This window comes from Mobula birostris, chromosome 12 (assembly GCF_030028105.1).
Source record: "Mobula birostris isolate sMobBir1 chromosome 12, sMobBir1.hap1, whole genome shotgun sequence".
Taxonomy (NCBI): Eukaryota; Metazoa; Chordata; class Chondrichthyes; order Myliobatiformes; family Myliobatidae; genus Mobula; species Mobula birostris.
Window position 1 is genome coordinate 53,709,170 of NC_092381.1, and position 144,179 is coordinate 53,853,348.

General features: G+C 41.1%; 1 protein-coding gene across 17 annotated transcripts in view; it reads right to left on the bottom strand.

The window, feature by feature from the left end:
* The window catches only part of fggy (FGGY carbohydrate kinase domain containing), a 346,341-nt gene extending 345,505 nt beyond the window's left edge, over positions 1-836 (bottom strand). For all 17 annotated transcript variants that reach the window (XR_011888007.1, XR_011888000.1, XR_011888001.1 and 14 more), the window contains exon 1: positions 784-836. The gene's annotated coding sequence lies outside the window, so the exon portion shown is untranslated. The remainder of the gene's footprint in view (positions 1-783) is intronic.
* Positions 837-144,179: the final 143,343 nt, after the last annotated feature.

Consider the following 144,179-nt stretch of genomic DNA (forward strand, 5'->3'; position numbering starts at 1 on the left):
AGTGCCATACAACATGTCCTTGCTACAGAACATTCCCTGACCCCTGTCTACATTTGAGTCAAACCATATGCAAGATTGGTATCCCATATGACTGAGAGTGGATCTTCTGACAATGCATTCTGTCCAAAATCAAGCCCATCTAATCCAATTTTCATTAACGGCATGTCCTACTCCAGGATAGGAGTGAACCACCTGGATTGGGAATTGGCAATCGTCCAAAAGCTACAGTGAGTCAGGCAACATGTTCATTGTTTCTCAAAAAAAAACTAGATGCCTAATATTTGTTAGCATGTTCTATTATTTCAAGTTCTCAGTACTGCATACAGAATATTGTGCAAGAACCATTAGCAGTCAGTGAGGGGAAGAACAGCAACTCTAGGGGGAAAGCTTTACACACTAGCCTTCATAAATCAGAGCATTTTGTTCAGGAGTTTGGATGTTATGTTAAAGTTGTATAATATGTCGCTGAGACCAAATCTGGAATATTGTGCGCAATTCTGGTCTGAAAGTGTACAGCAACAGTTCACGGGGGTTGATAGGCAGCTGACAGAGGAAGTCGCGGACGCCGAGGATGGGCGTTGCTCTGTCCCGCTCCCAGGACACACCACGCTGCCGCGGGTCGGCGTCGGGGAGACGGAGCCGAGTGGCGACAGGCTTCCACTGACTTCGGTTCGGCAAAGTGTTTTGTGAGGCGGAGTGAAATGTGCGCGTGCACGCAGCTGACTCATTCCCGTGCTAGCGGGAGCGGCCGAAGTTGGCGGCGGCGGCGGCGGCATCACATACCCGTGGGACGTGTTGTCAGGCGGTCCGCTGCGGATCGAGGTCCTACCGACGCATGCGCACTACGGAAAGCCGATCGACCCGAGCGTCCATTGACTTGTATCGGCTCAGTGCACCCTCTCATCACTGGAACTGCTGACTAAAGTTCAAATTTGCTTTTAAACCTCCAGTCTTTTTTTGTAATTTCAAAATTGCGCTGAGTAGAATAACACAATACAATCTAGTTCTATATTGAATCATTGAAGTTTTTAAGTTTCAAATTCGTAATTTTTCATACATCCAATATTTTGCTTGGGTTGTAACTAGTTAAGGGACCATATGATGTAGAGCAGAATTAGACATTTAGGCTCATCGGGTCAGCTGTGCTGTTCAATCATGTTTGTTTTTGTTCTGCTCCATGTGCTTGCAATCTCCCCATAACATCCTCACCAATCGAGAACCTATTGATCTCTGGCTTAAATATACCTAGTGTCTTGGCATTCACAGTTCTCTGTGGCACCAAGTTCCGCAATCACCACCTTCTGGCTGAAGAAATTCCTCCTCATCAACACACAGAATGCTGAGTTCCTCCAGCATTTTGTGTTGGAAATTCTCTTGTTTGTGATTAAATTCCTCCTTATCTCTGATTACAACTGATGCCCTTTATTCTGAGGCTGTGGCCTTAGATCCCAGACTCTTGTATTAAGTGTGTTGCTACTCAGGTGGCATGGTAACAGTGGTTTGCGCAGGCTTTGGGTTCAGTTTAAGGAGTTTGTATGTCTGTGTGACTGCATGAGTTTCCTCTGGGTGCTCTGGTTCCTTCCTACAGTTCAAAGATGTACCAGTTGGTAGATTAATTGGTCATTGTAAATTGTCCCATGATTAGGTGAGGATTAAATTGCATTTGTTGGGTGGTGAGATTCGAAGGGCCTTTCCACACTGTGCCTCAATAAATATATTCCAGCTATTGAGTTTAATAAACATTTGTGGATATTTTGCTAGTCTAGCTTGCCTGGTGCTGCTCCCATCACTGTGTTCAGACAGTAATTCATCATGTGATGCTTTTCACACTAGCCACTGGGAGTATCTGTGATCTATGAATTGTTTATTCTCAAAACTCAACAGTTTCTTTTGTGTGTTCAGGTTTCAGGACTGAGTGGTTTTAATGGAGCACAAACTGAGCAGATTACTTATGGAAGATACTGCAGATGACATTTTTTGCCGTTAAGTAAGGACAGGATAAATTGATGAAGTGATAAGTATGCAATCAGTCAGCATCCATGGAAATGAATTACCATGTTGCTGTTTCAGGCTGAGACCCTTTTTCTGTATTGGAAAGGAACGGGGTAGACACCAGAATTAAAAGGGGGTCGAGGACGATTAGCTAGAACGTGATAGGAGAAGCCAGGTGGATGGGAAAGGTAAAGGGCTGGAGAAGAAGGAATCTGATAGGAGAGGAGAGTGGACCATGGGTAAAAGGGAAGAAGGAGAGGCAACAGGAGGAGGTGATAGGCAGGTGAGGAGAAGAGGTAAGAGGCCACAGAGGAGAATAGAAGAAGGAAGGGGATAAAATTACCAGAAGGAGAAATCAATGGTCAGGGCATCAGGTTTTTGGCTACCTAGACGGAATATGAAGTGTAGCTCCTCCACCCTGAGAGTGGCCTCACTGTGGCAAAAGAGAAGGCCATGGACCAACATATTGGAATGAAATAGGGATAGGAATTAAAATAGCTAGCCACCGGGAAATTCTACTTTTGATGGATAGAAGATGTACAGAATCTCTTCTGTTTATGAGAATTGACTATTGAATTTGCCCTTTTATTGTGATTGTAACATACTTGAGTAAATTTCCCCATGTGTTAGTAAATGCAAATGGTGTGGTTACTGAGGATCAGCATGTATAGAGATGTGGTTATCTTGGAGCATGTTCTTTAAATAGCAACTGGTATTTTGTCAAGTTCAATTGTGAATCAAATTTTGATTTCAGAAAGTACAAATTGAATTGGCTCGAGTTAAGTGTTTGAGATGGGTGGTAGATGGTGGAAGGTCTCAGGAGGAAGCTGAGAAGGTTCCTTTATTTCTGGCTGAAGATATTTCAAAATCAGGTTTATCGCAGTCTTATGTGAAACTTGTTTTTGTGGTAGCAGTTCAATGCTAAACAAAATTACTATAAATTGCATTGTAAATAAATAGAATACATAAAAGGAATGATGAGGAAGTATCCAGGTCCTTGCTCAGGCAGGAATTAATTCGAGCTATAACAAACCTTTTGAATCACTTCATTAGATCTGAGTCAACAATTGTCTATTTGATCCTGTATTTTGAACTCTTTTACGGAGCTTCATGTCATTGAGCATGGGAACGTTATGAGAACCACTTAATTTGTAAGTTATCCTATGTTCATAAGTGCATATTTTCATCAGGTTTGTTGGGTTAGAATCAGTTGCTTCTGCAGTCAGTTTACACATTGCCCTGCCTGATAGATTACCAGCTTGGCACTATATTTCAGGTATATCTTATGCTCCCTTAACAATATCTGAATGATGGCTGTACTTACCGCAGAAAAAGATGTTTACAAGTAGATTGATGAGGTTAGATATATTTTTCCTTAACATTGGCTCTATCACCATCTCACATGTCCCCTCTTGCAAAAATCCTTGAGGAATCTACATGTTCAATCGAGTGCTACTGAACCACTCCTGGTTATGGGCTTCAGCCATTGAAGACCATTGGTTTGAATGGTTACATCCAGTGTAAACATACATCCTTGTTGTTCTATTACCTTTCATTATGAAATTCATCTTCTGCTTTTCATTTGGAAATATTGTTTTTTTTAATATATAAAACATCTATTTATCTATTATATCAAGACACAGATATCCATCCATAGTGATGTTTAGCTACAGCAGTCAAAATTAGTCCTGCAGCCCCATATATCCCCTATCTTACCATTGCCTCTTCGAGCTCTCGTAAGATACAATGACACTACCAAAACAAGTTTACTTGCTGCAATACAGAAGGTCATTGTTTTGCCTGTGCTAACTCCCAACAAAGCAACATATCCATCCCATTCTTCTTTTATAATTTCTTTGTAGCCCTGAAACCTCTTCTTTCACATGTCCATGAACTCCCCTTTAATTCTTTTGCCACTTATCTATATCAATTAGTAATTTGCCACAACAAATTAACCCATTTTCACATCCCAGAAATATGGGAGAAGACCAGAACATAAGGGAAAGCAGAGATGCTACAGAAGGACTTTGACAGATTAGGAGAATGGGCAAAGAAATGGCAAGTGGAATACGGTGTCAGGAAGTGTATGGTCATGCACTTTGGTAGAAGTAATGAAAGGGATGACTATTTTCTAAACAGAGAAAATACAAAAAAAAACTGAAGTACAAAGGGGCTTTGGAGGCCTTATGCAGGATTTCTTGAAGGTTAATTCGCAGATGGAGTCTGTGGTGAGGAAGACAATGCGATGTTAGCATTCATTTCGAAACGACCAGAAATAAAAGCAAGGAAATATTGTTAGAACTTTATAAGCACTGGTGAGGCCTCACTTGAGTATTGTGAGCAGTTTTGGGCCCCTTATCTTAGAAAGGATGTGCTGACACTGGAGAGGGTTCAAAGGAGGTTCACAAAAATGATTCCAGGATTGAATGGCTTGTTTTATGACGAGCATTTGATGGTTCTGGGCCCGTATTCGCTGGACTTCAGAAGAATGAGGGGTGGCCTCATTGAAACCTGTCAAATGGTGAAAGGCTTTGACAAAGTGGATGTGTAGAGGATGTTTTCAATGATGGGAGAATCTAAGACCAGAGGACACAGCGTCAAAATAGAGGGACGCCTTTCAGAACGGAATGAGGAGGAATTTCTTTAGCCAGAGAGTGGTGAATCTGTGGAATTCTTTACTACAGGCAGCTGTGGATGCCAAGATTTATGTATATTTAAGGCAGAGATTGATAGATTCTCGACTGGCAAGAGATTGGGGCTGAGAGGAAAATTGGATCAACCATAATGAAATGATGGAGCATACTCGATGAGCCAAATAGCTTAATTCTCCTTTATCTTATGGTCTTATACCAAAGAGGCACAGGAGATGAATGTAGGGCAGTGAATGTTGTCTATATGACTTAAATAAAGCTTTCTCCTTTGACGCATATTGGACATTCAAACCAAGGTAGGATTTATACAATGGCAGGCACTGATGAGTGTTGTGGAACAGAGGGAGCTGGGAACACAGGTGCACAGTTTGCTGTAAGTGGCCTCGCAAATACACAGGGTGGTGAAGTTGTTCAATATGCTGGCCTTCAGTCAGGGCATCAAGTTTAGGAGTAGGGATATTATGCTTCAGTGAAATAAGTCATTGGTGAGGCCACATTTCAAGAATTATGTAGTTTTGGTCCAACTTGTTGTAGAAAATACATTGTTGAGCTGGAGTGGATGCAGAAGAGATTTACTAGGGTATGACCTAGAGGTAAGCACTTGAACTATAGGGAGGGATGAGTTATGTTAGATTTTTATTCCCTGGATAACAGGAGAATATGGGGTGAGTTAATAGAAATTTATAAAATCATGAGGGGTTTGGATAAAGTGGGTTTCCATAATCTTTTTCTTATGGTTGGGGAGTCCAAAACTCAAGGGCATAGATACAAGAAAAGAGGGGAAAGACTTAAAAGCAATCTGAGAGGCAATTTATTTATATAAAGGCCGCTAGAGTACGTGGAATGAGCTGTCAGAGGAAGTGGACAATGCAGGTGCTATTTCATGGAGTTGAAGGGCTTGGAGGGTTATGGACTGAATGTGGGTGACTGGGACTAGCAGGGAGAACGCTATGGCTGGCATGGATCAGTTGGACAAGAGGGACTGTTTCCATGCTGTCTTCCTCTCTGACTTCATGACTCAGAACATCGGTTGTGCATTTCCCTCCTTAAGGGCTGCCTGATCCATTTGGTTCCTCCAGTTCCTTTTGCATTACTTCAGCTGCAGCATCTGCAACCTGTTGTGTCGCTGAAGAGACCTAACGGATGTGTCTAAATCAGTGAAGTGTTTTGATAGCATGGATGTAGAGAAAATGCTTTCATTGGTGGAGAAGACCGTAACTAGAGGCCTTCATTATAAAGAAGATCACCAATAAATCCAGTGATGTAATGCAGATAAGTTGATATAATTCTGTGCGCTTGATGTGGAAACTGTTTTGTGGTTACCAGTGTGACCTTCGACAAGAAGTGTTTTTTGAATGTTCTAAGTAGGATAAAATGACCCAGAAATGGCTGCTTATCATCGTTCACCCCAGGGAAAAGAAAAACACCAGGATATTGAGTGTCCAGGTAATATTCCTGCTTCTAACGTCATTATTCAAATCTCAAGCCCCATTTCCGAACTACAGGGCTTTATGTTGATTTGACCATCCCTCAGTATTTATCCTGTTCAGGCTCCTTGCCTTTTTGCATCAATTGTGTTCTTGTTGCACATCCCCTTGAACTCTGCGATTATATTTCTGTATTTTATTTTCACTCATCTGTGCCAATTCTGGTCCCAATGTCCCTCCAGCTCCATTTCATTTGTTCTTCAGGAATCGGTCTTCCTCACTCATACCCTGGTTTCTCTTGTGTATCTGCATAGTTCTGGAGTGAAAAAATGGTTAGGATCATAGGATACATGATCACCTGATAAATCCATGTTCAAAATGTATTAAAAGTTTCTGTTATTGTAGAAAGATATAAATTGGTTCATGATGGTACATTGATTACTGATAGTCCTTACCATGTATCAACTTATATATTTCTATGAAGAATTAATAGAAATTCAAAACATGTTTGCAAAAATGTTAAACAGTTGGGAAACTGCCCATTTTATTATCTTTGATGTTCTGTAAAGTGGTAAAATAGTGTTAGAAATATAGCTTAATATTATGCTGTGAACTTACATTTCACTTTTAATACAGTTTACTTTTATTACTGAGCTGATTAATAGCAGTCTAGGAAATAATGCAGATTTTCTCAGAAATGATAAAGTGCCCTGCTTTATAATCTTAGTATTCCGCACATACCCGTGAACTTTGCCCAGACTGAATTATTTCATGCTGCCATTTCTTCAGACTGGACACACTTGTTTTATGTGTTTTGTCACCTCCTTCAAAGCTTTTAAAATGGAGAAGTCTTAATCTTGTTATATTTTTTCATTTTGTTGCAGAAATACTACTTTAATATACAAAAGGTTAACATGATGAATAAAGATTTTTTTTCCCTCTTAAAAGACAGTAATGCAGACTTTGGCAGTTTTATTACAAGGTCCTAAAATCCGAAATGCATCACATTATGCTAATGTTACCCTAGACTGGCTAAATACACAAGTGCAGAATGGAGGAAGAAAATGAATAGCTGAAGGACTCCACTAGCATTCCTATTATATCAGGACAATTCATTCCATGAGCACAGTTAACCTTTCGTCTTGATTTTGCAAAACAGGTAAATTGGGTTTGTATTTGTCCATAGTGGCAATGTATAAGATGGACTGCTGGGTTTTCTATGGTAGACTTCTACTTTCCTACACTTGTAAAATTTGGTAAATGCATAACTGCAGAACACGCATAGATTATTGTTTAATTGTTTGAAATTGGCACTTTGGTGTGGATTTCTCTTGACAAATCACAGTCTAGTACTTTGTGTAAAGAATCTAGGGCATGCACTGTCACAGATATCATTAAATGCCAGAGCCAATTGGAATGTAAAATTCTCAGAAATCTAAGTAAAAAAAATCACTTTCATGTGACATTTCACACACAGCAAAATAAATACTGGGAAATACTCAACGTAGAGGCTGGAATATAAACTTAAAATTAATCTCTTTTTATTATTGGCGAATTCAAGGAATTTTGAAGTAATTATTCTGAGAAATTAAACCCCAGTGGATAAAATATTTTAGTGATAGATTGCTCTGCTATAATTATGATATTGCATACTGTTTAAAATTCAGATACTTAACATACAATATGCTGTATCGTTTTTACTTATTTTAAAGCCAAAACAGTCAGCATAAAAGGTTTAATTAACTTTAGTTCACTGATTCTGAGTAAAGGACACCACAGCAACCCCTGTCAAGGTGTAAGGTATCATCAATAGAAATCTCAAGATTTTCATTTATGAGTGAACCTGTATGCAATCCAGAAGCTTCTGTCAGTCTCTAAAAGTAATAATAATGATTGTTGACATTTGCCCTGTTATTACAGCTGCAACATCTGGCCCATCATTCCTGAAAATAAGATAAATCTTACAACTTTTCTCCCCTTGTGTCATTCTCAAGATGACGAGGCCAGAGTAAATAGATCCAAATATTTTCTCTATCTCCAAAAAACAATAGAACGCAGGTATGATAGAATCACTTTGTGAAAACTGCACCCACTAACTCACAATTCATTTTTGTAGAGCTAGTAGAAGTAGTAAGAGGAAAGATGTCAGAGATTCCAGACTCTGAGCATCGGCCTTTTTAATGGCCCTGGAATTGTTAACTACTGATATTGCTTTTAGTCTGGAATCTGCATTAGAGGCATTTTCAATACTGAGTCTTTGGAAATGGTGCAATTGGTGGTGCGGGCTTATAGGGATAGGTGGGCTGGCAACCATACTGTATCTAAGTACAAAAGTAAATGAGAATATGACTATAATACATTCTGGCATGAAAAAAATTCAACTTAGTTTTTTTTTAAACCATATTTGTTTCCAGTGAAGATTGGCATACACTTAACACTGCCATATTTTGTCTTATCACTGCACAGCTGACAAAAAAAAGTGGTTTTAAATAGCACTGCATGGAGGTCATCTCTGAACTGCTCTTGTTATAGAGTCACACGGCATGGAATCAGGCCTTTCCACATTCCAATCCCATTCAAATCACAAAACAACTAATTACTGTAATCTAATGGTGATTCTATTTTACTCTCCCCATGTGCCAATTAATCCATCCTCTCCCAGATTCTACAACAAAGTCACACAGTGGCTATTTATCTGTCAATCTGCATGCCTTTGCAATTTGGGATGAAACCAGAGGAGACTGAAGAAGTCCTCACAGTCACGGGGAGAGCATATGCAAACTAGTCTGTGCCAAGTTTAGTTATCCGGTACCAAGAGCATGCAAAAACAAGGGAGCATCCTGTACCCTCAAAAACTGAGGAAAAAGCAGTATACACTATCACTTCATCTTTGGCAACCCTCTGTTGCAATGACATACTAAGATCCTGCACCCAGAGCCTCAAGGCTCCAATGAAAAACCCGTTAGCAAAAGACTGCCACCACAGCTACTGCAACCAGTGGTACAGCATTTCAACATCTTAAATTATGTAGCAGGATATACATATTTTACAGGTTTATCAAGGAGAAGCACATTAGAGTATATTTATCATGACAATAATACCAGATAAATTATTTATCATTTTGATTCCTTCCCAACATGGATAGAATTAGTTGACATGCAATGTAAAGATAATAGCCAGTATTTTGTGGTCAACAATGATCAAACAACATCACCAAAGGCCAAAACAAGACAGCACACTCTACAGAAAGATTTGGAAGTTAGAATATACATACAAAATATAAACAAAATAGGGGGAAAGAAGATTGAATGTAGAAGTGAAAAATAGACAATTTTTGAAAAAAAAGAATGTGATCTTAACATTTACAGAAACAAACGCCCTCTATCTGAATTTATCTCTAGGTTAGGTAGCTGCAGTCTCTGTAAAGAAATGGGGGTAGCATAACATGTGTTTGTTGACATTTGGAGTGATGTGATCTGCAAGAGCACTTTATATGCTGTCACAACCAAATATACCACTTAAGTTGTCAATGAAACTGTAACTGTATACTAGTTATGCAATGATTCCCAACTTTAGCTGCAACCAGTAAGGTGTACGAAGTGCTGAGACTATAGCCAACTAAAGTGAAAAAAAAGATTAAAATGCAGAAAACTATTTAAAAAGAATAATTAAAGCAGAAGTAGCTAAGTATCCACTACCAAATTAGAAGTTGTATATAATGACAAAGCTACAGACATTTTGGAGGTGATGTAATTGTTCCCATAAATTCTAACACTCCGTGTTAAGGAGTTGGAGCTGGAAATGGATGAACTCCAGATCATTCAGGAGGCTGAAGGGGTGATAGACAGAGAAGTAGTTACACCCAAGATGCAGGACACAGGAAACTGGGTGATAGTCAGGGGGCTGAAAGGGATTAAAGAGCCAATGCAGAGTACCCCTGTGGCTATCTCCCTCAACAACAGGTAGATCATTTTGGATACTGTTGGACGGGGATGACCTAGTAGAGGAAAGTCACAGCAGTGGGGTCTCTGACACTGAGTCTGGCTCTGTGGCTCAGAGGAAAGGGGGACAAGAGGCAAGTTGTGGTGATAGGCGATTCATTAGTTAGGGAAACAGAAAGGGGATTCTGTTGACAAGAACAAGATTCCCAAATGTAATCACAAACAAGAGAAAATCTGCAGACGCTGGAAATCCAAGTAACACACACAAAATGCTGGAGGAACTCAGCAGGCCAGGCAGAACCTATGGTAAAAAATATGGTCGATGTTTTGGGTCGAGAACTTTTTTCCATAGATGCTGCCTGGCCTACTGAGTTCCTCCAGCATTTTGAGTGTATTTCGCGAATGTAATGTTGCATCCCAACTGCTAGGGTCCAGAACATTTTGGATCAAGTCCTCAGCATTCTTAAATGGGAGAGTAAGCAGCCAGAGGTTATAGTGCACTTTGGTACCAATAGCATGGTTAGGAAGAGGGACAAAGTTCCACAAAACGAGTTCAGGGAGTTAGATGTTAAATCAAAGGACAGGATCTCCAAAGTTGTCATCTCAGGATTGCTACACATGCCAAGTACTAGTGAGGTCAGAATTAGGAAGATGATACAGTTTAACATGTGGCTAAAGAGTTGGTGTACAAGGGAGGGCTTCAGATTTTTGGATCATTGGGCTCTCTTCCAGGAAATGTGGGACTTGTGCAGAAGAGACAACACCGAATCTGGAGGGGGACTAATATCCTAGCAGGAAGGTTTGCTAGCATTGCTTGGGGGAGGGGAATTAAACTAGCAGAGTGGGAATCAGATTGCCAGTCAGGGTTGCCAACTGTCCCGTATTAGCCAGGACATCCCGTATATTGGGCTAAGTTGGTTTGTCCCATACGGAACCGCCCTTGTCCCATATTTCCCCCACTAAGGTAGAGCATTCCTATGAAACTGTTCGTAAACCGAAATGGCGTAAAGCGAAGAAGCAATTACCATTAATTTATATGGGAAAAATTTTTGTATGTTCCCAGACCCAAAAAATAACCTACCAAATCATACCAAATAACACATAAAACCTAAAATAACACTAACGTATAGTAAAAGCAGGAATGATATGATAAATACACAGCCTGTATAAAGTAGAAATAATGTATGTACAGTAGTTTCACTTAACAGAATCAGGAAGATTAAGCCAAAACCAATTTGTAGAAAAATATCGGCACGTACACGCATGCGCACACAGGTGCCCGCGCAAGGCTTCATGGTCATGGTAGTCTTTCTTGGGGTAAACACAAGTGTCCCGTATTTGACTGCTACTTTTGTCCCTTATTTGGGAGTGAGAAAGTTGGCAACCCCAGTGCCAGTACACATAGTGGAGGGGTTGTGGAGATAGATGTTGTTAACATCTCAGACAAAGTCAAGAAGCAAAGGTTGTGCATGGTGGGTCTAATGTTCTGAGATACATGTATTTCAATTGAACAATTATTGTAGGAAAGACAGATGAGCTCAGGGCACGGATCAACACATGGAATTATGATATTGTACTTGGTTGCAGGAGGGGCAAGGGTGACAGCTCAATATTCCAAAATTCTGTTGTTTTAGATGTGATAGAGCTGAAGGGATTAAAGAGTGAGGAGTGGCATTACTAGTCAGGGAAAATCTAACAGCAGTGCTCAGTCGACAGACTGGAGAACTTGTCTAGTGAGGCTTTATGGATGGAACGGATGAATAAGAAAGGTATGACCATATTATTGAGGCTATATTACAGACCACCTAACAGTCTGCAGGATTTAGAGGAATAGAGGGTATAGAGAGATCGGAGACTGTTGCAAGAAACATAAGGTTGTGATAGTAGATGATTTTAATTTTCCACATATTTACTGGGACTCCCATACTGTAAAAGGACTGAATAGGATAAAGTTTGCCAAATATGTTCAAGAAGGTTTCCTTAATCAATACATAGAAGTCCCAACAAAAGAGCATGTGATAGTTGGTCTCCTATTAGGGAATGAGATAGGACAGGTGACAGAAATTCGTGAAGGGGAAAACTTAGCATCTAGTGAACGTAGTGCCATTGGTTTCAAGATAATTATGGAAAATGATAGGTCTGGTCCTTGGGTTGAGATACTAAATTAGAGAAAAGCCAACATTGATGATATCAGAAAGGATCTGGCAAGGGTGGACTGGGACAGGCTGTTTTCTGGTAAAGGTGTACTTGGTAAGTAGGAGGCCTTCAAAAGTGAAATTTTGAGAGTATAATGTTTGTAGGTAGATAGATACTTCATTGATCTCTAAGGAAATTATGTCACAGTAGCTTTAAAGTGGACTGATATACAAATATTAGAAAAGAAGTAAGAAAGAATATAAAAATAAAACAGAATTAAACAGAACTTAAACAGAGTTCTGGTAAAGAGGTTACTAACAGTCTAACAGGAGGGGTTACCACTTCCCCAACAACATGCTGACTCCTCTGTTCAGCCAAGATGGCATGCAGAGGGTGAGAAGCATTGTCCAAAGTTGTCAGGATTTTCCAGCGTGTCTTTTGTTCTACCACAGCCTCCAGTGTGCCCAGTTTGACTCCTATAACAGAGCCAGCCTATCTAATCAGTTTATTAAGCCTGTTGGCTTCACCCATGTTGATTGTATTGCACCAGCACACCACCATGTAGAAGATTGTATTGGTGACAACAGACTGGTAGAACATGTGAAGGGGATGCCTGCATACTCCAAAGGACCTCAGTCTCCACAGGAAATAAAGGCAACTCTGGCCCTTCTTGTACACAGCCTCCAATTGGTGCTCCAATTAAGTCTGTAATCCATGTACACCCCCAGGTACTTGTAGGCCCTCACCATCAATAGTAACATGGAGCAGAGCAGGCTTAGTCTTCCTAAAGTCCACCACCATCTCCTTTGTCTTACTGATGTTGAGGTGCAGATGATTCAGCTTGCATCATTTGACAAAGTCCTCCACCAGAGCCCAGTATTCATTCTCCTGTCCTCCCTTTATATACCCAGCTATTGCTGAGTTACAGAGAATTTCAGCAGACGACATAACTCAGTGTTGTATCTAAAGTCCGAGGTATACAGGGTAAACAGAAAGGGAGCCAATACAGTCCCTGTGGACTCCAGTGCTGCTTATAGCCATATCTGACACTCAACTCTGAAGCCACACAAACTGTGGCCTTCCAATCAGGTAGCCCATTATCCAGGATACAATGGAAGTGCCAACCCGTATTGAATGGAGCTTTTCCCCCAGCAATGAGGGCTGTGTGGTATTGAAGGCACTTGAGAAATAAAAAAAGCATGATACTCATAGTGCTGTCCTGCTTATCCAAATGGAAGTAGGCTCTATTCAGCAGGTAGATGACAGCAACTTCAACTCCAATGTGCTCCTAGTAGTCAAACTGCAAGTGATTGAGGGCTGATCTGACTGGGGGTCGGAGGTGAGCCAGGACCAGCCTCTCTTGGGTCCTCAGGATGTGTGAGGTCATGGCCACTGGACACTAGTCATTCAAGACTTTTGGTTGGCCCTGCTTAGGTACTAGGCCCACACATGATGTCTTCCACACAGTCGGGACCCTTTCCAGGCTGAGACTCAGATTAAAAATATGCTGGAGAACTTCACACAACCGCTCAGCACACTCCTTCATGACCCTGGGGTTCACAGCATTCGGTCCCAGTGCTTTGCTGTGTCTGAGTTTCCCCAGAGTCCTTCTCATCTTCTCACTTAAGGCAACTGCACTGCTCCAAAGAGCACTAAATGAGGTCATTCTTACTGTCAGCCATTAGGCTCTATAAGGAGTCAACCTACAGCTGGGCAAGTGATGACCCTCTCCTGTTAGACTGTTAGTGGTAACTTATTTTTTCATTCTTTCTACTTCTCTTCTAATATTTATATTTGTGCACTTGTAATGCTACTGTGACACTGCTATTTCTTTTGGAATCAGTGAAGTATCTATCTATCTTACTCTATCACTAAAAATGCTCCTCTGTTCACCAAATGTGACATGCAGAGGGTGAGAAACATTGTCCAGGATTGCCAGAATTTTCCAGAGGGTCCTTTGTTCCACCACAAGCTCCAGTGAGCCCAGTTTGACTCCTATAACAGAGCCAGCCTTTCTAATCAGTTTATTGAATTTGTTGGCATCGCCCGTGGTGATGCCATTATCCCAGCACACCATTGCATAGAGCATTGTACTGGTGACAACAGACTGGTAGAACACGTGAGAGAGAGGCCTGCATACAAAGGGCCTCAGTCTCCTCAGGAAGTAGAGTGACTCTGGCCCTTCTTGTACACAGCCTCTATGTTGGTGCTCCACTCAAGTCTGTCATCCAGATGCATCCCCAGGTACTTGTAGGTCCTCACCACATCCACATTCTCACCATTAATAGTAACAATAGCAGGCTTAGTCTTCCTAAAGTCCATCACCATCTCCTTTGTCTTACTGATGTTGAGTTGCAGATGATTCAGCTTGCACCATTTGGCAAAGTCCTCTACCAGGGTCCTGGATTCATTCTCCTGTCCATCCTGTCCAACTATTGCTGAGTCATCAGAGAATTTCAGCAGATGATATGACTCAGTGTTGTACCTAAAGTCTGAGATATACAGGGTAAATAGGAAGGGAGCTAATACAGCCCCTTGCGGGGCCCCAGTGCTGCTTATAGCCATGTCAGATACACAATTCTGAAGCTACACAAACTGTGGTCTGCCAGCCAGGTAGTCCATCATCCAGGATACAATGGAAGTGCCAGCCTGCATTGAATAGAGCTTTCCCTCAGCAATGAGGGCTGTGTCGTATTGAAGGCACTTGAGAAATCAAAACATGATCCTCACAGTGCTGTCCTCCTCATCCAAATGGGAGTAGGTAGATGACAGCATTGTTGACTGCTATGTGCTCCTATTAGGCAAACTGTAGGGGATCGAGGGCTCATCTAACCAGGGATTCGGTTGAACCAGGACCATCCTCTCTAGGGTCTGTCAGAATAAAAGGTTTTTGAGAGATACTGAAGCTCTGTTTTAAAAAAAGGTAGTGCGTAGTATGTATAGGCAGCTAGGAACAGATGAGGTACTTGAGGAGTATAAGAAATGCAAGAGAACACTTAAGAAAAAAATCAGGAGACCTAGCAAACAAGGTGAAGAAGAATCCTAAGGGTCTCTACAGGTACGTTAAGAGAAAAAGGATTACTTACTTTTTCATCTCTGATGGTGTTCAGAGCTTCCTTCAACATGCAGTTGCCTCCTTTCAGTTTTTAATGACTGTCAGTCCCAGGTGGAGACTGTTGTGCTCAGATATAGAAAGATTCCTCATTGCTGTTTCCATATCTATTTTGTTTAACCAATTAAGGTTGTTAGCTGTAAGCTGAAATTCCCCCCCTCCTGAATCTGGAGGACCAGTGGACCAGTCTTAGTCTGGACTCTACCCTTTGATCTATTTGGCAGGGGTGACCCTGCCAGGAGCCAAAGCATAAAGCCCTGATTTCAGCTAGCATTGTTCTCTGGATCAATGAGGCACACAAACCTCCAAACCACGACAAGGTTGTGGTACTCTTGGAGGAGCAAAGAGACTGCAAGGGACAAAACAGGTCCTCTGGAAGATCAGAATGTTAATCTATGCATGTAGCCAAAAGAGATGGGGGAGACCTTAAATGGAATGTTCGCATTTGTATTTACTCAGTAGACGGAATCAGCATCCATAGAAGTGAGGCAAAGCAGCAGCGAGGTCATGGATCCTATACAGATTACAGAGGTGGAGGTGTTTGATGTCTTGAGGCAAATCAGAGTGGATAAATCCCCAGGGCCTGACAAGGTGTTCCCTCGGACCCTGTGGGTGGCAAATACAGCAACTGCAGGGGCCACAACAGAGACAGTTAAATCATCCATAGTGACCCATGAGGTACCGGAGGATTGGAGAATAACAAATGTTGTTCCATTGTTTAAGATAGGCTCTAAAAATAAACCAGGAAATGATAGGTCAGTGAGCCCGACTTCAGTAGTGGGAAAGTTATTCTAAGAGACTTTGGATGAATGTTTGGATAGACAGGGATTAATTAGGGATAGTCAGCATCATTTCGTGTGTGGTAGGTCATGTCAAACCAAACTTACAGAGTTTTTCAAAGATGTTACAAGGAAAGTCAATGAAAGAAAAGCAGTATATATTGTCTACGTGGACTTCAGCAAGACATTTGATAAGGTCCTGCATGGGAGGTTGGTCAAGAAGGTTCAGTCACTTGGCATTCAAGATAAGGTAGTAAATTGGATTAGACACTGAATTTACAAATGATATCCAATAATAAAATTAAATGTGCTTGGGAATTGGAAGTTCAAGAGTCATTTTCAGATAATCAATGGAGTAAATTTCTTCATTTGATTAATAACTCAACTATTTGTGCCCGTCATTCCTTGATACAGTTCAAGGTAGTGTATCGGGCCCATATGTCAAAGGATAAACTAGCACGTATTTTTTCCAACATCAACCTTATTTGTGACAGATGTAATATTGAGGTGGCCACTTTAACTCATATGTTTTGGTCTTGTATAAAGCTAGACAATTTTTGGAGAGATATTTTTAAAATATTATCAAAAGGCTTGGATCTGGACCTACAACCTAATTTACTTATGGCAATATTTAGGATTACCCCATTGAAACCAGGAAATATTCCTACTTCTGCTCAACATACGATAGCTTTTTCAACTTTATTGGCTAGGAGAGCCATTTTACTGAAGTGGAAGGATCCTAATCCACCTATGGTCTTTTATTGGCTCTCCTCCTTTATGTCCTCTTTAAGTTTACAGAAAATAAGAAGTCAGACATTTGAAACATCCTTTAAAAATGAGTAAATCTGGCAACCTTTTACTCAATATTTTCATTTGATTTGATTTATTACTCTTCCAAATTTTTTTTTCGAAGTTTTATATTTGATCAGAAAGTCTTTCTTTTCCTTTTCTGGTCGTATCCTCAGAATGGACTGCCCAGTCCCTCTTTTTTTGTATAGTGTAGTGGGGGTCTTTTTTTCCTTCATTTAAAATTCAAAACTTTTTCTTTCCTCTTCATGAACTGATAAGAGAAGAATTGCTGTTTTCTCTTTTATTGTATATTATATACTAGCTTAACACTATGTATAATTTTGATAGTGTCTATTTTAATCTCTATTTGTATGGTTATTGATATATACATATATGAGATAATTCTCCTCCTGTTTGTATTTATGTTCCTTTTAAATCAATAAAAAGATTAATAAAGAAAGAAAAGAAAGAGTTTAATGCAGACAAGTGTGAGGCGTTGCTCTTTGGGAGGACCAACCAAGGTAGGTCTTACACAGTGAACAGCAGGTAAATGAGGAGTGTGGTGGAATAAAGAGATCTGGGAATGCAGATCCATAATTCATTGAAAGTAGTGTCACACGTAGATAGGTTCATTATGAAAGTTTTTAGCACATTGGCCTTCATAGATCAAGTATTGTGTACAGGAGTTGGGATGTTATGTTGAAGTTGTACAAGACATTGGTAAGGCTCAATTTGGAGTATTGTGTGCAGTTTTGGTCTCCTACCTACAGGAAAGATACAAATAAGTTTGAAAGAATACAGAGGATGTTGCTGGGATTGGATGACCTGAGTTACAAAGAAAGATTGAAAAGGTTGGAACTTTATTCCCTAGAATGTAGAAGATTGAGGGGAAATTTGATAGAGTTATACAAAATTATGAGGGATATAAATAGGTAAATGCAAGCAGGCTTATTCCGCTGAGGTTAGTTGAGACTACAACTAGAGGCCATGGGTTAAGAGAGAAAGGTGAAATGTTTAAGGGAGGGAACATGAGGGGAAACTTCTTCATTCAGAGGATGGTGAGAGGATGGAACGAGCTGCCAGCGCAAATGGGGGACGTGATTTCGATTTCAACGCTTAAGAGACGTTTGGATAGTTTGGATGGGAGAGGTATGGAGGGCTATGGTCTGGGCGCTGTGGTAAACCATGTATATATGTTGTAACTCGGTTACCTGTCTGGACACACCCCTCTGCTGACTGCCCCTGTGGCTCCTCCCACAGAGTCCTGTATAAAGGTGTTCGCCTTGCCCCTCCCCCTCAGTCCGGGGGCAGACACTCACTGTGGAGGTTGTATTGTACAGTGAATAAAAGCCTTTCAGTATTTTACCAAACCTCAGTCTTTTGGAGTAATTGAAGGTGCTTCAATTTTATTCACTGTACGTTTTAAAACATGGAACAGGCCCTGAGACCAGAAAAATTAGACCTCAATCCGCAAACACCTGAAGCTGGAAACACTTTCGAACTCTGGCTGGCCTGCTTCAAAGCGTAGCTAGAGGAGATTAAAGCGACCGACCTCGTAGCGAAGCGTAGAGTTCTACTCTCCAGGGTCAGTCCACGGGTCTATTCGCTGATCAGAGACCAGCCGAAATACGACAGCGCAATGAACGCACTCAAAAGACAATACCTGCGGCCGATAAACAGCGTCTATGCTCGGCATCGCTTAGCGACACGGCAACAACGGTCCGGGGAATCGAGTGTTGAGTTCGTCCAGGCCCTACGGACGCTCGTGCGAGCCTGCAATTGCCAGGAGCTGACGGCGGCACAGCATGCAGAACTCCTAGTGAGAGACGCCTTCGTCACGGGGACCAGGTCAGTGTACGTGCGCTGGAAAAAGCCGATCTTACCCTAAATTCGGCGATGGAGCTGGCTGATAGGTTGGAGGCCGCTCTGCATAACTCCGAGGCTCTCCAGGCACGCGATCCCCCGATGGCCTCGTGGGTGCCGCAGACCCCGCAACCTGACAGTGAATCGACCTCGGCTGCCGCCAGTCGTGAGTCCGCGAAGTGCTACTTCTGCGGACTGGAGAAGCACCCCCAGAAATGCTGCCCGGCCCGACAAGCTACCTGCTCCAGCTGTGGAAAGAAGGGCCACTTCGCCAAGGTCTGTAAGTCAAAACCGTGAGTGGGATCGAGCAGCGCCGCGTGCGAGACGTGGGGGTCGCCATCTTCCCTGCACACTGCCACCACGTGAGAGACATGGGGGCCGCCATCTTCCCTGCACGCCGCCACCACGTGCGAGACATGGGGGCGGCCATCTTGGTCGGCACCACCTCCCACCGCCTATGACCAACGGGTGCTCACGGGGCACCCCACCACGCCGGACCAAGACAGCGACCCCACCCTGGCTTTCGTGACCCTCGACCAAAGCGCTCCCCACCAGCTCGCAAGGTCAATGATGGACATCCTGGTGGAGGGGCACAGGACAAGCTGCCTGTTTGACACAGGCAGCACAGAGAGTTTTATCCACCCGGCCACGGTGCAGCATTGTGGACTCATGATACGGTCGGTAAGTCGGAGGGTCACCATGGCCTCCAGGTCGCATACAACAGACATCCGGGGGGGTTGTGTAGCGACACTAGTGGTGCAGGGCACAGAATATCTGGACTTTACGTTACTGGTCTTGCCTCAACTGTGTGCCCCTGTGCTATTGGGGTTGGACTTCCAGAGCCACCTGAAAAGCGTGACAATGAAGTATGATGGCCCCCCCCCGCCAATTACTGTCATAAATCCCCCGTTTTGTAGAGATATGTCACGTACCCCGCTACTGACCACACACACACACCGACCCGCGCATCCCACCCAACATCATGCCAACTGCCACACTACCGACACCACTTGCGGCCTCTCCACCCTCAGGATCCCTCCCCCACCGCTGTTCGCCAACCTGACCCCTGACTGTAAACCTGTGGCAACTAAAAGCAGGAGGTACAGCGCGGGGGACAGAGCTTTCATTAAGTCGGAGGTGCAGCGGCTGCTCAGGGAGGGGGTCATTGAGGCAAGCACAAGTCCTTGGAGGGCGCAGGTGGTGGTTGTTCGGAATGGGGAGAAGAATAGGATGGTCGTGGACTATAGCCAGACCATCAATAGGTTCACGCAGCTCGACGCGTACCCTCTACCCCGCATCGCGGATATGGTCAATCAGATAGCACAGTACAAGGTGTACTCGACCGTAGACCTAAAATCCGCTTACCATCAGCTCCCCATCCGCTGGGAGGACCGCCCTTACACTGCCTTCGAGGCGGACGGCAGGCTTTATCAATTCCTGCGCGTCCCCTTTGGTGTCACGAATGGTGTATCTGTCTTCCAGAGGGCAATGGACCAAATGGTGGACCAGTGCCAACTGAAGGCCACGTTCCCATATCTGGATAACATCACCATCTGCAGTCACGACCAGCAGGATCACGACAACAACCTCCAAAAATTTCTCCAAGCGGCCAAATCTTTCAACCTCACCTATAACAAGGACAAGTGTGTATTCGGGACCACCCGACTTGCTATCCTTGGGTGTGTCGTGGAGAATGGAGTCATTGGCCCTGACCCCGACCGTATGCACCCCTTGTTGGAACTCCCTCTTCCCAATACCCTCAGAGCCCTCAAAAGGTGCCTGGGCTTCTTTTCATATTACGCCCAATGGGTCTCTAACTATGCAGACAAGGCCTGCCCCCTGGTCAAGTCCACCACATTCCCCCTCTCTGCCGAGGCCCACGCGGCCTTCAACCGCATAAAAGGGGACATTGCCAAAGCAGCAATGCATGCGGTGGATGAGGCCATTCCCTTCCAAGTAGAGAGTGACGCCTCCGACTTTGCGCTGGCTGCTACCCTCAACCAGGCAGGAAGACCAGTGGCGTTCTTCTCCCATACGCTTCAAGGCCCTGAAATTCGGCACTCTACGGTAGAGAAAGAAGCCCAGGCCATAGTGGAAGCTATAAGGCACTGGAGGCACTATCTTGCCGGCAAAAGGTTCACCCTGCTAACTGACCAGCACTCAGTCGCATTCATGTTTAATAATCAGCAGCGGAGCAAAATCAAAAATGATAAAATTCTGAGGTGGAGAATCGAACTCTCCACCTACAACTATGACATCATGTACAGGCCTGGGAAGCTCAACGAGCCCTCCAATGCCCTATCCCGGGGAACATGCGCCAGTGCGCAGATCGACCGGCTATACGCCCTACATGTAGACCTTTGCCACCCGGGAGTCACCCGGCTTTTCCACTTCGTGAAAGCCCGGAACCTGCCTTACTCCCTTGAGGTGATCAGGATGATGACCAGGGACTGCCAAGTCTGCGCAGAGTGCAAAGTGCACTTCTACCGACCCGAAAAGGCACCACTCATCAAGGCCACCCGCCCCTTTGAGTGACTGAGTGTTGACTTTAAGGGCCCCCTTCCCTCCACTGACCGCAATGTGTACTTTCTTAACGTAATTGACGAATACTCGCGGTTCCCCTTCGCCACCCCCTGCCCCGACACCACTACCACGTCAGTTATAAAAGCCCTGCGCAAGCTCTTCACTCTGTTCAGATACCCATGCTATATCCACAGTGACAGAGGGTCCTCGTTTATGAGTGACGAGCTGCGCCAATATCTACTGGCTAGGGGAATTGCAACCAGTAGGACCACGAGCTATAATCCCCGGGGGAATGGACAGGTAGAGAAGGAGAATGGCACAGTGTGGAAAGCCACACTCTTAGCCCTCAGGTCAAGGGGACCGCCGGTCTCCCGCTGGCAGGAGGTCCTTCCCGAGGCACTCCACTCCATCCGCTCCCTGTTATGCACAGCCACCAATGCCACCCCTCATGAGCAGCTCTTTTCTTTTCCCAGAAAATCGACCACTGGAACCACCCTACCAACTTGGCTGACGTCCCCGGGGCCAGAGCTGCTCCGGAAACATGCGAGGAGCAATAAGTACTCCCCGATCATCGAGAGGGTTCACTTACTTCATGCGAACCCCCAGTATGCCTACGTGGTTTTACCTGATGGGTGGGAGGACACGGTCTCCATCCGCGACCTGGCGCCCACAGGAGCTCCGGGCCCCTACTCTGAACACTCCGTGGTGACTATTGACCCCGTACCCACTAATGTATGTACCTACGAGACACCGTGCACCCCAAACCCTATACAGACACCACACAACACTCCCATACCGGGCGCGACGCACACGCACGAGGGATTACCGACACCTAATGTGCTGGCACCTGAAGTCAGACCGGAGCCAGCACAACCGCCATCGCCGGTGCAATCACCGCCGGTGCTACATAGATCACAGCGACGGACTCAACCGCCTGATAGACTTAACCTGTAAATATACTTCTTGTAAATATTGTCAGTCACTTCACCCCTCGGGACTCTTTTTTAAAAAAGGAGGGGTGAATGTGGTAAACCATATATATGTTGTAACTCAGTTACCTGTCTGGACACACCCCTCTGCTGACTGCCCCTGTGGCTCCTCCCACAGAGTCCTGTATAAAGGTGTTTGCCTTGCCCCTCCCCCTCAGTCCGGGGGCAGACACTCACTGTGGAGGTCGTATTGTACAGCGAATAAAAGCCTTTCAGTATTTTACCAAACCTCAGTCTTTTGGAGTAATTGAAGGTGCTTCAGGTGCAGATCGATGGGACTAGTCAGTTTAAATGGTGCAGCATGGGCTGAATGGCTGAAGGGCCTATTTCTGTGCTGTTGTTTTCTATGACTCTAAGTAGGCTTGGTGGCCAAAGTGGTAGGTAAATAGCTGAGATCAACTTTGTGCCCAGAATTTACCATGTAACTATTTAACAGTTGCTGCATTTTCTGAGGGAAGTGATGGTTTTTATTGTTGCTTTTACTGGGGAAACACACACTTGCAAACACCACAGAGGCAGCACTGAAGGCTTCGATTTAATCAGTGTCTCTGGCTGTGAGGCAGTGGCTTTGTTGGCTGCACCACTGTGTGGACTCTTTTGCTGAGCCACAATTTCTATCCAGCTGCAGGATCTGGCTAGGGCTTCACTCCATACCAAAATATGCTACATTCCCTCCAATGCAATCAGGAGTACAGTTTTATTTTATTTCAAAAACTGACTAAATTCATGATAAAAAGTAACTATATACAGAAGGAAGAAGTAATGCAAAAAAAACTGCATTTTTGGTCAGGGCATTACATCACATAAATTTTAAAGAAAGAGAAAAAAGACATGAACAAACTCAGCAGCATTGTCATTATGTTGCTGTTGCTTGTGTTATTCTGCTGAACATTGTGGGCATGATATTTTGGCACTGGAATGTGTAGTGACAATCGTGGGCTGTCCCCAGCACATCCTTAGATTGTGTTGGTTGTTAATGCAAATACACATTTCACTGTAAATTTTGATGTATCTGTGATAAGTAAAAAATCAAAATCTGAATCTGTGGTTTCTGTTACATTCACTCTTTTAAAAGGCATTGCTTCCTGAGGAAATTGACTGTTTTATGTGTTATGCATATCACCTCATCCCCATCTCAATCCTGGCACACTGTCTTCAGTTAATAACTTGAAAACAGCATGCACTTCCACATGAACTGAATTGCTTGAAATCAAAGCAGAAAGCCTTACTTTGGAAATTTGGGATAGGGCAAGAACAGAAGTTTGAAATTCAGCAAACATTCTTAATATAATTTAGTAAAATATAGATGTATTAGGCAAAATTGCTATAAAATTTGTGTGTGGGTGGGACTGATAAAATTAAGGAGTAACATTCAAAGTCTAGATGCACCAATAACAAGTGGGAAAAATGATATAACTCGAGAGGAGGCATTTGCAGTGGCAGACGTTTATTAAAAAAACTAGAAATTCTTAACAGAAAACAGATATCCATAGCAACAGAATCTACAGTAGCTTTTAATGTAGAAACAAATACAGGAAATACACAATTTCTACTATTTATGATTTCAAAAATTTGTATTATTTTCCTTTTGAATATTTAAAATTTTTTCAGATGTGGTAAAGTTCAAAGCAATACTGTAAGAACATAAGAAGTAGGAGCAGTAAAAAGACCCTTACCAGGAAATGGTTGTCACGGGAGAACCCAACTTTAAATGCATGGATGGAAATTACAATGGACATTTACAAAATAGAGAAGATAACAGCATCTGTTAATCATAAGTTGGAACAATTTGATTCATACTGGGAAAAATGGTTCAACTACATAACACCTCATAGGCCTGATTTTATTCTCGCAAGTGACGTTATATAAAAAAAAGATCACTCCTTACTTTATACATAGTTTTCTTCTTTTGATTGTTCTTTCTTTCCTCTCCTTTCTATAAGTGTATTCCCCAAATATTATGTGGAGATTTGTGACAAATATGATTATATGATATATTTTTACAGTCTCTGAAATACATCTTATGGACATGTTTGTTTGATGAGGAAATTCAATAAAAATAAATTACAAAAAAAAAGTAGGAGCAGGAGTAGACGAGCAGGCCTGTTGAGACAGCTCTGCCATTCAATAAGATCATCGCTGATCTGGCCATGGACTCAACTCCACCTACCTGTCTTTTTCCCATAACCTTTAATTCATCTGCCCTGCAAAAATCTTTCCAACTGAGCCTTAAGTATATTTCATGAGGTAGCCTCTACTGCTTTCCTGGGCACAAAATTCCACAGATTCACTACTCTCTGGGAAAAGGAGTTTCTCCTCATCTCTGTCCTAAATCTAACTTGAGGCCATGTCTCCTAATTCTAGTCTCACCAGTGGAAAGAACATTCCTGCCTCTATATTATCTATTCCTTTCTTAATTTTAAATGTTTCTATAAAGGCCCCTGTCATTTTTCTGAATTCCAGTGAGAATAGTCCCAGGCAACACAACCTCTCTTCATAGGTCATCTCTCATCTCCAGAATCAACCTTGTTAACACCCTCTGCATTTTTGCATCACCTCCAAAGCCAGTGTATCTTTCCTCAATTGAGGAGACCAGGACTCCACACAATACTCCAGGTATGGCCTCACCTGTACCACATACGTTTGCACTATACTTTCCTGCTCTTAAATTCAATTCCTCTAGCAATCAAGGCCAATATTGCATGTGGCTTTAATCATTTGTGATTCAAGCACAAGCACTCCCAAGTACCTCTGCACATCATTCACCATTTAAATAGTAATCCGATCTTCTATTTTTCCCTCCAAAATGATTGACCTTGCATTTACCAACGTTGAACTCCATTTGCCAGAACCTCTCCCTCTCACTTAACCTATCTATATCTCTCGGTGGGTCATAAAACCATAACATAGGTGCAGAATCAGGTTATTTGGCTCATTGAGTCTCCTTTGCCATTCAATTCTGGCTGATATATTACCCCTCTCAACCCCATTCTCCTGCCTTCTTTCCATAACCTTTAATGCTCTTACTAATCAAGTATCTACCAAACTCAATTTTAAATATGTCCTCTGGCTGAAGAAATTTTCTCTCATCTCTGTTGTAAAGGGACATGTTTATTCTGAGGCTGTGCCCTCTGGACCCAGACTCCTTCCCCACCCTCCAAACTATAGGAAACATCCTCTCCACATCCACTCTAACTAGGCCTTTCAATATTCAATAGATTTCAATGAGATTCCACTCCCCCCCACCAACTTTCTAAACTCCAGCAAGTATAGGCCCACTCATATATTAACTCTTTCATTCCCAGAATAATTCTCATGAACTCTCCATTTCTAGCACATTTTTTCTTACGTAAGGGGTCCAGAACTACTCAAAATACTCCAAGTGTGGTATGACCAATGCTTTGTAAAGCCTCAGCACTACATCCTTGCTTTTATATTCTAGACCTTTTGAAATGAATGCTAAAATTGCATTTGCATTTCTTACAACCGACTTAATCTGCAATTTAACCTGTAGGGAATCCAGCACAAGGACTCACTAATTCTTTTGCACCTTTGACTGACTTCTAAATGTTCTCTTGTTCAGAAAATAGTCTATGCCTTTATTTCATCTACCAAAGATCACTGCAGACTCCCTGCTTTCTGAAGACTACCTGCCTTTCTACCTATTTTCGTATTGTCTGCCAAATTGGCCACAAAGCCATCAATTTCGTCAAACAAGTCATTAACATATGACGTGAAAAGAAGCAGTCTCAACACCAACCTCTGACCACTATTCATCAGCAGCCAACCAGAAAAGAACCACTTTATTCCCACTCTTTGCCACTCAGAACTTGGATACACTACATTTGATCTACATTTCCAAATCATTAATAGATATCAGGAGCAGTTGCCAGCCAACCCCTGCAGCAATCCACTCACCACTGGTGCCAACCAGAGAAACACCCATTTATCAGAAACCCCTGCCTTCTGTTCCTTAACCAATCCTCAAAATATTACTCCATGCATTCTTATTTTTATAGATAAACCTTATGAGCAGCACCTTATCAAACAACTTCTGGAAATCCAAGTATACAACATCCATTTATTCCCCTCTATCCACTGTGCTCATTATGTCCACAAAGAACTCCAGTAAGTTTGCCAAACAGGACCTGCTCTTCATGAATCCATGCTGTGTCTACCACTGCCATCCAGATATCTCATTATATTTTCCTTAATGATAGCTTCAAGCATTTTCCCAACTACAGATGTTAAGCTAACCTGCTCATGGTTACCAGACAGTTGCCTACACCCTTTTTTAAACAATGTCATGACATTGGTAAATGATCACAAAGGCATCTACTGTAAATTCCGCCATTTTTTTAGTACCTTGGGACCAGTGGAATTGTTTACACTCAGCCCCTAGACTTTCCTCATCACTACCTGTTAAGTGACAATGATTGTATCGAGGTCTTTGCTGCCCATCCCATCCATAACATCTCTTTTTGCCATGTTAGATGTTAAATGTATTTTCCACAGCGAAACTAACAGAAAGCAGTTGATCAAGGCTTGACGATTTCCATATTACCCAATATTAATCCCCCTTCTCATTTCCAAGGGAGCTACAGTCACTTTACCCACAACAACCATGCACTCAGTAAGACCAAGGAATTGATTGTGGACTTCAGGAAGAGGAAGTTGGGGGAACACACACCAGTCCTCATCTAGGGATCAGCAATCAAAAGAGTGAGCAGTTTCAAGTGCTTGGGTGTCAACTTCTCTGAAGATCTCTCCTGGGCCGAACATATTGATGCAATTAACAAGAAGGCACAACAGCAGCTATATTTCATTAGGAGCTTGAAGAGACTTGACATGTCACCAAAGACTCACAAGTTTATACAGATGTACCATGGATAACGTTTTAACTGGTTGCAGTACCATGGGGGCACTGCACATGGTCAGAAAAAGCCGCAGAAAATTGCAAACTATACCAGCTCCACCATGGGCACTAGCCTCCCCAGCATCCAGGAGATTTTCAAAGAGCGATGCCTCAAAAAGATGGCATCCATCATTGAGGACACCCATCACTCAGGATATGCCCTCTTCTCATTGCTATCATCAGAGGAGGTGTAGGAGGCTGAAGACACACACTCAACGTTTTAGGAACAATTTCTTCCCCACCACCTAGATTTCTGAATGGATAATGAACCCTTATACGCTATCTCACTATTTTTACTCTCCTTTTGCACTACTTAATATATTATTATATTGATATTTCTCATTGTAATTTGTAGTTCTTTTTCAATATGTATTACAAAGTACTGCTGAGGTAAAACAATATATTTCATGACATATACCTGTGATATTAAACCTGATTCTGATTCTAGTTATGAAAGACTGGCTCTCTCCACCTTTACTGTCCTTGCATTTAACTGGATTATATTTTTGTTGAACACCGTGAAAAAAGTTTTTGAAAGTTTTCCACTCTTCCTCAACTGTCCCACCATATAACCTGTAGCTCCAGTTACACAAGCCAGTTCCTCCATCATCTCATTCTAGTTTGGCATAAATCACTGGTTTAGATTGAACTTTTACACCCTTCATTTGTATGATAAATTCAGTCATACTGTAATCATTCTTTTCAAGAGGAATCTTCATTACAGGATTGATAATTACACAGGATCAGATCTATAAAAGCAATTTCTCTTGTTTATTCACTAACATACTGCCTCTAATATCTTAACCAATCTATGTGCAAGTTAATGTCTCTCATGACAACTGCCATTCCATTCTTACAATGTGTCAGATATTTTTGGTTTATTGACTGTGCTACTGCAATATTATTATTATTATATTATTATTCAGTGGTCTATAGGCAATATCCACCATAGATTTTTGTTCCTTTGCTATTCCTAGTCTCTACCCAGATGGACAAAACATTCTCCTCCTTACACCTTGTTTTATCTGTCAATATCACACTGATCTCATCTTTATTTAAGATTGCTGCACCACTTCCCTTAACTTCCCACCTATCCTTCTGATACTCTTGGATATTTAATTCCCAATCATTTCCACCCTGAGCCACATTTCTGAATCATACTCCTTTGTATTAATTTCTTTGGATTCAGATAAGGTGCCCTTACACTCATTGTCTTTTTAGAATCAAGTAACCGTTGTATGCTTTTGACTGTTTTGTACTCCACTCTGACTTTTCTCCTTCCTAACCTTACCTTTGGTCTCTGGATTGCATCCTTCCGCCCTTTCTGCCCGGCGTCCTATTGCTACCATATTAGTTTAAACCCTCCCCAGCAGCACAAGCAAACAATCCCAATAGAACATTCCATCTCAGACCTGCCAAGGTGTAATCATTTGGTTTGTATTTGTCCCACCTGCCACAGAACTGGCTCCAGTGCTCCAGGAATGTGAACACCCCCACCCCCCCCCACCGCACCACTGCTCAAGCCTTATATCCATCCTAACTATGCTGCTATTCCTACTAGCATGTGGCACAGATAGCAATCCAGAAATTATTAGTTTTGAGGTCCTTTTTTAATTTATCTCCCAGCTCCCTAAATTCAGCTTTTAGGACCTCCTGCTGCATATTTTCCTGTATCACTGCTACCTACATGCATCATGGCAACTGGTTGTTTGCCCTCACCTTCCAGAATACCGTGCAGATGCTCTGAGGTATCTTTGACTCTTACACCTGGGAAGCAACACACCATTTGGGAGTCCACAGAAACTCCTCTCTGTTCTACTTACCATGGCATCCCGTATCTATAGCCCTGTATTCTTTTTCCTGTCCTCTTGTGCAGCATGGCTACTCATGTTGCTATGATCCTGGCTACCTCAAACAAGAGCCCTTGTCGAGGATGGTTTGGACCCAAATGCTGGGGTTTCTGAAGTAAGGTTGGAGACATGATATTAAACTGAATCAGAGCACAAAACCAACGCCAGACAAAATCACCAGTAGGCTGACAATTGCGCACCAAACCGCAGTTCAGGTGTTTCTTAAATACTCGATTCTTGGTACCCAAAACATGATTACCAATTAGTGGAACCATCCTGAATCCCTAAAGGGGCTGCACCAGCTATCCATAGGACTGAATGTAGGACTGCCTTAGGGACTCCAGCTCCAGAAATTTCCCTCGGGGATTACTCCCGAAGCCTTCCCCATGACTGGGCATAGCCACAAGGCAGCAGAGGATTCAGATCAGAGATTTCCCTCTCTTAGGTGAGCTGCCAACCACGACTGACGAGCCCCATCTGCCCAAAGCGACTGGTTTTAAGGCACCAGTAACCCACCTTTCTCCTTCTCCTGTCAGCAGGAACATTTCCACTGGGCTAAGCCACATATGAAGGCCAGGAGCTGGACCTAGTTGTCAGAGGCTATTAGAGTACATTTGTACAAAAACTAAGTATATGTCATTCCTCCAATTAACCTTTATAACTTTGACTGTGTAGTTCAGCAGAATCCCAATTGGAAAGCAAAATGCTGTTCTCTCAGGCTGGACCTTAGAGTTCACACATTCATATAGCAATTCCTAAAAGCGGATAATTATAGTCTCACTATACTATATAGATTTTATGTAGTTTCCCGTCTCATCTTGCTCTGTGTATGTGTGTGCAACTGCTGGTAATGCAGCTCTGGCAATGTTCATTTATTTCATTTTTCTCAGCTGGTCCTTTGGGAATTGGAGCATTCTGCATCCACCATCCTACCTCATGCTTTTACCGTACAGCATGGACAATTCTTTTGAAATGAGAGTTTGAAGAGAGTTTGAAGCCATAAATATATTAATATGTACGATTTAACAATAATCACAAAATAGTCCTATTTTTTCCATCAGGTCCTTCCTTTGTTTTCCAACATTGTATGCGAGTTTTGCTCTTGCTAAATTACTTTGCAGAAGAAATAAATAATATTAAAAGAGAAATGTTTTGGTAACAGAAATTATTTGGATATATTCTCTATACCTGTTTTATTGCATTTTTGTGACCAATAATAACTTTATAATGGATGACAACCATCCACAATACTTTTAAATAATTTAAATACGTTTTAGAGGAGATTGTCAATATTGATAGAATTAAAAATGTTTTTTTTTATTTTAGACATCCAGTGACAACATTAATATTCCTCAGAATGACATTAGAATTGTAGACTACAATTCCTTTTACATTGTTCCACATGTCCTTGCATTCACTATTAATGTTACAGGCTCTGAGTGGTGTTATCGTATTCAAAATAGTTTTCTGCTAGGATCTAGTTGAGTCTAGAATTTGGATTGATGCTGTCTAATGTTATTTGAAGCCAGAAGATATTTGTCCTATCAATCAGAATCAGGTTTAATATCACTAGCGTGTCATGTATATCATGAAATTTGTTAACTGCAGCAGCAGTACAATACATGATAAATACTGAGGGGAAAAACTGAATTATGGTAATTATATATATATGTATTTTGAATAGTTAAATTAAATTAGTAGTGCAAAAACAGAAATGAAAAAGTAGTGAGGTAGCGTTCGTGGGTTCAAGGTCCACTTAGAAATCAAATGGGAGAGGGGAGGAAGCTGAGAGTTTGCGTTCAGGCTTCTGGACCTCTTTCCTGATGGTAACAATGAGAAGAAGGGCACGTCCTGGATGGTGGTGTCCTTGAAGATGTCTTGGATACTACGGAGTCCAGTACCTATGATGGAGCTGACTAATTTTACAACTCCCTGCAGCTTACTTCAATCCTGTGCAATAACCCACCACTCCCCCATACCAGATGCTGATGCAGCCAGTCAGAAGGCTCTCCACGGTACATCTGTAGAGGTTTTCGAGTGTTTTAGGTGACAAACAAAATCTCCTCAGACTCCTAATGAAATATGGCCACCGTCTTGCCTTCTTTATAGCTGCATCAATATGTTGGGACCAGGTTAGGTGCTCAGAGATGCTAGCTCACAGTAACTTGAAATCGCTCATGCTCTTCATCTGATCCGTCTATGAGGTTTGTGTTCCTTCATCCTTCCCTTTCCGAAGTCCATGATATTAAGTACAAGGTTGTTGCTGCAACACCGCTCAGCTAGTTGGTATATCTTGCTCCTGTATATCCTCTTCTCTCCATCTGGAATTCTGCCAGCAATGGTTGTATCAAATGAAATTAATTCAAAATCGCTTTTCAGGTTTAATGATAACTGTGACAAAACAGTGTTATTGATGTGCCTTTGATCAGGAGAAAATAAAGCAGCATCTTCTTGGACCCTGTGCAGAGAAGACCAGGAGACCATAAGTTATAGGAGCAGAATTAGGCCATTTGGCCCATCAAGTCTGTTCTGCCACTTCATCATGGCTGATCTACTTTTACTCTCAGCCCAATCTCCTGTCTTCCCCCCCCCCACACCCCCATATCCCTTCATACCCTAACCAATCAAGAATTAATCACCTTCTGCCTTAAATATACATAAAGGCTTGGCCTCCACACCAGATGTGGCAACGAATTCCACAGATTCACCACTCCATAGCTAAAGAAATTCTTCATCTCTGTTCTAAAAGGATGCCCCTCTATTTTGAGGCTGTGTCCTTTGGCCTTGGACACAAATACCATAAGAAATATCCTTTCCACATCACTCTGTCAAGGCCTTTCACCATTCAGTAGGTTTCAATGGGATCACCCAATATTCTTCTAAATTCGAGTGAATACAGCCATCAAACGTTCTTCATATGATAACCCATTTTATTCTGGAACCTTTTTTGGGTGAACCTTGTAGCTCTCTCCAGATTTAGCACATCCTTTCTAAGATAAGAAGTCCAAAACTGCTCACAATACTCCAAGTGAGGCCTCACCGGTGTGTTATGAAGTCTCAACATTACATCTTTGCTTTTATATTCTAGTCCTCTTGAAATAAATATTATCCCTGCATTTGCCTTCCTCACCACAGACTCAACCTACAAATTAACCTTTAGGGAATCCTGCACAAATGCCTTTGCACCTCAGATTTTTGTATTTTTTCTTCATTTAGAAATGATTAAACCCCTACATTTTTTCTACCAAAGTGCATGACCATACTCTTCACAACACTGTATTCCATCTGCCACTCCCTTGCCCACACTTCTAAACTGTCTAAGTCCTTCTGTAGCCTCCCTATTTCCTCAAAACTGCTTGCACCTACACCAACCTTGGTATTGTCTGCAAACTTTGCAACAAAGTCATCAATTCCATCATCCAGATCATTGGCATATAACTTAAGAATAATCATCCCCAACACAGACCCCTGTGGATCACCACTAGTCACCAGCAGTCCACCAGAAAAGGCTCCATTTATTTGCATCCTCTTCCTCCTGCCAATCAGCCACTGCTTTATCCATTCTAGCATCTTTCCTGTAATACCATGGGCTCATTAGTTGTTAAGCAGCCTCATGTGTGGCACCTTGCCAAAGGCCTTCTGAAAATCCAAATACACAACACCAACCAATTCTCCTTTGTCTATCCTGCTTGTTAGTTCTTCAAAGAATTCCAACAGATTTGTCAGGCAAGATTTTCCCCTGAGGACATGATGCTGACTACAACCTATTTTATCATGTGCCTCCATGCGCCACCAGTCCCCTAAATTCTCACTATTTTTTGCTCTATTACATGCCCTCTCTTTGCTTTTATGTTGGCTTTGACTTCTCTTGTGTCATCTTGCCTTTAGAATACTTCCTCCTCTTCAGCATGTATATGCCCTGTGTCTTCCGAATTGCTTCCAGAAATTCTAGCCATTGTTGCTCTGCGCACAGCTCTGCCAGTGTTCTTTTCCAATTAATTCTAGCCAACGCCTCTCTCATGCCTCTGTAATTCCCTTTACTCCACTGTAATACTGATGCATCTGACTGCATCAACTGGAAAGATGGACTGAAAAAAATGGCAGATGAAATTTAATGGATACAAGTCTGAAGTGTTGTACTTCAGTTGGACCAACCAGAATAGGTCTTACTCAGTGAACAGTAGGTTGCTGTGGAGTGTTGTGGAATGTATGGGAATACAGGTCCATAATTCGTTGAAAGTGGCGTGACCGGTAGATAGGGTCATAAAGAAAGCTTTTGGCATATTGGCCTTCATTAATCAATGCATTAAGTACAGGAGATGGGATGTTATGTTGAAGTTGTATAAGATGTTGGAGAGGCCTAATTTGGAGTACTGTAAGCAGTTTTGGTAACCTACCTACATGAAGCATGTAAATAAGGTTGAAAGAAAACAGAGAAAATTTATAAAGATGTGGCAGGGACTGGAGGACCTGAGTTATATAGAAAGATTGAATAGGTTAGGACTTTTTTCCTTGGAACATAGAAGATTGAGGGGAGATTTGATAGAGATATACAGAACTATTAGTATACCTAGATAAGGTAAATACAAGCAGGCTTTTTCCACTGAGGTTGGGACTACAACCAGAGGTCATGGGTTAAGGGTGAAAGGTGAAAAGTTCAAGGGGAACATGAGGGGAAACTTCTTCACTCAGAGGATTGGGGAGTGTGGAATGCGCTGCCTGCAGAAGTGGTGTATACGGGCTCAATTTCAATGTTTAAGGGAGTTTTGGGTATGAACATGGATGGTAGGAGTATGGAGGGCTATGGAGCGATTATAGCTTGATGGGAATATACAGTTTAAATGGTTTAGGCGTGGAGTGAATGGGCCGAAAGGCCTGTTTTTGTGCTGTACTTCTCTATGGGACTCAACATAATTAACATAATTTGAGGATATTGGAAGATAAGAGGTAGTATCTCAACAAAATCATATTCATCATTACATTTTTATTTACTTAGACATACAGCGTAGACAGGCCCTTCCAGCCCAATGAGCCGCGCTGCTCGGCAACTCACCTATTTAGCACTAGCCTAATTTACAATGACCAATTCACCTACTAACCAGCATGCCTTTGGGCTGTAGGAGGAAACAGCTGTAGCATGCAAATTCTTTACAGAATGCAACAGAATTGAACTCCAAGCTCCGGAACACCCCAAGCTGCACGAGTGCTGCTCTAACTGCTACGTTACCGTGGTGTCCAAATTAAGGGCCCTCAACATCCAGGACATGCTCTCTTCTCATTACTACCTTCACAGAGGTGGTACGGGAGCCTGAAGACCTTTACTCAAGCTTTTTTCCCTATGCCATCAGATTTCTGAATGGTCCATGAACTCATGATCATTATTTTCTTTTGCACTAAGTATTTGCTTTGTAATTTCTTTTATTTTATGGCTTTGCACTGTACTGCCACAAAACAACAAGCATCACCTCATATAACACAGTGAAAATGAAATTGATTCAAATATTTGGCATGGAATTATTATCTGATAAGGGGTGATTAGATTTCACAATTAACAAATTCCCATGAACGCATCATAACCTTTTGTCCCTTCCATGAATGCCATAAATTCCTGTTCTTTTGTCCCAAAAGTTTTCTTACTTGATATTGAAATCTAAAGAACAGCAATTAATAGCGCCATCATCCCAAAATTTGTGTGCATCATTGCAGAATTGGTTCCTTAAGGGTGTCGTAGCCAGGGGGATAATGGGGCAATGGGGAATAAGCTTCAAATACCTATTAAATGCTCCTAATGGCATGTATTTCCAATAGCCACTGACAACCAAGTCCAGCTCCTGGCTTTCCCATGTGGCTTAGCTATTCAGCCTGGTAGAACTGTTTCTACTGACAAGAGAAGGGGCAAAGATGGGTTACTGACAAGTCACTGCAGGCAGATGGGGCTCACCAGCTGCGGTTGGCAGCTCTTCTAAGAGAAGAGAAGCTCTGATCTCAAACCTCCACTGCCTTGTGGCTGGCTATACCCACCTAAGAGAACAGCTTCTGGAGCAAACCCTGAAGAAAATTCTGGAGTCCCTAAGTCAGTCAGTCCTATATTGAGTTCAACATTGACTGGCAACTCTTGCAACGCCATTGGTGCCAAACAGTATCAGTCTCTGCCATTCCTTTGGATTCATCAGCTGTGTGGAAAGGGCAACAGTTTTCTCTCCACTGCCTGGGTTGCGTACTGGCTTGTATATCAGCTTCGATGTAGACAGCTAGGATGTCACATCTGTGGTTGACCTTGACCAATGGAGACCTGGATTACAGAATGGAAAGCTGAACATTTTCCCTAACTGGGTAGATCAGCTGATATACAGAAAAGATAACTATCTTAAATACAATAAAGACTATTGTAATATACACATAATACTGGAGAAGCGTCGACTATACTTTTTTCCATAGATGTTGTCTGGCCTGCTGAGTTCCTCCAGCATTTTGTGTATGTTGCTCGGATTTCCAGCATCTGCAGATATTCTGTTGTTTGTAAGTATTGTAATATGTTTGCTGTAGATGAGCAATTATCCATTTATAATTCATTCTATTTTAATATATTCATACATTTGTGATATGAGACTGAGAAATTTGTAACAGTGCATAGATTACGATCAGTAAAGCTTTTAATGGCTGGGACCTTTACCTTGATTGGAACTCTGTCCTTTAAATATGAAAGTTCAAATTCAATTTTAACCAAACTTGCTGAACCGGAATTGCTGAAGGATGCATTATGGACTTCATATTGGCCTTTTGTACTCTCAGGATTGCCTGGGTTAATTTAAACTGGAAATTACTTTTAGCATTACGTCTTATGCTGGCATCAATTCAGAATGGGGCAAATGTACAAGTTCCTTCAATACAAACCTCTGGTTGTGTGTCTGATAGGAAATGCTCCTGTACTTTTTAGGTAGAGGTGTTTGATACTGGCATTTAGTAATGTGGGCATGGCATTTGTTAATTTTCTGGTTATTGCTTGTTAAAGGAGAACCAGTAAAAACCCCAGATGACACATTGATCTTGCATGATGTTCTCAACTCATCCGTTTTCAGATATCACAAGTGAAGCAGTTGCTCACATGCTGCAAACTCTGAAGGAAACTTTGCAGCTTTTCTTCTGTAAGGAGACAGAAGGCATGTTGAGTTGGATGTTGAGTTGAGTGTTTGCTGACTCCAAGACCAGCAGCAGCATCAAATGGCACCAACAATCATCGGCCTCCATGAGGTACTTCAGGATTTTAAAATTTTTGTTAAAGGTGTAATATAAGTGTTATAAGTGTTATTCACCTGGAACATTACATAAAATTACTTGTAGTGGAAGAAATAAAATGAAGCTAACCCATTACATTAGCATGTGTTAGGAAACTACCCCAGATATATATATTTAAGAGGAAGTCATTTTACAATGCATCTGTCACCAGGTTCAGAAATGACCCAAGTGCGGAGTGAAGCAGGTCGATAGCTCAGACTTTAATGCGAACAATGTTAAAGGAAAAAGAAATCAATAAGTGCTAGGCCAAACAGGGCCATTAACTAAAACACTCAAATGGAAAATGAAGCCTACACTGCGACTGAAAAGAACAACTAAGAATTAAACAAATACCGCTAGTCTTCAGAGTCAGTTGACTCAACAGTCCAATTTCTTAGGCAAGGCAGAACGCAGATAATGAAGCGTAGCTACGTCCAAGTCTCGGCAAATACTACAAAGGAATGAATGGAGTTAAATACTACCACAATGAAATACAATAAACTGACATGTGCATATTCACGAGTGCAATTGCCGAATCTGTGGTTATGCCATGGCCCCCCTCTTTAGGCGCAGCCCCTGAGGTGCCACAGACCTGTGTCTGCTGTAAGTCGGAATGAGGGACTTGTCCAACACATCCTTCAGTGATGCTGGTAGACAAGTGCCATGGTGTGCACTGCTAATATCAGAGCCAAAGACTTCCATGCAGTGACAGAAACAAGAGCTTATACAGAGGTAACTCGACCATGTGACACCATGAGACAAAACATTCTTAAAATGAGGGCCCTCCGATTGGAACTAATCCGGCATCTACTTCAAGAATAAAACTAATGCAGAATCTGAAATTTATCAAAATAAACTTAAGCTTAAACAGGAAGCACCAGGAAACCACATTACAAAGAGCGAGTCACTCCAGAAAAACACAAGAAACTCTAAAACCATCAATAATTGCTAAGCAGCAATTAACCAGTTCAGGTACTCTAAAATCCTCAGAGCCCAAATGCTCTCTGATGGCCTGCGCATGCCTGAAGAAGTCACTACAGGACACCCCTCTCTATAGCTGGCACCTGATGTCCCAGAAAGACTCAAAATTCCAGAGACCTGGGGAATTTGAGAGAGGGGCCTGGGAACCCCAACAGACTGAGAGACCGGGGAATCCTGAGGGTCTGAGAGCCAGAGAGCCTCAGGTTAGATCAAGAAACCTCAGGCAGGGCCGAGAGGGAGGCTTGGGAGTCCTTGAGATGGGGAGGACATTGAAAAACCCTAAACACCTTGAATAAGCCTTTAAATGATCAGTAAAAGTAAGCCCTGGAAACATAGAGAAAAGCCCTTGGGAAACCTTGGAACTATGAAACTTGAAACATAGAGAAGGAACCTTTTCAAATCTTGCTCAGTGTTTTATCTTTCACAATTTTTCCAGAGGCAATCAATTTTACAGATCAAGACAGCATAGTCAGGTTTCCTTCATCACTAAACTTGCTGGTTCTCTGTAGATCTGCTTAATTTACTACATGAAAGTTCAATTTTCCCAGTCTGCACCATGACTTTCATCAAGAAGTTAAAATACTTTTGATAGGGTTACTTTACTTGCGTATTCACACACTCCAGCCAGGGATCAGCTTTTGGAGTAGGACTCTTCCAGAATCTCCACTATTGACTTGAATGATGATTTGTTGAATCAATTGAAAAGCTTACTTGAAGTGCTCATTTGTTATGCAGATCTGAGTCATGGGACCACAATGCTGGGAACCTGGGTACTTGTGACTTGAAAAGCTTAAAATAGATACTGGAGAAACTCAATGTAGACTAGAGAAGCTCGGTATGTAGACTCAGGACTCTCGGAATGTAGAGTTAGGACATGCACTGAGAATAGAAAGCACCCTTTCCTCAAGCCACCAATGTCAAAACGTCACTGTTCAAACTTTGCTGGGTCCATTACTTGGCAAGATCTTTCTGTCACGCTGGAGACAGAAACAGTTTCTACTTAGGAATTCAACGGACCATGTTGCCTTGACGAATCACTCTGACCAATGAATCTCATGGCCAAGGGCCGCTGTCCTCTCTCTGCTGGGTCCATCTTTGCGTGGTTGAGAATTGCTGTCACCAGGCTCAGATATAGCCCAAGTGCGGATTCAGAGACACTGAAGCAGGTCGATAGCTTGCAGACTTTAATGCGAACAACGTTAAACAAAAAAGAAAACAATAAACGCTAGGCCAAACAGGGCTTTGACTAAAACACTCAAATGGAAAATGAAGCCTACATATCGACTGAAAAGAACAACTAAGAATTAAACAAATACCACTAGTCTTCAGAGTCAGTTGACTAGACAGTCCAATTTCTCAGGCAAGGCGGAATGCAGATAATGAAGTGTAGCTATGTCCAAGTCTCGACAAATACTACAATGGAATGAATGGAGCTAAATACTATCACAATGAAATATAATAAGCGGACACATGCATATTCACGAGAGCAATTGCCGAATCTGTTGCACTGCTGAATCCGTGGTTGTGATAGCATCAAGCACCAATGTAAAGGAATTCTGGTTGTTGTAACATGAGGATGAATGATCTTCAGTGGCAATTATCCATTGAACACAACGGCCTGAAAGTTCTGAAAATAGACCTCGAGCAGGGTGGGTGGGATCCTTCACGATGTTACAAGCCCTTTTCTGGATATATGACCTTGAAGGTAAGCAGGCTGGTGCCAGTAATGCTTTGGAGAGTTTTGGCTACCTGTTGTAGAGACCTCCTGTTCACCACAGTGCAGTTAGCATACCGTGCAGTGATGCAACATTTTAGGCTGCTCTCCATTGCACATCTGTGGCAGCATATGAGTATTGATGTGCATTCGAGTTATACCATGCATAAAATCTGCCATATTAAACTCACAAGTGGCTTCAAGTAGTAATATAATTAAAAGGTTATCAGAGTTTTGTACAAGTTAGAAAATAAAGGTAACAACATTTCTAGAGTGTTCTAATTAAAGTTAATTAACAGTAATTTGATGTATCAGGAACACGAACAGAATTATACAGTAAGAATCAAGAGAAAAGAAAAATTATGATTGTCCATCCATATTTAATTAAGTATGGTTCAGTGAGTAATCAGAGTTATAACTTTCTCAAGGGGCTCTGATGATATCATAAATCAGTTGAAAGAAACTCAACTGGTTTATGGTCATCTGAGCACTATAGTGAAATTACATCCTTTCAGTACCATTTTTTAAATAATACATACTGTAGCATCAGTAGATTGAAAACAGTGCTAATGACTGTTAAAAGTGCAGCTGAGATTACATTGATTATAAGATGTGAGAGGCTGTTGTGATATATAATGCTACATGATCCACAGTGGGATATAATAAAGGAACCCTTATAAAGGTTTTGTGAGTGTCACATGAAATAAATCAAAATATCTGTGTGACAATTATGAAGCATTTGAAAAATTGAAAAAAAACCAGTTTCATGGACATTTAGAGACAAGGGACAGTAGATGCTAGAAATCAATGCACAACGTACTGGAAGAACTCAGTACATTGGGTATCTGTGGAGAGAATTGGATGGTTGATATTCTTATTCAAAACCCTCATCAGGACTGGCACCTGTTACTTAGATATTTAGTTTATGGGTACAGGCCCTTACCGGGTTGTAAAAGCCCGCATACATATGAATGAATGAATGTTTTTGGAACTTGACCCCATAACTTACAGGCAAGTATATTACCACTAACTCAGGACTAACACTAACAACCTGTGAGCATTTGAAGGAAGAAATTCTCTGCAAAAGGAGCTGGAGTTGTTTTGAATGAATTGGCATTTGCAGCAAGTGCGGGCTTGGAAGCTAGCCGGTAGAGTATTAGAATAATGAAGTGGCTATTGCATTGACAGGACGTTTAGTAATTGTGTGAGGGAATAAGCACATTTTGCTCATATTCTGGCTTCATCTGAATTCAGGATCATGCTAGAATGGAGTATAAGCCTTCTGCATCAAAGCCAAGTGCGGAACCATCAAGCCAAGATGATAAAAATTTAGAATTGTGTTCTGAACTTTGCCATGTAAACGATAACAGATTAAACAGAACATTCAGCTCTAAACAAAATGTTGACATAGCTGGCCATTACAATTATTCACAGTTCATATGTGCCTCGTCCAATTTATTTTCAATCAGCATAACCTTCTATGCCATTCCCAGTCATCCTTATCCAGTTCAGCCTCCCCGAGTGTCATTATGACGCATACTTCAATTAAATCCCATTACTGCATGTCTTTGTGTGTCTGTCAGTGTGTATGTCTTACTGTATGTCAATGTCTTTGCCACTGAATAGTTAGAATGTGAAACATTCACTTTCTAACTCTTCAGTGGCAAAATCATTGTTCCTGAATTACTTATTAGTTTATTGGAGACATCCTTATACAGTATTTATACAAGAATATTTGTATCCTAGAGAATGGAAACCTAAAATCAGCATCTCCCCCATTAAAGCATTTCCTGATTTTGAAAACCACTATCTATAGCCTCCATTTCTTTTTTCTCGAGAAATGAGGCCATCAGTTCAGTCTTTGCTGAGAAGTAGACTGGATCACTTATTGCATGTAGGACCCATCACTTGTGGTTTTCATTGGTATTACCATGAATTAGACAAATTCCAAAACGAGTGGGCAAGCTACTCTAGAAGGTTACAAGTCAGACTGAAATTCAAAGATTGCCCTCTAAAAGTTTTGTTATTAGTTCAGATCAAATCCAGTCCAAGAAAATATTATGGTAGTTTAATGAGGTTGATATGGTATATCACTGTTAACCTTTGCAGGAAATGGTAATGCAAATAGCTTTGCTGTTACTGCAATTCATTTGTGGTAATATGAGGTGGCATTCTTCTTCTGGTAATATTCAGAACTAAGTGATTTCTTTAAATTAAAAATTAATCCAGGTAAAAGTATTTTACTGTCCTATATTGGCTTTCATCCCAGCTTCTACTTGTCCTTGAGACCAGCATAGAATAATAAATCACCTATTACAGCAAATTGCACAACTCTTTACAAGAGTGCTGTCCTTACTTGCCTTTGTTCTCCAAGCTAATTAACAACATTATCAAAATCACTAGGCAATGAGGCTTCAAACACCTCGCATAATATGTGCTGCAATTTATTTAACAAAATAATTCCCTCATAGAGTTGTATAGCGCAGAATTGAATGCTTCAGTCATCACATCTATGCCAACATTTTAGTCCATCCGTGATAATCCCATCAGCTCATATTATGTCCACATCCTTCTGTGCCTTGCCTACTGAGTCGATCTAAAAGTTTCCTAAACATGGTAATTGTGTCTGACTCCTCTGGCAGACAGTTCTAGACATCAATCATTCTTTATGTAAGAAGCTTTCGCCACAAACCCCCTTTAAAATTCCTTCCTCACCTCATCTTTTGCTTTTAATAGCATTATCATGGAAAATATTCTATTTATCCTACTTCAATTTTGTCACCCCTCAGCTTCCTTCACTCCATTCAAAACAACCTCTTCAGCCTATCCAATATCTCTACATAACTAACATTCTTCAGTCCAGGAAATCTCCTGGTGAATCTCTTCTGCATTCTCTCCAATGCAACCACATCCATCCTATATTTTGCCAATTAAACCTGTACACAAAATTCAAGAGCCGTCTCAATGGTATTTGTAACATAACATCCCAACTTCTATATTCCTTACCTCAAATTATAAAACAAATTATTGTCATATGCCTTCATCATAGCCCTATCCACATTTCAGGGAAATATAGACTTGAAATTCTTCTGTGTATCAACGTGACTTATTCCTTTACCATTTACTATATATGTCCTGACCCTGTCTGAGTTCTAAAAATGCAAGATCTTCATCTTGTCGGAATTAAATTCCATCTGCCCAACTTTCCATCTGTTCTATATTCTGCCTTCCTTTAAAAGACTAGTAAATAATGTACAGAAACTCCATTATAATCAACTGAATTTTGACAGCAACTCAACGAAATTCTGTTGGCTTCCTTTTTTAATGCTTTGTCTAAATTTAATATGCTTGTACACAGTGAGGAGATTCCAAGGATTGTGATATTTGCTTGAGATAACAATAAGAAGAGGAATAAATCTATTCCATATTATAAATAGGCATTTTTGTATAATAAAACCTCTTCATATTATTAGACAACATTTCTGGAAGAACACTATCACTATCATGATGGATATCTCAAGAATCCATAAAAACAACTTTATAAAAATATATGTAAAGCAGTAAACTTCACACTTACCATTGTTGACCATTCTGGGACATTAGCCATGGAACATGAACATGCAAGATTGATACTTATGTATAAATTGATTTATTTCAAAATATGATTGTATTATTTTCTTCTATAGGAGTCACGAAGTTACTTAACAGTCTTCCTCTGCTGACGTACTGCATTTACATTCAATATTCACAGAACATAGAACAATATAGCACAGTGCAGGCACTTTGGCCCATGATATTGTGCCAATCTTTTAACCTACTGAAGATCATTACAACCTTTCCCTCCTGCATAACCCTCCATTTTACTTTCATCTGTGCACCTGTCTAAGAGTCTGTTAAATGTCCATAATGTATCGGCTTCTACAACTACCTCAGGCACTTTCCATGCACTTACCACTCTCTGTGTAAAAAATCTACTTCTGACATACCCCCCTACACTTTCATTCACTATGAGAGCAACAGATTCTGCATGCCGACTCCATTTGGATGACTGAATATGTCTGAGAATCAAGAACCTTTTGAAGATCTCCATGATTGCTTTGCACAGGGGCATCAGGGAGTCAAAGAGAAGTTCTATGCTTCTTCAAACTGCATATTTCCTCTTTAGCTCCTCAACATTTTCTGGGGTCAGCAATTATATATTCATTTTCCAAGTATCTTGGCCAGCCTTCTGGTCCATGGTGTGAGCGACAACTTGATCGCGAGTGTCGTAGACACAAAGTGGAAGCTGATCCAGAATTGGACTGAACCATACTATGATCTGACGTGTGATGCTTCACCTGCAGGGTTGCTGTGGCTTTCGTATACAGTAGTTTGGTGTCTTTTATTGCTTCTGTCAGGAACATGGAGGTGTCGTTTGCAATGAGGAGACACTCATCAACCATCTCGTGCTTTCCATAGTTTTGTAGGATTAAGGTCAAAATCACACTACTGCATACAATAGGTTCAGTAGGTACATTTAATGCCAGAGAAACATTATACATCCTGAAATTCTTTTTCTTCGCAAACATCCACAAAAACAGAGGAGTGCCTCAAAGAATGAATAACAGTTAAATGTTGGAACCCCAATTACTACAGCCTAAGTGGACCAACGTGCTGAATTCCAGAGGTAAGGTGAAAATTTCTCTCCATGATATCAAGCCAACATTTAACTAAGTGTGGTTCCAACGAGCTCTGATAAAACTGAAGACATCAGGCATCAATAGAAAGACATTTCTGTAGGTAGAGCCACAACTCACAAAAAAAGATAGTTAGTGGAGCTAACTCCCTGCACCACCATATCTTACTGTAGGAGTTCATCAGGGCAGGGTCATAGGTCCATCCATCTTCAGCTGTTTCATTGATGACCTTGCTTCCATTATTTGGACAAAAGTGAGTATGTTCATTGATGATAATACAATGACAAGGTCTAATCTCTCTATCTAAAGAAAGATATCATTTTAATAGAGGGAGTACAACAATGTTCAGTAGTATAATTCCAGGGATACTGGATTTATTGTGTGAGGAAAGGTAGAGCACATTAGGCAGATACTCTCTTTAGTTCTGAAGAATGAGTAGCGAACTTACTGAAATGTAGAAAAGTTCTTGCAAGGGTTGACCTGTACTTGTTTTTTTTACCAGGGAGGGGGTGGCATATCAAGCAGCAGAGCTACAAAGCAGATTTTTGTATGGATTTTTGTATAGTAGGGGAATTAAGGGTTATGGGGAAAAGGCAGGTAGATGGAGATGAGTCCATGGCCAGATCAGCTGTAATCTTATGGAATGGTGGAGCAGGCTCGACAGGCCAGATGGCCTACTCCTGCTCCTATTTCTATGCTCTTATGTTAATCTCAAAATAAGAGATTGGCCATTCTATACCGTGATGAGGAGAAACTTCTTTAACAAAATCTACTGATAAAGATCAACAGGTATATTGATATTAAGCAAATTGAGGAACATGTGGTCAGTGCTATAAAATGATGTTGAGGTAGAAAATCAGCAACAGTCTCTTTGGGTGGCAGAGTGGGTATGAAGGAAAAATGGCTTCTGTTTCTTATGGTCTTCTTGCACTAGAACAGTGGCAAAATAATCAAGTGTTCCAAAGTCTGTTGGACCACATTGGTTTTAAGGAACACAGGAAATCATTCAGAATCAATGGAAGAAAATAAACAGTCAAGATTTGGGCCAAGACCCTTCATTAGGACCCTTCATGACCCTGTGTTAATATTTGCCAATCAGCACCTTCTAAATAATAATCTGCATTCTGTTTTTCACAATAAAACATTTTCACATTTATCCATATTATATGATATCTGTCATCTGCCTTAACATATACTCTGTAAATGGTGGAAAGGCTTTGGGCATTCAGAGGTGAGTCACTCATTTATGAAGGATCTAATGTCAAGACTGTATAAGGACTTCTGAAGGGTCTTACCCCCAAACGTGACCACTTATTCCCATCCATAGATGCTACCTGACCTGCTGGGTTTCACTAGCATCTTTAGATTAGATTAGATTAGATTATGAGGACACTCAGTCCTCGTTTATTGTCATTTAGAAATGCATGCATGAAAAAATGATGCAATGTTCCTCTAGTATGATATCACAGAAACACAAGACAGACCAAGACTAAAACTGACAAAAACCACATAATTATAACATATAGTTACAACAGTGCAAAACAATACCGTAATTTGATAAGAGCAGACCATGGGCATGGTAAAAAAAAGTCTCAAAGTCCCAATAACCCTAACATCTCACGCAGACGGTAGAAGGAAGAAACTCTCCCTGCCATGAGCTTCTAGCGCAGCAAACTTGCTGATTCAGCATCCTGGAAGCACCCGACCACAGTCCGATTCTGAGTCCATCTGAAAACTTTGAGCCTCCGACCAGCCCTCCGACACCAAGCACCGAGCACTGAGCACCATCTCTGCCAAGCGCTTCGACCCTGTCCCCGGCCGTCAAGCAACAGGCAAAGCCGAGGATTTGGGACCTTCCCCTCTGGAGATTTGGGATCACACAGTAGCGGCGGCAGTGAAGCTTGCATTTCAGAAATTTCACCAGATGTTCCTCCATGCTCTCACATCTGCCTCCATCAAATCAGAATTGTGCACGGCATCCTACTTGGCAAATTACAGATATTCATTACTGGAGAGGCCGCGCGCGCTGCGTTGCGCCGCTGTCTTCTCCTCCTCCTCTTGAATATGTTGTATATGTTGTTCAAGATTTCCAGCATCTGCAGGTGCGGAAGCTCTTAAAGGCAGAAGATGGATTTGCAATTTGCATAGTTTTATTTGAAAATCCAGATAAATGGATTCCTATTATGAATTATATTTCAATGCTACTCATGTCCTTTCTCTGTTTATTCAATATGCTCTCATTTAATCATCCAAATAAACATTGTTCATGTGACCTTAAACACTGAATTTTTCCTGGCCATTCTTCATAGAAGGCAGTCCAATTCTGCGTTCACCTCATGATCACGTTTACCTTTTTTAAACAGAGTTGGAATCTATTTCCGGTTCTTCTAGATGTCCAACGTAATAGACATTCAAGTGAAGTTTTTATTGCTGTCTGGTTGTCCAAAATGCTAATATATTCAAGGTCTCCCACTGCAATGAGAACTGGATGTCAGCCACTCAATTCTCTTTCAGAATAAGGTTAAAGAAGACGCTAATAAAACATTTCAATTTATATCCATTTTATAAATGAGTCACAAAAAAACAGAATATGGTACAGCTCTGTCCTGAATACTAAATGTTCATTTTCAATGATTAATTGTATTGCAGTTTGTACTTTTTTGATGTATGAACAACCGACCTTCATAACTTTTGGCTACATCAAAACAAAATATATCCTTCCTAATTCTACATCTGATATGAATGTCAGCTTCATGATCATCCACAAATATCACCAGCAAATTTAAGGTTAATAACCATTCTAATACCTACAAGCATCCTTAAACCACTAAAACTATCAAATCTCATTTTACAATTAGACAATAAGATGGTTTCCATATGTGCAGATAGATCTGGGATGATCACACATTCCTTCTAATAATTTACTGTTATGTAATATATGTTTGTAGATACCTGGTGGATGAATGTAACTTCTTTAGATCTTATAGATATATTCATCCAGATGTAAATATTTTAACAGACTTCAGAAGGAAAAGCAACTATTCAATGTTGATGTTCAAAGTATCGGAGGTTTTTTGAAATGAGGTTTCCACAACCAGTAAAAAATGTATGTGTCAGATTTATCTGGTGGACTGTGAAATTAGTAATCACTTATCTCATGGTTTTGTCACTGCAATGTAAAGTGTTTGATGCAGGATGTTCACAAAATTTTCTCGGAAAATTTTTACGTTTTGGAACAATGGTGGTCAGCTAAGTTCAGACCACAGGAGTTGTCTATTACAATGCCAACTTTTGCAGAGTTAATGTTTTAAAATTAAGTGGAAATTCATTATAGATTTATTACATTAAATGTAATCTATAATATAGTCAGACAATTTTTAAAAACCTTGGTTGCTGTAGAACTATACCTGGTTTGTATTTTGGGAAGTCATATTGGGATAGAATATAACAGCAAAGGAATGTGGAAGAACAGAGGAAACTTTTGAATTCTAACCCATTGTTCCCTAAATGTGGAAACATTGGTGGTGAGGAAGTCATATAGCATACTCGCCTTTATTGTTCAGGGCAGAGAATACGAAAGAAGGGGCAGTATGTTGCAATTCACAAAATGCTGTCCTGATGAAGGGTATAGAGCAGAAATGTCAACTGTTTATTTTTTTCCATAGATGCTGCCTGGGCTTCTGAGTTTCTCCAGCATTTTGTGTATGTTGCTTGGATTTCCAGCGCCTGCAGGTTTTCTCGTGCTTGTACATTATGTTGCAACTTTACAAAATACTGGTTTAGAGTAATGTAATTGGTGGAAACATACGGAATTCACAATGACCTTGGCTTGGGGTTCACTTTAAGAGGCTGGTCCGAAGTGATGAGGAATTATGTAAGGGACTTTGACCGCGCTTTGCGTTCAGTTTTTGGTATCAATAAATGAGTTGCTATGGTTTTTCTTAAACAGAAACACCTCTGCCATTTTATTTGTGAAAACCTACACAGGTAAGACTTGTGTAGGTGATGTGTGCAGTTCTAGGAGCCACATTATAAGAAGGCAGTAATTGCACTGATGAAATTACAGAGATCATTCACCTGGATGTTGTCTTGATTGCAGGACTTTAGTAATGGGGAGAGATTGGATAGGTTCAACTTGTTTTCCCTAAATGAACAAGGCTAAATTATCAGAGTAGATAATCAAATATTTTTCCAGTAGTAGTTGTATCAAAAACAAGAGAGCAATCATTTAATGTGAGAGGCAGAGGCTCCACAGACTATTTGAGAGGAAAGAATATTTTCAATACAAAAAGTTGTTGGTATCTGGAACTCATTGTCAGTGGTGGAGTCACTGTGTTAAGAGGCATTGGGACAGTCACTTAAATAGGCAAGGCATAGAAGGATGCGTGATTAATGTGGGCAAAAGTCAGTCATAAAACACAGAAAGAGCCCCTGTTGTCCAACTCATCCATGCCTATTTAAGCTAATCACACTTGCCCACATTTGAGCATTTTCTCTTTAAATGTTTCTTATCCATACAACTGTCCAAGTGTGTTTCAAACATTAGTATACCCTCCTTTACTAGTTCTTCTGCAACCTCATTCCAGACATGTATCACCTACAGTGTGAAAAAGTTGTTTGATGTATCAGAGCTGATCAGTATGCAGGCAGCTAATCCAATCTTCTGACTGGCTTTGATACTGAAGAGAAAAGTTCATATTAGGGGTTTACAGTTCTTTAAATTTTTCGTATTTTTATTATTTATTGATCTTTTGAATCACACTTTTTAAAATATTTGTATTAATTTACTCTGATTTTGATGTCTGATTATCAGTCATTTAAAAAGAGTTTAAAAGGCTTTGGCAGAATTAAGCTGCAGGGAAGTGTGCTGGCTTTCATACTGAAGCAAGGCCCAATCTGTCGTGGTCCCAACTGAACAGCAGCAGGCATCCAAGTCTGGCACTCCAGTTCTCCAGTGGTTAGTTGCACCTTTAAGACTCAGACTGCCAATTATTGCCTGCCACAGTCCTTCATAGAAAGTCTGTACTTAAAGGCCTCATGCTGCACATTCAGTGCTCAATAGTTGGAAATCCATTTCTAGCACCACTGTTCGTGATTTCACCCTTGGGTCGGGGTCGGGGTCGGGGTCGGAGTCGGAGTCGTGCACTTGGGTTCACCACCATCCATAGCTCTTGTGTTACACAATCTAGTCTCTCAGGGAGATTTTAAAATAAATTCCTTATCATTGAAAGTTTGTAGAACTTGTTATTCATCTCAGACCAGCAATCTAGTAAAACATATTGACTGAGTACATTTTCATTGCCCTTGATAGAGTTCAGTATCTTGATTCTATGACATCCTAAATAAGCAAAGTCTTGTAATGTGAAGTTATTGCTCCGAATTGCATATTTGCAGAATAGTGACAAATACCATAGAAACGTAGGCAAGAAGGAAAGCGCACAACATGAAAACATCAATCAGCAGTGAGTGCTGAGCAATAGTTACAAATTAAAACATAGTCAAACCAATAACATTAGTCCAGGTTTTTTAATGGCACTTTTGCTGAAAATTCTAGAAGATTTGGGACATAGTAAAGACTTCAAAATCACAAGAAAATTCTGAACTTAACAGTGCAACACCATAGTTAATTTGAAAATCCCTGGACAACTTCTATTGATCTGAAGGGAACTATCGTGTAATTCTGCTCTTGCTCCTGCAGAAGATTAAAAAGTTAATGCGTCGTCATTGAAACTTCAGTGAGAGTAAATGCCAATATGGGAATGTTTTCCCTATCAGCCAGAGAAAGGCAACTGATAAACTATTGCTCTAAAGAGGCCATATTGTTGAGAATCCCAGTGTTCTTCTGGGTAGCAAAGATCAGGATTCTGGCTCAGTAGAAAATCCTGCTGTTTTCTACTGCATGTCGGAGTCCAACTTACTTGCACAAATAAGGTAGAGAATAATCAGGGCTGTATTTCAGACAAATAGTTTTGATGCAAGATCACAGCTCAAAATGTCAACTGTTTATTCCTCTCCATAGATGCTACCTGACCTGCTGAGTTCCTCCAGCATATTCTGCGTGTTACTCTGGATTTCCAGCATCTGAAGTATCTCTTGTGTTTCTGTATTTAAGATGCGCGGCATGGCATTGGACATTTATTGAGTCCAAATGTCTCCACTGCAGAGACTGAACAATTATACCCTCAAATAATCTGAGCTCCATATGAAACAAAATGAGAAAAATAATTTATTAAATTGTTTCCTGTAATGTAAGAACATAAAAGCATTAGAAAGAGTAAAGGCATCCGTTAGTCTTGCAAGACCATGGATCTGCGTCTGGAAAGTCTTCACTCTCCAGAGTGCAGGCCTGGGCAAGGTTGTATAGAAGACTAGCAGTTGCCCATGCTGCAAGTCTTCCCTCTCCACGACACCAATGTTGTCCAAGGGAAGGGCATTAGGACCCATACAGCTTGGCACCAGTGTCATCGTAGAGCAATATATGATTAAGTGCCTTGCTCAAGGACACAACACGTTGCCTTGGCTGGGGCTCGAACTCACGACCTTCAGGTCGCTAGTCCAATGCCTTAACTACTTGGCCACGTGAAAGAGAAACAGGGATATCTGGCATGCTATGTTAGCGCTATCATTCAAAGTTTTTAAATTTCAAAGAACATTATTATCGAACTATGTATACATTATGCAACCTTGAAATTTGTCTCCTTACAGGCAGTCACAAAAGGGAAAAACACTAAGGGATTCCATTAAAAAAGATTGCTAAATACCCAAAGTACAGAAGAAAATGCAAAAATGAAAGCAACCAAATAGTATTCAAACTGAAGTCCACAAAGAGAGTCCATCCACAAACCCTTAGTTCAACACAGAGCCGAGTGGTTGTCGAGACGCTTAACTCAAATAATACACTTCGAGGCCTGCACCCCGCCACCTCATTTCAGCCATTCAGCCTGTACCCAACCTTTTTGATTCAGCCCAGCGCTTAAACCGATCAAGCCTTGGTTCTTCCTCACTCCTAGCAATGGGCCAAAGGGAAGTTACAGACTATTGTTTGTGATGATCGTTTACCAGAAAAAAGAGTGATTAAACAAAGCATTTAGTTGTTTTCTTTGTTTCATTGGTCACCAGCTAGAAGTCACTGAGATTCATTCACTCGTGCCATCTTAAATTTCATTCAATAATATTTTGGCGAGCGTCCGGTCCATGATGACAAAGAGAAGAGCTCATTTATCTCAGTTGCTGGTTTTATTGTGATGAGCGCAATAACAGACAATGCGCCATTGCTTAGTGAGAACCAACCCAGTCACATACAGACAGTAGAGGTGATTATTACACACCCTGGTTACAGACAGGCTAACCCACAAACACACAAGGAAACAACTGTATAACCCCAGCAAAATGAAACAATAGATGAACTTGAACATCTCACCATTGTTCTTGCATTTTAAAGCAAGTAAAATAAGTAGAGCTGGTTGCTAGGAATGCTGGGGCAGGCTGTTGATCACACCCCCAGAAACCACACTGCCCCCACCTGAGGGGTCAGCTAACTCTGGCAACCCCAAGGTCCACAACCAAGTCCAAAAATTCTGATAGTGGTCAGTGCCGCTGCCTGGGTTGCTGGGGTGGGGTGGGGGGGTTGTCTGAGGCAAGAGACAGGGCATCCAGTGTGTCATTACTTCCTTCAGCCTCGCTGGGTTCGTGGTGACCAGGGGACGATACACTACCAGCTGGTCCTGGTGCAGCACAACTGCCTTATGCCACTTAGGCAACCGCACCCGGCGTACCACATTGGAGGTGCAGACGAGCACCTCTTCCTGCCCATTCCAGTGGCTTCCAAGCCTGGGGGATAGTCCCGTCTTCCTGGTGGGGCAGTAAACCCATAATGCTGCATTGGCGCCTTAGACTGGTGGCCTGGCTCCTTCTGGGAGGTGCAAGCATCAAACAGCTCCACACCCTGCCTACACCCAGGCCAATAGACGTGTTTGCGCGGCTTGCCCAAAATGGCCAGCCCCCACCAGTACTGTGGTGCAGAGACCACCGTACGGAGAACCACCAGCTCCAGGAGATGTCTGTCACTGTTGGAATACTGCCACCACTGAAATAGCAACCCGTAACGCAGCACTGAGAGTATAGGTTTTCATCTGTGGACCTCTGCCCACTCTGGCCGTCATCCCCCGCTCAGCTATCCCCTCACCCAAGCCAGCACAGGATCACTCTCTGGCTCACTGCGCACCCTCTGGAGGTCATTGGTGCGGGGGGGGGGGTCTACCTTGCCACTGGTCACCACCTGAAGTGGCACCACTGCTGCTTGGCTCTCCTTCCACTGTGTTGTATTAGACCACTGCGAGGCATGCTGCACTGTGGTGGGCTACAGTGGGACCGGTGGGCTACTGTGAGACTAGTGGTTGTTGCTGCTGTGCCTCGCTGGTCCACTACCTAGAGGTGCCCTGTCAGAGAGCCACAGCTTCAGCGCCAAGGTAGAGTGTTGCCCCTGGCACATCCACTCGTGCCTCCCAGTGGGACAGCAGGTCCAGGCCAATGATGCAGGAGTCCCGGATGTCGCTAGCTACACCTCGTGCTCCACTGTGTTTTACTCTCACTGTGATGTGCAGCCACCTCTTCCCTCTATTCACTGCACAGTCGCCGGAGAGCATAGCCAGCTGAACCATTGTCATTGTCCACCCAGATGGATGATGGTGCTGGTTGACACCGTGTCCACCACGCCGTCCATGTATAAGCCTTGCTCTTCACACAACTGGTCCAGCCGGAGAAGCAATAATGAAGGGATTCTGCTGGAACTCTTGGGCAGTGCCACCTGCTCGACGTTTCCTGAAGGCTGTTCTGTGGCATGCGGCAGGCCGGCGTGGCACCGGTTCGACCTTGCGGCATGCAGGGTGACACTGGAATGCTTTGGGGAACTAAAGTTGCTTCTGCCCTCTCCGGCTCTGTCCGCACCTCAGCCAGTGATGATGGTGATGTCAGGTGAACGTGCTGCCGGAGGCACTCCAGCATCAGAGCTTTTACAAAAGCATGGAGGGCAAGCTCTTCCTGGGTTGTGGGAGGGAACTGGGGGCAGCCATGCCGCGCACAGTGGTGGATTCCCGCTGTGAACACCCACAGGCTTTCTCACACACAGTTCTGCCCGCTGCCAAGTTCTTCCTTCATTGTTTCCTCCAGTGGCCTCTGTCCAAAACGCCACTCCAGCGCGACTTCGAGGTCCCTGTAGGTACACTGCTCAGCTGTTGTTAGGTTGAGGAGGGCCCACAGGGCATCTCCCTCTAGTGCCAGGGCAAGGGGCACTGCTGTCTTGCTGAGGCTCCACCTGTTGTGCCATGCAGCAAGTCTGACTTGCGCCAGGTAAGGCTCCAGGCAGCTGATACCATTGTATCTGGGGAGCTTCAGGGTGGACCTTGTGGCATAAATTACTGGGGCCCGTTGGTCCTCCTCTTTCTAGGCAGCATTGGTGGTGTCTGTTGCGTTGTCTGTCCTGGGTTTGCTCCGCTGTGTCCACCGGATTGGGGAACTTGGGTACACTTGCCTCATCAGGATTCCCTGGGAAGGTAAAATGTTCAGTTCCTAAGTTGTGTCTCCAGGTGGTTGTCCCGTCTTTGGGAGCATAGCCCAAGGATGAGGGGAAAGCATATGGGTTGGTGCCTTGACTTACTCCCTGAGTCTTAAGTCCGACATCAAAGCTCTTCTATCTTGCCGTCAGTTTCTAGTCCCACTCCTGACGCCAATGTGGTGAGCATTCAGTCCATAACGACAAAGAGAAGAGCTCATTTATCTCAACTGCTGGTTTTATTGCAACAAGCACAATAACAGACAGAGCGCCATCGCTCAGTGAGAACCAACCCAGTCATGTACAGAGAGGAGAGGTGATTATCACACACCCCAGTCACAGTCAGCGTGATCCACAAACACACAAGTGAATATCTGTATAACCCGAGCTAAAATGTAACTATAAATGAATTTTAACATCTAACCATTGTTCTTGTATTTTAAAACAAGAACAATAAGTAGTGTTGGCCGCTAGGAATGCTGGGGTGAGCTGTTGACCGACCACACCCCTGGAGCACCACAATATCATAGTTCATCTTTTACCTCAACACCATATTTTTTGGGAAAAGGATCATGAAACATTTAATTTCTACAAAATTCATTGGCTGAGATTTAGGAATTTAGATACTGTAAATCAACAGAAAGTGACAGGATATGAAATCTAACCAAATCAGAACGAGGCAGAAATGCAGACAAAGGTGTACACACACAAAGATCTTTTAAAAATGCATTATGTTATTTTTTTTAAACAAAGCTGTTGATGATTAATTGTAGGGTATGGCAGGTGATTTTCTCCAGCAAAAGTAGCTTAAGGAAATATTTCAGTGTCCTTGCAAGTAGTTGCAACTGATACTTTGCTGAGTCACTGGCTCCTTTGTTTTCATTAGAAGTTTTTTTTAAAACCCACCCTTCCTTTAATTTTGAAAGTACTTTCAGTTGTTTTCTCCAGCAGCTGTTAATATACTTGGGAATCATCTGTTCAAAAATATTGATTGAAATTATAGTTTGTGTCTACTTGTAAACACACATTGGAAGTACAAGAGTAATTGTTTGCATGATTAACTGGAAGCTCCCTCCATTCCACATACTGTAGACTGATAGAAGTGCACAGCAATGGTTTGAAATACAAAACTGACGACAAGTAAAACTCTATGTTTCCATTTATGACTACGTAACAGTAAGTCCGTGGTTGGTGCTGGCATTATTATTATGGAATGAATCCAACAGCAACTTCTGTAGTTTGCACATGCACAATTAAACACTGAAATCCAGAAGCTGTTGACTGTTTGTCTGTCCTGCCACAAGAAAGGAAATGGTGATTTATCACTAAGCTGGCATTGAAAACTACATTAATGGGCATTAAGTTGCAACATTTGCCTATTAAACAAGGCAGAGAAATTTAGGACTCGTGTATATGAGTCTTTTTTAAATCAGAATAACAACGTGATTCTTAATGTGGATCTCAGTTCTTCAGAATTTCATTATTGTTAGTGTTTATTTATATATATATGTATATAATGTTTCATATATAGTATATAAGTAATATATATAATGTTTCATTCCCTCTGCTTATCTCGTCTCGCTTTCTTCAATACATTTTATAATGAATGCTCCAAACACAAAAAATGCTCGAGGATCACAGCAGGTCATGTGTTGGTACTGGGTTTGCTGACTTTGAAGTTCTAAACTCAAACAAACACCTTAAACCCTATCAGATTAAAATAGCCATGAGTACTCTCATTAAAGGGAGATTATACTGTTACTACCCAATTTTCAAAGAGTGGTTTACTTTGCTTCACGGCAAGTTTAGCTGCCAATACTTAATATTCGAGTGGCAGGTCCCCTCTCACTACCAAGAAGATACTTCCAGCTAACAAAGTAGTTTAAAATACTGATATAGGTCTCTATTATGGACTGAGAGTGGGAAGGGAGCAGGGAGAGGGGTGTCATGTTTGGGAAAAGGGAAGGGAAAGAGGAGAGAGTGGAAAGCACCAGAGAGAAATTCTGTAATGATCAGTAAATGTTTGGAATCAAATGACCTTGCCTGATGTCTTGGGGCTGGGTGCTGACTGTGCCTGCGCACGCCCCACTCCTGGCACTCCTTATCCGCCACCTGTCCCACATCCCTCCCATGGTGCTCCACCCTTGCCATTCCCAACATCCTTTGTTCCCACCAGATGTACAAACTCACTCTTTGCTTCAGGTTGACAAATACAGTACTGTGCAAAAGTCTTTGGCACCTATATACATCTTGGGTGCCCAAGACTTTTGCACAGTACTACCCTTTTAACACAAACAGTTTAAAAGCATAGACATAGAGCTTAGCTAACTACCATTCATGCTGTAAAGCTAACTTATGAGTACATTAACTTCTCAACTGTAAACACATTAGCTAGTGATATATTAAATGGTTCTACAAGCATCCTTGAACTAGACAACTTAAGAATCGGCTTGTCTGTTTGAAACAACCCAAATTAAATAACCCATTGTCTTACATTCTTCTCTTGAGAAATAATAAAGCAGGTACTGTGACCCTTCACAGACAGTGCATCTTCAAAATTCAGAGCCAATGTGTAAAGTTGTTCTATTAAGAGTGCTTTTTTTTATCTTCAAGCTTTTTATTTACATATTAAAAACTGAAGACTAGCTTCCATTTACGACCAGAAGTTAAATGAAGAAGTATAGTTGAAAATTTACTTACAAATGTTTGTGACCTTTGAAATGGCAGCTGCTATTTAGAAAGTAATCTTAGCAAACATGAAAGAGAAGCGAATATCTGTCACAGTCAGGCTGGATCTATGAACGTACACTGTTCATTACTTTTCAGAGATATATAAGAAGATATAAGAGGATATTCATGATTAAAATACTAAAACATGGCTGAACTGAATAGAAGATACTTTATTAGTTTATATGAGGGCATGATAATAACTTCTTAATCACCTTGAAGTTTCCAAATTCTGCAAGTAATTTCATATTGAGTCGATAATGGTTGTTACTGCCATGCACAGAAAGCTATCAAAATATTAATGGGATCAGATAATAATACATGGATACATGTCAACTGTTCATAAGTATTGTTATATACATGTAAGGAGGTTTCGTCTTTTATGTTACTGCGTAGGCTAATTAAAATGGCTTGTTATGTTATACTTGGGAAATCTTCTTTGTTATATTAAACGCTGAGAAAGTTCTTGCGCTAGCAGCTTGCTTTGGGTTACAGTGTGATAAGAATATGTTATGAACCAATTGGGATAGTTGTTATGTTTTTGGTGTATTTGAAGATATTGTATGTGCAGGGTTTTGGGGGAGAAGGCGAGAGAGAGAGAGAGACAGAGGATGGACCAGGTGCTGTGATGTCCGCTAATGGGGTCCGACCCTGAGCAGGGCGTTCGGCGAGGAGAGGAGATGGAGATGGACTCGTGTGGAGCATCTGGTCGACCACCGTTGTTGGTCCCAGGTGGCCAGTTGAGGTGGTCCGAAGGGTCGCAGGGTGAAGAAGAAGGGTCCTGAGCTCCAACTGTTTGTGCACGAAGAGATTGAACTTTGATAAGTGTGGTGCCTTTTATTTTCCTTTTATATTTTATTCTCTATTAATTATATAGTTCTAGTAATATCTATAAACTGTAAATCATTTAATCGTATCTGGTGTGTTGTCTGTTATTTGGGTGGTGTGGGGTACATCACACAGCATCCACACAAACTAATTACCCATTTTGGCGGGGCCAAGGGCTGTTTCCCTAAACAAAGCGAGCCGAGCGACCCTGAGGCTAGCCAAGGGGGTTACGTACATAAAGATCTTCAGTAACATAACAAGATAAATCTATTATTGTGAGCTCTCTTAACAGATAAAATGACAGAAAATATGTACAACAAGTTTATTCCCAAAATTAATGTGATTCAGAGCACTTTATGCCTTCTTCCTTGCTTCTAAGAGAATACCTTGAGATCAAGGACAACTCAGGTTCTGAGGTGACCTCTGAGGTGATGTAGGAGCTGCAAACTCTTCTAGGGCAAGGAGTGGCTGATAGGGTGGGTGGATAGTGGTTTGTGAGGTGGTGTACTGCCTCCATAACTAACACAGGGCTTCTGGGTGCTCCTGGGGCATGGCTCTTATTACCGTCCAAAGTGCTCCTTCTCCATTTCAACAGGCACTGACCAGAGCTTTCCCAGAGCCAGAGGAGATTATGCAGTTCTTCAGAACCACACATCCTTGAAACTTTTTCTCAGTCCATCTGTTTTGAGGTTTTCAAGGCTTAATTTTCAAATAACTTCTTCCTCAACCGACCAAATGCTGCACTGTCGCATTGAAGATGACTGGAATGATTCCTTTACTGATATGTGTCTACTGAGATATGGGAACTACTGTGTGTTTCCTCAGATATCACCATGAAGCTTTATTGTTATAGAATAACAGGGACTGTTTGATAGAGGACCTTAGCCTTGTTGATGATGTATACAAATGCATTGTCTCAGACGCTTTGGCAAACTAATCCATATAAATACTTGGGTCTTTAAAGTGGCATGGACTGTACAAATTTTTAAAAAATCTAAGAAGATATTGCATTTATATTTAGAAAACCACTATGTAAAGACTTTTGCTCAATGTTCAAAGAAATGAAATCATAGGCACTCCTGATCTGCCCTCCATTAGCCTATTTCATTGCAATTAGCCTCAGCAAACTTATATTTGCTGAAAATTCCTCTGAGAGAGAGAGGAAGAGAACAGAATAGTCATAGAGTACTATAGCACAGAAACAGGTCCTTCGGTTCATCTAGACTGTACCAATATCCTTGTGGGCAGGTTTTTTAGAGTTGTTGGATGTGGTTTAAATTAATATGGCAGGGGGATGGGAACCAGTATAACAGAGCTGAAGATGAGCCAGCAGGTTTACAAGTAGATGATGGGTGTTATAGAATGTAAAGAAGGACGAGGCAGTGATTGGGTACAAATGCATACTGTGCAAAGAGTTAAATTATACCAGGGAGGCAAAATTCAAAATTCAAAGGGGAGAAGAACGCAGGACTGAAGGCTCTGTATTTAAATGCATGTAGTATTTGGAATAAGGTGGATGAACTCATGGTGCATTTAGAGATTGGTCAGTATGAAGTGGGCATCACTGAGTTGTGACCAAAAGAAGGCCATAGTTGGGAGCTTAACATCAAAGGAAACACTTTGTATCAAAAGGAGAGGCAGAGAGGCTTAGGTGGTGGTGTGGCTCCGTTGGTTAGAGATGGAATTACATCTTTAGAAAGAGGTGACATAGGGTCAAATCTTTGTGGGTGGAGTTAAGAAACTGCAAGGGTAAATGAATCTTTATGGAAATCATATATACTGTAGGCATCCGAATAGTTGCCAAGATGTGGGAAGCAGGTTGTACTTGAGCCTACTCAGGGAAAGGCTTTCTTAGATTAGGTGTTGTGTAATAATCCAGATTTTATTAGCGAGGTTAAAGTAAAGGAACACATAGGAGACAGTGATCATAATATGGTTGAATTCATACTGCAATTTGAGAGGGAAAAGCATAAGTCATTATGTATCAGAATCATAATGGAATAAAGAGAATTACAGAGGCATGAGAGAGGAGTTTGCTCAAGTGGATTGGAGGAGGATACTAGCAGGGGTGATGGCAGAGTAGAGGTGGCTGAAGTTTCTGGGAATAGTTCACAAGGCGTAGGATAGGTATGTCCCACAGAACAAGAAGTTCTCAAATGGCAAAGGTAGGCAACTGTGGCCAACAAGGGAAGTTAACAAATGCATAAAAGCCAAGGAAAGGGCATATAATGTAGCAAAAATGAGTGGGAAGTTGGAAGATTGGAAAGCTTTTAAAATCTGACAAAGGCAACTAAAAATCCACAAGAAGGGAAAAATGGAAATATGAGGGCAAAGTAGCCAATGATATAAGCAAGATACTAAAAGGTTTTTCAGTTATATGAACAGTGAAAAGGAGGTGAGAGTTGATATTGGACCACTGGAAAATGATGCTGGTGAGGTAGTAATAGGGAACAATGAAATGACAGATGAATGTATTGGGTACTTTGCATCAATATTCACTGTGGAAGACACTAGCAGAGTGCCAAAGGTCTGTGAGTGTCAGGGAGCAGGAGTGAATGCCAATGCCATTACAAAGGAAAAAGTGCTAGGCAAATGGAGGGGTCTTAAGGTGGATAAGCCACTTGGACCACATGGACTACATCCCAGAGTTCTGAAAAAGATAGCAGGTGCATTAGTTATGATCTCTCAAGAATCACTTGACTCTGGCATGGTCCTGGAGGACTGGAAAATTGCAAATGTTGCTCAATCTTTAAGAAGGGAGGAAGGCAAAAGAAAGGAAATAATAGGCCACATAGCCTAACCTCAGTGGTTGGGAAAGAGTTGGAGTCCATGATTAATGATGAGGCTTTGGGGTACTTGGAGGCTAATGATAAAATGTCAAAGTCAGCATGATTTCTCTGAAGGCAAATCTTACCTGACAAACCTCTTGAAGTTCTTTGAGGAAGTAACAAGCAGAGTAGACAAAGGAGAGCCAATGGATGCCATTTATTTGGATTTTCAGAAGGCATTTGATAAGGTGCCACACATGAGGCTGCTTAACAAGATAAAATTCCATGACATTATGGAAAAAATATTGGCATGGATTAGAGGAATGGCCGACAGGAGGCAGTGAGTAGGAATAAAGGGGCCTTTTCTGGTTGGCTGCCAGTGACTAGTGATGATCCTCAGCGATCTGTACTGGGACTACTAATTTTCACATTGTCAATGATTTAAATAACGGAATGATGACTTTGTGGTCTTGTTTGCAGATGATACGAAGATAGCCGGAGGGGTAGGTAGTGCTCAAGAAGCAACGTAATTGCAGAAGGATTTGGTCAAATTGGAAGAATGGGCAAAAAGTGGTAGATGGAATACAGTGTTGGGAAATTTATGATAATATATTTTGTTAAAAGGAACAGAAGTGCAGATTGTTATCTAAATGGGGAGAAAATTCAAACTTCAGAGGTACAAAGGGACTTAGGAGTTCTCCCAGAAGATTAATTTACAGGTTGAGTTTGTGGTAAAGAAGGCAAATGCAATGTTGGCATTCATTTCAAGTGGAATAAAATATAAAATCAAGGAGATAATGTTGAAGCTCTAAAAGACACTGCTCAGGCTGCACTTGGGGTATTTTCAATACCTTTGGGCCGCGTATCTCAGAAAGGTTGTGTTGTCATTGGAGAGAGTCCAGAGGAGGTTCGCGAGAATGATTCTGGGAATGAAGTGGTTAACATATGAGAAGCGTTTGCCAGCTTTGAGTCTGTACTCACTGGAAATTAGAAGTATATAGGGGTATCTTATTGAAACCTACCAAATGTTGAAAGGACTAGATAAAGCGGATCTAGAGAGGATGCTTCCTATGGTGGAGGGGTCCGGGGCTAGAGGGCACTGTCTCAAAATTGAGAGTCGGCCCTGTAGAACAGAGATAAAGATGACTTTTTTTTAAGCCAGAGAGTAGTGAATCTGTGGAATGCTCTGCGCAGACAGCTATGGAGGCTAAGATCGTGCATATATTTAATGCGAAAATTGATTGTTTTCTGATTGGTCAGGGTATCAAAGGTTATGGTGAGGAGGCTGAATGGGATCCGGGATCGGCCATGATGGAATGGCGGAGCAAATTCAATGGGCTGAATGGCCTAATTCTGCTCCTGTGCCTTATGGTCTTACTGAACTATTAGTCTAACTCGTCCCATCGAGGGTGGCCGATTAGGAAAAGGGGAGGTGCAACGAGACCTGGGTGTCATTATACACCAGTCATTGAAAGTGGGCATGCAGGTACAGCAGGCGGTGAAAAAGGCGAATGGTATGCTGGCATTTATAGCGAGAGGATTCGAGTACAGGAGCAGGGAGGTACTACTGCAGTTGTACAAGGCCTTGGTGAGACCACACCTGGAGTATTGTGTGCAGTTTTGGTCCCCTAATCTGAGGAAAGACATCCTTGCCATAGAGGGAGTACAAAGAAGGTTCACCAGATTGATTCCTGGGTTGGCAGGACTTTCATATGAAGAAAGACTGGATGAACTGGGCTTGTACTCGTTGGAATTTAGAAGATTGAGGGGGGATCCGATTGAAACGTATAAAGTCCTAAAGGGATTGGACAGGCTAGATGCAGGAAGATTGTTCCCAATGTTGGGGAAGTCCAGAACAAGGGGTCACAGTTTGAGGATAAAGGGGAAGCCTTTTAGGACCGAGATTAGGAAAAACTTCTTCACTCAGAGAGTGGTGAATCTGTGGAATTCTCTGCCACAGGAAGCAGTTGAGGCCAGTACATTGGCTATATTTAAGAGGGAGTGAGATGTGGCCCTTGTGGCTACGGGGATCAGGGGGTATGGAGGGAAGGCTGGGGCGGGGTTCTGAGTTGGATGATCAGCCATGATCATAATAAATGGCGGTGCAGGCTCGAAGGGCCGAATGGCCTACTCCTGCACCTATTTTCTATGTTTTTATGTTTCTATATCCCTCCTATCCATGTACATATCCAAATCACTTTTCTATTAGTTAAGTAGAAATAAATTGTGAGCACATCAATTTGATGAACTGCAAACATGAGGACTGAAAATCTTTGCTTCTGCAGTAACAGTTGGGGTGGCACAATAGTGTAGCAGTAACTACACTACAGCACCAGTGACCTAGGTTCAATTCCCATCACTGTCTGTGAGGAGATTATATGTTCTCCCGGTTTCTTGCCACATTCTAATGATCTATGGGTTAGTAGGGTAATTGGCCACATGGGTGAAATTGGTTGGTGTGGGCTTGGGGGCTTAAGGGGCCTATGGCTCTTCTGCATCTCTAATAAAATAAATAAATAGACCCTTAAACAGATTCATCTATACTTGTATCAAACAAAAGAGCCAGCTAGCATCCAGAAAGCTCAGAGTTCCAGCTGATAAGACACGACACATGAAGTCACCCTCTTCATTTATTAAGCATTGCTGTGCAACCTGTAATGTTGCATCAGACTGACGAGTATTGGACAGAGGCCTGAAACTGGAAGCAGTTCATTGCACAGCAGATCTTGTAATGACCGGGAAATCATCCACCTAATGCTAACAGTATTACCAACATTCTCTTCTAACTTCGGTCCCCTTCGGGTAAAAAAACCATAACAGGGAATAAAGTGGCAGTAAAACAGTATTGGACTGAAAAACCATTAACAATTACAATTTTAACCCTTTGAGAACTGAAATGCACTGTAAGTTGCAGCAAATGAATATTCTACTTCTCCCACATTATTCCTGTGAGCAAAACAGGATGGTAACCATGTCCTTCAGGAAAATCGTATTAAATAATCCAATAAGCAGCTCAGAGCATTGCAAATGATGCTGTCATACAAGGATGAGATCAAGTTCAAGAGCAGTAGGGAGGGAAAGGAGAAAAGAAGGCGTGACAATGTTATTTGGAAATGCAAAACAACAGACTGGCATATATGGGGATGTTCTTTTGAGATTGATCAGTCAGTTCTGAATTTTTTTCTGCGTCCAATTATGAATACATATTCATAGCCTGCAATAGGAAATATTCCATTACTTGGACTCTCTTCCAGAGAAGCAATCAAAATATTTATTTCTTTCAGAATTAAATGACTGCAAAATGTTATCATAGTGCATCATATCAGGGGTGACCAAACAGTAGCCTGAGACAATATTTGGCTTGTGAAAATATTTTGTTTGTCGTATTGAAACACATGAGGGCCTGGAGCCATGATACAATAGCTGTTTCCCCAATATCCATGCTTTGGAAAACAATATTGCTAGAAAGGTTTCAGCAGATCTTTTGGTGTGCCTGGCAGATGAACAGGTAGGTTGGGGAGGGAATTGGTGGTTCAGAGATGTAGTGGGTAAATAACAAGACAGTTTGTGGACACGACAAGAGAAGATCTCATGAGAATGATCAGGAGAATCAACAGATGGAATTGGGTGGATTCTTAAGAGTTTAGTCAGATTATTGGGAACAGGTGTTGGTTCGATGTTTGGTTGTGAGTACTAAACAGAGAACATTACCAAGGACTATATGAGATCAAAAGCCCACAGATAAAATTTTAAAGGTCCTGAATCAGAGGAAGATGAATGTCGGTACCATCTAGCAGTGATCCAGATAAGTCTCCACCCTTTAATTAAGACAGAAGCAGCCGCAGTCCTCCAGGCAAGACTTGTTTTAATGATTACAAGCGTCTTGTATAAGCAATAGAACTTTGCACAAGTGATATTTAATGAGCATTTCGCATCCTCTGACATGCCAAGAGATCGCTACAGAGCACAACCTCACTTTTCAACCTGAACTTGGTCTTCCAGGTCAAAAATTTGGCTATGCTTCATCTATCTCATACACACAAGCTCAATATGCATATTGATATGACATTTACTGCAAAATACAAAGCCTGGTGTACTCACATAGAAGTAGTATTTTACAATATATAGTTGTATCTTCTGCTATCAAATTCTGTTATATTTATAAATTTTAAATTTGGTAAGACTGAATATTGTGTATGAGGACAATATTAAGGAATAGTGATGCTTCCTCAGAACATTATTGAGTTACCATGAATTCTGTTGATTAATATCCAGTATTATTTGCAACATTGACCAACAAAATAATAAGCCTCAACCCAAACATAATCTAAATTAGTTCAAGTAGTTTGTGCCACTGTCATTCTCCAAGGGAGAAACATGCGTGCCTCTTTGAAACAGAATGAGGTTGAATGGTAGTTTGTCCCTCTGTCACTCCCCGAGGGAGAAACGTGTGCCAATTTGAGAGCAGGATGAGGTTGAATGGTGCATCACTGGTTGAATGAATTCCCTCCAGCATGTTGAGGTAGACATTCAGGTGAAAACAATCAACAACTAAGTGATGAATCTCCCCTTTAAGAATATTTCTCAGCAGTAAGAAGAGAGTTATATGAGAAAGGCAATGCAGAATAGATTGAAGTGCTGGAAAATGCTCTCATATTGTTATGGCAATTAACCCATAACCCGTGAAGATGATGCATGAAATGCATGTTCCTTGCTCCTTATCATGATTTCAGTGTCTATCCAGTGCCTCTGATTGGCTTGTCCTTTTATTACTGGATCCAGTTTCATAAGTGGCAATTTCATTGATGCCATCTTGTCCTGATTAAAACCAGTGTGGACCTGTCAAAGGCAAGATGCTTTGTGGATAAGCAACTGTCTACATCATTCCAGCTTGCCGAATGGAATGAAAGGAAGAGGTGTGAGGTTTTCTAATCCGTGTTGGAGGTCTTCACTGCTAAAGTGGAGGAATTGAGCAGGACAGAAAGAGAGAAAGAAAGAAATTCACTTCCATATATCTATCATTTTGTATGTCCCACAGGGATTTGATGCCAATTGATTTCTTTTGAAATGCAGCCTATTTGCAAGCAGGATGCTATTTATGTTTCCAGAGATTATTGGAAGATGAGTATGGGTAAACTGGCAGATTGAGCAATTATTGAAGCTAGTCGTATAGTTGACAGAAGATGGATTTTGAAGAAGAGCTAAACTGAAAGGGTTTAAAAATGAGGATTGCCTCTCTTTTATAGCCTTGGCTCTACTATTGGCCAAAGGTTTGATAACAGGTGCCCCAATTAAAGCTAGGATTCTCTCCCTAGCAGTTAGAGGGGATCATCAGCTTACCTTCATCACTGAAAGTCAGCGGATAATATTTCTCTCACCTTCAGGTCTGAGGACGGTCAAAGATATGTTGATGTCAATTCTTTTCGCAGGAGTTAGAGAGATATTATCAGTTGATACTTACCAAATGTATGATATTATTGAAATACATGATGCTGAACATTTCAATGGAGTATAAATCAATACTTCAATAAAGTTAGCATTTTCCTCATGTGGGTGAGAGAAGTATTATAAAGTGACTTTCAGTGATGAAGGTCAGCTGATGATATCCTCTATCTGCAAGGGAGAGAATTTTAGCTTTAATTGGGGCAGCCATTATCAAACCTTTGGCCAATAGTAGAGCTAAGACCATTAAAGAGAGGCAATGCTCTTTTCTTTAAACCCTCTCAGTTTAACCCTTCTTCAAAATCCATCTTCTGTCAACCATGCTAAAGTAAATTTCAAAGTACATTTATTATCAAAGTACATATATGTCACCAGAAACAAACCAAGAGATTTATTTTCTTGTGGGCATACTACTTGTTTCAATAACCTCTCATTCTGCCAGGTTCCCAATACTCACCTTCCAATAATTCCGTTGATTAAAGTCCTAACCTTTATATAGCCCACAATCTCTAGTACACCATTGAAACAGGCCTCACACATATATATCTCATTTCTGCTACACGCTGAAGAAATTAAAACAGATTGACAACTCTACCCAAATGTCTTCCTATGACCTCATTACAACTTACTTTCCTACCTATCTCTGGGTCATCAGATAATTTAGTAACATGACCTTATTCAAATAATTGATGAAAATCATAAAAAGTTGAGGATTCAACTTTGATCTTTGTGTCACGCCCCTTGTTACATTTTGCAACTGAGAAAAGACCCCTTTATGCCTACGCTGTTTCCTTGCCCAGAGCCAGTCTTTTCCCCCTTGTAAAACGTCACCTATAACTGAGCTGGAAACTGGGAACATCAGATTAGGTGATGGCATATTTGGCTTTGCTGTTCAATTGCAATATACTAAATTGATTTTTTTGCCATCTGAGAGCAAAACATAAAATCAGAAGACATTCATTATGCTGAGGTGGGAAGAAAGAGTCTGAGGGTTGCTTATATGTACCATTCTTGGTGAATCAATCAAATCTTTCTGGGATAAGCCATTAGAACATAAGACATAGGAGCAGAATTAAAACATTTGGCCCATCATGTCTTCTCTGTCATTTGATCACAACTGATTTATTTTCCCTCTCAACCCCATTTTCCTGAATTCTCCCTGTAATCTTTGATGTCCATACTGATCTATCAACCTCTATTCAATGACTCTCAATTAGGTACATCCTGTACCTGTGGCACTCACCTCAATAGTAAGCAAATGCTTTAAGAGGCTGGTCAAGGACTACATCTGTAGCCCCGACACTGGACCCCTTACAATTCGCCTACCGATACTACCGATCAACAGGTGACACAATACCCACAGCTCGACACACATCTGGAGAAGAAGGATGCTTATGTGAGAATGCTGTTCTTGGACTACAGTTCAGCATTCAACGCCATAATTCCCTTCAGTCTTGACAAGAAGCTCAGAGACCTTGGCCATCACCCTGTCTTGTGCAGCTGGATCCTGGACTTCCTGTCAGATCGCTGGCAGCTGGTAAGAATGGGCTCCCTCACCTCTGCCCCTCTGATCCTCAATACAGGTGCCCCTCAGGACTGTGCCCTAAGCCCCCTCCTTTACTCTCTGTATACCTATGACTGTGTCACCACCCACAGCTCCGATCTGCTAATTAAATTTGTTAATAATACTACACTGATTGGCCTAATCTCAAATAATAACAAAGCAGCCTACGGAGAAGTCATCATCCTGACACAGGAGAAAACAACCTCTCCTTCAATGTCGCAAAAACAAAGCAGCTGGTTGTGAATTACAGGAGGAATGGAGACCCGTATTGACATCAATGGATCTGGGGTTGAGAGGGTGAACAGCTTTAAGTTCCTCGGCATTAACATCACCAAGGATCTCACGTGGTCTGTACATACCAGCTGTGTGGTGAAAAGAGTACAACAGTTCCTCTTTCACCTCAGACATTTGAAGAAGATTGGCATAGGTCTTCAAATCCTAAGGACTTCCTACAGGGGCATAATTGAGAGCATCATGACTGGCTGCATCACTGCCTGGTATGGGAACTGTACTTCCCTCAATCGCATCTGTAGTTGTGAACTTCCCATGATTCAGGACATCTGTCTCTGTAAATGTAAAAAGGGCACAAAGAATCATCGGGGACCTGAGTCACCCCAACCACAAACTGTCGACCTGCTACCATCTGGAAAACAGCATAAAAGCCAGGACCAACAGGCTCCGGGACAGTTTCTTCCATCAGGCTGACTAATTCATGCTGATACAATTGTATTTCTATGCGATATTGACAGTCCTGTTGTACATACTATTTATTATAAATTGTACATTGCGTATGTAGAGGGAGACGTAATGTAAGAATTTTTACTCCTCATGAATGTGAAGGATGTAAATAATAAAGTCAATTCAATTCAATTCAAATGGCCACTGAATATATGTTTATGGTCTTCTGCTGCCGTAGCCCGTCCACTTCAAGTCCCAAGATGTTGTGTATTCAGAGATGCTCTTCTGCACTCTGCTGTTGTAACATATGGTTGTTTGGGTTACTATCATCTTCCTGTCAGTTTGAACCATCTAGCCATTTACATTTGCCCTCTCTCACTAACAAGGCATTTTCACCCACTCACTGTTTTTTTATTTGTTTTTTACACCATTCTATGTAAATTCTAGAGACTGTGTGTGTGAAAATCGCAGATCATCAGTTTCTGAGATACTCTAAACACCCTGTCTGGCACCAACTATCATTCCACAGTCAAAGTAATGTAGATCACATTTCTTTCCCATTCTGACACTTGGTCTGAATAACAACTGAACCTCTTGGCCATGTCTGCATGCTTTAATGCACTGAGTTGCTGCCACCTGATTGGCTAATTAGATATTTGCATTAATGAGCAGATGTATCTAATAAAGTGGCCACTGAGTGTACAGTATATCCAATAACTTGACCTCCACAGCTATATATGGTAATGAATTCCACAGATTCACCACCATCTGCCTAAAGAAATTTCTCCTCATTTCTATTCTAAAGGGACAAACTTTCTTTTTGATGCTTTGTCCTCTGGTCTCAGACTCTCTCACTATTGGAAACATCATCTCCATGTCTGCTCTATCTAGGCTTTTCAATGAGATCTCCTCTTATTCTTCTTTCCAGTGAGTACAGGCTCAGTGCCATTAAACACTCCTCATATGTTAACTCCGTCATTCCTGGGATCATTTTTGTAAACTCCTCATGTGGTCAACAGTGCCAGCACATCCTTGCTTAGATAAGGAGCTAAAGACTACTCAAAATTCTCCAAATGCGGTCTGAACAGTGTCTTAAAAAGCTTAAGTATTAAATCCTTGCTTATATATTCTAATGCTCTGGAAATAAATACTAACATTGCATTTATCTTCCTCACTACTGACTCAACCTACAAGTTAATCTTTAGAAAAGCCTGCAATTAGACTCTCATGTCCTGATGAAGAGCCCTGACCCAAAATGTCACCTGTTCAGTCATTTCCACAGAGCAAAGCTCTCTGATCTGCTGAGTTCCTCCAGTATTTTCTGTGTGTTGCTAGGACAGCCAAGTCCTTTTGCACATGGGTGAGGTTGAGCTCAATGTGGGAAGAATTAGATTTGAGTATTGTCTTTCTTCAGTGCTGTTAGCCCCACCACTAGCCACGGATTTTGTTGTCAGTGTTCCAATAATTACTTCCACAGTTTCTCAATAAATTTACAGTTAGCGAGATGTCTTTTGTTGTCTGTACAGTGTCCTTTTGTGTGTGGGTTTTACACAGGAGGTAAGAACTAGATGGTCAAAGAATAGACCTAACTCTCAGAAGCCAATCCTTACTTAGTTTGATATGATGGCTTAATGGAGCACACAGCAGGCTGGTGCAAAATGAAAAGATGACAACTGCTATCTGGATGCCAAAGATCACGATGTGCTTGATATGGTCTCTCACCAGCTGTACCTCCTAGTATGGGTTTTCCTCCTCCTAATGATATGGAAATGCCCTCAAGGTGATGTTAGCACAGTCAATAATGTCCTGTATCATTGGATAGCTTGGATAACTGGTGAAGTTATATGTTGAATTAGCCTGGTGCACTCTGCTAAGGTAGAACATAATGAAATCTGCTTTCACGGCTTAAAGAGAGTTTGTGAAGTCCTTAAAGCAATAGTACATTGCACACTGTAAACTGCTGCAGATAAGATGACTTCCAGTCACAACGTTAACTGTCAATGGCAATGTAGCTCTGAACCTTGTTCATAACCGTATGTTTTTGGAAGTAGTATGCCAACAAATCAGTGTAGAAGCAGTGTCATCTTAACATTGTTGCTTGGTAGCATGTCAGCAAATCAGTACGGAAGCAGAGTTATCTCAAGCATTGCTCCTTAGTGAAGTAGGTGAATGTTAATTCCACCTGAAGACTTATATTGATTAAGGACCATACGGAAGGCACTGGCGTGGGGGGCTATGAACGACATGAAGGAAATCTGGACGTCGAACCTGACCGGGGGCTTAAGAAGAGGATTTTCATAGCAGTCATAGAGTCCATTCTCATGTACGGATGCGAGACGTGGACATTCACCAAGACGATGCAGAAGTCTCTAGATGGTTGCTATACACGAATGCTCCAGATGGCTCTTGACGTGAGTTGGCAACAGCACACGACGAACGTCGAACTCTATAACAACCTACCGATGCTCACCACTAAAATCGAGGCGAGAAGACTGCAACTAGTGGGGCAATGTCTACGCCACCTCGAGCTACCTGCCAGCCTAGTCATCATATGGGAGCCCAGGCACGGGAGGATGAACCCTGGGCACCCTCCCAAGACTATGGTCAACACACTCCTAGAAGACAGCGGTGCGGCTAATGTAGATGAGGGAGAGGGAGAAGTGGAGAGTCTGTCATCATGCCCTAGGCCTGAGTCGACGTAGTAGTAGTACCATTCTTTCCTTTATTCCCTCCCTCTTTTATAAGGTTATCCTGAGGTATTGTATGTGCCTTCATCTTTAACTTCCTAAGTGAATAAGAACACAATGGGTGAAGCCATGGAGAGATTTAAACATGTACTGTATGTGGGCATTTTAAGGCTGAAGTTTCACTGGATCAGGTTTTATTGTAGTTAAATGAACACAGAATTAAAGACTGAACTAGACCGTGTAAGTTAGGATACACACACAGATCTCTGGACTAATGGAGACTTGTGGAGCAGAGAAGGAAAAATAAAACTAAAGGGAGTCATGGCAAATTATTTAGAAAAGTCACAAGTTGATTACTGAAACAGAAACATTGTCCTGCTGAGAAAGTAATAAGGGTATTTTTGAAATTAGGCAAATAAAGGTCATGCCAAAGGGTTGTGTGTTTGAAATGTGTTTTAGCTGTGTGTCTAAAGAGAAATATTTTCCATTTCTATACTTTAACATGTTGATCTCTGATAAGCACAAAATGGAAAGTTCAAAGGCTAGAGTCTTGCATTCTGCAGAACTGAATTCCCTATTGCTCTCCTAATACTTCACAGACAAATTATTGAGTTTAAATATGAGCCTCAAAAGAATGGATTGGAAAAATGTTTGTGATTAATTAGACTGTGTGGAACTGATATTGTATGAAAAAATGATGTATTTTAGTGAATTTCAGTATTGATTTTGTTGAAGGAATATAATAGATTCATAAAACTTTGATAGTGATTAAACTTAAGACTTTACTGATACTTGGCCTCAGCTGCTTAATCTCTTCTCACACAGGAACTCCACGTACAGATATAGCATACAAGCTAATTTTCAAAAAATGATAAAATTAGTATGAACTGATAAATTTGGGTGTTGGACAAGAAATGATGTCCTGCTGCTCCAAAGGCTAATTAAAGGATGTTGCTTCACGGTGACTTGAATTAATTGCAAACAGTGAGACTTTCTTTGTATCTCTTAGAGAATTTTTTTAAAGACTATTAAAACCAATAGCCCTGATGCAGCTCTGACCTGAAATGTTAACAGTTCATTCCCCACCCCCCTCCCACTTCCAACCACAGATGCTGCTCAAACCGCTGAGCTTCTCCAGAAGGTTGTTTGTTGATATACATTTTATAGTTCCTTCTAAATTGGGGATGGCTTACTCCAGTAGCAACTATATTGTACCAGAGTGACGCATACAAAATTCTGGAGGAACTCAGCAGGTCAGGCAGCATCTATGGAAAGGAGTAAAGAGTCAACGTTTCAGGCCGAGACCCTTCATCAGGATTGGAAAGGAAGGAGGAAGAAGCCAGAATAAGAAGGTGGGGGAGGAGAAGGTCTAGCACTGAGGGGGAGCAGTGAGAGAACGTTTCTCTGAACTCATGTCGAAGAGAAAATTTAAACATCAAGATATACTTTGAAGCAACTTCACATTGGAGCAGCAAGTCATCAGCAGAAGAGCTGCTCAGCTGCTGGAAATCCAGAGTTAGGTATAGCCAGGAATCTGATATTTTACTCTAGATTGTTCAGCTCATCAAAGACTTAATAACAAACCTGTTGTAAATGTAAACCAATCAAGTCAATAAAGCACCTGAGACCCAAGTCAACAGGTTAACTAGCAGGGTATGTCCTTAGCCACAGATATATAAAGACTGAGAAATAAATAGTGGGAGCAATGAGAAGGAATGTGGATTAAAGAGAGTAAGTTCAATGTCAAATCAAGAACAGGAAAGTAAATTGAATGATTGGATCAAGAAAGAATAAAAAAGTTCTTCTTAAATTTAAATTTAGAATCTTAAAAACTATCTCTCCTCAAAGATACCATGCTAAAGATTGTACTTTTTACCAGGCAGTGCCAATGAGATTGATTAATGCTTATTATCCATTAAAAATATTATTCCAATAGTAAGTATAAGACTTAACTATATGCATTAAGTTTAGTTCATATCTACTGCACAGATGCAGCGAAATTATGACATTGGGGTACTTCACCATTAAAGGAAACAATGACATTTTCTTTCACAAATTTAATGGAAGATGTTAGAAAAAGGGGAACAATATTTCAATGATTGCATTTCATATGTATCCACTTCCTGTCTGAATTTTCTGCACCATGCTAAATTTTAATTCTGGTCTCTTTTGCTCTCATTAAGGATGTATCTACATTTATAGTAAATTAGTCTTCATGCACCTAGGCAATGGAATTATAACATCAACAAGGTTCCTGTCTTACAATTAAACAGCAAAAGGCAAAATCTACTGAGTGATTGACTATAACACATAAAATACAAACGCCAAACCGTTCCTTGCATTAGCATGTCACTCTGTTGTAGGCCGCTTGAAACTTGATGGGTCTGAGAAGACAGCAAATCCCCTTTTTGGATTATAAGGCTTCATGGCAGCACTAGAACTTCCTATACCTCAATTTGAAAAGGAGGGGAGAAAATTGGTGAGATAAGATGCAGAGGAAGAAGGCAGAAGAAATAAGATCAATTAAACCTCTGTTTGTGTTGCTTGCTGGTTTTTTAACTTATGCATAAATCACCCACCAGACGCATAGTGCAGCAAGGTCTTCAGAAACCAACAGTTTGGTACAGACCTGTAATATCTAGAAGTGAAAAAAAACTGCATTCCTATATAAATTTATCAGCATAAGGGCAAAAGAAACAGGAGCAGGATCAGGCTATGTGATTAATGCACCAAATCTCAGTAACTATTGCAAGGACTGAACATTCAATTGATGTTCAAATCCGACCTATTAAATTGTTTTAAGTGTGACAGCTGGTGCACATTTAATATTGTCTAATGGCCAGATTTCAAACATGGTCTCGCTATTCCCTTCTCCTTGAGAAACATAATACCTTGGCCAACAATAGAAAAAACAATCAAAAAAATGCAGTTTTCTGGAAATCTAAAACAAAAACAATATGCTGAAAATATTAAGCAGATGAAAAGTGCTGTGGGAGAAGTGTCAAAGTTTCTGGTTGGAGACCCTTCAACAGAATGGAAACAGAGACAAAATAAGTTTGTCAAACTGTAGGGAGGCTGGTGGAGGTGTCTCTGACAAGGTAAGACTAGGGTGACCATAGTGTATCTGGTCAATAAGTACATGGGAGCAGTAGGAGTGTGAGAACAGAGACAAAAACAATGCAGGACTTACAAGTTGAGAAATACAGAACAGGAAAAGGAGCCCAGCAAGTCAACTTGTCTGCCTGTTCTTCTGTTCTGGAACCTGTAATCCTCTCTTTAGGGCCTCAGTCAGACCCTTGACAATGAATCCATTCAGAATTTGGTTAGTTCAGGAGAGCAGCCTGATGTTATCTCTGTTCCTTTTACAGTGAAGAGAGAGTTCATTTATAAACTAGACATATTCCTTTCAGGGAATCACGGAGAACATTCAAAGTTAATGCAGCCTGATTGACAAAGGAAGTAAAAGTTAAAATAAAACAGAAAATAGAAGTCTTTGACAAATGCCAGGGGTAAAACTCAATTAGTTAGCAGGAAGATTACAGAATGTATTGGACAGGAATTGAGAATATTTGTACTGTAGATAAAACTAGGTTATAAGAAAAGATTAGCAGACAACATTGAATTGAACCCAAAAACATTTTGTAGATGTACAAGCATGGATATTGAATTATGATCTGATAATATTGCAGAACTCATAATACAAAATTAATGTGTGACCATTTTAGGAGGAGATAGTTTTTGGGGAAATTCATGCTTAGTACTCATTGCTGTGCTTGCAGCAACTAACTAGTGTTCATCACACTTTTACTGGATTTAGAAATGAGTGTGGTTACCTCGACATTTGTAGCATTCTTTGAAGGGAAGGTGATTTATGCTTACGAATAGCACAAAATGAAGCATGTCTCCATTTTCCAGATGCCAGTCGAGTGGATGATGCAGAAAGAAGAAAAAATATTGAGGACGGGTATTTCCCAAGATATTCTGTGAAGTCAGGCAAGTAGCTAGCACTTAGATGTAGGATGGGATCCTCAACCCCACACACATTGTCCAGGTAAATAAACAGATCTTCTTCCTCAATTGTAAGATGCACCACCAGACTCACAGATTGTGTCACTCAATGGACCCATAAACACACTAAACAATGGTTTCTAACAAGCAGAATTCAGAAACAGCAAACAATGTAATAATGGATTCAGATTTTGCATGGATAACTCAACTCCAGACCTCATCAAGAGGACCAAGAGCTGAATTCCAGGCCTGAGACATGAGTGACTATCTTTGAAATTAAGACAGTATTTGATTGAGTGTAGCATCAAGACAGCCTGCTAAATTAGAAGATAATAGACATCAAAGGAGCATACTCCAAGTGTTTAATGAAGGTCAATTATCCCAGCCTCAAGGGATAGTATTACTTAAGGACATCTTCAGGATAATGTCCTAGGTCCAACCCTCTTCACCTGCTTCATCAACAATATTCCTTCATCATAAATTCAGAAGTAGTAAAGTTTGTTGATAATTCCATAATGTTCATTTCCATTCACAACAGCTTAGCAAGTGAAGCAAGTGAAGCAGTCACTTGCTTCATGTTTCAAGACAGACAAAAACCAAACACGAATTGATAATTTGGTAAGTATCTGCGCCAGATGAATTAGCCGTTTCAAGATACCACCCTTTTCTCAAATACCTTTACCTTTTAAGCCTCCAGGAGTACCTTCTTATTGAAGACTGATATAAGGCACCTAAGACCATACGAACGTAAGAAATAGCAGGAGTAGACCTATCTCCACCTACCTACCACCTTTTCCCCATAACCCTTAATTCCCCCACTATGCAAAAATATATTCAACTTTGTCTTAAATATATTTACTGAGGTAGCTTCCACTGCTTCATTGGGCAGAGAATTCCACAGATTCACCACTCTTTGGGAGAAGCAGTTCCTCCTCATCTCCATCCTAAATTTACTTCCAAGAACCTTGAGGCTATGTTCCCTAGTTCTAGTCTCACCTACCAGTGGAAACAATTTTCCAGCCTCTATCTTAACTATCCCTTTTCATAATTTTATATGATTCTATAAGATCCTCTCCTCCTTCTGAATTCCTGCGAGTGCAGTCCCAGGTGACTCAATCTCTCCTCATAGTCTAACCCCCTTATCTCTGGAATCAACCTGGTGAACATCCCCTGCACCACCTCCAAAGCCAGTATATCCTTCCTCAAGTAAGGAAACCAGAATTTCACACAGTACTCCAGATGTGGCCTCACCAGTACCCATTCTAAGGTAATTATTTAGTATCTCATTCATGCTCTTTATCTCAATAAACAACTTTCTTTTTTCTTGTCTAACCATCTTAATTCCAAAGTCTGAGCTTTTTATAAAAAATCCCGTTCTCTTTTTTCTTGTGCAGATATCTATAAAACATTTTTGTACATTGATTAATTAAGCATATCACATACTTGTATTTATGAAGAGGAGGATGGAATAGAAATTAAAAGAAATCATGCAAGAGGAGGAGGAGAAGAAGGCAAAGCGACGCAGCGCGCGCGGCCTCTCCGGTGAATGATATCTGTAATCTGTCAAGTAGGGTACCGTGTACAATTCTGATTTGATAGAGACAGACGTGAGAGTACAGAGGAACATCTGGAGAGACTTCTGAAATGCCCGCTTCGCTGCCGCTGCTACTACGTGGTCCAGAATCTCCGGAGCAGAAGGCCACGAATCCTCGGCTTTGCTTGTTTTGGCGGCCAGGGCGGGGTTGAAGGCGCTCGGCAGAGGATGGCACTCGGGAGGCTGTATTGGAGGGTCTGATCGGAGGCTCAAAGTTTTCGGACGGACGGACTCATAGTCCACTGTCGGGTGTTTCCAATGTTGGTGCCTGGAGGTTTATGGCAGGGAGTTTCTCCCTTTTGCCGCCTGCTATCGGGGACTCGGGAGTCGATCGACTCGGGACTTGAGGCGTTTTTTTACTGTGCCCATGGTCCGTTCTTTATCAAATTATGGTATTGTTTTGCACTGCTGTAACTATATGTTATAATTATGTGGTTCTGTCAGTGTTAGTCTTTGGTTTGTCCTGTTTTTCTGTGATATCACTCTGGAGGAACATTGTATTATTTCTTAATGCATGTATGCATTTCTAAATGACAATAAACGAGGACTGAGTGTTCTCATAATCTAATCTAAATTTGATAGCTAGACTTCAGGCATAGTGTAATGGACAATTCTGGGCAGTACTCTTTAGAAAGGCAGCAGAATGAGTTTACCAGAGAGCTGTCATGGCCAGAGAAATTCAGATATGAGGAAGGGCTGAAAAAGTTATGACACTTCTCTTTAGAAACCATGGAAACCATAGAAAAACTACAGCACAGAAACAGGCCTTTTGGCCCTTCTTGGCTGCGCCGAACCATTTTCTGCCTAGTCCCACTGACTTGCACACGGAACATATCCCTCTATACACCTCCCATCCATATATCTGTCCAATTTATTCTTAAATATTAAAAAAGAACCCACATTTACCACCTCGTCTGGCAGCTCCACGCTCCCACCACTCTCTGTGTGAAGAAGCCCCCCCAATGTTCCCTTTAAACTTTTTCCCCTTCATGCTTAACCCACGCCCTCTGGTTTTTTTCTCCCCTTGCCTCAGTGGAAAAAGCCTGCTTGCATTCACTCTATCTATACCCATCATAATTTTATATACCTCTATCAAATCTCCCCTCATTCTTCTACACTCCAGGGGATAAAGTCCTAACCTATTCATCCTTTCTCTGTAACTGAGTTTCTCATGTCCCGGCAACATCCTTGTAAACCTTCTCTGCACTCTTTCAACCTTATTATTATCCTTCCTGTAATTTGGTGACCAAAACTGAACACAATACTCCAGATTCAGCCTCACCAATGCCTTATACAACCTCAAAATAACATTCCAGCTCTTATACTCAATACTTTGATTAATAAAGGCCAATGTACCAAAAGCTCTCTTTACGACCCTATCTACCTGTGACGCCACTTTTAGGGAATTTTGTATCTGTATTCCCAGATACCTCTGTTCTACTGCACTCCTCAATGCCTCACCATTTGCCCTGTATGTTCTACCTTGGATTGTCCTTCCAAAGTGCAGTACCTCACACTTGTCTGTATTAAACTTCATCTGCCATTTTTCAGCCCATTTTTCCAGCTGGTCCAAATCCTTCTGCAAGCTTTGAAAACCTTCCTCACTGTCCACTACACCTCCAATCTTTGTATCATCAGCAAATTTGCTGATCCAATTTACCACATTATCATCCAGATCATTGATATAGATGACAAATAACAATGGACCCAGCACTGATCCCTGTGGCACACCACTAGTCACAGGCCTCCACTCTGAGAAGCAATTCTCTACTACCACTCTTTGGCTTTTTCCATTGAGCCAATGTCTAATCCAATTTACCACCTCTCCATGTATACCTAGCGACTGAATTTTCCTAACTAACCTCTCATGCGGGACCTTGTCCCCAATATCTTATCAATTCTAAATGGATTCAGAAGATGTCTTTCACACAACAATAGTTGAACAATTACCAGTGACAAATAGCCTCATTGAAAGGGGAACACGCAATGACCCTATGTTGTCAAAAGTGTATGACATCACAGTAAAGGGATGGCCAGCGCGGGGTAACACACTGTTTCCAGCCTTCTCAGCAAGGAAGAAGCAGTTGTCAGTGTGTCGGGGAACACTAATGTGTGGCTCATGAGTTGTGATTATTCCCAAGCTACACACCAGAGTGCTGGAGGAACTGCACGAGGGGCACCTGGGTACCGTGAAAATGAAAGGTATTGCCCGTGCCTATGTGTGGTGGCCAGGAATTGATTAACAGATTGAGGACTTGACCAAGAACTGCTTTGGATGTCAAAAGATCCAGAACACACCACCACAAGCCCCTCTCCATCCATGGGAGTGGCCCTCATCACCATGGCAACAAGTGCACACTGACTTTGCTGGACCATTCATGGACTCTATCTTTTTAATTGCCGTGGATGCACATTCCAAATGGCCAGAGGTCATCAAAATGAAGACAACCACATCAGCCTCATCTACAGATAAGCCTGTCATCAGTGCTGAGGACCCACCTGATGTACCTGTGGAGACTCATTCCCCAAAGCAAACGTTTCAGGACAGGCATTACCAGGAGAGGCAGAGAAGGCCCCCCCAGAGACCTGAGTTATAAATGGGTCTTAGACCAAAAGTAAAAAAAAGGCTTGTTATAATTCGATATTATTATGTTACTTTGTTATAATTTGATATTATTAAGTTGCTAAGTAAACAAATGGTAGGCATTTGTATGTTAAGGGTAAACATATTTGTTTAGCATAGTGCCCCAGTAAAAAAAACAGCTGATACACTATTAAGAGAAAAGGGTAGGAGTGTACCGTATAGCCTACATTATAATAAGGGACTACTTTATGCTTTGGAACAAGTTGTTACATACGCTTTTAGATGCGTATTGATCTGTAGGTGTGTGCCGAGTTTGGATTATGCCAGTAAAAGACCATGAAACTTAGCTCCTGTCTCCAACATTTTTATTAATAGCATTGTTGTGTAACCAGGCCACATACACAACACTAAGAAAAAGAATTCTTTAGGCTGTTCTGGTGAGACAGCTTTTCTGCCGGGACCATACTGTTAGAAAACAGACGGTGCAGATCCTAGCATAACTACTTAATATTCTGTTACAAAGCTGATGATATCATTGAGACAAGACCTTGAATAGGAGGAATGAAGGCATCATTCATCATCATTGCATTTATGCTACCTGGAAACTCAATAAATTGAATTTGGGAGCTAGACTTTCCAAATATCAGCTATTCCATAAATTGTCCTGGATGTTGTCTTTAAATGTTCTGATATAGTACTCAAACATACAAAATAGTCTCACTAATTTTTGTTTCATTTTATTATTGAACAAGCTCTGCATCCCAATCCTACCTCAGAACAAGATACAATCTCTAATGTAGCAACCTGACAATGTGCTAACATATTTAAAAAACACGCACAAGCCACTCAGTTTCTGGTATCAATACTGCTGACATTATACCTCAGCAATTGGCCCAGTAACTCCTTTACACAATGGAGTACCTGAGGTTTACATCTGAAAATGGTTTTGTCTGAAACATTTAAATACCTTTGCTCTGATCACATAACTTGATGCCAATGGAAATTCCATTGGACCCAAAAGAGGTCACATTTTTATGCAAGTTGGCTCACTCTTTTGTTAGGCCGTGCCACTTCCTCCATTTGGGGGTGGGGAGAATATATCCATTTCATGATCTATTTTACAATTATATGATGGTTCAATTTATAGGGTAACCACCAAACCCCATATCATTGATATTACTGAGATCATCCACAAATTTCCCTCAATTCCTGTCACGGGATTGACTGTTTTTTACTATATTCCTGATTATCAGACTCTACTTAGAATTAATAGTAACTCTTGGTTGAGGCCCAGTGGGATTCAGGAGCAATTATATAGGAGAATTTGATTTAGAGGCTGGAAGATTATAATGGTCTAGTCTCGTTTGAATGCTGCTGTTCATACTCAACCATATCCATGATCTCTCAGCTATCTTCCCATCTTCCATTTTTTGTAAATTTAGTTTATCTGAAACAGCACTGCTTGTATCAGAACTCTCAAAAATTCCCATTCATCTACTATCCCTGAGCATATATTAACATCTTACCTTTAGCTTCACATTTGCTAGCCAATGTCTTTCCCTTTCTCTGTGGAGTCCTGGCTCATTATTGAGCCACTGCTTGGAATCAATCTTCCAATGACACTGTACCTTCAGCTCTCAAAGATTTAAGCTATCAAAATCCTCTCCTAAACCTGTGCCTCTATAACTCAGTTTCTGCCTTTAAGATGGTCATTACCTCTTCTGACTTAATAGTTCCTTCTATGTCAAATCATGGTGTTTGGTAACATTTTTCCATATTAAAAGTGCTAAGTATCTAAATGTCGTAGGTGGCAATTGACAGTCGATGTTAACTCTTTATATTGGAGGTAATAGAAACATTCATGGATGCTAGAGTCATCGATCAATACAGTGTAAATATAGGGCCTTTGGTCCAATGAGTCTATGATGACCATGGTGCCCACCTATCTAGTCCCATTGTCCTGCTTTTGGCCATATCACATGAAGCCCCAGTCCTATATGTACCTATTCAACTGCTTCTCAAAAGATATTATTATGCCTGACTCAACCAATTCCTCCAGATGGAGGAAGCTGCATATACTCACCACTGTCTGTATGAAAGAGTTGCCCTCAAGTCCCTTTTAAAATTTTCTCTTCTCATTCTAGATCTATGCCCCTTAGTTTTAGAATTCTCTACCCTGGGGAAAAGACTGCTGCTATGCTCCTCATAATGTTATAAACCTCGATAAGGGTACCCCTAATTCTTCTATTCTCCCAAGAAAAGAGACTATGATTTCAGTAAATATATTGTTTGATTAAGCATTCTTGTTCATTTAAATAATCGATTGCGTAAAATTACGTAATTCATATGTAAAAGTATGTGAAGGGCATATATCATCACACCACCATGTCATACATGCGTGCCTCACTAAAAGTAAAACTAAATTAATGTACACACATTCTGGACTCCCCTGTTTTTCTTTCAATTAGTTTTATGTTTACAAAACATAACATTAGCCTGACTAACCTCTCTCTATATTTCTGGTGTTCTGCTCCTGATAATACCTTTGTAAATCTTTTCTGGACTCTCTCCAGTTTAACCATGTCTTTCATAGAACAGGGTGACCAAAACTGTACAGAGTGCTCTAAGTGTGACCTCACCAATGACCTATACCACTGCAATGTAATGTCCAACTCCTATATTCAGTGCCCTGATTGATGAATGGCAGCACTCTAAGCACCTTTTTCACCACCCTGTCTAGCTGAGATGCTGCTTTCAACAACCTATGCATTTGCACTGCAAGAATTTTCTTAAAGGTGATTTTTTTTTCTTAATGTGTCATCAGTAGCCTTACAAATTTCTCAGCCTCCATCTAACAGGCCAACCTTCTTCAGGCTATATTAAAATTCTATCTAATTTCCAAATATGTCATAGAGTCACATTTCTTTTCTTAACAGGCTCCTACTGGAAACTTGTCCACCACCAAAACTATGATATTAATATCAGCATTGTACGAACTGCTCCATCCTAACTACTTCACCCATTTCTTCCTGCCAAAAGGGGACAGTTAGATCTGACACGTCTGTTCCTTGTGAGACACAAAATGGTCGTATCACTACTAGACTGAGAGCAGGCAATTATGATCAGTATTCAGAAAGAATCGAAATCCTTGGGAGTCTATGTTCCAACTTTCTAGTTGGCCACTCACTTTTACAAGTGGTCAGGCATGAGTTGAGGGTCTCGGCCTGAAACGTCGACTGTACCTCTTCCTAGAGATGCTGCCTGGCCTGCTGCGTTCACCAGCAACTTTGATGTGTGTTGCTTGAATTTCCAGGATCTGCAGAATTCCTGTTGTATGAGCTGCTTTCGGGTTTCTGAGAATCAACTGAACGTGTCACAGCCAAGAACTATGAAAATTTTGAACTAGAAATTTCACAATGGTGCATTTGGTAAATAAAATTCTCTCTAGTAATATTGAACCACACAACCCATTAAAGACTGAGACTCAGTCTAACAACTGTCTCTTCTGAGACACCATTTAGGGGTGGACATTGCAACGTGTGGGAAAATAAGTTGGAGGTAACCTAAACAACAGGAATTCTGCAGATGCTGGAAATTCAAGCAACACACATCAAAGTTGCTGGTGAACGCAGCAGGCCAGGCAGCATCTGTAGGAAGAGGTGCAGTTGACGTTTCAGGCAGAGACCCTTCGTCAGGACTAACTGAAGGAAGAGTGAGTAAGGGATTTGAAAGTTGGAGGGGGAGGGGGAAGATCCAAAATGATAGGAGAAGACAGGAGGGGGAGGGATGGAGCCAAGAGCTGGACAGGTAATTGGCAAACGGGGATACGAGAGGATCATGGGACAGGAGGTCTGGGAAGAAAGACAAGGGGAGGGGGGACCCAGAGGATGGTCAAGAGGTATATTCAGAGGGACAGAGGGAGAAAAAGGAGAGTGAGAGAAAGAATGTGTTCATAAAAATAAGTAACCAATGGGGTACGAGGGGGAGGTGGGGCCTAGCAGAAGTTAGAGAAGTCAATGTTCATGCCATCAGGTTGGAGGCTACCCAGACGGAATATAAGGTGTTGTTCCTCCAGCCTGAGTGTGGTTTCATCTTTACAGTGGAGGTAACCTAATCCTTCACACCCAGTAACCCCAGACAAAGTGCACAAATGTAGCTTTTGGATGAGCATCAGACTGAGCTGTGATATTTCCACCACCCTTCCTAGCTTCCTCCAGTCACCACTGTGAAATCACCAGCTGCCACTGACTGGCTTCCCACATGAAGGATGGGCAGTTAGATGAAGCACAGGACAGCTGCTTACCACCTTGGAACCATATTCTAGTATGACTCAGTGAGGGCTGAAGAGAAAAGGGAATAAATAAGAATTTTAGACGTCTTAAATAATGAGTAGCATTCTCTGTACCATTTGACCCAAGCTCAGCCAAGAGCAGCAAAACCGAACTTTGATTAGATCTAATAAAATTGCTGTTTCCTTCTTCAGCTTAATGTCAATGTGAAAACTTGGACCCATTTGGCTGTGTCTGTGCCATCTCAAAACAAGGAAAAGCTTGTTTTCTTTGTTGAGTTAAGTCTTCATAACCAAACCTTCAGGCTTATGATTTACTCAAAGAATAGTTTCCTGTTTTATACAACACAAGTCCTTAATTTCTCATACAGCTCAAAGCAAAGCATCAGACAGATGACATGCTGTCATGCATTGAGTATCTTGAAGACCTTCACTGTCTTGAAAACATCAGACTGTTTGTCTAACACTCCATACTTCCTGAACAGAAGTTTTCTCTGGTGAAAGATTAAGAAAAATAATTCCACCACCAGTTCCATTCCTGAGCGATCTATTCCCTCTGTCTCTCTTGGGACCATGCAAAGGTGTACCATACTTAATTTTGAGATGGAGATAGATTAGTCTGAAGCCTAAAATGGCCAATTTCAGTTTCTGTAACATTGGCTAACTCCAGGCTAATTTTGCAGCTGAAGACCCATGTTTTTGTTATTGGTTGATTTAATCTATTCTTGTGCACTTCAATTCTAACCTGAATACACTCAAGATCATTCAAAATTCTGCTGCTCAGGTCCCAACTCATACCTGAGTGCCTGCCTACTATTCTCTTTCTGTGGATGCTGTCTGATCTGCTGAGTTTTCCAGCTTTTCTCTGTTTTTATTTTTACCCATGTACTTATTAAACTACCATATATTAAGCAAAGACACAATTTTTAAAATTTCAAGGCTATTTTCAAGACTATTCATTGCTTCACCCCTTTTTTCTGCATTGGTACTTTTCTCTAGCCTGATCTTTCAGGTAATTTATTTCTGCCATACTGGCCTCAAAATCAAGAGCATGTCATGCAGTCATGACATTTAATCCCAAGGTTCTAACCTCTGGAATTAGCCCCCAAAATCTGTTTCTCATTCCTCTTGTAAGATTCTGCAATATCTCCTTTGGTAGCTTGTTGTCCAGATTTTGTTTGATAACACTTTGATGTTCTTGCTACCTACATTAAAGGTACTCTATAAAGTGATTTTTTTGTTGAAGTAAGTATTTATATTTGTACAGTTACAAATTTGGGGTGTTCTTTATAACTAGTTAAAACTTGAAATGTACACTGCAACTACATGATATATGGCAGGCAATTTGCAAATTCCTACTCAAAACAAAGGGATATTGACCAGATTATCTATTTTTATGATATAGAAACATAGGAACATAGAAAACCTACAGCACAATACAGGCCCTTCGGCCTACAAAGCTGTGCCGAACATGTCCTTACCTTAGAACTACCTAGGTTTACCCATAGCCCTCTATTTTTCTAAGCTCCATGTACCTATCCAGGAGTCTCTTAAAAGACCCTATTATTTCTGCCTCCACCACCGCTGCTGGCAGCCCATTTCACGCAATCACCACTCTCTGCGAAAAAACTTACCCCTGACATCTCCTCTGTACCTAGGGTTGATGAATAAACATTGGCCACGAAACTAAGAGAACTTTCTTGCAAATAGTGCCATGGATAACTTACACACACCCAGATCACTGGTTAACACCACCACTGATAGAGAACATCTCAGTGATATGTGACACTGGGATGTCATGACAAATTTTGTGCACAGGTTTCTGGAGTGGAAGCTGAAGCCACAATCATTTGAGAGAAGGGGAAAAAATAGCAACTGATCCATGGCTGACATGTAGCCATTTTGAGCCAAGAACTAAGCTATGTGGAGAAATGACAAGGCTAAAGAATTGGATAGGATTAACATGTTTTTTTTTCGCTCTCTCTTTCCCTCTGGGTAAGCCAATTTCCGCCTTAGTGAATAGTATCTAATGGAGGGTTATCTTAAAATTCTGTGTAGTGACTCAGTGGTCCCATGAATTTATAACCATTCACACCCACAAATTACATTTAAATTAATAAATCACTTGAAAAGAAACATCATACATAACTGTTAATTGGTCTTAAAATATGGAAATTTTATAAAAATGTTTAAAAGTTTTGCGGGTTATTTCATCAGTTTACTCCATTCTTCATCTGAAAGTATAACTGTAGCTGGGATATGGTTCACAGATGCTGTGTGACAGAAAGTATGTTATGAGCTTGAGTAAATTGGTTTCTTGTACAGATTTCCTGACAACTTTCCAGCCCGCTGGTACCTCATCCAAATGGCTGTTTGTCATATGTGAGTTAAGGCAGTAAAGGTTAATATTGACCTCACCCATTCCTCCCCCACAATTTCAATGGATGAGATTCAAAACAGGCAGCTGACCTTAAACTAATAATTATGCAGACAGAGAGAGAGAGAGAGAGGCCATTCCGCCCATCAAATCCATGCAGGCTCCAAGGAAAACAATCCCATAGGTCTTGTTCTGCTTCTTATTTCTGTGTACCCTATTCACTCTCATACTTGCCTATCAACTACTCATTCATTCGTTGCCACTATCACGGAAGGAGGGGTAATTTCACTGGCTCATTAATCTCCGGAACCGGATCAACAGAGAGCCCAATTGAGTAGATTGGGTTACAATGCACGCCAGTGAATGTAGAGCCTATTCAACAAAGACTGTGGTACTTCTGAGCCTTGGCCTTGCCATCATTCACTTTTCAGTGGTAGTCAGCCTCCCAAAGCATGAACTCTTATTGAGATGCCATGTCTGTTCTAATCAACACTTCAACACAAATCTGTCACCTTTCAAGTATTTGCACATCAAGTCTTCGCTCAGTGTTAAATTTAGCTTTCAGCTTTTCAAGTATTCTGTTGGCATTACTTAAACGTGTATTTACTAACAGCTAGATTTGTATCCATAGAACATTCACAATTTGTTTTGGAAGATGGAAAGAAAATACAAGTTTGCCTTGCTATATTTTGGTTCCAGGAATGCAAGCTTCAGACACTCACAGTCTTTCCCTGGTACAGAATGTCCTGCTAACTTTGTTGATAATATTTCACACACTTGACACATTTTACAGCTTAACTAAATATTGAAAGTAGATTTTGTTTATGCAATTGAGAATGAAGGTTTAATTTATTCAGTATGTTGCAACTGTACAATTAATTAAAAGATTTAATTGCACTGTGGAGGATGTCCTGAATAATGTGATCTTTCTGTGGGTGAACCCAAGCTTACAATACAAAGAGGCCAATTTTATTCTGAGGCATTATTACAATATGGTATATATTTGGGTAAAACAATTTTTAACCTTACAAGAGTACAAGAGAGTGAACAGCTCTGACATTGAAATTTTGATTCATCAAATTACGTCAGAACTTAACAACAGTTATCCAGTAGTTTGGAGATGAGTGTGTATTTGCACAATTCATAACTACTGCAACTTGAATCCACTTCATAACTTATTTTTATTCAAGAATCTGCAATACCTGCTCACTCATCTCTTCCCACATCACTGTCTAAGTTTGCAGACTGGGTAGACAGCAACTTGCATTGAATTCCTTCACACTGATTCAGGCCCCACAAAACATTTGTTCATTGTGAATATAAGAAAATCCCTCCTCTACAGTTCCTATGAAATTGACAAATGGTCCTACGTGCATTAAAATTTCTAGATCCTTTCTCTTTAGAGGTCATTCCATGTTAACTTGTCTACGTGGCCAATGTGTTGTTTATTTGATCATAGTGTTCTTTTTAATCAATTGTATCCATAAGTAATATTTTCCAGTTCTGTGCAAGGGCTCATATGCCATCCCCATTTAGTTCCACCCATCACCTATGAGCCTCCATCCCACCTACCCATCCATACGTACTGCTATATACTGGCATTCTCCCTTCTTCCCTCTCAGCCCCGAGGCAAGTTCAACTTGCAGCTTTTGCCTCCATGCATGTAAACTGACCCAATTCTGCTATCATTCTGGTATTTGCCTGGAGTCCACCATTGGCAGTTTTCTTTACCTTTGTGCCACCAATATGTTGACCTGTATTCTCTCAACAGGTACTGCTGGACCTGCTGAGTGTTTTCAGCAGGAACGTTATAGTTTCAACTTTCCAGCATCTGCATTACTTTACTTTTTACTGTCTCCATTGTCTCTTCTACAGATCCACCAAGGGCAAAATACCACACCTTGGAATAATTCACTATACTCCAGGTTGGTCAAATGAGGGATTGATTTCATTGTAGTGTCACCTAAAATATAGGGAATAGCATTCCATGACACTTTTGAATGTCTTCATGGCTTCCAGTGACATTGTAATGCATGTGGACACCTGAGACTCCTTGTTTCCAGCTTTTAACCATTTACAAACTAGTCTGAATCTCATTTTGGGTATAAATGGGTGACTCTACATTTACCTGAATTGAAACCAATTTGTTGGATTTTCTGCCTCTTTGTAGCTTTCTGTATGAAGATACAGTGATTTCATTGGACCGGGGAGCCAAGTTGCCATTGACTGGAAAGTGCAGACTGAAGGAGGAGGAACCTGAAGTTGCAACAGATTTCTAGATATCATTCCTTAATGCATTTATGAAGAAAATATGTCCAACTTTGCCTATCTTTATGATACTGGTGTAATTTGCAAATTATTTTCAGAGATGTTCTTTCCCATCATGAATAGTTGACATTGACATACAAATCTTTGCAGAATATTAGACATGAGCTATTTTATTTTCCAAGTTCTGCTCTACTGCCACTCAACCAATTTCAGGAACGGGCAATAATTTATCTTCATTCCCCGCACTTCAAGATTAGCTAACCGAGCTTTCTGTGAGTTTCTTAAATGTTCGAATCAAACACACCCAGAAATGGCTCCCCATCAACTATTTTACTCATCCTTCAAAAATTTAAATTAATTACATCAGCTGTTAACATCCCTTTATATATCTTTGCCAGGTTTCTATAATCAACTAACAATTTGCATTGTAGTCACTTTGCAAGATAGTTACTAGATTCTGATAAATTCCCCATAATTATTGTAAGGATTATTGCCTCTTCTGTAATCCCTTTATTTCCCTTTCCTAGCTCTTTTCAATAGCAAAATGGCATCTACAGGATTAACTCCTGAAACAAAAGAATTGTTGGCAGATTAAGGTTAGGGAGTCAGCATGTTTTAATTGTTTTCCTAAAATGAAAAACACCTGTTCCTGAAGAAATTAAAGTTTTTAAGGCCATTATTATTTTCATGATTGTAGGTTATATTAATTTTAATGAGTCCTTCTTCCTGATACATTATTTTCTCTCTTGAGATGGGAACATGAAATTATTTTTTTCCGATGTTAATCTGACTCAGAGTAATTAACCAAAAAACTACTTTACCTTTATCTTAACTTATATGATAAAATTTGGATCCTCTCAAAAATATGCAGATTCATATGAAATTTGATCAGGGAAAAGTTACAGCTAAGAAGGAGAAGATTCTTTCCCATGAATCCATGCTTCGCAAAGAAAGCTAGCTTTGCCCCACTCCTCCATCCTGTCCCCTCAGCTCTAAATCAGTTTGGAACCCAATACACTAGCAGTGTATAACGTTATGATTGGTATGTTTAGTTTTAGATTGTGTACAATAGCATAGTGGTTAGTGCGATGCTATTACAACTTGGGGCTTCAGTGTTTGGAGTTGGTGCCCTCTGTAATTAGTTTGTACGTCCTCCCCATGGAATGCATGGGTCTCCTCCAGGTGCTCTGGTTTCTTCCACACACTCCAAAGATGTACCAGTTAGTAAACATAGAAAACCTACGGCACAATACAAGCTCCTTGGTCCACAGTGCTGTGCCGAACATGTACTTAGTAGGTTAACTGGTTATTGTAGATTGTCCTGAGATTAGGCTATAGTGAAATTGGGGGTTGCGAGGATGCTGGTGGCATGGCTCAAAGGGCTGGAAGGGCCTATTTCGCGCTCCATCTCCAAATAAATAAATAAATAATAGAAGTACGCTGTTACCATTAGGTATGCTTAAGGATCAGGGACATAGGTTTGATCAAAACACAAAAGGGAAACGTTGAGAAGACTTTAATGCAAGTTTGAGTCATGATCTGGAACGGCCTGCATATAGGAGTATTGGCAACTGAATCAATCAGGGCACTCAAAGGGGAACTGGACATACACTTGTGTGAATAATTTGCCAGAATAGGAGGGAAGAATGAAGAAATGGGACTGATAGAATTGCTGTACTAGGAACTCAATGGTCTGGATGGATTCCTCCATTGAAACAAGACTATAAAATAAGCTGCAGAGATTTGTAAACTTAGTCATCTTCATCATGGGCACTAGCCTCCTTAGTATGCAGGACATCTTCAAAGATCAATGCCTTGAAAAGGTGGCATCCATCATTAAGGATCCCCATCAACCAGGACATGTCCTGCTCTCATTGCTACTATCAGGAGGGAGGTACAGGAGCCTGAAGGTACACCCTCAACGATTCAGGAACAGCTTCTTCGACTCTGCCATTCAATTGAACCTATGAACAGTACCTCACTACTTTTTACATTTTCAGTTTAGCCCTGCTTATTTAATTTAAGTAATTAATATACCATATAGGCTGGCTGGTGGTGTAGTGGCATTAGCATTGAACTTCAAGGCAGATGGTCCTGAGTTCAAACCCAGCCGGGTCCCAACCTGGGCAGCAGCAGTATCTGTGTGGAGAAAAGGCTGTACCTACTTCCCTATCTTGCCATGAAAACCCTATGGACCCTGTGGTCCATGAGGTCACAAAGGGCCGGTCACGACTTAACGACTGAACAACAATATATACTTATCATCAATCATAGTTTATTTCTCTCTATTATTATGTTTTGCAATGTACTGCTGTTGCAAAGCCAAAAAAATTTCACGGCATATGCCAATGATATTAAACCTGATTTGATTCTGATATCATCATTGTGAAACTACTTGACAATTTATTTTTATGCTACCTTTTTGTAGTTTTACAATGCACATTATAACTACATTGTTCTTACAATTGATGACTGTTTTGGCAAATATACCTATGCCTTTGAAATATAACATGCTATAACCTATTAAACTCTTTTTTGAATATCTGCCACTTCCCTACTTTTGTGTGTCCTTAACAAAACCGTATAGTTTATTATGCTGCTCAAACATAGAATCCTAGTTTACCATATTTCCCTTTTGAACATTTTGCTGAACACATTATAATCAATATTACATTTTTCTGACTGTTAGTTTGTTAATTAAATTTAATTAACGGGCATATGGAGGAATTTAAGGTGGGGCGTTATATGGGAGGCAGGGTTTAAGGGTTGGCACAACATTGTGGGCTGAAGGGCCTGTACTGTGCTGTACGGTTCTATGCTCTATGTTCCAATTCATTGGCCATTACTGATTCATGTATAGTCTTATCCTTTTTGGTTTTAGGACTTCAATTTTCATTAAAAACAGTCCTACAGAAGAAATTTGCTACCTTTTAAGAGCTGATCTTTTTTGTCTGATGCAAGCTTTATGAAAGTTAAAATTCATATGAACAATTTTGTGGGAGATTGTGGTAATAGAATCACACTTTTGGATAAATTACCTTAATTAGGCCAGGAGTAAAGGGAGAAAATATTATTAAGGTTTCTGTTAAGTACCTTTGTTGGCTTAACCTAACTTATGAATTTATTTTCCACTGACTGTAGCTATCCATGTACACCTCACTATTCCACATTACTGCATGAGAAAATCTGTAAAATATTAAAGATTGTTCTGTTCCTACATAAGAAGGCTTTTGAAATGTTTACTAAGATGTAATATGCCCCATAGATAAAATAAATAGGGATCTAACGCTTAACAGTGTATTAAATTAAAAAATATTATTTCATTTCAAAGTACGTTTGTAATTTACCACTGGTACAATTCTAGTTTTTACCACCAGTTTTTAAAATAACATTCATATATTCTGCAGTTAATAATCAGAGATGCAAATAGATCTGCACAAGGCACATAATATTAATAATCTCATTTAAAATTATCTATTTTTTTCAATATACAGTTCTTTAGCTAACTCATATTAGAAATCTTACTAATCTTTCCAACATTGAAAAACTTGGCAAAAACTCAAGGTTGAGAGCAATTATTGCATTTATGGAGTGGGCTACCTCAATCTAAACCTGCTGATAATACATTGCAACTACTTACAGTACATGTAATGCATTCTATAGAGTTGCCCTTTGATCTATTCCTCTATTTCCTATATTATTGTAATTTATACAGCATATGTCATTGATATTAAATAGGCAGATTTGATGCTTAGGGTATTGTAAAACTGAATGTGAGGGAGATTAATGGAAATAGTGAGAAGTTACAAATTTACTCATTGACATAGTAGTCAGAATATTAAATACAGAACCACCACATCAACATTGTAGTAGAGCCCTGTTGCCTTACAATTCTAACCCCTGGTGTTGTTGGTATGGATTTTGTGGCTGCTGCAGTTTCCTTCCATATCCCAAAGACTTACTGGCTGCCATGTCACTGTAAAGAGCCCCCAGTATACAGGGGAATGCTGGAATTTGATGGGAATTGTCGAGAATGTGGAGAGAATAAGTTGCAGGGAAAATTTACTGGGGAGTTTTCTGTCTGGTAAAATTGGTCTGTGAGCTATTTGGCCTCTTTCTATGCCAAAAGGAAATATGGGAGTACGCAATTACAGCTGAAGTGTGAAGAATTAAAGCTGCAAAATATTTTTTTCTGTTGCTTGACATTTCACACCTGCAAAACTTTCTGTATTAAATGAGAGTGCACTCTTTCCGAGGTCCTTTTCCTCATTAGATCATATGAGAATCAGTGAAAGAGAATGCACATACTTTATCGACCAGCCACCCAGGATGTTGATCATAAAGATGTGCATGGGAGTAGTTTCAAGATGAATGTTACAACTGCTGCCACACACCCCACCCTTCCCTGAGGGAAGACAGCTGGACTTTACTACCATGATTGAACCTACGTCACACAGCCCAGCTGGGTTTAGTAACTCAACATGAAGGAATCTGCACATGTGAATCAATACTCGAGCTCTATATGGCAGTGGATGGCAAAAAGGAAAACAGTGAATAATGGAAATCTAAACTAGAGCCACAGAAAACACTTAGAAATGCAGGCGTTGGAGTTCAGAGCTCAATTCCGGGTCCTCCTTAAGGGTCTCTGTACGTCCTTCCCGTGGAATGTGTGTGTTTTAGAAACATAGAAACATAGAAAACATACAGCACAATACAGGCCCTTTGGCCCACAAAGCTGTGCCAAACATGTCCCTACCTTAGAACTACCTAGGCTTTACCCACAGCCCTCTATTTTTCTAAGCTCCATGTACCCATCCAGGAGTCTCTTAAAAGACCCTATCGTTTCCGCCTCCACCACCACTGCCGGCAACCCATTCTACGCAATCACCACTCTCTGTGTAAAAAGCGTACCCCTGACATCTCCTCTGTACCTACTTCCAAGCGCCTTAAAACTATGCCTTCTCGTGCTAGCCATTTCATCCCTGGGGAAAAGCCTCTGACTATCCATGCAATCAATGCCTCTCATTATCTTGTACACCTCTGTCAGGTCACCTCTCATCCTCCGTCGCTGCCAGGAGAAAAGGCCGAGTTCGCTCAACCTATTTGCATAAGGCATGCTCCCCATTCCAGGCAACATCCTTATAAATCTCCTCTGCACCCTTTCTATGGTTTCCACGTCCTTCCTATAGTGAGGCAACCAGAACTGAGCACAGTAGTCCAAGTGAGGTCTGACCAGGGTCCTATATAGCTGCAACGTTACCTCTCGGCTCTTGAACTCAATTCCATGATTGATGAAGGCCACTGTATGCCTGTTTTCTCTGAGTGCTCCACTTTCACCCACAGTTCAAAGACATACCAAGTAGATTAATTGGTCATTGTAAACTGTCCCATGATTAGGTTAGGTTGTCAGGGGTTCCGGGCTGATCTAGCTCGAAGGGTCAGAAGGGCCTATTCTGTGCTGTATCTCTAAATAAATGAGTAGATAATCATCTAACAGGGAGATCAGTCGATGTTTCTATACAGTCATTTGATTTTTGTTTCATTATGACATTAACACTGAGCAAATCTTTCAAATGTGACCATACAACAACATTTATTAAACATTTGCTCAACAATCAATAATACTAGACAACAAAGATTTTGCTTCCTGTATACTTTTGCATGTATCATAGATTTTGAGCTGCTGCTCATGAAAAACACCATGAACTTTCCCTATCGTGCACCATTTTTAAAAATTGCTTATATTTGTTACTTCAAATCATAATTCAATTCAATTAAAATGTTTTCTATCTTGTTCAGGCAAGGCTGGGCATGTGCTGCATGGCAGGACAGGGTTTAGAAAGGCTATAAAAGCATCTCTCTCTCACACACACACACACACACACACACACACACACACACCGTTCTATACATTTTCTATACATTGCGTTTACATATATATTGGTTTGCGATTACGTTGATATGCATGCTCTATTATAATGTGTGTACTCATTATAATAAAATAATTGTATTTTCAGGATCTTTCGTGACAGCAAAATGTCTCACCAATGTTGCAACAGCCACGATATTTCCTGTGATATTTGTGATAAGTATTTGCTTAGATCTCAAAGACAGAGCATGACCACTTTTATTAAGAAAACCTGTGAGTTCTAATTTGGATGTAAAATTGGTGACCAGACAAAGCCTGGTCTCCTCTCATTTGTTATGCAACATGCGATGTCAATCTTAGAACTTGGCTCAGAGGTATTCAGAAGTCAATGCTGTTCAGTGTCCCAATGATATGGCGAGAGCAGAACAATCATGTGAAAAACTGCTATTTCTGTTTGACCACTGTGTCTGGTTTCTCTGCTGAAAACAAGAAATCCATTGAATACCACAACCTTCCTTTATCCATGAGACCTGTGCCACATGATAATCGGCTTCCAGTACCAAAGCCATCAAAGACATGGAGTCTCGAAGAGGCAGACGAAAATGATGCACAAGACAGGAATGGAATATGAGACTGATACTGACAGAGATTTTGAACACGTGATGTTGAGTGAGCCTCATCTGATATCTCAATCTGATTTAAAATCCTTGGTCAGACATTCGGATATGTCAAAGGCAAAAGCAGAATTTACTGGGTTCAAGACTGCAACAACGAAATCTGCTTTTATCAGGCACAACAATTTCTGTGAAGGATTTCAATATTTGAGATAGAATAACTGATGCTGAGATTAAGGAAAGCATTTTTGTTGATCCACATATCAAGCAGGTCATCAATGTTAGGCAATTCAAAGGACTTCTAGTGGAACCAGAGAAAATTGCATGGAAGGCATTCAAGGATGTAGTTGAAAATTTTCTTGGCAACTACAGAGCACCAAATTACGTGCAACTGGTTGACAGCACGCTTCAAGCATACAAAATCATGAAACGTAACATGTCACTAAAGATTCATTTTCGGCATTCCCATTTAGAATTTTCCCTACAAATCTTGGCACTGTCAGTGACGAGCATGGTGACAGGTTTCACCAGGACATTGCTGTCATCGAGAAACAGTATCAGGGCAACTGGAATCGATTAATACTGGCTAATTATTGATGGACACTTAAGCGAGAAGCCTCGGACACTGAGTACAAATGAAGATCATCAACAAAACATGTTTAGCTTAGTTGAACTATTGCAAAGCTTCAGCACCCTTATGCAATTAAACGTATTATATTCAATACAAGTTATTTTCTTCTTTCTCCAAATTCCTACATGATCCAAGTAGTCTGAAATTATTTTTGTGTTCAGCTTCAAGCGGTCAATCATAAACAAAAAAAAATTCTGAGGACGCAACAACTTTCTAAAAAATTTGCTGTCCAGCGTAATATTATCAATCTCATACAGATTTTTACTGATTATAATGTTTCAGAGCAAAGTATAATCCATAGCCTTCAGCAAGAAGGTTGAAGATACAGATCACTATAACCTGTGAAAAATGATTACTATAAAATAAGGTGTCCTGGGCTTTTAACATTTGCTGTGATCCACAATTTATGGATCAAGCAAATAAGGTGGCCTGATTATAATTTGGATGAGAAGCTCACAGGATGTGGATTAAATACTGTGAATTTGTGTTTATTTAAACTCAGTAAATCAATTAAGAATACAGAAAGCAAATTGTAAAACCTGGGTTGGTTCAGTAATGTCTGTCAAGGAAGGAAACCTGTTATCTATGCTGTTTTCGGTCTGTAAATACTGTAAATGCATGCCCAAGGCCAGCACAGTGGTGTAGTTGGTCGAAATAATGCTCTAAATTCAATTTGTGACATTTGCCGTTCTCTGCGTGGAGTTTGTACATTCTCCCCGTTACTACATTGGTTTCCTCAGAGTACTCCAGTTCTCTCCCACGTCCCAGGAAATATGTGGTTTGGCTGAATAACTGGTCATTGTAAATTGCCCTTGTTATGTGGTTGACAGAAAGAATCTGAAAGGAATTGAGGAGGGTGGAGAGAGAATAAAACGGAACTAGTGTGAGATTAGAATAAATGGCTGCTTAATGGTTGGGAAATTGAGTGGGTTGTATGACCCTATAAGTCTCTGTTACATGATTGATTATTTCTTCAACACTGCACGAAAAATATAAATATTGCCTTGCTGCTGTCTTCCATCTCCTCCCAAAAACAGTGTAACTCTGCATGTATGTTTTGTTGGTATATATCTGCTAACGACCTGTGCTGGAGTAACTTTGTGACAAAAAGAAGGACAAAAGTAGAAGGAATCTTAACCTCATTATGCTAGAAATCCTTCCAGTTGGAAACGCTGTATATACAGTACTTGATCTGCAATCCGCATTGCTGTGAGCATGCATACTGAAACACCTCAGAGTAAACAGCCACCAAACTTTCAAAGTCACACTGGAGATGGCCTGCCAGTGGTGAAAGACCCATGGAAACTTTGAGAACCAGCAGCTTTGAAACTTTGAGCTCAGTCTTGTGAGCAAATGCGTTAGAACTCTGTAACATTTTGAACATTCGGAAATATTTAAAAGCAACTAAAATGTAACAACTAATTTGCTTTAAAAATATTGATTTTCAAAACATGTATTATCAGCTAATAATGAAAATAAAATAAACAAAAATATTAACCTATTACTTATTTCTTTGTGCTGTAGCCTTACAATCTCAATCAAAATTAATTGGGCCACAATCAAACCTGGTACAAGAGCTGATTTTCCATAAACAACGGGTAATCTCAGCAGGATTACATCCACTACCTATTAAGTCCAGTGGTGAGGATACTGAAATATACTTCACCCTATGATTAAGTTAGGGTCTTGGATGTCTAAGCATGCAGACATTAAGTCCAGAGCTTGCATTTTTCATTAAATCCCTGCCCATGGAGTAATATTTCATTTTTTCCACCGTGCCCTATCCATCCCATCTATGAATTTTCCACAAAACTAAACCCCACGGTGTTAATGTTCTCTGAATGTGGACGGGCCTCTGGGATTTGGGAAGAAACCTTGACAGTGAGTGCTTTAAGAGTTTAAGGATAACATGATTGGTTGCAATTTTGCCCCAACCCACCTTCCAAACATATTACTGATAGAAATCCTTCCCCATTTCTCATTTGTAGGCAATAAATCTGTAGGCAACTTTAGCATAATCCAGCTGAGATGAATAATTACAATTTTACAACCTCTCCTGTAAATGCTTTATGTGATCATGCACTGACCCACAGCAACCAGAAATGACTCAAATTCAATTCCTGGTACTTGTTAAGAGAGCTGATATCATCATGAGGGGATGGTGTTACAATGACCTCAGTTTTTTCAGTCTCCCCATGCACTGAGAGATGATAAGTGAATAGAAATGAGGAATTTACTGAATGCTAACTGAAAAGAGTGCTAGCCTGCTAAAGATAAATAAAAAATCAGAAGAAAAAAAGACCGCAGATCAAGGAAGTCTAAAGCAAAAACGAAGTATGTTTGACACATTCAGCAAGACAAGTTACATCTGCGGAAAGAGAAACATGGTTTGCGCATCAGATTGCACACCCTTGGTCAGAACTGGGACAGAGACGAAAAATAGATGGTTGTAAAGGTCTAACGAGAGGATGGCCTTAGTTCTGTTAGCCCCCTTTCATCCGATAATATACAAACGTTTGTATTTTATTTCTAGGTTTATGGATATGAACTGCCCAAATAGGGAACAAACCGGAAAGCTGAGCCTATTAAAAGAATACAAATAACAAAGGTAACAGAAAGTCCCATTTATATATCAGTTATAAATTATGTTATCAGTTCACCAGGAAGCTTCACAAAATGTTACAGATACTGTATGATAAAAATACTTTGAAGTGAAGTTCCTGCTGTTACAATGGTTAAAGCCCTAATCAGATTGTAAACAGTAATATTTTACAGTGTGCAATGATACATGGTGAATGGCCACGTTATTTAGTTTTGATTTTATTGACTGGGGGAAGGTCGTTGATTAATGTTTATCCATTGTTCTTCAAATAATTCTTTGAGTTCTTATTACTCACTTTAAAGGCAGACTGCCTCTAAGATTTACATTCCATTATATACCAATATCTCAGTAGAGCATCTGTGTAACATAATACAGCCAAGTTCTAAAATGAGTTTAGAATTCACAATATAAACACTAAGGTGGTAATGGAAAAAATCTGACAAAAATGATTTATTTTAACAGGGCACCCAAATAGTGCTTTATTCGTAGGACATCCAATGTTTCATTTTATCACACACCTATACTGACTTTTTAATAAAAACAACATGCAAAGTGAAAACTCAACCAATACTGTTGAAGTTTTGAAATCCTCGCTCCCTTTCATTTTCAATTCTTCATTCCAACTGTTAAAACATATTCAGAAATGTTGAAATGTTGCCATAATTTTCTGACCTACATGGATTATTCCAAATGTAGCATTATTTTTCATAAAAACCAAGCAACCTAGCAACAGGTCCCGCTATAAATAGGACTCAAGTCAAATCAGAAATCTCAGCTACTGAACTGAGCAATGTTAGTAAGTAGTGTATGACAGGGTAATAAAAGCAAATGATGAACAATAGATCTATAGAGGTACTTGTACAGTCATAACATTTTTTTTAAAGTTTCAGCTTTTTTACAGATCTTAATGAGTCAAATATTGTTAATTAGAATCTACATTTTAACATAAATTATTAAACACCAGAGGTAAAAGTTATTTTTTCTATTTCTTTTACTCCTCTAAATGAGACACAACATCCAGCATCTCCAGAGTAAGTTATGACTTCTTTAAAATTATGACTGTCAAAAGAGCTGCATATTTGAAATTCTGAAACATCCCAAGTTCTCACATTTCATATACTGCTCTTACATCCCAGAAAACAAATGATTACAGGTCGGCTTGCTATAAGGTTCTTCATGGCCCAGTTTTTGTTCAGTATTCCAAAACATTTCATACTGATCATTCGTTTAGACAATAACTACTGGGCTGGTTGTTGTAGGCTTGCTTTGCCAATTTCATGAGAGCATTGGGATAGATACATAGTAAGAAGAATGCTCAGCAGTATGGCCGCAGTGTCTGCTTGGATCTTGTCCTATTTTCCAAAGTGACTTGTCAATTTCATTGGAGCTATGGAAATCTAAGCTATCATATTTCTGTAGTGTTGAATCCATATTTGCCCCTGTCCATTATCACATTGCTCCATCACTAGGATCTTATCCCTTGGACTGACTCTTTGCTTGGCAAAAACTATACCTATTTTTCCCCCAACAGCTCTCAATAATCCATGTAAAATTGATCCATGTAAGATTGAGGGACTGTTTTGTCGAGTACCTTCTCTCTAGTCTGTCTCGGTAGCCTCGAACATGATGGCAAGAACATTGATTTCTCCAATTTCCAGTAATTTTTCCCACTCCTCCTTCCCTCTTCTTTCATTCCCCACCCAGCCTCCCTCTTATCTATTCTCATCTCCTCATCTCCCCTGGAGCTCCTCCTCCTTTGCTTTCTTCCATTGTTCACTCTGCTCTTACCAGATTCCTTCTTTTTCAGCACGTTACCTTTTTCACTTCTCATTTCCCATTTTCTTACTTCATCCCCTTTCCCTCACTTACCTGGCTTCACCTATCACCTTCTATGTAGCTTGTGCTCATTTCCCTCCCCCTCCCATCTTCTTATTTAGTATTCTTTCCCCTTTCCTTCCCATCCTCAAGAAGGGTTTTGGCCCAAAGCGTTGACTGTTTATTACTTTCCATAGATGCTGCTCTATCTGCCGAGTCTCTCCAGCATTTTGTGTGTGTTGCTATGTAAAAAAATGTTATTTCCATAACTGTGGATGTTGACCTTTAATTTCCTTAATAACAGGAAATTGTTTGCTGTTCAACGGAAAGAAGACGGTATGCAGTGGGAACCTATTCACTATGAGCAGCAGAAAACTAAAGACAGCATTCACTACCACATGTAGCACTCTATGGACTTTAAATGGTGTTTGGGCAGAACTTAGTCAACTCTGAAGCTGCCTAACTAGCTTGCCTGATGTCAGCAGACGGACAAAACAACGTGAGCATGTGATCTTGATTCTGCTGTAGCTGTTCCACGATGATCGTAGGTTGTACTTTTGGCAATTTATTTGAAGAAACCAGAAATAGGCGTGAATGTTGTGTCTATTATGTACAGGTTTGAGGCTAGGAAAAGGCCAGATGTGCTAAAATGGATTATGCAAGGAAATGCCCTGTCCAAAATGAAACTCCAATGCCACCTGAGAATGATCATTGGCCTGGAGTAAAATTGATCTTGGCACGGTTAACATCTACAGGATGGATGCTAATTGATGCATCTCTACATTTGATAGATCTAGTTGTAGCTAATTTTTTTTCCTATCTAACTGTATATTCAATAGAACTCCATATAAATAGAACATGCACTGAAATGAAATGAATAACCTAACAAAAGCCTCTAACCACTGTTCAAAACATATCTTAAAGGGCATATACTTACCATCTGCTGCTTCACCACCCTTAAGTACTAATTTTGATTTAGTTGAGTGGATTCATTTAGTTTACGTTTATCATTATGTTCTTCTATTAAATATGGTAGAACAGCCACCTTTCAGTTTCATCTGGTCCTTCGTTTTGAAGCAGGCTGTGGCTAGCTGTCCTGATCAGCAACACAACTGAAAAATACTGCACATGACGTTTGAAACTGCGTCAGCCCTCGTGTTAGTTTGATGTGTTTACATCATGAAATCCTGACATTGTGGAATCCATTGCAGTTAAACTTTAAATGATAGACAACTGAGCAAATGCCATCTTTATAGATCTACTGTGCTGAATAGTCGTGATCACAATTTCCATTTTTTTATCTTTAATTTTCAATTTCTCTCTCCACTCTTTCAAAGTTCTGCACTATGCTGCTCCTCACCTTCAGGTACCAGCCATTGCTCCAATGAGAGAGACCAAACAACAGCGGCTGGTCGGGTATATGATCCTAGACCGTGATCCAAAAGTATAGGAGCAGAATTAGGCCATTTGGCCCAATGAGTCTGTACCATTCTATCATTGCTGACCCATTTTTTCTCTCAGCCCCAATTTCCTGACTTCCTTCTGTATCCCTTAACGCCCTGACTAAACAAGAATCTATCAACCTCTGCCTTAAATATACATAAAAGACTTGGCTTCCACAGCTGCCTGTGGCAAAGAATTCCACAGATTCACCAATCTCTGACTAAAGAAATTACTCCTAATCTCTGTTCTAAAAGGACACCTCTAGTTTATCAAGAGGCATAGAATCTGTCATGTGATCTTACAAATTAGAAAAATGTCTTTGAACCCTCCATTCATAGGCTGGATTCTTTAAGAAAAATGTTCAGTTTAGACTCACACCATATCTTTTCCACCATAGGGTCAAGGAGAAGTACAGCACAGAAATGGACCATTCTTCCCATCCATGCTGAAAACCATTTAAACTGCCTTCTCCCAACAATCTGCATGGGACTATAGTCCTCCATATTTGGAGCCCTTTCAGACACAAATGTAGCATCACTCTCTTTAAACTCTTGGGAGGACATTGCCTTCTGTATTCATGATATAGTAGGTGTCCTACACCACCTTATACTTAGGGTCATTGCAAAAGTTTTGTGCTAGCAGCTCATTCCCCACTCTCATGACCTTCTGAGTGAAGAAGTTTCCTTTCATGTTCTCCTTAAGCTTCTCACTTTTTACCCTTAAGGCATGATCTCTGGTTGTAACTCCACCCAACCTCAGTGGAAAAAGCCTGCTTGTGTTTATACCTGTACCCCTCATAATTTTATATACCTCAATTAAATCCCTTCTCAATCTTCTATATTCTAAAGAAATTAGTCCCAACTTGTTTAATTTTTCTTTATAACTCGGGTCCTCTAGACATGACAACATTTTTGTAAACTTTCTCTGCACTCTTTCAACCTTGTTTACATCTTTCCTGTAGGTAGGTGACCAAAACTGCACACAGTACTCCAAATTAGGCCTCTCCAATATCTTATGCAACTTCAACATATCATCCCATCTTCTGAACTCAGTACATTGATTTATGAAGGCCCATGTGCCAAAAGCTTACTTTATGACCCTTTCTATTTGTGATGCCACTATCAATGAATTATGGACTTGTATTCCCGGATCCCTTTGTTCTACCATGCTCCTCAGTGCCTACACTGGTTGGTCCTACCAAAGTGCAAAACCTCACATTTGTCTACATTAAGTTCCATCTGCCATTTTCAGCCCATTTTTCCAGCTGATACAAATCCCTCTGCAAACCATAATAGCCTTCCTCACTTGTCCACTACACCCCCACTCTTGGTGTCATTTGCAAATTTGCTGATCAGGTTAACCGCATAATCATTGATATAGATGACAAACAACAAAGATGCTTGCGGCACACACTAGTCAGGGGCCTCCAGACAGAGAGGCAACACTCTCTAGGACTACCCTCTGGCTTCTCCCACAAAGCCATTGTCTAATCCAATTTACTACCTCATCCTGAATGCTGAGCAACTGAACTTTCTTGATCGACCTCCCATGCAGGTCCTTGTCAAATGCCTTACTAAAGTCCATGTAGACAGCATCTACTGCCCTGCCTTCATCCACTTTCCTAGTAACTTCCTCGAAAAACTCTATAAGATTGGTGAGACATGACCTACCATGCTAGAAGCTATGCTGACTATCCTTAATCAGTTCACGTCTACCCAAATACATATATATCCGGTCCCTTAGAATATCTTCCAATAACTTTCCTTCAACAGATGTCAGACTCACCAGCCTGTATCTCCCTGCTTTCTGTTTAGAGCCCTTTTTTAAACAGTCAAACAACATTGGCTCTCTTCCAATCCTCTAGTACCTTTCCTTTGGCTAAGGATGTTTTAAATATCTCCACTAGGGCCTTGGCAATTTCTGCACTTGCCTCCTGTAGGGTTTGAGGGAACACCTTGTCAAGTCCTGTGGATTTATACATCCGGATTTGCGTCAGGGTAAACACCACCTCCTCTGTAATCTGTACAGAACCATGAAGTTGATGCCCTTGGTCTCACTTTTTAAGACTTTGTAGCTGTTTTCTGAATAAATACAGATGCAAAGAATGCTTTTAAGATGCCCACCATCTGTTTTGGCTTCTCACATGGATTACCATTTTGGGTCTTCCAGAGGACCAATTTTGTCCCAAGCAATCCTTTTCCTCTTAACATATCTAGAGAATCCCTTAGGATTTTCCTTCACCTTGTCTGCTAGAGCAACCTCATGCCTTCTTTTATGTCCTTCTCAAACGTTCTCTCACATTTGTTGTACTACATAAGCATCTCATTTGTTCCTACTTACCTATATCTGCTATGCACCTCCTCTTTTGTCTTAACAGGAGCCTCGATATCTCCTGAAAATCGAGGTTCCCTACACTTGTTATCTTTATCTTTTATTCATTTTTGAAGACCTCTCTTCAATCCTTGTCCTTGAAGTTAGTTCTATTCAAATGCTCATTTAATCAGCTTGCTACAGTGGAACCTGAACTACTAATTTTGGACTCAACAACCGTCTGCAGAGAAATTGTTCCCCTCAGCATAACTCTATTGCTTTTGTTAATTATTTTAAACCTTTGACCAATGATTACTCATCCACTTACTAAACAAAATAATTTTGTTTAGTTGGACTCAAACACATGTCAACTTCACCCAAAATGCCAAAAAGAGCAATCAAAGGGTTAGGTTCTAAGTGGCAATTAAGGATATGGCATAAAGTTAAAAAGTCATCTCTCCAAAATTTCTCCAAGCTAGGACAAACCCAATACATGCCCAATACATCTTGGGTGAAGTTGACAGGCGTTTGAGCCCGACTAAACGGCGAACGTTGTCTTTTGCCTCTCTTTTGGCTAGACGTTTAGTTCTTCTTAGGTGGAGAGATGTTGCCCCACCCACTCATGCTCAATGGTTAGAGACATTATGTCCTGTTTGGACTTGAAAATATTCATTATTCACTTCTTTATTCGGACATAAAGTTTCATAGGGTGTGAGGACCTTTTCTTGATTATTTTCATAACTCCTCTTTAGGTTAAAGGTTTATCTTCCATTTTCTTTCAGTGATTTAATCCCTTACATCCAACTTTCTTTTCGGGTTAACCTTTATGGTTTTTTTTATGATGTGAAATATATGATAGTTTAGTAGTAGGCAATACACTTTTATTATATTCACAGCTCTGTGGTTCCAAAAGCTCTGATTAACTTTTCTTTATATCGTAATGGTTGGCTTGGAGTGCGTAGTGGGTGGGGAGGAAACTAACTTTATACGATTTTATTTTGGGTGCTTTTTCTTTACTGTTATGAATTGTACATCAGACACGTTGGGTTTGCACTGTACAAAGCTCCTTTTTGTTGGTGGGTTTTTTTGTTATAATGTAGAAACTCATAAAAAAATTAATTAAAAAAAGAAAATAATTTCTCCCTTTTTTCTCCACCAAATTCTCGCAGAATACTACATTTTTTTAAATGAAGAAACACATCCCAAGCTGCTCGTCATCTCCTTGTAATGATTTCTCATCATTTTGCTTTATCTTGGTCTGCGAAGCAAAATTGGTACATTTTCTGAACCTTATCGATGGTGCGATATGTTGCAACAACACCAGGCATCTCTGCTTCCCTCATCTTTCAGTCATCTAATGGAACCAGGATGCTTTGGTTCCTATCAGCAATAACCACTCCTTTTCTCATTGCATCATTTTGCACATTTGTGTGCTCTTTTTTCTTTTCCCCTTTCTTGTTGCTGCCTAGATTTCTGACTACTCTTCAAATGAAGCAGTAATTAATTGAATAAACTGCACTCGATTCTCAAGCGGTCTTCTGTTTTTTAATGGGGAAATCCAATGCAAATGGGATAATTGTTGTGGAGAATACCCTTATGAGCTTTAAACTGTCTGCATCCTGTTCCCATTCTGATCACTCTATCTTTAGCCCCATGGGGTGTCCCAAAGAGGCACCACGTGGGCTTGAAGAACAACATGTCATCTCCTCAGTTCCATAGAGTACATACGCAAAATCTCAACTAGCCAGTTCCTTGCCTCTTTAACTCTCCATCTCACTCTTATTCAGATGTTCTTGCTTTGGCCTCTGAAGCCTTCTAGCGTACAAATAAAAAAGCCAGAAAATGCTGTAAGCACTCAGCAGGTCAAACAACATCTGCGGAAAGTGAAACAGTAAACATTTCAGGTCTGAGACTGAAATGGGAAAAAGAGAAACAAGTTGTAAACAAGAGAGAAGCAAGTCTCTGTAATGTTGTGAAATTTGGTCAGAAAATGGAAATAGCAGGCAGGCCCAAAGAAAAACACCTAATCTGGGGACATTACGACCAACAAGAATCAAGATCAAATTCTCCAATGTTGGGTAATCCACACTTTCTTTCTGTTTCTGTTAGGGCCGGCCATTTTTGCCTGCCATCCTGATTTTTCCTTTTGGTTTCATTTGTATATTCTGGCTTGCTCAGCATGTCCCCACTGGCCACACTCACAACATTACACCAGTCTTATAACATTTGCAAAACATTACATGGGCTTAACTGCTCTTTAACTGTCACGTGAACTCGCCGTATTAGAGAAATTCTTTTTATTTAACTCATTGTCCTCCTTCATCTTCTCTGCTACCTGGACTAACTTGTTTTTCTCTTTCTCACTTGTAATGAAGGGTGTCAGACCTGAAACATTAACTATTTTTTTTCCACAGCTGCTGTCTTGACTGGCTGAGTACTTCCAGCATTTTCTGCTCTTATTTTGTACGATGGGTTTCATTGGAATGTAGAAGGGGCCAAAAACAAGAATATCAAAATAGAAAGTTTTTTTTTGCATAGTAGGGGAATTAAAGGTTATGGGAAAAATGCAGGTAGATGGAGATGAGTCCATAGCCAGATCTGCCGTGATCTTATTGAATGATGGAGCAGGCTTGATAGGCCAGATGGCCTACTCCTGCTCCTATTTCTTTTGTTCTTATGTTCCTATGAAGTGTGGTGGAGATTTATAATGGTAAGGATCTTGAAACTTGGGTTCATACTAGTGCACAGATTAGAACTGTTTAGCCCATAGGCACTTAGTTTCTCCTGTATAGCAAACACCACAATCAGCACTAAATACAGTGCACTGTACTGGAAGTAAATGGCTGTTTCACCTGAAAGAAAGCGTTTGAAGACCTGTGTAGCAGGTTGGAAGTAAAAGGGCAGGTGTTGTGTCTCCTGCAGATGCAATAAAAGGGAGATGGAAAAGTGACCCTGTGTAATACAAAGGGAAAGGTCACTTTGAAATGCTGAAAGATGACATGGTGTGTGTAGTGATAGCTTCTCATTGGAGGTATTGGATGATAATCAGTTCAATGTGAAGAAGTCGAAGTTGAGGACACTGGGAAACCTATCCCTGATCTTTTCAGAAGGAGAGTGGGTATGAGAAAATGAATGGGTAGTAAAACAGACACTGTCGAGCTTCAGTCGAAGGAGAGTTTGTGTCATCTTGGAAGCACTGGTGTGGACACTGGTGCAGTCAGAACAGATGCACCAGAGGCAGAGAGACTACAAGGAACGAATGTTTATAGGAAGCTGGGTGGGAGGTTTCGGTAAGGGAGTTGTGGGACTCCATGAGCTTGTGGTAGACGCAGCTTTTGAAAGGGTTTTAGTATTTATATTTCACTGTTTATTTTGGATTTGGCTCTTGAAGTCTGCCCAGTCCAAACTCAATGGTTGGAAATACTATTTAGACAGTTCTTTGAAGTATAACTAAGACTTCAGCAAACCTCAATAACACTAAACAAAATCATAAGACTTAGTTTTGTATTTGTTACTGTATAGAGTAATGATTCTATTACTTTGAAAATGATCAATATTCTCATTTTTTCCCCTGTGTAATAGATGATATGAGTAACCATATGGTGTTGTTTCTGGCATTTTCAGACTAATGGCTATTTTGTTTGCACTGAGGGAATATACAATGCAAATAAATGCTGGCAGCAGCAAGGAAGCACTGACCAAATGCAGCACAGCCTGTATATACTTCCCTTTCAGAGGGTGTGTACGCTACACTTTATCATGGTGAAAATTGCAAACATCTTATTTTTTTTATGAACCCTTATGATTCCCAAAGATAACTAACAAAAGACAACTAATATACATCCTGTTGTGTATGCTCACTTAGAACTAGTGATGAGACCCAAGGACAGGAGACAGAACAAAGCCGGAACACAAAATAAAGTGCAAAAATCTCAAAACTCAAAACTCAACTATACATTCCGAAACAGGACTATATAAATGGTTTACCCAAGACATTGACAGGAACAACAACCAATCAGTGAAAATCAGCCGTATCTGAGAGTGAGGAAAGACCCAAAGTTCGACCAGTCTAAGTGCCGGGCCAAATAATTGGTTGTTGGCTGACCAATAGGCGTTGCCTATTTTGGCTTGTCGTAACACCTTCCTCTTGAAGATGATTTTATGATTTGAGCTGAGGGTTGATTTGGATTGGAGCAACCGGCTTACACTGGCGATCTGTCCTCCTTAGTGGTTGCTGATGTCACTTTCTTGTTGTGATATTGCTTGTGGCTATGTTGCCACTGCTGGTTGGCTTGGTTGTGGTAAACCAAACCTTTCCAGGAGGAGATGAAGGTCCAGCTCTGTGTTTGATGATCTGCTCAACGAACTTGTTGTGCTTTCAGGAGCACACGACTGCAACTGGTTGATGTGGTGACACCAGCAAAGTCCGTGCATGATAACTTCATAGAGCACTTACCCCATTCATTTTGACAATCTGACCTGGTACCTAGTGGTCTTGCCCATTGTGATACTCTCTAGACCACAATGCAGCTCTGAGCTTGAATGACTTCACCCATTAGGGCTTCTGTCTCAGATGTTGGACATTGTGGCAGCATTGCATCCAAGACTGTACGCAGATTTCTTCCGAAAAGCACCTCCACTGGAGACTTGCCCTTGAGGCCTGAATGCGGTATAATTCGATAAGTCAGTAGAGCCTTGTTGAGAGCCTTGGTTTATGCTCCTTTCCCTCTTGATTTCAGAAGTGACCACTTGAGTGTATCCACAGCAGAATTAACCACAAACTTCTCTGCTTGGCCTTTGATATGAGGCAGGGGGTGGGGGTGGGGGGAGGGATGTGGATAATTGTCCTTTTCTGGCAGAATTCAACAAATTGCTGTGAAATGAATTGAGTGTTTTTGTCATTTCTAGCATCCCAAAGTGGCAGAAGTTCTGAGGCAGCTTTTGAACAGTAGCCTTTATTGTTTTTGACTTCATAGATAATCAAAAAGTTCTAAAGTACATTTATCATCAAAAAATGTACATTAATCTATATACAGCCTTGAGATTCATCTCTTTACAGGCAGCTACAAAACAAAGAAACCCAATAGAACCTATTAAAAAAGGCTGTCAAACATCCAATGTGCAGAGAAAAAAAGAAATTGTGCAAATAATAAAAACAAGCAAATAACATTCAGAACTGAAGTTCATGAAGGTGAGTCCAGAGCCACAAAACTGCAGCGATTCAGGAGGCCATGGACTTGGTTTGGCACAGAAATGAGTAAACCTTGCGGAGCGTGAGCTGAGCCAGCCCGTCCCTCACCTCTGGCCCCAAAATCCTGACCTTTTCAATCTGGCCTGGTGCTTAAATTGTCCAAACCTCGGGTCGTTCCTCGCTCCTGGACTCAGCTCAGCTGCTTCAATACAGTCTCCGGCCCGGGTCCCACTGCCTTGATTCAGCCCGTAGTCGACCTTTCCAATTTGGCCTGGCTTGTAAGCCAGTCAAAGCTCCGGTCTTGCCTCACTCTCAGACCCAGGCCCCACCGCCCCGACTCTGGTGCATTGAATTGCCTGCAAACCCACTCCAGCAATGGCCATACATTGGCTTATCCCCCCGTCTTGGGCCTGGGCCCTGGTGCCTCGAGTCGGCCCACTCAGCCCACCTGGCAACTGTCCTGCACCTTTGAAGCTTCAGTTCACACCAAAAAATGGCAGTTTGTACAGGCGGTTCACAATCTCAATCCTGAAAGGGAAGTTACAGGCTAATGATTGCAATGATCATATCCAAGAATAAGTGTGATTAGTACAATACTTTATATTTTTGTTTATTTTGTTTGCTACCAGCAAGTTGTCACTGGGCTTCACCAGCAGCATCTTCAATACTTCCGGAATAGGCGTCAACCAGGATAGGATAAGTACACCTGTTGAATGGGCCAGCAAAGCTTATATGTACTTGACTCTGTGGTCAGGTAGTCTGAGGCCTTGGTTGTGGATCAGCTTTACTTGGATTCTTTGGTCTTATGCAGCACTGCGCACACTGCTTGCATATGGATGTGATACCTTCACCTATGTCTGGCCAGGACACAAAGCTTCTTGCCAGGGCTTTCATTTGATTGATGCCTGGGTGACCACAATGGGAATATTTCAGTACCTTTGATTGAAGTGTTCATGGAATCACGATTCTGCTTCCAAACACTAGGCAGAAGTCCACACTTGAGAGTGATGTATGAAGCTGGTAGAAGGGTATGACATCAACCGTAACCTTGACTGGTCTTCCATCAGTGAGGTATCTGGAGATACACTGAAGATGTAGATCTGTAGCAGTTTCTGCTCTGATCTCATTGACCCGAACCAGAAGACCTTCCAATATAACCCAGTGGACTTCGTAATCAATTGAAACGCCATTACAAATACATCTTCATTTTCAGTAACCTGCTAATTCATAAGTCAAGAGAGGGTGTCTGCATAACCAAGATCCTGGGTTGATTTCCAAATCAAAGACTAGTAAGAGACGAGAGAAAATCTGCAGATGCTGGAAATCCAAGCAACACACACAAAGTGTTGGATGAACTCAGCAGGTCAGGTAGCATCTATGGAAAAGAGTACAGTCGACGTTACGGGACGAGTCCTGCCTCTCAGTGAGAGGGTCAAGGATTGTTATTGTCACTGCTTTTTCTGCGAGTGAAGTTGTTGAGGATTGGTATTGTCACTAATTTTTCCATGAGTGAGGAGGCTGGGGATTGTTATTGTCGCTGTTTTTTTCTGTAAGTGAGGGATTCAGGGTTTGTTATTGTGACTGTTTTGTCTGTAAGTGACGGGGTCGGGGATTGTTATTGTCACTGTTTTTATCAGTGAGTGAGGGGGTCAGGGTTTGTTATTGTCACTGTTTTTATCAGTGAGTGAGGGGGTCAGGGATTGTTATTGTCACTATTTTTCTCTGTGAGTGGGTGGGTCGGAGATTATTATTGTCACTGTTTTTTCTTCCACGTAAGAGGCTTTGGGATTGTTATTATCACTGTTTTTTCTGTGGGTGTGGAGAGTTGTTGCTATTGTTGCTGTTTGTTTCTGCGGGGGGTGTGGAATTTTGGGGTCTGTGTGTTTTGTTTTTTTTTCTTTTTCGTACGTGGGGAGTTGATGTATGGTCTTTCTGTATTTCATGGCTATCTGGAGAAGAGAAATATTAGAGTCGTATTGTACATGCAGACTTCAACAATGAAATGAACCTTTGAACCTTTAAGGAGAGGGAAACATTTGCCATAAGCATCTTGTGGAATTTCTTCACACCAAAAATTATTCCCAAGGCTTTCTTCTTTCATCATCCGTAGTTTCTTTCTACTGCCACCAGTGATGTGGCTGCATGCATGACAGCTTCTTCAGAAACTTCAGGGACATTAGGGATATGACAGTTTCCACCCTATAGTTAGAAGCATCTGTTGCGATGATGATTAGTAACACTTGGTTAAAATATGTCAAAGGAAGGTCAGATGCCAGCATATTCTTCAGCTGATTAAAAGTAATGTTTGAACCATTGTTATGTGGCACCAGAGTTGAACAAGGCATTTAGTGCCTCCCTCAGCCCGTTCATGGCTGGGAGAATTGCTGTATGATGACTGATCAAGGTCAAAAATGATCATAAAGTGCTGACATTTGATGGTGGAGGTATCTTTAAGGGAGCAGTGATGTTTTCAGGATTTGGGTGATGACCGTACTCATCTATGATGAATAGGTGACTGAGGATGTCAGATGGTTGCATTTTTCTGCCTGAAGTCTCAATCTAAAGTCTTGTTCAAAATGTGATCCTGTCATTGGCATACTTCTGTCAGATCTGTGCCCATCACAATGATGTCGTCGGGGTAACCTGCAACAATATTAATACCTCTCAACAGGGTGTCAATAAACTGTTGGACATCTGAAGGAGCCACCTCTACTCCGAAAGGCAGGCACAGGAAGGAAAACAACCCCTTGTGTGATGTAATGGTGAGAAGCTCCAGTCAATTTTCTGTCACTTCTACCTGGAGGTAGGCTTCAGCCAAATCTGATGTCACAAAGAAGTGACCATCATTCAATTTTGTGAAGACATCTGATCATACCAGTAATGGGAAGTGATGTGTCTCCAGAGCTCCACTGAAACCAGCTGAGGTCTTCACAGAACCTCACTACTGTTGGCTTTCTTGATAATGACTATTGGAGCTGCATAGCGCAATTGCAGTTGTTGTTATATGGTCTCACATACTGATGGCGGTATGGTGTCAACCTGGCTTGAATGGCCAATATCTTCAAACAGACCTCATCCAGAGGGATGGTCCAGAGATCAAGCTTGTCCATCCAGTCCATGCCAAGGATATTTAGATCTAGCTGGTCCGTTACATAACACACACCATTGACTTGGTTACTGTTCAGCTTCGCCATGCAGTGAGCTCGTCAATCACCCGGAGGATTCCATCCAGTGCACAGCAGGCAGAGTTATGAGCTGGTTTGACAGGTAGGAGCCCAGGCTGATTGAACGTGACCATTAAATTCCTTGTAGATTCCTTGTGGCTTTTGAAACTTCTTGTGCTTGTGTTTTACTGACTTAGAACACAATGAAGGAAGGCAAAAGCCTTCTTTGTGACCATGGCGTTGGCACTTGCTGCAAATGAGTTTCTTGTAGTTGCAGTTTTTTGCATAATTCCATTCACCACAGTTTGAACAAGTTGTGTTAGGATGCTGAGTGATGATGTCTGGGCTATTGCAAAATGCATTAACATGTTTTTTTTCGACAGGGTTTGAAACATGTTTCAGGTTGAACGAACACTGAAAAAATTGAATGATAGCTTGTAGAGTCATTTCAGGGTTTTGCTCCGGTCTAGCCACAAGCCGTGTGCAAGTGTGGCATTGCCAGTGCCTGGTGTCTGAAAAAAAAATTGACAATTGCACTGTGATTCAGTCAAGTTACCCAGCTTGATCTTCTCTCATTCATGCCTGTTGACACTGGCGTATGTGTTGAAGTCATTGGTGTCGTGTTTAACGTCTTTAATGGATTTTTACTCCTCGTGTATGTGAAGGATGTAAGTAATAAAGTCAATTCAGGTCAATTCAATTCAAGTTTTAGGCAATGGTAGCAGACACTGAAGAAAGATGATTGCTCTCCAGAAATGCTTGCTAGCTGTTGGATGGTTTCGTCAAATGATAGGTCATGCGGGATCTAAGAGAGAATGAAGTTGAAATAATGTTCATGTTCAACAGTACCCAACTTTCGGAGCAAAGTGCATGTCTTCCATGAATCACCTTCACTGGTGAGCTCAGCCCAGAATATACCTTCGTAACATTTGAAACATGATTCAAATGTAACTCCTGAAGTGGCATCAAACTGGAACTAGGCAATGGATGCAACTGACTAGCATGAGTTCAGTTCAGTGTTTGACACCAATGTCATTGGACTCACTGATAACCTGCTGGTCAAGGTTTTGACTAACTTCAGCTGGGGCATCTCAAATTGAGCTTGCTGCTGTTATAAAGATGCATGTATGTCATCTGCTGAAATTACCATGCCGATATAATACAGCACCTCACCACCAATTTGTTATGTTTGCTCGCCTTGAACTTCTGATGAGGCCCAAGGCCAGGAGACAAAGTTGGGACAACAAACAAACATTTATTCAGTAAAACCACACAACTACAAAAATCTCAAAATTCAAAACTCAACAGTACATCCAAGAACATTGGTGACATTGATAGAAATGATGACCGAACAGTGGAAGTCCTCTGGGATTGCTTGTCAGCTGGACAATTGGCATTGGTTGTTTCAGTTCACCATAACACATTGACACGTACATTTCCACTATTCCTAAGCATCCTTCAACAATATGTTACAGGAGTGTGGGAAATACCATATTCTATGCAATATTTGACCTTCCCTTTCTATATTAAACACGGACTGGGTGGTGATCTGCAAAAGCAGAGTCCAAAATAAACTAAAGTATAAATCAAATACTAAAACCCTTTCAAAAACTGGTTCCACCACAAACTTCACAGATTCCTACAACAACCTTGGCAAACCCTTACACCCAGTTTCTCAACATTAATCATTTCTTTAAAAACTGCTGAGGGGTGTCAGTTTCCAACATATCTATAGAAACCTCAGTGAGTTCTTGAAGTCCTAGTCTTTGTAAAATCCTTTTTTTATGATCTGGGAAAGACCATAGGACCATATGACCATAAGACATAGAGGCAGAATTAGGGAATTTGACCCATCATGTCTGCTCCACCATTCCAACATGGCTCCTTCTCCTACTCTGTCAAAGTCCTTCCGCACATTCCTAACAACACACACAAAATGCTGGCGGAATTTAGCAGGTCAGGCAACATCTGTGGAAAGGAATAAACAGTTGACATTTTGGGCTGAGACCCTTCATCAGGACTGGAAAGGAAGAGGGATGATCCCAAAATAAGAAGGGGAGAGGAAGGACTACAAGCTGGAAGGTGATAGGTGAAGCTAGGTGGGTGGGGGAGAGGGGATGAAGTAAGAAACTGTGAGGTGATAGGTGGAAAAAGTAAGGGCTGAAGAAGAGGGAATCTAATAGGAGAGGAGCAGGGGCCATGGGAAAAAGGGAAGGAAGAGCAGAAGCACCTGGGGGGCGGGTGATAGACAGGTGAGGAGAATTACCAGAAGCCGGAGAAAACAATATTCATGCTACCCTTATGGAATATGAGGTGTTGTTCCTTCAACCTGAGAGTGGTCTCATCTCACTGGGAAATCCTGGTTTTTGCAGATGGAGTGAAGGTGCTCAAAAAAGTGGTCCTACAGTTTACATTCGGTCTCACCACTGTAGAGGAGGCCATATCAAGAGCACCGGACACTGCAGATGGCCTCAATAGATTTGCAGATGATGTGTTGCCTCACCTGGATGGACTGTTTCAGGCTCAGAGTGGAGGTGAGGGAGGAGGTGAACAGGCAGGTGCAGACTCCCTGTTTCCTTGGCACTACATGCCCCTCCACCTATCTTCATATCATCCAAAGACTTGATCACAAGTCCAGGGTTAAGTGAATTATGTCATTCTGCATGGTTTCTGTAAATATCAATATCAATCTAATGTTTAAAATCACTCTTGGTTGAGAACTGTAAGTATTATGTACCTTTTCCTGAAAAACAAATTTCTCATGTTTTATGAGCAACATGAATATAACTAGGTTCCTTTTTCCTCCACCCATAAAACTCTACAATATGCCGGGTGAACAAGAACATTTTAATTTATACAATTCTATTGCTTTTTAAAACTTTGTGTGCATCATTATCGATCACACAAAAAATGCTTCGTATCTTTTGTGGGTGCAAATACAAGGAAATCTGCAGATGCTGGAATTTCAAGCAACACACATAAAAATGCTGGTGAATGCAGCAGGCCAGGCAGCGTCTCTAGGAAGGGGTACAGTCGATGTTTCGGGCCAAGACCTTTCATCAGGATTAACTGTAAAAAGAAGTAGTAAGAGATTTGAAAGTGGGAGGGGGAGGGGGAGATCCGAAATGATAGGAGGGGTAGGGATGGAGCTAAGAGCTGGACAGTTGATTGGCAAAAGGGATACAAGGCTGCAGAAGGGAGAGGATCATGGGACGGGAGGCCTAGGGAGAAAGAAAGGGGGAGGAGGGGGGAAAAAACCCAGAGGATGGGCAAGGAGTTATAATGAGAGGGACAGACGGAGGAAAAAAAAGAGAGTAAATAATAAATAAATAGATAGATAGATAGATAAATAAATAAATAAATAGGGGATAGGGTACAAAGGGGAGGTGGGGCATTAACAGAAGTTAGAGAAGTCAATGTTCATGCCATCAGGTTGGAGGCTACCCAGATGGAATATAAGGTGTTGTTCCTCCAACCTGAGTGTGGCTTCATCTTGACAGTAGAAAGCAGGATCTCCCAGTGGCCACGTACCATTCCCATTCTGACATGTCTATCCATGGCTTCCTCTACTGTCAAGATGAAGCTACACTCAGGTTGGAGGATCAACACCTTATATTCCATCTTATTTTTTATGTGTGTTGCGTATATTTTGTGGGGATTGTTTCTTTAAATTCTCAGTTACAAAAAGGTTTTTCTGAAACAAGGACTTTATGGTACTTTCTTTTAAAGAGGGAAACATTTTATGTGATTTTAAACAATTCCAGCTTTTCATGTGACTCAGCTGCCACAGTGGGTATCTTTCTTTAATCACTTGTCTGTGTGCTGATTCAGGGTAGGGAGATTTGGAAATGCAGCGAGAAATGTTCTGCTGCCAAACTGACAGTATCAGATGCACACAACATGCTCTCTTTGACAAACGAAAGTCCCTGGAGGGCTTAGGCTAGAAGGCTTGTGGGCAGTAAAGCAGGCACAAGTAAAATGTGACAGCTGGGGACTAATCGTACACAACACAGTCAGGAAACTTGATAAGCAAATTCCTTGCTTATGTGGCCTACTTCTTTCACTTTCGTTGACCTTTCCAACATGACACATCAAAATTGTCACTTTAGTAACACTTCAGAGGTGGCCAAATGTTCTGAGATAGACTGAATTGCAGTCTGCTCCCACACAGCGTTCCTTGGATTGAAATGTCACTGGCATCAGATTCTTTTTAATTCCTCAGAATGTCTTTGATGCCAAACCCAGCCCAAATCAAAAGTAAATTCTACAGTGAACCAGAATATTTAAACAGTTAAATTTTCCTGGTGTGTCCTTGTGTACACAGCTGCAGCAGTGAAGTTCAGAGAAGTTACTGCTTGCTATTGCACATGACCATTTCGTGGCACTGTCAAATAATTTTTCTCCCCAATTTTACTTTCTCTCGTGAAAGAGCTCTTCGATACTGGATGTACACATTTCAAAAATCCTCACTGAAGCGGCAATGCTTCAAGTGGGGGGAATCAGAATCAGGTTTAATACCACAGGGATATGTTGTGAAATTTGTTGTTTTGCGGCAGCAGTGCATTGCAATACATGATAAAAAATTATGAATGACATATGCATACATAAAAAAAATTAGATTATGGAGACACGTAGTCCTCTTTTATTGTCATTTAGTAATGCATGCATTAAGAAATGATACAATATTTCCTCCGGTATGATATCACAAGACACAGGACAGACCAAGACTGAAAAAACTGACAAAACCACATAATTATAACATATAGTTACAACAGTGCACAATACCATAACTTGATGAAGAAGTCCATGAGCACAGTAAAAGTTCAAAGTCTCTCAAATGTCCCACATCTCACGCAGACGGGAGAAGGAAGAATTCTCCCTGCCATGCCGACCACAGTCCGACTCTGAGTCATCCGAAAACTTCAAACTCTGATCAGCTCTCCACACCGAGTACTGAGCGCCATCTCTGTCCGAACGATTCGACCTCAACCTCAGTCGCCAACAGCAGGCAAAGCCGGGGATTTTGAGACCTACCCTCCGAAAGATTCCCAACCACGCAGTAACGACAGCAGTGAACGAGCGATTCAGAAATTTCTCCAGATGTTCCTCTGTGCTTTCACGTCCCTCTCCATCAAATCAGAATTGTCCACGGCCCCTATTTAACAGATATGATACCATTTTTCGCCGGAGGGCTGCGCACGCACGGTGCACTGCTCTCTCTCCTCCCGCCAAGGAGTGCTAAAAGAAGGGAAAGAAATAATGAGGTGGTGTTCATGGTTTCATTGTCCATTCAGAAATCTGATGGCGGGGGAAGAAGCTTGTCCTGAAACGCTGAGCGTGTCTTCAGCCTCCTGTACCTTGATGGTAGGAAAGAGAAGAGAGCATGTCCTGGGTGATGGGGGTACTTAATGATGGATGCTGCCCTTCTGAGGCATCTCCTTTTGAAGGTGTCCTCTAGGGCGGCTAGTGCCTATGATAGAGCTGGCAGAACTTGCAACTTTCTGCAGCTTTTTCTGATCCTGTGCGGTGACCCCTCCATACCAGATGGTGAGGCAACCAGTCAGAATGCTCTCCAAGGTACACTTGTAGAAATTTGCAAGTCTCCTCAAACTCTTTATGAAATATAGCTGCTGTCGTGCCTTCTTTTTGAACGTATAAATATGTCTGACAGAGGATAGTTCGTCAGAGATGTTGACACCCAGGAACTTGAAACTTCTCACTCTTTGCACTGCTGACCCCTCAATGAGGACAGGTGTGTTCCCTTGACTTCCCTTCCTGAAGTTCACAATCAATTCCTTGGTCATTGAGTACAAGGTTGTTGTTGCAACACCACTCAACCAGCTGATCTATATTGCTCCTGTACACACCTCATGACCATCTGAAATGCAGCTAACAATAGCTGTGTCATTAGCAAATTTATAGATGGCATTTGAGCTGTGCCTGTCCACACAATTGTGGGTGTAGAAAGAGTAGAGCAGTAGGCTAAGCACACATCCTTGTGCCAATGTTACTTGTCAGCAAGGAGGAGATGCTATGTTTCATCCACACTGACTGAGATCTCCCGATAAGGAAACCCAACCATTCAGTTGCCTGACATAGGTATTACTATCATTCAGATGACCCAAGGCCAAGTGGAGAGCCAGTAAGATTGCAAGCAAAAGTTGCTTGTAGCCATGACGACCTCTCAAAGCAGTTCATCACATTTGATGAGAGGGCCACTCCATGATAGCTGCTGAGGCCACTCACTCTGTTTTTCTTTTTGACTGGTATGATTGTAGCCCTTTTAAAGCAGGTAGGAACTTCTGACTGCAGCAGTGAGAGACTGAAGATGTCCTTGAAGTGATACTAACTAATTGACTCATATGAGATAACGTAGCTAAACTCAATTCTGTCTTCAATCAATGCCTTACAAAAGATTTCCACCATAGGGCTCTAGATAGCTAACAGAGAAGGTATTTAATTTTCCTCTCCCTTCCCTCCTGCAGTTCAGAGACACCAGTGTAGTTATCTGTGGGAAGTAACTGGCCAGGTGGCAGATACATTCACTCAGCAAAAAGAGATTTTAAGCAATCCAATTCAGCAATTAACTCGGGATACTTTCAGGGTTTCTCAAATGATGATTCAAAATTCTTGGATTTATTGAAAATGAAAAGAAAGTTTTTGTCTTGGTCATTGAGGAATTTTGGGCAAAACCTGATCCTGCTGGCAACACACACAAAATGCTGGAGGAACTCAGTAGGCCAGGCAGCATCTATGGAAAAAAGTACAGTGGACATTTCAGGCCAAAACCCTTCTTCAGGACTGACCCCCTTCCACATTTACACTGTATTCCTAAATTCTAATAGCAGAAATGTAACTGATTCTTTCACCATATCTTTCAATAGGAATGGGGTTAGACTAAAAATAAACAGGAATACACAATCAGAGCATTTTGTTTCATCAGTACTTAAAGGAGAAGTTTCAGACCTCTTTCTTTGGTAATCTTTCTCCCTAAATCATCCATTACCTGATAAATTCCTCATTTACAATACGAATATCTCTTGGTGTTGAATATTAAACTAGAAATAGCAGAAAGAATAAGAAATTACCCTGAAAATATAAATAAGAAAAAAAGTAAAATAATAAACAGTGAATCATATTTTATGGTTTTCACTCTACTCTGCTGCTCATGAAAAATACAATGTGAAAAAAAATCACCACATCCGTCCTCATACCTGACTCCTGCCTTTTCGTTATTTGTCTTATTTGAAGTCCAAAGTTGATCACAGAAGTCTTTTGTAAAGGTATATACAGCCATGGAAGTTACAGTTGGGTTCACAAAGAAAACAGAGTGAAGCTCTGTAATAATTCTGTTTATGCTTTGTTTTTTTTTATCAATTCCCTGCAGGTGACCGGACATGGGGTCAAGTCATCTAGTTCCCAGCCCGCTGCCTTTGATGCCCCTGAGGAGGAGAGTGTTGTGATCAATTAGGCCTCAGGCAGCCTATCATGTGGGCCTAGCCAAAGAACACTCTCATAACCTAACAACTACAAAGCCTATTGCAAAGTTTGTAAATGCCTTTCCAGAGACTGTTAAAAGCTGTTCAATTAAACTAGAGTATTTTTAAAATTAAATCTTATAAAAAAGTAATTAACACATTAACAAGCAAAGAAGTAGTTAAAGCTTGTGTCCAGAGATTGAATCACAAACTTTAGATAAATTAAAACATTTTTGCATGTTATTGGTGTAACTCAGACTGTTGTGGCATTTGGAATATTTAATTACCTAGCTATTCATTTGCCTGATAGAGGGCAGCCAAGCATTTTAACATTGAAGAGGATAAGTGGGAGAACTGAAATATTTTTCTAAATTACTAACAGGTGTTATTTTCATAACATAAATATAGTCATGATACTAAATATATGTAGTGTCATAGAGCCACACAACATGATTATGGCCCTTCAGTCCACCAAGTCTGTACTAACCCTCAAGCAGCATGTATGCTAATCTCCTTTCACCCTGTTTCAATTTTTTTCCACATTCCTATTCGCTCCTGACAGATTTTATCACTCATCTACACAATAACGATAATTTACAGAGGCCAATCAACTTATCAAAGCTTGTGTTTCAGGAATGCGGGAGAAATTGGAGTACCTGAAGGAAATCCAAGTGGTTACAGGGATATTGTCCCAACTCCACAGCGATAGTGCCCTGACCATGGGAACGGTGCCACTGTGCTGCTCCTGAATACTTGCAATGCATTTATAAATTGTTCATTAAATGTACAAATGCTAAATTACAGCACGTGTGTTGGAAGCAGTATGCAATATTAGGATGAAAAAATTAGCAGTTTAGAAATGAGTCCATACCAACCATAATGCCTGTACCTCTGACTAAAACAAAAAAATATATATGTTAAAACACAGGGCTGAAGTGCTGAAGCTGTCCTCAAAAGATAACCTACTTGTGACTTTCTTTTTGCGGTAATATTTACCACAATGATTTGAAAACTAGCAACTACAGAAACTAATGTCAGTGTGCACTTTGACAGAGTGTTGTTTGACTTTGCATGGAAAGGGTAAATCATGCTCTGTTGATTACAACTTGTGGCTTTGCCTAGAAACAGCAGTAATCAACAAGATATAAAATAAATTGGATAAACCATTTGGAACCTGCAAGCAATTTTTTAAGTTCATTAACAGGGAGGGGTCCAACAAAAACTGAAAAGCTTGTAATTATACGTTATTACAAACAGCATACCATTCAACATGTAACTAAACATCTCTTTCAGCCAAGTGCACTGCAAGGTTGGACAGTTTAATAGCTTCCCAAGAAAACTCCCTTCAGTGATTTTCATCAACAAAGCAAATTCCCTCAGGCATTACACATGTTCCTTGGAGTAGCCTGTGGAGAGTCTGTTAAGTCTTGACTGGTTTGGAATAAGCATTGGAAGAACTGGGTTTAGCAATAATGATATGCTTTTGCATATATAACAGGTCTAACTAAGGTTTCTGCATTACTTAATTTATTTTAAAGCCTAATTCGTAATACTAAATTTATTTGGTTCTTGCTACAAACGTTCCATTACCCATCACAGTATGGTTCAAATCCTCTGATGCACAGAGAGACTCTCAGAAGCAAAGTTGCCTTTAAACAAATGAAAACAAGAGATACAGTATGTTAGACTTGGATAAGCTGTCTGCACACACTCAGGCAATGTCAATGCTGGAGAAAGTTGAATCCAGCCACAGGACTGTCCATAACCAATGGAACTGAGAGTCTAGGCACAATTTGATGTATTTCATTTGGATGGCTGGGGAAAGAGCAAAGAAAATCAAGCTTTTGTTGCCCTCTTTAAAGTGAAAATTTTGCTGAACTGTCATTTAATACCAATGACAGAAATGTTTACTGCCCAGGCTATATCATCCTTAGTAAATTTACCTGTAAAGGGATAAGGGCAAAGAACAAACTGGGGACCAGTGACAGGCCAAAAGCTAATAAAAACAATTCAGAACATTAATATATGTGCAAGAGAAGTGTCAAACTGCCAAACACAACACCTACATTAAAAGTACAATTCTAGAGATGACTGCACTTGCTATCAGGGCAGCATTTGATAATGTGCAGTTTTTTTGAGGTTCTCCTAAAACTGAAGTGAATGGACCTTACAGGCATAACTCGTTATTGACAATGGTCAAAGGAAAGTGACAGCAGATGTGATACAGTAATCCACATAATTTCCTTATAAAAGGTAAGACTGTATATCTGGTATAGTGTCCTAATATCCCAGCTGTAGATGCCGAACTACTTATCTCCTTAGTAAGACTCTGAAACAGGCCATTTATCAATAGCAATGTAGACTTCAACAACCTCTCTCTCTTCAATGTAGAAACCAAAAGCAGATTAACACCTCCATTCAGTTTGCAAGGATGATCCCGAGCTTCCAGTTGTTGTCACATTAATTCTCTGTTCCACACCCACTCTTTTCTCCGTACTTTCAACTTCCCACATTATTTAAACAAATATAAACTCAAGGACAATATCTCATCTTCAGACTTTCCATATTATAGCCCTTTAGATTTGATAAAAATTTCAACAGTTTCAGATAACTAGTCTCTCTCTCTATAAATAGTGTCCGAGCTGCTGGATATTTCTAACTAGCTTGGTTTTATTTCATGTTTTCAGCATCAGCAGAATTGTGTATCTAACGGTTCCAATTTTCCTTCACCTCCTTCTACTTAAATCCTCTTTAAAATGATCATCCGCAGTAAAGAAGCTTTTGCCACCCTCTTTTGTAGAGCGTGGGTACCTATACTCCATTCGCCTCCCATTTTAATTCCACTTCCCATTCTTATTCTGACATGTCAATCCATGGCATCCTCTACTGTTGGGATGAGGCCACTCTTAGGTTGCAGGAGCAACACCTTACATTCCGTCTGGGTAGCCTCCAACCTGATGGCTTCAACATCAATTTCTCAAACTTCTGGTAATGCCCCCCCCCTTTACCATTCCCCATTCCCATTTCCCTCTCTCACCTTATCTCCTTACTTGCCCATCACTTCCCTCTGGTGCTCCTCCCCCTATTCTTTCTTCCATGGCCTTCTGTCCTCACCTATCAGATTCTCCCTTCTCCAGCCCTGTGTCTCTTTCACCAATCAACTTCCAGCACTTCACTTCATCCCTCTACCCCTCTCCCAGTTACACCTCCCCTCTCCCCACCTTTGAACTCTGACTCTTCATCTTTTTTTTCTCTCCAGTCCTGAAGAAGGGTCTCGGCCCAAGTGTCAACTGTCCTCTTTTCCATAGTTGTTACCTAGCCTGCTGAGTACCTCCAGCACTTTGTGTGTGTTGCAGAGGATTATCTTGATTCAGATCTCCAATAGCTAGTTTTAGTTTGTGTCGTTAGTTCTCTAATATGAATATGGACTTCTACAAGTGAATTATATAAAGTGGAATTAGAAACATAGAAACATAGAAGTTGTTGAATTGTAGTTGTTTGTAAGCTATTTTTCCTTCCCTAACAGGTAAGGCGTTATTTGGGCTCTAGGAATAAATTATGCATTGCATTCATACTCTTGCAAATTTCTCTAGATGCACAGTAGAGAGCATTCTGATGGGTTGTGTCATAGCTTGGTAGGGAGGCTCTAATGCACAGGACCATAAGAAACTGCAGAGGGTTGCAGAGTCAGCCAGCTCCATCACAAACACAATCCACCCTACATTGAGGACATCTTCAAGAGACAGTGCATCAAGAAGGCAGCATCCATCATTACGGACTCTCACCATCTGGGACATGACCTCTCTCACTACTACCATCAAGTACAGAAGTCTGAAGATCTATACTCAACAAATCAAAAAAACAGCTTCTTCCCCTCTTCCATTGGACTTCTGAATGGTCAATGAATCCATTAATATGACCTCATTATTCCATTCACTTGCAGTATTTATTTACTTTGTAATTTATAGTAACTTATAAATCTTGGCACTGTGCTGTTGCTGCAAAACAAAACATTTTACATAATACAAGACAGTGATAATGAACTTGATACTTATTTTTCTGCTTATTGAATAAAATTTCACCCTTTGGCATGGTTGAATCCAGAGTTGTACTTCCACAAGGTGGTGAGCAGCATGTAAGTAATGGGTGGTGATATTGTCTGTGGTTCATCATGACAATATATCATTTAGACGGGGTGGGTATTGGTCGGTGTTGCAACTGGTAGTGATTTGGATATAGATAATCAAGTGGAATAAATTTTAGCTCAGCAGATGATATAAAACTGGCCTTAAATGTGTTAGCAATAGGCCCTATTATTTGATTCTATCGATTCCTACTGCTGATTCATACCTCTAATACATGCCATGATTGAAGACACATGATTAAATTACTGGTCACAGCATAAGTGATGAAAAATCATTCAGGGGTTACCAGGAAGTGCATGTTCTGTTCGAGATACTTAGCTCGCTGTTATTTTTCTGACAACTTTGGTAGTGTCATTATCTTTCAAAATTTATAGCTGTTTCTTTTCATCATTCCTTTTTGTAAATTCCTGCAGAAGAGCCAAAGTCGATCTTAATGGGGGCCACCAGCAAGCTTGAAAGGATTGGAATAAACCATGAAAGCCTGATTCAGCAGCATTAACTGTTAGTTAGGAAGTTGTGACCTTGCCTGTAAGTCAGAGATTCTGTGCTTATGTTCCACGGTGAATATTTGACTGTCCAAATACAGAAGGACACATCAATACAATACTGACTGAATGCTGTACATCTAGAGATACCATCTTTCAGAAGAAAAGCTAAGCTGAGATCTTGCCTGTTTCCTATATTATTCCCAAGCATCTGACCACCATTTATCTCTCAATCAACATAATTAAAAATAGAGTTTCACATGGCTGCTTGTGTGAATTGGGCTTCAGCATTAACTACATCACGACATCCTCCTTTTTTACACTTCAGATGTACTTAATCTTTCTTTTACATGAGGGCCTTTATGTAAATACAAATATTTCTTTCACTAAGCAGTAAACTATGATTTTAAAATAGGGAAGACAAAAGGAGGGGCAACAACACAATGAATTCCATTAGATGTAATTTGGTGATCCTACAACCAAAGAAAGGTCAAGAAATTCTTCAGAAATTTTTGATGGGAAATTTGATAAAAACTTGGAAACGTGCTAAATCTTTGCCTTGTTAATATGTCTTACCTGATTCAAAGCCAGAATTCATCTCAGAAATTTTGTCCCAGTTTCTAATTACCCGAATTTAAATCTACCCTAGTGTTAATTATACTGCTGATCATACTGCTGAACAGTGTATTACTTAGAAATTAGATTTCTTCTCAGTGGCGGCGCCAGAGATTTTTTTCTTGCTGGTGCTACAGTGGGGTTGAATTATTCGGTGATGGTGCTGAGGGATGTACCCTATGGTAATACAGTATGTGTTTGCAAGGCCAGATGTGTGGCATTCAAAAGTCAGTTTCAAGCATTATGTGGCTACTATAAACGCCTCTGTTGATTCACAAGCAACAGCAATTGATAGATCTAATATAGAAGTGAACTGTGACAGTGTCAACAGCATCGGAGACAACCCGGGCTACACAGAGCATAAACAAACAAACAAACAGAGCATCCGAACCACAGCGCACAACGTGAATCCCGCAATCCCGCAATCAGCGTCAAATGCATGCTTTTCAACTGAAAAACACAACACTTACCCACAATGTCCACTGCTATTCGCAATACGTAGACAGACAATGCCAAAAGATACACCGTTATTAAAGTCAAATAAGGCAAACAACAGATGCAAGGCTTTACCAGGAGTTGGACAAATCGTACTCTGACCATGCGATACCTCAATTAATTTGGCTACTGAATTTAAAACAAAAATCAACAGGATCACCACTTGGAAGTCTAAAGAATAACCAGTAGGCTTAATAGCAGTAGATGTAATAGTTTAGGATTTGCAGCAAACATAAGGACTATGGGGTATCCACCACAAAATAATAATAATAATCAGCGTTAGTCTTGGTCCAAATTTTTAAAAAATCAACTGCGCTCACCATTGATGTTTTCAGAGAAGTGCAATCCATCTGTTGTTGTGATTGGTGGCGAAAGCATCAATGATTTTCTGGATGTCGAGTGCTTTGGTCCTCTGGCTGTTTATGGCCAACAGGGCCAAGTTGCTGTTCCGAGCATCGCCGCTGCTATTCCTTAGGTAGCTTTTGAGGCGTCTGAGGCAAGAGAAACCCTGTTTGCATGAGGCAGATGTCACAGGTAGAGTCAGCAATATGTAGATTAGTTTGTATAAATCTATAAATGCCTCACAGTAGGTTCTCATTGGAGCTAGAAATTCCACTGTGTCATTCACTGTCTGTCCTTGCTAGAGACTCAACCACTGCTCTCATTTACTCACGATTTTCTTGGACATTCTTTGCATGTCCTTTGTCAAGCATATTTCCCAATCTTGAACCGTCTTGTTTTCTCAATCTGAATTCGGCCCATGCCTCCATAACAAACTTATGAGCTGCACTTACATGGTGGGTTTTGAAAGCTGTTGTAGCTTTCCGCCAGTTGCGGTAACCGGTGACAGTGAAGGTAGACTCCGAATGGAACCCATGTCCTCCACACAGGAAATGCCTGCATATGAAGCAGAACGTAGTATCTTTCGTGATCGAATATTCCAGTCAGTCAAACCAGCCACGAATAAAATTCCTTTGCTGATTGCCAAACTGTTGCAAGCAGCGAAGGGTACTTTTTCAATGATGGCCGACGAAGTCCTTCCTCAGGCTGCTGGCTAACATCGCTAACAGTATTCCCACTCGCACTAAGAGCAGCTTCATCCACTTTCTCTTCCGTATCCTGGTCCACTTCTTGTTCCTTTACTTCGCCCTCACACTCCTTCAATGAACTGCTGTCGTCCTCATCCCCACTTACTTCTTTCTGCATGTCACTTTCAACTAAGACATGCTCGGGCTGAGACAGCACTGATTGCTCTGGATGAGGTTGTTTTCTCACTAAAAATCGATCCACTTTTCACGCCGGCCAAAATAATGCACGTGCCAGGCCCACGCTAGCTTGTAAAAGCACAATGTGTGTGTGTGTGGCATCCATTAGTCTCGCGAGATCATGGATCAGCGCCTGGATGTATACATCAATCTCTCGCATGAGTGAGAGTGAGTGACATCACCACCTTAAGTGATCTTAGATCAGCTTAACTGATCTGAGGACAGCAACGGCAAGACATTGACAACGAACAAATAAGTAGAAGTGTAGAGTGGATCTGACAGAGTTTATAACTTTATTGCTGCGTGGGTGCTATGGTAATTGGGGGCGCTGTTTCACTAGATCGACTGGAGGAGCAAGCTGTATTCAAAACTATAAAGAAAAAGCAAAGCAGCTGCAATTTGTATGTGAAATTTCAGTTAATTTCTTGGTGGTGCTACGCTGGTGCTATTGCAATTTCTGCTGGGACTATGGCACTAGCTAGCACCACCTTAGCGCCGCCCCTGTTTCTTCTTCCGTGGTGCACAAAGCAGGAACCCCAGAGGCGTTGTCCCAGGGTGGCTGGATGAAACATGCAGTGGATTGTGGCCCTTGGCTTCTTGTGACTACCAACCTCATTCTGGGAGATCCATTTAATGCTAGGAAGAATTGGAGCGTACATTTCACAATAGCTGACATCCCTAATTTGATATCTGACACTGGGAAGCCATCAAATACAGAATAGTAAATTTTGATCAAAAATAATCAGTTCAATGTTGGAATTACCACAGTTTTACTCAGAAATTAACATTAATGTGGGTTAACAATGAAGTTGTACTGCAGCCAGTTTGCTATTGATATAAAGATAAGTAGTGAGTAAGATGAAGAAATTAAGTGAGAAGGGTGAACCAGAAGTTGGCAGATGAAATATAATGTGGAAAAATGTGAGGTTATGCACTTTGGAAGGTAGAATGTAAGAGCAAACTATTATTTAAAAAGACAGGGATCCTAGTACAAGAAACACAAAGAATTACCTTGCAGGCACAGTAAATAATTGGGAAGTCTATTGGAATGTTGGCTAAAATTGAAAGGGGTATTGGTATAGAGAAATGTTAATATGACTTTACAGGACACTGGTGAGACAGCCCCTGGAGTACTGCATATGCTTTTCATCTTCATATTTAAAGAAATATGTTTTTGCACTGGAGTTAGTGCAGAGAAAACTGCTTATAATTAACCCTGGAACAAGAGCATGGAACAAGCCCATGCCAAACGGCTAGTTCAAATTCTCTCCACTTGGCCCATATCCCTCTAGGTGCTGCCCCTCATGAACCTATCTAAGAGTTTCTTAAATGAATCTATGGTACCTGCTTCAACCACTTCCAATGGCAGCTCTTTCCATCCTCTGAGTGAAAAGATGTCCCTCAGGTCGCTTTTAAATTTTTTTCCCTTAAATCTATGCCCCCTAGTTTTAGACTCCCCTCCCCTAAGGAAAATACTCTTACCATCCATCCTATTTAATCTCTCATAGTCTTAAACACTTCTATAAGGTCGCCCCACATTCTCCTGCATTCCAAGGAATATGTTAGTGCTGTCTTGACAGAGTATCCATTATTTCAGAGGTCTTCTCCACAGCCACAGCTGCAATAACCCTGAGATTTTGAGTATCCCTTTAAAACAGATACCCAGGAATAAAAGGGTTGCAGACTTCAAGGCAGTAAGCAGAGTGTAGGGATAAAGACTGTCATTCTGTGGAGACCAGAGCTGATCAAATCTTATAGTAATCATTTATACTTAAGAACAAAAAGAACTATTTCTAGAAAAAAATACAGATCGCACAAAATAGGGGAAATAGTTAATATTAATTAGGACTGCAGGAAAGAACTTGATAAACTTTAAGAATGAACGTAGATTTGGCACAGTATTTTACAACACAGATTTTCAGTTTGATAGGGAAAATAAGATCTGTAATACTTGAACAATAAGAACTTAAATGGGAACAAACATAAACCATTAAAGGTTTAAGTGGAACACACATAAACCAACAGTGGTAGATTTACAAGGTAATAACACAAACACAATTGTAAACCAAGCACTGCGATTTAATTCTAGAAGAACTGAGTTGCAGAGCCGAACAGTTATGGCAGTGTTGGGAGACTGTGCTCTCTCTTCTTTTTCTTCAATGTGAGCCTCTCTGGGGTGAGGCAAATAGAATCAGAATCAGATTAGGTTTAATATCCCTGATATATGTCATGGAATTTGTTGTCCAGTGGCAGCAGTACAGTGCAAGACAGAGAAAAAGTAAAATAAAGTACTGTATGTAGCAGCAAAAAACTAAAATAAATAATGCAAAAGAGGAATAATGAGGTAGTGTTGATGAGTTCATGGACTGTTCGGAAATCTGATGGCACAGAGGAAGAAGTTGGTTCTAAAATGTTCAGACTCCAGTACCTTCTGCCTGATGGTAGTAAGGAGGAGAGGGTATGTCCTGAATGGTGAGAGTCCTTAAAGATGTATGCTGCCTTCTTGAGGCATCACCTTTTTAAGATGACCTCGATGGTGGGCAGGCTCATGACCATGATATAGCTGGCTGAGTGTACAACCCTCTGTGGCCTCATGCAATCTTGATGATCGGAACCTCAATACCAGGCAGTGATGCAACCATTCAGAATTGTCTCCACTGCACATTTGTAGCAGCTTCAGGTTCCTGGGCTTTACATCTCAGAAGATCTATCTTGGGCCCAATCTATTTATGCAATCACAAAGAAGGCGTATTATTAGGGATTAGAGGAAAGCTGGTAGGTCACCAGAGACTAAAGAATTTCTAAAGTGCAAGACATAAGAAAAATTATCACCAAATTTCTACAGTGCGAGACGGGAAAAAGCTATACATTACAATAAAAAACAAAATAAATAAATTGTGCAAAAGCAGAAAGGTGAGTAGAATTCATAGGCCATTCAGAAATCTGATGGCAGAAGGGAAGAAGCTGTTCTGAAAATATTCTCACTGTTTGATCAGCAAGGTCAAATAGCTGATTAGCTGGTGATGCCATAGAATCATAGAGCACTACTGCACAGAAACAGGTTCTTCAGCCCATCTAGTCTGTGCCAAACTGTTATTCTGCCTATTCTCATTATCCTGCATCCAGACCATGGTCCTCCATATCCCTGCCATCAATGTATATATCTAAAGTTGTCTTAAATGCTGCAATCAAACCCACATCCATCACCTTCATTGGTAGCTCAATCTACTCTCATACCATTCTCTGATTCATGAGGTTCCCCCTCAGGTTCTTGTCATTTACCCTATACCCATGACCTCTAGTTCTAGTCTCACCCAACCTCAGTTGAAAAAGTCTGCTTGCATTAACCCTATTTATACCCCTCATAATTTTGCATACCTCTCATTTTCCTATGCTCCACAAAATAAATTCTAACCTATTCAACCTTTCCATCTAACTCAGGTCCTTAAGTCCCGGAAACATGCTTGTAAATTTTCCCTGCACTATTTCAATCTTCTTGATATCTTTCTTATAGGTAAGTGACCAGAAATGCACACAGTACTCTAAATTAGGCCTCACCAACATCTCATACAACTTCAATATAACATCCCAACTCCTTTTTTCAATACTTTGAGTTATGAAGGACAACATGCAAAAAGCTCTCTTTATAACCCTTGACCCCACTTTCAAGTAATAATGCAACTGAATTACCAGCTTCCTCTGTTCTTCTACATAACTTCTACATAGTTTCCATCAAACTCAATATATAAGTTTGCTGATGACACAACAATTGTAGGCCGTATCTCGGGTAATGATGAGTTTGAGTACAGAGAGGAAATTAAGAATCTGGTGGCATGGCGCGAAGATAATAACCTATCCCTCAATGTCAGCAAGACGAAGGAATTGGTTGTTGACTTCAGAAGGAGTAGCAGACCGCACGACCCAATTTACATCGGCGGTGCGCAAGTGGAACAGGTCAGAAGCTTTAAGTTCCTCAGGGCCAATATCACAAATGACCTGACTTGGTCCAACCAAGCAGAGTTCACTGCCAAGAAGGCCCAACAGCGCCTTTACTTCCTGAGAAAACTAAAGAAATTTGGCCTGTCCCCTAAAACCCTCACTAATTTTTATAGATGCACCGTAGAAAGCATTCTTCTAGGATGCATCACAACCTGGTATGGAAGTTGTCCTGTCCAAGACCGAAAGAAGCTGCAGAAGGTCGTGAACACGGTGCAGCACATCACACAAACCAATCTTCCGTCCGTGGACTCACTTTACACTGCACGCTGTCAGAGCAGTGCTGCCAGGATAATCAAGGACACGACCCACCCAGCCAAAAGACTTTTCATACCTCTTCCCTCTGGGAGAAGGTTCAGGAGCTTGAAGACTCATACGGCCAGATTTGGGAACAGCTTCTTTCCAACTGTGATAAGACTGCTGAACGGATCCTGACCCGGATCTGGGCCGTACCCTCCAAATATCTGGACCTGCCTCTCGGTTTTTTTGCACTACCTTACTTCCCATTTTTCTATTTTCTATTTATGATTTATAATTTATATTTTTAATATTTACTAATTTTAACTATTTTTAATATCTTTAATATTTAATATTTGTTATCCAGGGAGTGTGAAGCGCAGAATTAAATATCGCTGTGATGATTGTACGTTCTAGTACCAATTGTTTGGCGACAATAGAGTATATAAAATAAAGTATATATAACTTAGTGCCCTACCTTTCACTGAGTAAGTTCTACTCTGATTTATCCTCTGTGCAGCACCTCACACTAGTTTGCATTAAACAAGGGCATTAAATGGCATCCGCCATTTTTCAGCCCATTTTTCCAGCTGGTCTGGATGCTGCTGCAAGCTTTGATAGTCTTCCTTGCTGTCCAATCTTGGCGTCATACACAAATTTGCTGGTCCAGTTGCAAACTTGCTGATCCAGTGTTGGAGAACTCTGGCACACTCTGGAGATTAGACAGTGCATGCCCAACTTCCTACCCTACTATTCAAATGAGCACTGAGACCTGAGACAAAACTCAGTTATGCTGAGCTAAAGGGGTAGATACACCTTGGACAACACACACAAAATCCTGGAGGAACTCAGCAGGCCAAGCAGCATCTATGGAAAAGAGTAACTGGTCAACGTTCCGAGCCAAGGCCCTTCATTGGGACTGGATTGTTTACTCTTTTCCATAGTGCTGTCTAGCCTGCTGATTTCCTCTCACATTTTGTGAGTGTTGCTTTTGGTTTCCAGCATCTGCAGACCTTCTCATGTATGAGATACACCCTGAGCTGTCAATGTAAATTAGGAAGTAATTTGCTTATAAATTTTACTCAATATTTTTCATTAATTTTAATAATGTAACTAAATTTTATTATTTTGAATTTATTATTTTATTTAAATGCTTTCAAACTTCTATGTACATATTTTTAATTCCTTTGTACATTTTTTTAATTTCACCGATCATCATAAATATTTGGAAACATTTCAAAGGCCTTTGTAATTATCAAACTTGATCTTGCCCATTATTTTAAGATTCAAGATTGTTTAATGTCATTTCCTGTACACAAGTGTAAAGGAGAACGAAATCATTGTTAACCCGGATCAGAGGCAGCACAAAAACAACACAAAACGTAAAAAACACAATAATAATTTAAAAACACAATAAATATAAATACATGAAATAGCTTATACACATAGATGGATTGTATGTCCATAAAGTGATGCTAGGCTTTATATAAGGTGACTAAGAGGAAATATTATAGTACGGTGGAGTTGGTAGGTGGAGGTGTTGATCAGACTTACTACTTGGAGAAAGTAACTTACTGAGTCTAATGATCCTGGTGTGGATACTACTGTACGAAGCCTCCTCCCTAATGGGAGTGAGACTACCAGTCCATGAGCAGGTAGTGTGGGATCCTTTCCAATGTTACTGGCTGTTAAGGTGGATTTCTTTTGGGTAGATGATTTGTTTACACTTAAATCACTTTGGCCACCAGACTTCTATTTTAACTGTTTGACAAAGACTGTGGATTGCGTCCACCACAATGGGCTTCCTAAAAGGTGTGAATACTAGATGCTTCTGGTAGTTTGACCTGATGCTGTAGTTTCGAAGGCAGTATCACCTATACATTATAAATGTAAGGGGGTTTTGACTTTTATGTTACTGTGGAGACTAATTAAAATGGCGTCTTTGTTATGCTAATCTAGGGAATGCGGCTTTGTTGTGTTAAACGCTGAGAAAGTTTGCACTACCAGCTTGTTTTGGTTTAAAGTGTGATAAGAAATGTGTTATTAACCAATTGGGATAGTTGTTATGTTTTTGGTGTATTTGAAGATACTGTATGCGCGGGGTTTTGGGAGAGAAGGCGGGAGAGTGAGACAGAGGATGGATGATGTGCTGTGATGTCCGCTAACGGGGTTGGACTCCGAGGAGGGCGTTCGGCGAGGAGACGGAGACGGACTCGTGTGGAGCGTCTGGTCGGGCACCGTTGTTGGTCCCAGGTGGCCGGTCGAGGTGGTCCGAGGGGGTCGCAGGGTGAAGAAGAAGGTCCTTGAGCTCCAACTGTTTTGTGCACGAAGAGATTGAACTTTGATAAGTGTGGCGCCTTTTATTTTCCTTTTATATTTTATTCTCTCTTAATTATATAGTTCCAGTAATATCTATAAACTGTAAATCATTTAATTGGATCTGGTGTATTGTCTGTTATTTGGGCGGGGTGGGGTACATCACACAGCATCCACACAAACTAATTACCCAGTTTGGTGGGGCCGAGGCTGTTTCTCTAGACAACAGCAAGCTGAGCGACCCTGAGGCTGGCCAGGGGGGCTACATAAATATTAATTGTCTTCTATGTTAGCATGGGAAATGCCAAATAAATATATCGTAGACTTAACTTACATTCCGAAAGGCTGTGGATACCAACCCAGACATGTTGGCGTCGGAAGGAAAGGATGAAATCCGAAGGTGTGATGTTTGTATGTAGCTTCAAAAGGAAGCATTGTCTAAGTATTGTCCATAACTTTTAAGTAGCGATTGCCTTTGGGTTTAGCATATAAATATCGAGCCCACATTTAGCTAGCAGACCTTTCTGCAGAAAGCGTCTCCGTCCGTTAAGATGCTTGCTGTACCTTGTTGTGTCGAATAAAGAAGCTGCTTTGTATCTACCAGTGACTGTCTCTCTGGTAATTTCATCCACGCTACAACACTGGCCCCTTTCTGGCACCTTTCCATATATATATGGTGGGCAGGCTGGTGCCGATAATGTGTTGAGCACTTTTGACTCCCCCATTGTAAAGCCATCCTGTCCACTGTAGTGCAATTTCTGTGTGATGCAGCTTATCAGGATGCTTTCTGAGGAATGAGGTGTGTATGAAATTGCAAAGTCCAACTCTTTTCAGCCTTGTCAGAAAGTAGAGGTGTTTCTTGACTGCGTAGGATGTATTCTGGGACCATGAAAGGTTGTGTGTGATGTGCACTCCCAGGAGTTTGAAACTGCTCGCAGGGTGTGTGAGTGATACGAGTTTGTCTGAAGTTGATTAACTATCTCCTTTATCTTGTCGACATTAAGGAAGAGGTTATTTGCCTACCATAAGGCCTCAAGATCTCCCACCTCCACTCTGTAGGCCGTCTCATCATTGTTTGAGATGAACCCCACCACTGTCACGTCATCAGCGAAGTGGACCATGTGATTACTGGGGTGTTTGGCCATGCAGCTATGTGTGAGCAGAGTGTACAGCAGTGGGCTCAGTAAACAGCCCAGGGGGCACCCGTGTTAAGGATGATGGAGACGGAGGGACAGCTGTGAATGTTGACTATCCCAGGGCTGTTAGTTAGGAAGCCCAGCGCCCAACTGCACCAAAGAGTAGGGGGTTGCTCTCTGGGACAACAGTGTTGAATGCCAAACAGAAACTCACAAACAGCATTCTGACATAAGTGTCCTTGTTTTCTAGGTGTGTCAGGGCCAGGTGCATGACCGATGCTGTGGTATCTGTCGTAGAGAGATTCTGTCAGTAAACATTTGGTGAGTGACCATTATGGCAGGAATGGAATTTTTGATATGTGCCATCATCAGCCAATCAAAGCACTTCATGAACATTGGCGTCAGTGCCACTGGGCAGTGATCGTTTAGTTCTGAAGTAGGAGAGTTTTTTGGTACAGGGATGGTGGTGGATGATTTAAAACATGTAGGGACAGCATCCTGGATGAGTGAAGTGTTGAAGATGTCTATGAAGACATCAGTGAGCTAGTGTACACATTCCCTGTGTTCTTGGCCTGGGATGCTGTCTGGGGTGGGTCAGTCACCTTATGATGGTTGATTCTCTGCAGAATCCTTCTCACATCTGCTCCTATTACTGACAGTGGCTGCTCATCTAGGAGAGGGTTAGCTTTTGTGGCTGGTATTGTGTTGCATTCCTCAAGGCGTGCAAAAAAGTTGTTTAGAGTGTTAGGGAGGGAGACATCACTGGTACAGTCGATGCTATTTTTCCTTGTATAGTCAGTAATACCTTGATGGCAAACCACATACACCAGGGAACATTGTCAGACAGGTGTTCCTGATTTTTTTGTTCACAGGCGGCTTTTGTCTTCTTGAAGCCTAAGATGAGGTTTCTCCTGGCTACTCTGAGAGCTGTTCTGTGACTGGACTTGAAGTTAGTGTCTCGGGTTTTTGGTAGGGAGTGCACCTCTGCATTCAACCAGGGCTTTTGGCTGGGCCATAAGATGATGTTTCTTGAGGTACCAGTGTCGTCTACACACTTACTGATGTAGCCAATGACAGATGAGGCATATTCCTCGAGGTTTGTCTCTTCTCCACTTGTTACCGCCTCCTTGAACCCTGGCCAGTCTGCCCTTTCAAAACCGTCCTGAAGCTGTGAGTGATTCTTCAGGTGATGGTCCTCTTGATTGGTCTCTGTTTTCAGCAGTGCTCAGTATGCTGGGATTAACATTATGGAGATGTGATCAGAAAGGCCAACATCAGGGCATGGGATTACTTTGTAAGTACCATGTTTGTTTGTACAAACATGGTCCAATTTGTTTACCACACTTGTTCCTAAAGGTGGAAGGATTCATATTCTCAACTCTCTCTGGATATAGAAATAACTGTCCTCTGAAATCCTAATCTCAAAATAACAGCCTTTTTTGGCCTCTGTGCTCTGGGAGTTTTGAAGTGAGGCCTCAGGGGCTGCTGTCGGAGGCCTAGCTCCCACTTACAGATTGATTGCCTCATGGGGCTGCAGCTAAAGCTGCAGGGCTTCAAGGATAGTCACACTGACAGGGCGACGTGGAGCAAGTACAGCTTGACCATTAATGAAGGTGCAAAGGCTACCCATATGGAACACAATTTCACCTAATACAGAGATGTTAGAGAGACTAGATTAACGTTTAAGGAGAAAGAAATCTTGATGAGAAAAGAAGAAGGAAGGCTCAAGTGGTTCATGGTCTGGATAAACTATACGAAAGTACATGTAGTGTTATCAAGGCTGGACTTTAGGCAGGGCTAGGCTGGGCTGCAGCCCAGGGGCCTGAGCTGCAGAGGGGCCCGAAATAGGTAGCTATCATCATGGCGGGCCAAAAAAAATACGAGAGTGGAGCACAGGAAAGAAAAAAAAAACAAGAAAAAGAGGACTGTGAGAAAGAAGCAATAAAAAGGACATTGAAATTGACAGAATTTTTTAAACCTGTTCTCGATGATGCAGCAGTACTATTTCTCTTGTCACAGTCTGAGACCGGTGGACGAATGGAGACTTGTTCAACAGCTAGTGCTAGCGTTAGCACAGGACCACCATCCTTGCCACAGTCAGCAGCTAACGTTGAAGAGGCAGAGAGCATTACTTTGGGATTCCCGACCACAAAGGCCTCCGAACAACCAAGTCGGCCTGCCATTAACGTTAACGCTACCGCTACTGAGGATCTTTACAGCACTGATCCTGCTTGCTGGGGAAAGGAGATGTTAGATGATTCAGTCAGAGCGAGCATACTGGGCTAAGAAAGGGCCGGAGTCCTGCCAGAATAAGGATGTGGATATCAAAGCTTCGGAACGAGTATACACACAGCAGAAACGTTTTTTTCTCCAAATTTCACTTCAAACGGAAGCTCATAAATGGTGAGTACATATCAAGGCAATGGCTCTTATATTTCTCGTCCACCGGCTGTGAGTTTTGTCTTGCATGATGCATCTTCAGTGATGGTAACTGTCAGTCCAGCTTCGAAACTGGCTTTAGCGACTGGAAACATGCAGCTGAGCGCATAGGAGAGCATGAAAATAGCGAACACCATAGGAAAACAATACTGACCTACGTTACACCAGCGTCTGACAGCAGAAGAATAGATACAGAATTGCAAAAACAGTTCGAGTCAGAGTGTGTCTACTGCACCGACATATTGAGAAGAGTGTTGATGGTTGTGAAGGTTTTGGTCGAGAGGGGACTGGCTATCCGAGGGACCAGTGACATATTTGGTAGGCCTGATAATGGCAACTACATAGACTCGGATCCAGAATGGGACAGGACAGGCTGAGTCATCTTACTCTGATGTCACTTGAAAGTGATCTTGTTCGGAAACTGGATCTTAGTGATCTGATCAAGGACTTTGCTGCAAAGAAATACAGAAGAACTAGGCTTTAATTTTGAAAAACAAGCATCTGACTTTGTAAATATGTAGGCTTGTCTGTCAGTGCTGTTCCTGTTTTTCTGGCAATAGGCTAATAGTTGACTGTTTACAAACCTAGTAAGTAATAAGTGGTCTTTACTCTGCAATCCACACAGTACAGCAATAGATTAGTATGTGCTAAATCTCATTTTTCAAAAAGATTGTTGGAGTATTGTCAAGTTTCCCAGTTTGCCATAGTGCCATGTCTCTTGGCCATTTTGTTTCTCATTTCCATTTTACATTCTCAGAACACACGGTTGAGAAAAATACCTAGATAAAAATGTTTTGGCATTGTTTGAGAGATAAGGCCTATGGCATGTGCAGCAATAGCTAAATAAAGATTTAAGATCGGGTACATCGTACTTCGTCTCCCTCATAACTTTACTAAGCCAACTAAGCCGAGGTCAATTTTTGAGTGCTTTAGATGCTGTCCTTCGAACTAGGAATCTGCATTACTTTCTGTCCTCCCTCTTAAGTCCTGTAAGTTCATAGCCTACGTATTGTACTAAACCAATGTCTTGGACCACAGCTTTGATATTTAGACCAGTATAACCTTTGCTCTTGTTCTTGCCTTTTTTTGCTTGGTACAGCAGCATTTTATGGTGTCGGCAGGGGCCCACCAGGGCCTCCAGCCCAGGGGCCCAGGCCCCACTAAATCTGGCCTTGAGTGTTAAGTATTCTACATAAATAATGTTTAGAACCTTATCAATGGCAACTTTACTGTCAAATCACTGGTCACTGTTAGGAAAATATAAATCAGCAAGCATTTAAATCAAAAAAAGACAATCAAATCTCTTGGTGGCCAGAGCTAGTGTTGGCTTCATGTCCTTTAACATTATGCCTTGCCCTAAATGTGGCCAATCCTGCTTTGGACCTTATGAGATTACCTTACTCTAATGGAATCACCTGAAATATCTTAGGGAAATAGTATTCTTTGTGGTCTGTATATTTGCCTATTTGCCACATCAATTTAACATTGAATCTGTCCTCACTTACGCCGAAAGTTTAAAGAGAATGCTGCCCAATTCAGGACACATGCTAATCATGTACTAGGATTAAAACTGTTTTCCCTTTTTGATCGATGTAACAGGTTTCAAGCCACAACTTGAGGAAGAGCAGGGGCATTGTGTTGGTGCTGTCGAGAATAACTTCTGTGAGTTAGCAGCATTGGAAATAATTATCTGGCCAGCAGCACATTGCTGTTTTGGTGACTTTGGCAAGTTTCTCAGCAGTCATGCTCATATGATTCAGAAAGCAACCAAATGGCTGTCTTGAGGTCATGAGGATACTACATGAGTACAAGGTTATCCTTCCTTTCATAATTATTCACTGAAGTTCAATATAAAGATACAATGAGATTGGTGCAACACACATCAAAGTTGCTGGTGAACGCAGCAGGCCAGGCAGCATCTGTAGGAAGAGGTGCAGTCGACGTTTCAGGCCGAGACCCTTCGTCAGGACTAACTGAAGGAAGAGTGAGTAAGGGATTTGAAAGTTGGAGGGGGAGGGGGAGATCCAAAATGATAGGGAAAGACAGGAGGGGGAGGGATAGAGCCAAGAGCTGGACAGGTGATAGGCAAAAGGGGATACGAGAGGATCATGGGACAAGAGGTCCGGGAAGAAAGACAGGGGGGGGGACCCAGAGGATGGGCAAGAGGTATATTCAGAGGGACAGAGGGAGAAAAAGGAGAGTGAGAGAAAGAATGTGTGCATAAAAATGAGTAACAGATGGGATACGAGGGGGAAGTGGGGCCTTAGCGGAAGTTAGAGAAGTCGATGTTCAATCCATCAGGTTGGAGGCTACCCAGACGGAATATAAGGTGTTGTTCCTCCAACCTGAGTGTGGCTTCATCTTTACAGTAGAGGAGGCCGTGGATGGACATGTCAGAATGGGAATGGGATGTGGAATTAAATGAGATTGGTGTTTTGTTTTAATAAATAGATCAAATGTACTTCATGTAAAATCTGTAATATCTCATCTAACAGTAAACAGATTGAGCTGGTTGATTTCATAGAATATACATCATAGCTGTGTTCTTAGTTGCTGGGACAACATTGAGCAAATTTGTGCTCTACCACTAAAGTCCATAGGAAGCCTACGTCAGAAAGCAACCAGAAATCCCTGGCAGATCAAGTTCAATAATATCATAGTGGCTTTTCAGCACAGAATTACTGGCATTTCCCAGCAAGTACCATTGAATAATATGAGAAGTTAGTGCAGAAAACTTACACCTGGGTTTACTGTGGTAGTCATAGCCACGGATACATACTTGACAATCACCATGATGAAAACCAGATGGTCCCAAATGCAAATTGATACAACACATACGCAGGGCACTGCAATTATTTTTTTAAAATGAGTGCTCTGTGCAAATTAATCAATAGTGCAGTATTAAAGTTAAATACACAAGGTGCCAACAAAATGACAAAACATGGCACACGGTCAATTTAATGATTTGGATGTAGTTAGTATAACACAGAAGGTTCGAGTAAATAGACCACAGATAACTGTGGGTTTGCTAACTATCCTCAAGTTCAGCTGAACCCTCCACACTTTGGTTTATGGTTGTCTTGTTCTTCCATAAGCTTCAAATAAATTTATACCTTCTGATCTTTGACTGGCTTGGTTTAAATTTAGAAGGAGTGGTTATTTATTCTGATTTCTATATATTAAAAATCTAAGTTTTCATATGTTGTCTGAGAACCATACTTACCTATCTGTGCGCGACTGCATAGATGTATTACAGCCTTATAAATGAAGTTCGCATTTCAAACTCAATGTCACCTGTTCAACACTGATTTGATAATAGCATTAATTGAGAACTTGATTTAATTTCTTTTTTGAAGTAAAATCCATGGAGCTGTAAATGAATAATGCAGTATATTACCAATTACAAAGTGAGTTAAATATCTCATAAAATCACTCGGGCAAGTTTTCCAACACAACTCAGCAACTACTTTTACCGATGGACATCAGAATCAGAACCAACATCAGGTTTATTGTCACTGACATACAGTATGTTGTGAAATGTGTGTTTTATGGCAGCAGTACAGTCCAAAACATTAAAAAAAAATCATAGGAAGTTACAATAGATAGATAGTGAAAAGGAGGAATGGTTCATGGACCATTCAGAATTCTGATGGCAGAGGGGAACAAACTCTTCCTAGAAAGTTGAGTATGATTCTTCAGGCTCCTGTACCATCTCTCCAATGGTAGCATGAGACGAGGTCACGTCCCAGATGGTGAGGGTTCACATTTCGATGATGGGAAGAGTTGTGCCCTTGATGTTATTATTTGGTTTTGTTTGGGATCCATGGGTTAGCATTTGAGTTGCTTGTTGAGGTGGCACGGCCGCTCAGTGGTTAGCACAGTGCTTTACAGTACCAGCGACCCAAGTTCAATTCCCACTGCTGACTGTAAAGTGTTGAACGTTCGGTCCGCGATCACGCAGGTTTCCTGCGGGTGCTCCAGTTTCCTCCTGCAGACCAAAGACGTACCGGTTAGTAGGTTAATTAGTCATTGTAAATTGTCCTGTGGTTAGGCTAGGGTTAAATCGGGGGGGTCAAAGGGCTGGAAGAACTGACTCTGAGCTGTATCTCAATAAATAAATGGATTATAACCACGGACAACTCCCAGCAACACTAAATATCAGAGCTAGTGCTTGCAAATTATTCATTCTTCTTTGGCTGTCCATCGATTTTGATGTTGACTGTGCTGAGAGTTTAGTCTCTGCAGACACGCTTATGGGCCACAAGACCAGCATTGGATCGGCACGGCCTCCGACATCAGTTGCATTTGTGATTTGACTGGTCTAGCACCAAATGTCTGTATTCATGACCTGCTTCATATTTCTTCTGCCTTTTCTCCTCGATTGGTGGAATTGACTTCTTGACAACACAGTGCCAACTTCTTCTGTCCAAAGCATCTTTCTCCCAGGGATTGACATTCATGTCAGTGTTCTTCATCTGGTGCTTGAGCATGTCTTTGTAGTGCAGATTCTGACCACCATGCTTCCTCTTTCCTTCATGTAGCTCGCCAGAGAAAACAGCTTCGGGTAAACGATCATTGCTCATTCTTGTGACATGACCAGTCCAACGCAGCTGAGAAGCTGTGATGAGCGATTCTACGCTGACTGTCCCAGCACGTTTGAGCACCTCCACATCTGATACCCTCTCTTGCCACTTGATGTGTAATATTTGGCATAAATGCCTGTGTTGTGTCTTGGTCAATTTCTTGATGTGCTTCCGATAGAATATCATCGTTTCAGTTGAATAAAGCAGAGATGGTAAAACAGCTGTGTTATACACTTTGACCTTGGTTGCCATTTTAATGTCGTGGTGAGACCAAAGTCGCTTCTGCAAAGCACCAAAGACTTTTGAAGCTGATTGAATTCTCCTCTCAACTTCCAGATCTGATGAGTTGGTGTTGGTCACAGCGCTTCCTAAGTATGTGAAAGAGTCAGAACATTTCAGCACTACCTCATTGACCGATATGACTGGTGGTTGGGTCTCACTGGAACTACACAGAGGAGGAGGCTAGTACAGAAGTTCAGTTTTGGAGACATTGATTCTTAGGCCAAAAAGAGTGGCAGCAAATGAGAACCGGTCTACAATTAACGTCAGTAGCAACCAGGGCTGAGTCGTCTGCATACACAAGCTCTCTGACACATATCTCTCTTGATTTGGTTGAGGCTTTGAGTCTTGACAGGTTGAACAATTTTCCATCTGAGCGAGTCTTGATGTACACACCTTTGTCCAAATTATGGTCCATTATTTCCAAAACTGCAGCAAGATATAGTGTGAACAAAGTTGGAGCAAGAGCGCATCCCTGTTTTACCCTGTGGTTGATGGTGAAGGCTTCGCTGACGCCTCCTCCGATAGATACTTTGCCAGACATGCTCTCAGGAAACAGTTTGATCATCGTAACCAGCCTATCTGGACAGTCATAAGTTTTGAGCACTTCCCAGAGTGTTTCTCTGTCCGCTGTATCTAATGCTTGTGAGAAATCAACAAAGACAATGTACAATGGTTGCTGCTGTTCTACTGCCTTCTCCTGCAGTTGCCTCAAAGTAAAGATCATGTCAGTGGTTGCTCTTCCAGCCCTAAAGCCACGTTGGCTTTCAGGAAGCACATCTTCTGAGATGATCTTGAGCCGGTTGAGCAGTATCTTCACCATAATCTTGCCAGCTGTGGACAGAAGGGAGACTCCTCGGTGGTTTCCACAAACACTACGGTCGCCTTTCTTCTTGTAGATGGTGACTATCAGCACATCTTTGAAGTCCTGAGGGAGACATTGACTCTGCCAACAAGCATTATATAAGTTCAACAGTTCAGTCTTCAGAGCAAGACCACCTTGCTTCAGTACTTCTGATGGAATGCCATCTTGCCCGGGTGCTTTACTGCTTCTGGTATCTTTTAAAGCCTTGTTAAGTTCTGTTATAGTGATGAGTCTACATAGCTCTTCTCTTACCGGTCTAGTTGTGAGCCTTTCACATGCATTGCGGTCAGCCGCACCTTGTTTGTTTAGAAGGTTACAGGAGCGCTCAGTGATGTCTTTCCTGTCAGTACATAGCTTGTTCCCATCTGCAGTTTTTACTGGAGCCACTGTATTGCTTCTTGGACCATAGATAGCTTTCAGTCCTGAGAAGAGCCCATGGTAGTCATTCCTGTCTGACATTGCTTGCAGTTCTTCTGCTTTCTTATTCCACCAGTTGTTCTTCATAGCCCTGATCTCCCTTTGAACGGCTTTCATGGCCTTAAATGCTGCTTTGCTTCTTTCAGAGTTCTCTTTCAAGTGACACATATAAAGCCTTTGTTTCATCTCCAACAGTTCTTGAATTGAATCGTTATGTTCTTGAAACCAGTCAGGAGTTTTTCTCTAAGGGTGGCCAAGCAGTTGAATGAATGGGGTTTTCTTGAGCTGCTTCCAGCATTCTTCAATATTGGTTGGGTCATTGAGAGGGTCTTTGCCTTCTTGGAGAGATAATGTCAATGCTGTGACAAGTCTCCTCTGATGTTCCTCACTGGCCAACTTGTTGACATCCATTTTCTTGGGTGCTTCACTGGGTGTTTTTCGCCTTGGCAGCAGCAGTTTAAGTAAGTTGTGATCGTACCATGTAATGATCAGATGAGCACTCTGCTCCACACATTGCTTTTGTCGATAGAACCTCTGGCATATCTGCTCTGCAAGTCGCAACGTAGTCAAGCAAGTGGAAATGCTTTGACCTTGGGTGCATCCAGGTGAAGTAGTTCTTCTCGGGTTGACAAAGGAAAGTGTTGGTAACACACAATTCCCTCTGAGCTCAAAAGTTTAGCATAAGTTCACCATTGGTGTTCTTTTTGCCTTTACCAAATTTGCCAATGACACCTTCAGAGGTGCTGTGATCCTTGCCTACCCTGGCATTGAAATCTCCCAAGATGAGCAGCTTGTCTGCCCTAGGGACATTATCAGTTATTTCAGCCAGTTCCTAATAGAAGGACTCCTCGTCTTCGTCAGAATAAGCCATGGGTGGTGCATACACATTGATCAAACTCAGGAAACGATCCTTTCCAATGGGAACACGTATGATCCTTTTAGATATCCCTATCGGAAGTGTTGGCAATTTGCTAGCAATCTTGTTGGAAACAGTGAAGGCCACACCTGCATCTCTCCTTTTGTTGGTTTTCCCAATCCAAAAGAAAGTATGAGTATTTTCTTGGATCTGGCCTTGTCCTTCAATCCTTGTCCCTTGGAGCGTAGCAATATCAGTGTTGTATCTTGCCAATTCCTTGGCTATCAAAGCAGTTCTCCTTTCCAGTCTTGAGTTGTTATCCAGCATTGTTCACACATTCCATGTGGCAACAATCAGTTTCATCTTCTTAAACTTCATACTGCACTGGTGAAGACCCGCTGGCCGCGGTGACCCAGCCAGGTGAAATCTGAGCAAGCTTTCTTTACCCCACCTTTTCTAGGGGCTTCCCCTTCCAGGGTGGGCAGTGCTTTCCCTAAAAAGGGCTGCCCAGACACTCACATAGCTGCCTCAACCTGTTGTTGCTCAGACAACTCAACAAGGTAGCGACCATCTTATGTGAGCCGCCTATGTGCAGAGTTCATGCTAGCAGCTTCCAGCTCCTCAAGCCTGCTGCCGTCACATGAGCTCCATCGCCACAGGGCTTTCCACACCATCCAGAAACTCTACTCCAACACGCCTTGCACAGTAATAAGACAGACGGTGTCATGCTCCCACCATATTGTCTCTCTGGGCTTCCAGATCTGATGCTCAGTGGTACACAGGAGTGTAACAGACTTAGCGGATAAGGAAGTTCCCCGCAGTGACAACTAACTAGCCTAGTGATGCCATCCGTTGACCAACACTCTGGTTCCTCCGTGTGCCACCAAGGTGGCTGTACCATTGACCCTTTTGGATTCACCTGCCACAGACACCATCAGACGCCCTGCTGCCAGCGTCCTCGTTGGGTGCAGCCCTTGCCTGAAGTGGCATAACCTACAAAGTAGCAAAGGCATGCTCACCTCCTTGACTTAGCCAGCCATGATCCTACTACTAGATCTAGTCTAGTAGTATCCCAGTGGAACATCACCTTCACGGCTAGGTTAGACCTGCCAGAGAACAAATCTCCGCCACACTTCGCTGATGTTCGGCCTGTGTCACTCCTACACCACAGTGAGGCGCCAAGGTAGGATTTTGTAGGAGAAATTATTAATTAGCTTCCTTGCAAATAAAGGATGGAGTTGGCTGATTCTACAACCCTTAGCAGCTTCTTTTGTTACTGTGCATTGGAGCTTCCAGGTGACGCAACAAGGCAGAATGCTGTCTACAGTACATCTGCACAAATTTGCTAGTCTTTGGCAATATACCAAATCTTGTTCCCATGGTTTTCTCGCCTTCTCATTTTGCTATAACTTCTGATGAGCATGTTTGGTCCTCCAGAACCTCATCCAAGTGTCCACCTTTTATGATGAAATTACACAAAATTTTCACCTTGTGTTTAGGTGAGAGATGGGCATTACAGTTCATGCATACTTTTAACCTAAGTTAAGGCAGGGAACATAGAGTAGTTCATTATTTCCTTCCATTAAATCTACTGGTCAATGAAGCCAGTAATTATGTTACCATTCTGAGACAGAAATAAACTGATTTAGCAGAGCTCAGGGTCTGAAAGTAGGAGCATATAATATACTTGACTCTAAACCAAACTGTGAAGACAACCTGTTGTTTCAACAATAAGTCATGGTCCACTCCAGTTCATTTGTTAGCCTTAAATTTCCTGAGACTCAACCAATCATCTTCTGTAGCTTTGATATATGATGGGTAAAAATCAGAATGAAAGCGAATACAACATTTACATAGATTTGCCAGAATTATGGAGAATCCCTGACGACACTTCACTAGAGTAATTGTAAAATCTGATTATATTTGCAGCATTATAAATTTTGCACATTTGCAGTGT